At 42.2% G+C, this 144,179-nt stretch overlaps 7 protein-coding genes, 1 long non-coding RNA gene and 1 pseudogene across 11 annotated transcripts; 5 read left to right on the top strand and 4 right to left on the bottom strand.

The window, feature by feature from the left end:
* The first annotated feature begins 17,986 nt into the window (after positions 1 to 17,986).
* Positions 17,987 to 26,961, top strand: LOC139557668 (CCN family member 2-like). The gene is made up of 5 exons (XM_071372753.1): positions 17,987 to 18,152; positions 19,322 to 19,538; positions 20,637 to 20,885; positions 23,992 to 24,215; positions 25,239 to 26,961. Exons 1-5 carry the CDS (start codon positions 18,081 to 18,083, stop codon positions 25,587 to 25,589), a joined length of 1,113 nt encoding a protein of 370 aa, XP_071228854.1. The 5' UTR covers positions 17,987 to 18,080; the 3' UTR covers positions 25,590 to 26,961.
* A 403-nt stretch (positions 26,962 to 27,364) lies between these two features.
* LOC139557667 (P2Y purinoceptor 1-like) lies at positions 27,365 to 30,572 on the top strand (annotated as a pseudogene).
* A 5,739-nt stretch (positions 30,573 to 36,311) lies between these two features.
* On the top strand, positions 36,312 to 73,768 carry LOC139557666 (6-phosphofructo-2-kinase/fructose-2,6-bisphosphatase-like). 3 transcript variants are annotated; one of them, XM_071372751.1, is made up of 14 exons: positions 36,312 to 36,475; positions 48,645 to 48,770; positions 48,910 to 49,006; positions 49,292 to 49,358; positions 54,085 to 54,159; positions 54,338 to 54,394; positions 54,500 to 54,621; positions 54,913 to 55,120; positions 69,425 to 69,571; positions 69,886 to 69,990; positions 72,599 to 72,728; positions 72,885 to 72,947; positions 73,036 to 73,100; positions 73,205 to 73,768. In XM_071372751.1, exons 1-14 carry the CDS (start codon positions 36,439 to 36,441, stop codon positions 73,262 to 73,264), a joined length of 1,359 nt encoding a protein of 452 aa, XP_071228852.1. In that variant the 5' UTR covers positions 36,312 to 36,438; the 3' UTR covers positions 73,265 to 73,768. The 3 variants fall into 3 exon arrangements, with proteins under 3 accessions (XP_071228852.1, XP_071228853.1, XP_071228851.1); XM_071372752.1 differs by lacking the exon at positions 36,312 to 36,475 and adding an exon at positions 36,702 to 36,823; XM_071372750.1 differs by lacking the exon at positions 36,312 to 36,475 and adding an exon at positions 46,945 to 47,148.
* On the bottom strand, positions 37,539 to 37,948 carry LOC139557665 (uncharacterized). The gene is made up of 2 exons (XR_011671445.1): positions 37,822 to 37,948; positions 37,539 to 37,710 (listed from the first exon to the last, which is right to left on the bottom strand). It is a non-coding gene; the product is annotated as an uncharacterized lncRNA (long non-coding RNA).
* A 3,641-nt stretch (positions 73,769 to 77,409) lies between the features above and the next one.
* On the top strand, positions 77,410 to 117,429 carry LOC139557663 (inter-alpha-trypsin inhibitor heavy chain H6-like). Its single transcript, XM_071372747.1, has 18 exons — positions 77,410 to 77,855; positions 81,041 to 81,076; positions 83,975 to 84,129; positions 95,193 to 95,303; positions 95,605 to 95,852; positions 96,691 to 96,860; positions 97,020 to 97,136; positions 97,538 to 97,709; positions 97,946 to 98,406; positions 98,565 to 99,777; positions 113,991 to 114,023; positions 114,345 to 114,362; positions 114,542 to 114,583; positions 114,722 to 114,745; positions 114,859 to 114,909; positions 114,997 to 115,110; positions 115,342 to 115,743; positions 115,880 to 117,429. Exons 1-18 carry the CDS (start codon positions 77,736 to 77,738, stop codon positions 116,122 to 116,124), a joined length of 3,732 nt encoding a protein of 1,243 aa, XP_071228848.1. The 5' UTR covers positions 77,410 to 77,735; the 3' UTR covers positions 116,125 to 117,429.
* Positions 116,976 to 124,789, bottom strand: LOC139557664 (rab GDP dissociation inhibitor alpha-like). The gene is made up of 11 exons (XM_071372749.1): positions 124,433 to 124,789; positions 123,463 to 123,570; positions 123,132 to 123,231; positions 122,669 to 122,803; positions 122,307 to 122,505; positions 122,007 to 122,138; positions 121,679 to 121,778; positions 121,273 to 121,444; positions 120,710 to 120,854; positions 120,155 to 120,209; positions 116,976 to 120,037 (listed from the first exon to the last, which is right to left on the bottom strand). Exons 1-11 carry the CDS (start codon positions 124,475 to 124,477, stop codon positions 119,885 to 119,887), a joined length of 1,344 nt encoding a protein of 447 aa, XP_071228850.1. The 5' UTR covers positions 124,478 to 124,789; the 3' UTR covers positions 116,976 to 119,884.
* A 1,659-nt stretch (positions 124,790 to 126,448) lies between these two features.
* Positions 126,449 to 132,045, top strand: LOC139557642 (V-type proton ATPase subunit S1-like). Its single transcript, XM_071372703.1, has 10 exons — positions 126,449 to 126,607; positions 126,892 to 127,018; positions 127,525 to 127,599; positions 127,798 to 127,991; positions 128,120 to 128,157; positions 128,302 to 128,387; positions 128,577 to 128,821; positions 130,295 to 130,348; positions 130,570 to 130,801; positions 131,023 to 132,045. The coding sequence occupies exons 1-10, from the start codon at positions 126,483 to 126,485 to the stop codon at positions 131,236 to 131,238; spliced, it is 1,392 nt and encodes a 463-aa protein (XP_071228804.1). The 5' UTR covers positions 126,449 to 126,482; the 3' UTR covers positions 131,239 to 132,045.
* A 2,439-nt stretch (positions 132,046 to 134,484) lies between these two features.
* Positions 134,485 to 141,416, bottom strand: LOC139557643 (transcription initiation factor TFIID subunit 8-like). 2 transcript variants are annotated; one of them, XM_071372706.1, is made up of 8 exons: positions 141,179 to 141,416; positions 140,747 to 140,906; positions 140,457 to 140,543; positions 140,308 to 140,370; positions 136,475 to 136,599; positions 136,186 to 136,333; positions 135,857 to 135,999; positions 134,485 to 135,101 (listed from the first exon to the last, which is right to left on the bottom strand). In XM_071372706.1, the coding sequence occupies exons 1-8, from the start codon at positions 141,224 to 141,226 to the stop codon at positions 134,961 to 134,963; spliced, it is 915 nt and encodes a 304-aa protein (XP_071228807.1). In that variant the 5' UTR covers positions 141,227 to 141,416; the 3' UTR covers positions 134,485 to 134,960. The 2 variants fall into 2 exon arrangements, with proteins under 2 accessions (XP_071228807.1, XP_071228806.1); XM_071372705.1 differs by having other exon boundaries at positions 140,457 to 140,555; positions 141,179 to 141,389.
* Positions 141,417 to 142,226: 810 nt separating this feature from the next.
* Positions 142,227 to 143,237, bottom strand: LOC139557639 (G0/G1 switch protein 2-like). The gene is made up of 2 exons (XM_071372700.1): positions 143,156 to 143,237; positions 142,227 to 142,910 (listed from the first exon to the last, which is right to left on the bottom strand). Exon 2 carries the CDS (start codon positions 142,893 to 142,895, stop codon positions 142,557 to 142,559), a length of 339 nt encoding a protein of 112 aa, XP_071228801.1. The 5' UTR covers positions 142,896 to 142,910; positions 143,156 to 143,237; the 3' UTR covers positions 142,227 to 142,556.
* Between the last annotated feature and the right edge of the window lie 942 nt (positions 143,238 to 144,179).

The raw sequence follows: 144,179 nt of genomic DNA, 5'->3' as shown, positions 1-144,179 counted from the left end.
GCACACTCACAGGGCCCTACATACACACACACTCACAGGGCCCTACATACTCATACACACACTCACTGGGCCCTACACACTCACACTCACTCCATCATCTGCTCACTCAAACATAACATGCACATACAGTGCCTTCATAATGTATTCAGACCTCGTGACTTTACAGCCGCATTTTTGAATACGGCTGTATTGAATACATTTTAATTTAACGTATCTTTACTTTTACTCAAGTATGACAATTGAGTACTTTTTCCACTTCTGCCTACGGTGAAGCATGGTGGTGGCAGCATCATGCTGTGGGGATGTTTTTCAGCAGCAGGGACTGGGAGACTAGTCAGGATCGAGGCAAAGAAGAAGAGAGCAAAGTACAGGGAGATCCTTGATGAAAACCTGTTCCAGAGCACTCAGGACCTCAGACTGCGGCGAAGGTTCACCTTCCAACAGGACATCGACCCTAAGCACACAGCCAAGACAACGCAGGAGTGGCTTCAGGAGAAGTTTCTGAATGTCCTTGAGTGGCCCAGCCAGAGACAGAACCCAATCGAACATCTCTGGAGAGACCTGAAAATAGCTGTGCAGCATCGCTCCCTATCCAACCTGACAGAGCTTGAGAGGATCTGCAGAGAGAAATGGGAGAAACTCCCCAAATACAGGTGTGCCAAGCTTGTAGCGTTACACCCAAGAAGACTCGAGGCTGTAATCGCTGCCAAAGGTGCTTCAACAAAGTACTGAATAAAGGGTCTGAATACTTATGTAAATGTGAAATTTCAGTTTATATTTTTAATACATTTGCAAAAATGTCAAAAAACGTTTTTTGCTTTGTCATTATGGGGTATTGTGTGTAGATTGTAGATAAAAAAATGTTAACATACATTTTAGAATAAGGCTGTAACGTAACAAAATGTGGAAAAAGTCAAGGGGTCTGAATACTTTCCGAATTCACCGTACATTTATACTGACTCGACACACACACGTCCACCCACTCATATACAAGCTGCTGCTACTCTGTTTATTTTATACCCTGATGACTAGTCACCTTACACTTATACATGTCTACCCCCATCACTCCAGTATCCCTGCACATTGTAAATATGGTATTGGAACTGACCCTGTATATAGTATGCTTAGTTACTTATTGTGTTCTTCATATTTCTACTAATTTCTCCGTTTTTTTTATAGCATTACATTGTTATTGATTAGTGCATTTTGGGGTTTCGAATTGTCAAAAAATACATTTCACTGTACTGTGCATGTAACATAAAAACTGATCCTCAACACAGGGCCCCCTCAGCGGTGCGTGCTAAGCCCCCTCCTATACTCCCTGTTCACTCATGATTGCACAGCCAGGCATGACTCCAACACCATCATTAAGTTTGCCGATGACACAACAGTTGTAGGCCTGATCACAGACAACGATGAGACAGCCTATTGGGAGGAGGTCAGAGACCTGGCTGTGTGGTGCCAGGACAACAACCTCTCCCTCAACGTGATCAAGACAAAGGAGATGATTGTGGACTACAGGAAAAAGAGGGCTGAGCATGCCCCCATTTTCATCGACGGGGCTGCAGTGGAGCAGGTTGAGAGCTTCAAGTTCCTTGGTGTCCATATCACCAACAAACTATCATGGTCCAAGCACACCAAGACAGTCGTGAAGAGGGCACAACAATGCCTATTCCCCCTCGGGAGACTGAAAAGATTTGGCATGGGTCCTCAGATCCTCAAAAGGTTCTAGAGCTGCACCATCGAGAGCATCCTGACTGGTTGCATCACTGCCTGGTATGGCAACTGCTCGGCTTCCGACCGCAAGGTACTACAGAGGGTAGTGCGAACGGCCCAGTACATCACTGGGGCCAAGCTCCCTGCCATCCAGGATCTCTATACCAGGCAGTGTCAGAGGAAGTCCCTACAAATTGTCAAAGACTCTAGCTACCCTAGTCATAGACTGTTCTCTCTGCTACCGCACGGCAAGCGGTACCAGAGCACCAAGAGATCACCAAGTCTAGTTCCAAGAGGCTTCTAAACAGCTTATACCCCCCCAAGCCATAAGAACTCTATTCACATTGTTGTTATCATCTATGCATAGTCACTTTAATAACTCTACCCACATGTACGTACTACCTCAACTAACCGGTGCCCCCGCACATTGACTCTGTACCGGTACCCCCCTGTATATAGTCTCGCTATTTTTATTTTACTGCTGCTCTTTATTTACTTGTATTTTTATTTATCCGTATTTAAAAAAATAAATGTTTTAACTGCATTGTTGGTTAGGGGCTTGTAAGTAAGCATTTCACTGTAAGTTCTACACCTGTTGTATTCGGCGCATGTGACTAATAACATTTGATTTGATTAGGTCAGTTATTTAAATAACATGAAATTATCATAGCCACATCCCCATAAGTTATGTTCTTTTAGATCACACAATGGTTTTGTAAATGCGTTTTGTATTGTATCATACATTCAACTAAAGGCTGTGTCCGATTGACATGATATTAACAATGACAACACAAAATTATATTGATTATTTTTATGGCTGATTACTTTACATAGTAGATATATTCCTCCATGACCACTAGAGGTCCTCTTGTTCACAGTGATAAAGATTTGAAAAGACAGGCATGAAAAATACAGAGATATAGGAAATACTGGAATTAAAACTGCATTAGAGTAAGAGACCCTCAACCTCTCAAGCCTTGTTTATTCCTGGTTCTAACATGCATCCTTTATCCTGATCTTGTTCACATTCTGATTGTGCCCACAATTGTAGAGAGGTGTAGATGATTAAAAGACACGTTGTGATCTGATTGTGATCAGATCTTTCTGATCACCTCCGGAGGTAGTCAGGCACGCATTGTGTCTGGATCCCTTGCAAGTGTAGATGGATCTGAATAGTGAAAACATTTAAATCATCATTATCCAACCTTCTAAATGTTGCACCATTGATTTATTGAATGTGACTTAAAATAAAAAATAATGTATTTTTTTAAAGACTAGCTGTCAAATGACTATTTTAACCACTTTTTAACCACTTAAAAAAAATCTAACATAAGCTGAAACTTCAAAGAAGTGAACTGTCCCTTAAAGCAATTGTTTCATCCGAGGATGAGCCCCCGCTCATCCTTGGAGCGGGGGCTGATACAAGAGAGAACCAAAACCTCACACAATCTGGATATTTAAGTATTATGGCTGTACTACTTCTGCGAATAATTTTGCCAAATCGATTACACTATAATTTTATGAGAATATTATTCAAAACATGGCAAAAGTCAATAAGGACCTCATCTGTCATCTAGTGGATCTTGTTTAGTTTAAGAACAGCTTGTTCTGTAGCCACAACTATGAGCATAATCATAAGTCATTTATTTCTTATTTTTCAGAAAATAAAATAGTTTTGATGGATGAGAATTCTAAGATTTCCGTATTGACTAATCTCATTGGTGTCTGTGAAAATACTTTTGAGTAGAATTTTATCTAACATTAGCATGATAACATCCCCATTTATTTATCAAAAATGTTTTAGATGAAATATCCTTGGAATGTTCTCTTAACGTCACTAAAATGTTGTGCACAACATCTGTAACAACCACCACAGAACGTTCCCCAGAAGTGTGTATGTTTGTATAAAACATTTGCCTGATGTTGCAAAAACGTTCCTAAAAGAACATTTAATCTCTTCTTTAAAGTTTCCCAGAATGTTTCATTAGGTTGTGGGAACAGTCTGGTGGGGACGTCACAAAAGATATGTTCCCAAAACCCCAAAACTGTCCAGTTGTGCAGATTATTCTACAATGTTTCTTTAAGGGTGCAAATAAAATTCATTTGATGTTACAAGAACATTCCCAGAACACATTTCATCTGTTCTGTAAAGGTTTTCAGAATGTTTCATTAGGCAGTGGAAATATTGTGGGGACGTGCCGAGAGAGGTTCCCAAAACACCAGTTGTGCTGACATTCAGATAATGCTTGTATCAGGGTGCACAAAACATTCCTTTGATGTTGCAAGAATGTTGACAGTTAAGCTTTTCTGTGTTACTTAAAGGTTCCCAGAACTTGTAATTATGTTGTGGGAACAGTGTGGGTACATTACAAACAAAATATGTTCAGTTCTGATGACTTTCATGCAATGTTTAAGTTAGGTTGCACAGGACATTCCCATTAATGTTGTAAGAATAAAATAAATCAGTTTTTATGACATTCATAGTGTATTTGTTTTAGGTTAACATAATATTCCATTGATGTTCACACAATTTACCTTTCAAGAACATAAAACAATGTTATATTTACCTTTACCTAACATTCTCAGCAACAAAGTACACTATGTTGCTCACCAGATTTTATAGCAATTCACATTTGATGACTGGTCTAGACTATGTGAATTCCACAGTATTTCAGCTATAGGACATCTAATTGTACAAACATCAGTCATTTTTTTAAAGTTCATCTGTGGACATTCTGCACATGTAGGGTTTGAACCTGCAATGTTTGGTTCCCATGCCAGGTCTTTTATCCTCTGCGCCACCACAGAAGCTCTTTTGCACTATATTTTTTCAGTATATACCCATGGCAGTATGGTCACTTAGAAATTCCATGCTTCCTTTTCAGCATTACACATAACTAACCCAGGGAAATACTGTTAACTGGGTTATCCACCATCACTCCACCCATCCTCTTATATGCTGCATACTTCATGGCCCACATTTACAAGGTATCCAAGACTATGAGTGGTGATCTAGAATAATTTTTGCTTTTCAGATCATGAAAAATAAGCCAGGGGGACCATATCAAGCGTTTCAAAGTAAGAATGATATAAGATGCGTTTTTTAAAGTTGAACAGTACTTTTTTACACAAAGTTTTATTTTTTACAGTTAGCCTAAATTCTGCATTTCTGACTGGATTTATAAATCTGGATGAAATAAAGACATCTTCTCTTTAGGTAGAGGATATCTGAGCCTCAATTTCACTTCTTTTTTCCAAATAGACATGGTTACAGAATATTTGGGATTGAACCTGCCATCTTCAGAACTGCCAGATATTTAACCCTCTGTAAAACCAGGGACTAGCTGTGTTCAACAGAAAACATCCACCCAATGTTCCCAACAGCCTTTTCCCACAAGCTAATGAAACATTCTGGGAACCTTTAAAGAACCGATTAAATGTGTTCTAGGAACGTTGTTGCAACATCAGGCCAAAGTTTTATACAAACATTCTATAATCATCACCAAAACTGGACAATTTTTGTGTTATGAGAACATTTTCCACGACTTAATGAATGTTCTGGGAACCTTCACAGAACCCATTTTGGTTTGCTGGGTGTATCTAGTGCTAGATTATTTCTGCCTGGGGCCTCAGAAACAAAAGAGGTGTGATCAATCACACATGTTCCGAGCTGAGCTTCTCTCACAGTAACGTTGTTGCTTTAAACATTCCCATAATATTCCACGTGTATTGTGTCACACACAAGCTGTCATCAGACGTTTTCACAGCAACACGTTAGTGTTCACATCTGTCAACACATTATTCATTAATTTTAGCAGTGGTTTGCATTGTAAAAAGGCTAAATCCCAGTTGAGTTCTCAGTGTTTCTCAGTGATTCGCAGTGTGTTAGTCATGCTCAATATGCTGTATGCAGTACAGTATATAACCACCACTGAAGTAAAGGGCACAATCTCAACAAAAAATATTGACACGGCTCATGACATGTAAGGAAGTGGTCTCATAGATGAAGTCAGTCCTTGTACCATATTTATTTGTTGTCAAGTTATTTTTAGTAACGCGACTAGAAATGGATGTGTTGTTGTTTTAGGTGTGTCTGAATGCATTGCACATGGCTATTTTTACAGTATGTTGTTGCTGCAATAATTTTTCCATTAACAGCTACCTTTGTGAATCCTGTCTAACCAAATGAACTCAATGAGCAAAGAAGAGCGAACTTGACTTGACAAGTTGGGATGCCGCAGTGGGGAATAGTGAAGGCCTTCGTTATAATTTCTATTTCATCTTTGTAATAATTTGTATGATCTTCTGATTTCATCACTTCAGTATTGAAGATAAAAAAAATATGCAGTCAGGATTTTTCTTTGGTAGTCTCTGGGTAGAAAAATCTAGCTAACTCAGCCAGCCTTTAGCTAGACCTTCAGAAGCTGGACAGAAGGCTAATGCCATTAAACTGTATCAGTTGCTTACAATGGGTGGAACTGTAAAAAAAGTGAAGGCCTAAACATGTCACTACATGCACTGCATAAATGCAACAGCAAATAATCAGTGGCGCGAGCAGTAGTTTTCCCATGCTAACGCTAGTAAAGTTGGCTAGCTTGTGTTGTATTAGGGTGACAACGGCGATGGCAGCAGCAGCAGCAGCTCTTATCAACTTCAAGGTGGATTTTGTTGCTAATTTGTTAGCATCACCCTTTATAAGATTAACTTTTAAACTTCTTTCAAACTTTGCTTACAAATTATCATCATCTGGTTGGTGGCACTCTTTTTTGTTGCAGCTCGCTTTCTGTAGGCTAATGACTGTGAAACATTGTTGCATTTAAACTTCAGATCACCGGTTAGTGTGATGAACGTGATAAAATATACAGTGCCTTCAGAAAGTATTCCGACCCCTTCACTTTTTCCACATTTTGTTACTTTACAGCCTTATTCTAAAATTGATTAAATTGTTTTTTTCCCTCATCAATCTACACATAATACCCTATAATGACAAAGCAAAAATAGTTTTTTAGAAGTGTTTGCTAATTATATATAATAAAATATCACATTTACATAAGTATTCAGACCCTTTACTCAGTACTTTGTTGAAGCACCTTTGGCACTGACGTGATCTTCCTGTCCGGGTTTGGCGCCCCCCTCGGGTTTGTCCCGTGGGGGAGATCTTCGTGGGCTATACTCAGCCTTGTCTCAGGGTAGTAAGTTGGTGGTTGAAATGCATTCCAGGAGACTACCTCATGAAGCTGGTTGAGAGAATGCCAGGAGTGTGCAAGCTGTCATCAAGGCAAAGGGTGGCTATTGGAAAAAGCACTTTTTTAGTGACAACATGATTCCATATGTGTTATTTCATAGTTTTGATGTCTTCACTATTATTCTACAATGTAGAAAATAGTCAAAATAAAGAAAAAACTTTGAATGAGTAGGTGTTCTGGGTGATGGACATCTACAAATGAATACATACCATACGAAACGTAACATATCACACTAAATGGAGTGTCTCGGATTTACATACCAAATAATACGAAATGCTCTGAGACCAGGTTGCAGAGGTTAATTCATAATGTCATCAACAACAACAAAAAATATTCCTCCTCTTTAACTAAAGCTGGAATGGTCCGACTATAGAAGATATAGCCTAATAACAGGCGCATTAAGTGATTCTATGTTTTCTGTACTTTTTTTAAATTTTTTGAGTTTGATACAACATATTGGAAGATTTTTGGTCCCTCTGAACGTCTACTCACTGTTGCCACTGGGTTGCCATACATGTTGTTTGTCCATTTTTGAAAGAGACTGAAGTTCTACCAAACCTGTTTCTGTATGCACCGTGTAACATAAATGGTCCAGGTTGAGGTTGCGCCATCCTGGTACTCAAGAAAGACCATGCTGGATTATCAGAACAGGGTTGAAGGTGTATTCCATTTTGAATCCGGTCTATACAGGAAAACGAATTTCATTTCACGTACTGACATTCCCTGAATTTATCAGTCAAGTCACATCAAATCTCAAGGTCAACCTTACACTGCCATGGCTAACAGAATATTAGCAGAAAATTCATAGTTTACACAGATTGTCATTAACAGAAATTAATATTTCCACACATGTTGCTACTCAGACAGTGCCGGATGAGACAGACAGCCAGTGTTGTCTTCCTACCTTCCTAGCTAATAATCCTGTCACTGCAGCTGTCAAGGTGGGTGGGTGTGTCCCGGTAGTCTACAGAAGTTTCCTATTTAGCAGACAGACAGACAGACAGACAGGAACTGTGTTCCAAATGGCATCCCATTCCCTATGTAATGCACTACTTTTGACCAGGGCCAAAATAGGGAATAGGATGCCATTCGGGACGAAACCTGGGAGAGAGTGTAGTGCCTCACCCTGCTGACGTCATCAGGTGACCTTCTGGTCAGGACACTGTCCTTATCGGAGTGTTTGGTTGTTCCGGAGAGTCTATGACAGCCCTATGAGATTTTCACACATCCACCTGGAATGCCTGGAATCTAGGTGCCATTTCCTCCAATAGCAAAACATCTTGGCTGCCGGAGACTATCCCTCCATGTTGGAGAGTTGGAGAGCTCTCTGTGTCTACATAGTTGAACTGTCTTAGCACATCTGGACCACAGCTGGGATTAAAGATAGACAAAGCATCTTGTTGCAGATGAAAGGACTGAGAACATTTTTGCTTTTATATATTAGTTACTTGAAAAGTATTTCTTTGTGTTTTCTGACAGTACTCTCCCAATTTCAGACAATATACTTTAACATGATGTTCCAAATATGCACCTGTAGCATTTTCCTACGGGTTTCAAGAGGTCATCACGCAAATTCTTGTGCACGCAAATATTTTCATGGACACACCTGTAAAGTACAGTACATCAAGAACTTAAAATAGTGTCTCTGTCTGGCTGGTGAGCATTACATTATCCAAACTATTCACCTGCGACCTCCTCATCCTCCTCATCCCAGGTTTCCTAACCATGCAGTTGAAAACCATGTGCAGTCTTTGATTGCCACCTTTCCTGCTGGTGTCTACTTAGTAAACCTTTTGGCTTGGTGGAACATGAAGAGAGGCTTCATGCAATGTATTGTAGTAATCATGTACAGTGCATTCGGAAAGCATTCAGACCCCTTGACTTCTTTCACATTTTGTTACGTTACAGCCTTATTCTAATATATATATATATATATATAGATATATGTATCCTCATCAATCTACACACAATACCCTATAATGACAAAGCGAAAACAGGTTTTTAGAAATGTTTGCAAATGTAATACAAATTAAAAATAGATTATCCCATATTTACATGTATTCAGACCCTTTGGTATGAGACTCGAAATTGAGATCAGGTGCATCCTATTTCCATTGATCATCCTTGCGATGTTTCTACAACTTGATTGGAGTCCACCTGTGGTAAATTCAATTGATTGGACATGATTTGGAAAGGCACACACCTGTTTATATAAGGTCCCACAGTTGACAGAGCATGTCAGAGCAAAAACCAAGCTATGAGGTCAAAGGAATTCTCCGTAGACCGCTGAGACAGGATTTTGTCGAGGCACAGATCTAGGGAAGGGTACCAAAAAATGTCTGCAGCATTGAAGGTCACCAAGAACACAGTGGCCTCCATCATTCTTAAATGGAAGAAGTTTGGAACCACCAAGACTCTTCCTATAGCTGGCCGCCCGGCCAAACTGAGTAACCGGGGGAGAAGGGCCTTGGTCAGAGAGGGGACCAAGAACCCCATGATCACTCTGACAGAGCTCCAGTGTTCCTCTGTGGAGATGGGCGAACCTTCCAGAAGTACAACCATCTCTGCAGCACTCCACCAATCAGGCCTTTATGGTGAAGGGGTCAGACGGAAGCCACTCCTCAGTAAAAGGCACATGACAGCCGACAGACACCTAAAGGACTCTCAGACCATGAGAATCAAGATTCTCTTGTCTGTTGGAACCAAAATCTAACTCTTTAGCCTGAATGCCAAGCGTTACGTCTGGAGGAAAGCTGGCACCACCCCTACGGTGAAGCATGGTGGTGGCAGCATCATGCTGTGGGGATGTTTTTCAGTGTCAGGGACTGGGAGACTAGTCAGGATCGAGGGAAAGATGAACGGAGCAAAGTACAGAGAGATCATTGATGAAAACCTGGTCCAGAGCGCTCAGGACCTCAGACTGCGGCTTAGGTTCACCTTCCAACAGGACAACGACCCTAAGCACACAGCCAAGACAACGCATGAGTCTACGGGACAAGTCTCTGAATGTCCTTGAGGTGTGCCAAGCTTGAGCGTCATACACAAGACGACTCGAGGCTGTAATCGTTGCCAATGGTGCTTCAACAAAGTACTGAGTAAAGGATCTGAATACTTATGTAAATGTGATATTTCTTTATTTGTTTTGCTACAATTTCTACAAAACTGTTTTTGCTTTGTCAATATAGGGTATTGTGTGCAGATTGATGAGGGAAAAAAGTATTTAATCAATTTTAGAATGAGGTTGTAACGTAACAAAATGTGAAAAAAGTCAAGGGGTCTTGTCGCGGCCGTTTAAAGGAGTGGACCAAGGCGCAGCGTGATTAGAATCCATTCCTCTATTTATTTAAACAAAGAACACTTTAACAAAACAACAAACCGAACTGTGAAGCCAACGTAGTGCTCACAGGCAACTAAACAAGGACAACTACCCACAAAACCAACTTGGAAAATGGCAACCTAAATAGGCTCCCCAATCAGAGACAACGATAAACAGCTGTCTCTGATTGGGAACCCATCCAGGCCACAATCAACCTAATTACCGCTAGACAATACAAAATCCCCATAGATAACAAAAACCATAGACAAAACAAAACCCATAGACAATACAAAAACTAAACAAACCGCCCATGTCACACCCTGACCTAACCAAATAATAAAGAAACCAAATATAACTAAAGTCAGGGCGTGACAGGTCTGAATACGTTCCGAATGCACTTTATATTACACAGTCTTAGTCGACAGTGATTTAGCCTTAATCATTTGGTAACGTTTCAGAGCTGATACTTCTCAGTTAAGAAAGAACACATTGTTTCAATGTTGATGTTGGATGAATTTACTGTAAAACTTAGGAGAAAAACATCTTTCACATCATTCATTGTGCTTTATTCTTACAGACTGAGTGAGGATTGTGGAAGAGCTATGGCTCTATATTCAGCCTGTGAGTTTTACTTTGAGTTTAGAAGTTGGCAGTAAGACTGCGATGTTGGGCATCGTCTCTGCCATGAGTTTTACTGGAATAATGAGTCAATGTAAATCACAACATCAATCTATCTTTGGATTTTGGAAACATACTGTAGCTAAACCATTTATTTTACAAACCTAACTTGCAAAGTTGGATCACTCTAGTTACTTCTAAACTCATATTAACACACACACACACACACACACACACACACACACACACACACACACACACACACACACACACACACACACACACACACACACACACACACACACACACACACTGTCAGAGGTGATGTGTCTTCCTTGTTTTGAAGATACAATAAGATCTGGCAGTCATGACAGTTTTATTATGGCACTGCTCGGACGCCTGACGCTGTTGGTTTAGAGGCGCCCCTGTGCTAAAACCTCAGACACCAATTACATGGTGCACTTGGCGCTGTGTGTGTGTGTGTGTGTGTGTGTGTGTGTGTGTGTGTGTGTGTGTGTGTGTGTGTGTGTGTGTGTGTGTGTGTGTGTGTGTGTGTGTGTGTGTGTGTGTGTGTGTGTGTGTGTGCTTGCGTGTGTGTCAGATACTTCCCCAGGGGGAGAAGGTGGGTGTATTATTTGTGACGGTTGCTGGCCACAGCTTGTTGACTTTCAGTCACATTCAGATCACACAGAGCACACTAACTGACTGTCACCCAAACCAGCAGCATCGTGCCCATAGGGTGCCACCTCAGATTTGTCCTGTAATTTTGTATGTTTATACTACTAGTCACTTAGCAATTTTTTTCTAACTATCTGAGCTGGCATGCCTTCTGGCTAGGTTGATACATTTTAGAAAAGGAAACAATAACTAAATGTACTGAATAATACTCACATTCCTTTCAATCTTTCACCCAGATTTTAGCAGAGTAGGATGTGTTGTTTCTTTAAAAAAGTAATACCAGTCCGGAGGATACAGATAGTTCAAGAGGTATGCTTTTTTTAAAACATATATTTAAGCATCATTTGATTATGTCTCTAGATTGACCCTCTCCGGACTCCCCCCCACCCCCCCGGTGTCTTTACATACTTTGTGCCCCCTCAGATTTTTAGGGTGCATGACGCCCCTGACCCAAACCCATTAACCATAAAACTGGCAGACCTGAACTCTCTTGGTTAGCTGGGGAGAGAAATATGAGAGGTGAGTTGATAGATTAAATTATGGCTTCTGCAACACTCTTTTTCATTGTGAGGACAGACAAAACATCAACTCTGTAAGTTACAGTGTTGTTATGTTGGACCATTATTTAATATTTGAAGCCACTTTTAGATTTTTATTAATGTTGGATAGACATTTTCCTTTAACATACAGTATGTTAGCCATTCTTGCTTCATAGTGACAGATTTGGTATAGTAGGCTCCATTTCTTTTTAGTTCTCAACACTTTGATCATTGCTTTCTTTTCTACATTAATAGGACCCATAATATTTTCCTGGCTTTGCCCTACAGTCCATGTGTGTTTGAATCAACATGGAATCAAATAGAGTTCCTGCACATACCATTACATAGCTAAACAGTATCCCTTTCAAACTGAATGGGGTCATTGTATTTAGCCTTGAGGGACTTCTCCAACTGTGCCATCTCCCATCAGTTACAGTAATACTGTTGTTCTGATTAAAGAAGCAATAAAACTGGCCTCCTTTAGACCAGCTGAGTATCTGGAGCATCAGCATTTGTGGGTTCGATTACAGGCTTAAAATAGCCAGAAACAAAGTACTTTCTTCTGAAATTCGTCAGTCTATTCTTGTTCTGAGAAATGAAGGCTATTCCATGGGAGAAATTGCCAAGATGCTGTGTACTACTCCCTTCACAGAACAGAGCAAAATGGCTCTAACCAGAATAGAAAGAGGAGTGGGAGGCCCCAGTGCACAACTGAGCAAGAGGACAAGTACATTAGAGTGTCTAATTTGAGAAACAGACGCCTCACAAGTCCTCAACTGGCAGCTTCATTAAATAGTACCTGCAAAACACCAGTCTCAACGTCAACAGTGAAGAGGCGACTCCGGGATGCTGGCCTTCTAGGCAGAGTTACAAAGATAAAGCCATAGTGTCACGACTTCTGCCGAAGTCAGCCCCTCTCCTTGTTCGGGCGGCGTTCGGCGATCGACGTCACTGGCTTTCTAGCCATTGCCGCTCCATTTTTCGTATATCCATTTGTCTTGTCTTGTTTCCATACACACCTGGTTTTCATTTCCCCAATTAAGCTACTTGTATTTAACCCTCTGTTTCCCATCATGTGTTGTGTGTAATTGTTTTCATGTTAGGTGGTGTTAGTTTACGCGCTCTACTTTTATGTTCCGTTTTTGAGCACGTTTGTTTCATGTAGTGCTCTCGTTTTTTGGAACTACAATAAAGTGCGCCTGTTCATTATAATCTGCTCTCCTGCACTTGACTTCGCCTCCAATACACCATCCTGACACAAAGACTGGCCAATAAAAATAAAAGTTTAAGATGGGCAAAAGAACACGGACACTGGACAGAGGAAGATTGTAAAAAAGTGTTATGGACAGACGAATCTAAGTTTGAGGTGTTCAGATCACAACAAAGAACATTCTTGAGACGCAGAAAAAATGTAAAGATACTGAAAGAGTGCTTGACGCCATCTGTCAAGCATGGTGGAGGCAATGTGATGGTCTGGGGGTGCTTTGGTGATGGTAAAGTAGGAGGTTTGTACAGGGTAAAAGGGATCTTGAAGAAGGAAGGCTATCACTCCATTTTGCAACGCTATGCCATACCCTGTGAACGGCGCTTAATTGTAGCCAATTTCCTCCTACAACAGGACAATGACCCAAAGCACAGCTCCAAACTATGCAAGAACTATTTAGGGAAGAAGCAATCAGCTGGTATTCTGTCTATAATGGAGGGACCAGCACAGTCACCGGATCTCAACACTATTGAGCTGTTGTGGGAGCAGCTTGACCGTATGGTACGTAAGAAGTGCCCATCAAACCAATCCAACTTGTGGGAGGTGCTTCAGGAAACATGATCTGAAATCTCTTCAGATTACCTCAACAAATTGACAACTAGAATGCCAAAGGTCTGCAAAGCTGTAATTGCTGCGAATGGAGGAAATTTGAAGGACACAATTATTATTTTAATTAAAAATCATTATTTATAACCTTATAATTTATAGTCTTGACTATATTTCCTATTAATTTTTAAACTAATTTCATGTATGTTTTCATGTAAAACAAGGACATTTATTATTGACCCCAAACTTTTGCACAGTAGTGTACATTGAAATTCAGAAAGCGATTCAGACTGGATTTCTTCCAAAATATCATTGATGATCTGATGCTCTGTTTGTCATTGATTGTTTTGCTCCTTTGGATAAATAAAGCAATCATTTTTTCTTATTACTTTAACGAATGCTTTCAGTAGGACAAATAATGACATTACATTTATATTCATAATAAACTTGAACTTGATCTTTGTAATATCTTTGCTCTACCTGTATGTTTGAACAAGCATGGTATGAAGTATGCATACTCTATTCCATAACAAAACAATATTGCCTCAGGTTACTGTAGGCCCGTTGTCTTCTGCACTGAAGCAAGGTCTCCTCCAAATGTCCAATGTACACTGTGAAATGGGTCCCAAATGGGACCTTATTCCCTATGAAGTGCACTACTTTTGACCAGGGACCATTGTGCTCTGGTCGAACATAGTGCACTAAATATAGAAAAGGGTGCCATTTGAGACGCAGTCAATGTCTCCTCCAAATGTCCAGTGTACACTGTGGGTTACAGCAGGGCTAGTGCCTTGCCTATTAGCTTGGGGGCATTGCAAATCCTGTATTTCTTGGACAGTGTGAAAATAAAATAAAAAGGTGTTGACAACAAAGTTTAGAGCAAACTGGAGTTCACTTTTGGTCTGCTGTACCTGGCTAACCACATGACTCGCACCTGTGTTGGACATGCATAATTTCATCTGTCTCATTCTATTTTCAAACAATCGGTTTTTTCTTTTCCCTTCACTCCCCTGTCCCAGCCTTCTTTCTCCATGTGAACTGTTATCAAGAATTCTCATAATTGAATGGAATGTTGGACCAAGGCAATTAAACGGCATAATGATGCCCAAGTAATACTCAATGTATAGTTCTTTATTAGATCCATTTCTTAACCAAAAATGTTTCAATGGTATGTAACGGTTATGGTAGGCCTATTTAATTAATACATTAAGTGAATGGTCCAGACTTTTGCAGAATTCTTCACCCACCCCAAGAAGATATTTCTATCTCTCCAGTCATACTGTTATGTTGACTGTTATAGTAACACAGCCTCTTATTTAGACTAGATGTTAGCATTCTCTGCTGCTTTGCTGTGGTTGCTGGGCAGTGCTACTCTTCACTACAGAAAGCAGCATCCCAAATGGCACTCTATATAGTGCACTACTTTCGACCATAGCCCTACTATGGGTTTGGTCAAAAGTAGTGCACTATATAGTGAATAAGATGTCATTTCAGACAGATTTGTTTCCTCATGGTTCCTCAGGAGTGGAACCTCTCTGTCTCTTTCACTATAAACAGCTGTTTATATATACAGTACCAATCAAAAGTTTCGACACACCTATTCATTTAAGGGTTTTTCTTTATTTTTACTATTTTCTACATTGTAGAATAATAGGGAAGACATCAAAACTATGAAATAACATATATGGAATCATGTAGTAACCAAAAAATGGTTAATTGTTTGATTCTTCAAAATAGCCACCCTTCGCCTTGATGACAGCTTTGCACAGTCCTGGCATTCTCTCAACCACCTTCACTTGGAATGCTTTACCAACAGTCTCGAAGGAGTTCCCACATATGCTGAGTACTTGTTGGCTGTCTTTTCCTTCACTCTTCGGTCCAACTCACCCCAAACCATCTCAATTGGGTTGAGGTCGGGTGATTGTGGAGGTCAGGTCATCTGATGCAGCACTCCATCACTCTCCTTCTTGGTTAAATAGCCCTTACACAGCTTGGAGGTGTGTTGGGTCATTGTCTTGTTCAATCAGATGGGATGGCGTATTTCTGCAGAATGCTGTGGTAGCCATGCTGGTTAAGTGTGCCTTGAATTCTAAATAAATCACAGACAGTGTCACCAGCAAAGCACCCCCACACCATCACACACCCTCCTCCATGCTTCACGGTGGGAACCACACATGCGGAGATCATCCGTTCACCTACATTGCATCTCACAAAGACATTGCGGTTGGAAACAAATATCTTACATTTGGACTCATCAGACCAACGGACAGATTTCCACCGGTCTAATGTCCATTGTTCGTGTTTTTTGGCCCAAGCAAGTCTCTTCTTATTATTGGTGTCTTTTAGTAGTGGTTTCTTTGCCGCTATTCGACCACGAAGGTCTGATTCATGCAGTCTCCTCCGAACAATTGATGTTGAGATGTGTCTGTTACTTGAACTTTGTGAAGCATTTATTTGGGCTGCAATCTGAGGTACAGTTAACACTAATGAACTTATCCTCCGCAGCAGAGGAGGATAACTCTGGGTCTTCCTTTCCTGTGGTGATCCTCATGAGAGCCAGTTTCATCATAGCGCTGGATGGTTTTTGTGTCTGCACTTGAAGAAACGTTGAAAGTTCTTGATATTTTCCGGATTGACTGACCTTCATGTCTTAAATTAATGATGGACTGTCGTTTCTCTTTGCTTATTTGAGCTGTTCACGCCATAATATAGACCTGGTCTTTTACCAAATATGGCTATCTTCTGTATACCACCCCTAACTTGTCACAACACAACTGATTATACTTTTTAAACACTTTTTATGGTTACTACATGATTCCATATGTGTTATTTCATAATTTTGATGTCTTCACTATTATTCTACCATGTATTTTCTACATGGTAGAATAATAGTGAAGACATCAAAATTATGAAATAACACATATGGAATCATGTAGTAACCATAAAAAGTGTTTAAAAAGTATAATCAGTTGTGTTGTGACAAGTTAGGGGTGGTATATATAACTAATATATAATATATATATATATATATATAATTATATATTATTATTATATATATATATATATATATAATATATATATATATATATATATACTATGAATTAGCACATTTTCATCTTCCTTATGTTTTGAGATTGTGGTTTCGCTTTTCCTTTCCCAAACATATATATATGTATGTATATATATATGTGTTATGTCACATATATATGTGTATATATACATATATATGTTATGGAAAGGAAAAGCGAAACCACTATCTCAAAACATAAGGAAGATGAAAATGTGCTAATTCATAGTAGTCTATTATACAGTACTCAACTTGCGGACCGCGGTGAGATAAACACACATAAGACATGGAAACATTTGTAGAATTGCAGGAAATTAGCTTTAAAACAACAACAAAAAATCTCTTTCCGATGCAAAATGTGTAGAATTCTGCGAAATTGGCTTTGAAACTGCAAAATGTTATTTCCGCCTACAAGAAGGGTGTGAACAGTTTGGGGTCGCATGGGTTGCGAGGTGGGGGTCTGTTACTACGCCGATAAATGACAATATCAATCCGGACCTTTGCCACCTAGGAAATTTGTGTGACCGTACCTTCTCAAATCGTACTTGAGTACCCCTGCAGGAAACTTTACACCGCAAATAAGGTTTAGAGGCTATTTAACATCCTGTAGACATCCAGGAGGATAATGTATTTTTCTCCCCTCAACTTGTGTTAAGCTGTGTAAACTTAGCAGCACACCAACAGACAGAGGGAGAGAGGGAGAGAGTGAGAGGGAGGGAGAGAGTGAGAGGGAGAGAGGGAGGGAGGGAGGGAGGGAGGGAGGGAGGGAGGGAGGGAGGGAGGGAGGGAGGGAGGGAGGGAGGGAGGGAGGGAGGGAGGGAGAAAAGAAGGGGAGAAAGGGCTGGAAGTGTAAATGGATGACATGGAGTAGGAGGAATGTGAAACATTTCTGATCTCGCTCCAGTGACTGTTTACACGGCAGTCAGCTCTGTGACATCACAGCTGAGACTTTATAAATGACAGCCATGCAAAGGAATGAGTAGTTAGCCAACAGCAAGCAGCACTGGTAGCTAGCTAGCAACAACTTCATCACTTAGAGGTTAGACAGACAGACACAACAGAGCAGTCCAATCAACCTACAGTCGTTTCAATGGAAATTTCAAGACAACTCAGTGACAATGTGATAGCCTTGGCTTTACTGCTCTGTATGGGTGCACTGCAGGTGAGGCCACACTGGTTTTCTGCTTTTCTCGTTGTGTGTATGGGGAGGTGAACTGTACCTGTATCTTACACCTGTTTCTCAGGATGTGGACTGTCTGTGGAGATCAATGTGACTACATTCCATTGATTGTATCCATTCATTCCATGGAAAGATCTATCACAAGCTTCCAGGTGGCTGTGTACGAAGATTAAACTAAATCTGTTTTGATAGAACTGATTGTTCGTTTTTATGTTAATGTTGTTTTTATTTGTACATTACTCTATAGACAATTTGTAATATTTGTACCTTTCTCTGTAGCCAATTTGTAATATTTGTAACTTACTCTAGAGCCAATTTGTAATATTTGTAACTTACTCTAGAGCCAATTTGTAATATTTGTAAATTACTCTAGATACAATTTGTAATATTTGTAACTTTCTCTGTAGCCAATTTGTAATATTTGTACAATAAGCTGTTCATTGCATGATGTACCAGTATTGTACACTGCATATTCAGATTTTTTTGTTATCTAGAAATGGGCAACAAAAAAAAGACTATTTTTGTACACTTTGATCATCATGAATAATAATGATCAATATTGATGTATTAAGAATATTGTGAATGTTTGATGTTAAATTGTATAGTTGCCATAGAGAATAGTTTGAGATGACAAATTATGTTTAAAACAATGGTAGAGTCCAGGGGGGATGACATTGCTCCGTCAGTGAATAATTGAGGCCAGTATGTCCAAAGATTGCCTGCTGTGGGTTGGCTCCATTATCTGCCTGTAATTGAAAACAGGAGTATTTTGACTAGACAGTGTTGGACATAGTGTACTAGATAGTGTACTTTGACTAGACAGTGTTGGACATAGTAGACATTACTTCTACCAAATACACATGCTTACAGTTGGTCAAAGAAAGGATGTTTTATTTCAGAACATAACTGCAGCATTGTTTTAACTATGATGATGTTGATGACGATTATGATGATGGCGTCAATGAAGATATTGTTGATACTTATGATGGTGATAATCATAATGATGAAGATGATTATGATGACGATGATGACGAAGATAATGATGACGACTATGACGACAACAACAACAACAACAACAATTGACTTCCTACTCCTCTTGCTCTAATCTCTACCTGCTCTAACCTCTAACCTTTGCCCCCGTGTTACTCTAGGTGTGGTGTCAGCTATGCCTGGGACCATGCCAGTGCCCCAGCCCCGTGCCCCTGTGCCCAGCTGGAGTCCCTCTGGTCCTGGACGGCTGCCAGTGCTGCCAGGTGTGTGCCCGGCAGCAGGGTGAGGCCTGCAGTGATCTGTATGTGTGTGACAGCCAGCGAGGACTGCAGTGTGACTACAGCACTAGCTTCCCCGGCGACCCTGGAGCGTGTTCCAGTGAGTACCAATTGTTTATTGACTTTCAGTCATAAACAAACGCAACAGTGCCACCCTTCCTAACAGTAAACAAGCAGCCTCTGCCCTAGCCAAACCCAGGTCTGAAAGATTCAGAGTCAGTTTAGACCAGGTGTGGTTTGGCTTTGCAGTCTGTGTCTGTGTGGGTGGGACAAATAGACAACTCTTTTCTAACACTAAACAACCAACCTCTGCCCATGACAATTAGCAAATAAAGGGAGAGGGTTTGAAGCTGCACTCTGTTAGACTGTCTGTATGTAAGAGAGGGACAAACATACACTCTGTTTAGGGCAGATACTCAGCCAGCTAGCCAGCCGCAAAGCAGAGGGGCTTTAGTTTGCCTGTATTTCAAAACACCTCAACCTCTATTTTCAGTGGTGGTGTTGACACACTTCCCATTGAGAATGATAGATTGCAGAGACAACACACATGGATTGCAAAACAGACTTCTCAGTCTCCCCAGGCCTGAGCTGTGTCCCAAATGACACCCTATTCCCTACATGGTGCACTACTTTTGACCAGAGCAGTGCACTTAATAGGGAATAGGGTGCCATTTGGGCCACAGCCTGGTTTCCCATAACATCACATAATAGCCCACAGGCTTGGCAGTAGACATGGGCCTCTTGTGTCCTTACCTCGCTCTTTCATAAGCTATGTCACTCTCTCTCTCTCTCTCTCTCTCTCTCTCTCTCTCTCTCTCTCTCTCTCTCTCTCTCTCTCTCTCTCTCTCTCTCTCTCTCTCTCTCTCTCTATGTCTCTCTCTCTCTATGTCTCTCTCTGTTTGAGGTTTTCCTTTCCTAATTGTATTCCTTCAGACCAGAGCAGGGGCCATGTTCCAGGGTATGGGTTAGGATTAGGGTGGGGATGCCAGTCTAGGGTAAGGAGCCTAAGAGGATCTCTCTGTCTTGTTCCCACATCATACTGGGGTTCAAATACTATGTGAAATCCTTTCAAATACTTTATCTGTGCTTGATTGAGCTTGCATGGCTTGATGGAGAATAGAATAGTCCCAACAACAAAAAAATTGATAGATTTCAAATAGAATTTGAACCCAGCTCTGTTCTGTTCATACCCGTACAGGTCAGGAGGAGTTGGGCTGTGAGATGAATGGGGTTTCTTACCTGGATGGCCAGGTGTTCCAGCCCTCCTGTGCCACCCAGTGCCGCTGCCTGGAGGGAGGTGTGACCTGCGTGCCCCTGTGCCCTGAGGACATCCGTCTGCCCAGCCCAGACTGTCCACACCCCCAGCGGGTACAGCTGCCTGGGAAGTGCTGCAAGGAGTGGGTGTGTGAGAACACGGACAATACCATCCTTCAGGATGCCATCACAGGTAACATCTAGCTTGGATAACAGTCATACACTAGTCTGGTCCAAGATCTGTTTGTGCTGTATAGCCCACTATATGGTGGTTGTCATTGGCAATACAATACAAACAGATCTGGCACCAGGCTTGTCATCCTCTGTTCTGACGCAGGTTTCTGCTACATCTTTAAACTGGACCATATTTAAAAGCCACTGTGGATTCCAAACGTTATTTTCTGGTTTTAGACAGCTACTTGACATATATAAGGAATTGTTCACACAATTGGATAGCACAATGACAAATGTTATTTTGTTGATCAAGCTGTAGGACAATATTAACATCCCACAAATGCATCGATGACGTCGTCCCCACAGTGACTGTACGTACATACCCCAACCAGAAGCCATAGATTACAGGCAACATCCACACTGAGCTAAAGGGTAGAGATGCCGCTTTCAAGGAGCGGGACTCTAACCCGGAAGCTTGTATGAAATCTCGCTATGCCCTCTGACGAACCATCAAACAGGCAAAGCATTAATACAGGACTAAGATTGAATCGTACTACACTGGCTCCGATGCTCGTTGGATGTGGCAGGGCTTGGAAACTATTACAGACTACAAAGGGAAGCACAGCCTCGAGCTGACCCGTGACACAAGCCTACCAGACGAGCTAAATTACTTCTATGCTCGCTTCGAGGCAAGCAACACCAAAGCATGCATGAGAGCATCAGCTGTTCCGGATGACTGTGTGATCACGCTCTCCGTAGCCAATGTTAGTAAGACCTTTAAACAGGTCAACATTCACAAGGCCGCAGGGCCAGACGGATTACCAGGACTTGTACTCCAAGCATGCGCAGACCAACTGGCAAGTGTCTTCACTGACATTTTCAACATGTCCCTGACTGAGTCTGTAATACCAACATGTTTCAAGCAGACCACCATAGTGCCTGTGCCAAAGAACACTAAGGTACTGTAACCTGCCTAAATGACTACCGACCCGTAGAAGTCACGTCTGTAGTCATGAAGTGCTTTGAAAGGCTGGTCATGGCTCACATCAACACCATTATCCCAGAAATCCTAGACCCACTCCAATTTGCATACCGCCCCAACAGATCCACAGATGATGCAATCTCTATTGCACTCCACACTGCCCTTTCCCACCTGGACAAAAGGAACACCTACAGTATGTGAGAATGCTATTCATTGACTACAGCTCAGGGTTCAACACAATAGTGGACTAAACACCTCCCTCTGCAACTGGATCCTGTACTTCCTGACTGGCCGCCCCCAGGTGGTGAGGGTAAGTAACAACACATCTGCCACGCTCATCCTCAACACGGGGGCCCCTCAGGGGTGCGTGCTCAGTCCCCTCCTGTACTCCCTGTTCACTCCTGACTGCATGGCCAGGCACGACTCCAACGCCATCATTAAGTTTACCAATGACACAACAGTGGTAGGGCTGATCACTGACAACGATGAGACAGCCTATAGGGAGGAGGTCAGAGACCTGGCTATGTGGTACCAGGATAACAACCTCTCACTCAACTTGATCAAGACAATGGAGATGATTGTGGACTACAGGAAAAGGAGGACCGAGCACGACTCCATTCTCATCGACAGGGCTGTAGTGGAGCAGGTTTAGAGCTTCAAGTTCCTTGGTGTCATCACCAACAAACTATCATGGTCCAAGTACATCAAGACAGTTGTGAAGAGGGCACGACAAAGCCTATTCCCCTTCAGGAGACTGAAAAGATTTGGCATGAGTCCTCAGATCATCAAAAAGTTCTACAGCTGCACCATCGAGAGCATCCTGACTGGTTGCATCACTGCCTGGTATGGCAACTGCTCGGCCTCCGACTGCAAGGCACTTAGTGCGTACGGCCCAGTACATCACTGGGGCAAAGCTTCCTGTCAGAGAAAGGCCCTAAAAATGTCAAAAACTCCAGACACCCCAGTCATAGACTATTCTCTCTGCTTCCGCATGGCAAGCGGTACCGGAGCGCCAAGTCTAGGTCCAAAAGGCTTCTTAACAGCTTCTACCCCCAAATCATAAGACTCCTGAACAGCTAATCAAATAGCTACACAGACTATTTGCATTGTCCACCCCCGCCCCCCCTCTTTTATGTTGCTGCTACTCTCTGTTTATAATCTATGCATAGTCAATTTAACTCTACCTACATGTACATATTACCTCAATTACCTGGACTAACCTATGCCCCCGCACATTGACTCTGTACTGGTACCCCCTGTACTGTATACAGCCTCGCTACTGTTGTTTTGCTGCTGCTCTTTAATCATTTTTGAAATTATATCTATTTTTTTACTATCTATTTTACTATCTATTTTTTTCTTAAAACTGCATTGTTGGTTAAGGGCTTGTAAGTAACCATTTCATTGTAAGGTCTACACCTGTTGTATTCAGCGCATGTGACAGATAAAATTTGATTTGATTTGAGCTATGTCACTGACATTCACTGTCTTTTATTGATGGATGTTTAGCATTTAATTGGGGTGAGTTTGGCCAAATGAAAAGACACAATGTCCAAATATAACCACAGCATTTCAATGGAAAGTCTGGCCAGATGAAGATTCACATTATTGTTTAAATAACAAGTCCTCTTCCAGTGGACTATGTTTCCCATATACATCCCATATGGCACCCTATTCCCTATGTAGTGGACTACTTTTGACCAAAACCGATATCGTTCTGGTCACAGCGGACCAAAAACACAGCTGGTTATTATGACTCACAGATCCAACCAGAGTTAGGGAGTGCTCTCCGTCGATAACACTGCTTTTCTGTGATACAAAAAGACAAAAAGTTCCTGTCCAATTTGAGGCAAATTGAGTCATTAAGAGACATTATGACATCTGAAACACACTGATACATTTTTTTCAAATAAAACTGGGAATTGATGTCAGATTAGTTTTTTGGCTCTGATTGAGTTGTTAACAGCTGGATGTCGTGACAAGTCACTCATTCCTCATTGTCCTGTTTGTGTGCCTGCTCGAAGCGCACTGCTATTATTCCCCATACTTATTCTTCTTTTTAAGACAGCTGAAGCAAGCAATCAAATCTTCTTGAGGAAATTCACCATTCAGTCTCATTTCTCTCCTGGCCTCCTCTCTCCAGCCTCCAGATCAGACAGGTTGTGGCCAGGCATGTCTGGTCCCCAGCAAAACCCAGCCTTTAACTGTATAGACCAGAGTACAGAGTGGAGTGTCTGCTCCCGGACTTGTGACGCCGGGGTCTCCACTCGGGTCTCCAACAAGAACCCAGCCTGCCGGCTCGAGATGCAGAGCCGTCTTTGTAAGGTCTGGCCCTGTCAGGCACTCCAGCCACGCAGAAGCCCCATGGTGAGCCCGTACCTGCCCATATAACCTCTCGTAACCCACTCCCCAACCGGCCTACCTCACATGTCATAGGTTATGTCAACAGGGATATTAGGTTATGTCAACAGGGATATTAGGTATGTCAACAGGGATATTAGGTTATGTCAACAGGGATATTAAATTATGTCAACAGGGATGTTAGGTTATGTCAACAGGAACATTAGATTATGTCAACAGGGATATTAGGTTATGTCAACAGAAACATTAGAATATGTCAAAAGGAACATTAGATTATGTCAACAGGGATATTAGGTTACGTCAACAGGGATATTAGATTATGGCAACAGGGATATTAGGTCATGGCAACAGGTATATTAGGTTATGTCAACAGGGATATTAGGTTACGTCAACAGGGATATTAGGTTATGTCAACAGGGATATTAGGTTATGTCAACAGGGATATTAGATTATGGCAACAGGGATTTTAGGTTATGTCACCAGGGATATTAGGATCTGTCAACAGGGATATTAGGTTATGTCAACAGGGATATTAGGTTATGTCAACAGGGATACTAGGTTATGTCAACAGAGATATTAGGTTATGTCAACAGGGATAGTAGGTTCTGTCAACAGGGATATTAGATTATGGCAACAGGGATATTAGGTTATGTCAACAGGAACATTAGATTATGATAACAGGGATATTGGGTTATGTCAACAGAAACATTAGATATGTCAAAAGGAACATTAGGTTATGTCAATGGGGGTATTAGGTTATGTCAACAGGGATATTAGATAAGATCAACAGGACCCATGTCATGCATATGCCTCATATATGTGCTAAAATGTGTGCTCCTGTCACATCGACTCTAATGTAAAGTGTGCAGTCCTTTATTAAATGGCCGTACTGTATGGTCTGGAGTATGCTTGTGTTGGAGTTCATTTGAGTTCATTCCTAATTTAATAAAACATACATGAACCTCTATTCTCAGCAGCCATGAGCTCATCTAGTAGGCTAACATTGGTGATCTGTGTGTGTTTTTTCAGTCGGGCCGGCGCTGCGAGCCGAGCTACAGGTCAGTGGTGCCAGTGAGACTGGTGCACCAGGGCTGCTACAGCACACGAGTCTACCGGCCCCGGTACTGTGGCCAGTGTACCGACGCCCGCTGCTGCACCCCCTACCGGACCAGCACGGCCACCGTGGCATTCCGGTGCCCCACAGGCAGGCTCCTACACCGGGCAGTCATGATGATCCAGTCCTGTGTCTGTCACTACAACTGCCCCTACTCAGCTTCAGGCCCCTATGCAGCTGTACCCTACTCAGCTTCAGGCCCCTATGCAGCTGTACCCTACACAGGCCCTTCACGCTCATACAGGAGCCCTGCCATTTGGGGCTAGACTTGCATTTCGATTCAATCCTCTAGGCCCCCTTGAGAACCTAGGGTGTCCACCGTGGCTCTCCACCTCAATATTGTCCACATAGGGCTTTTGCCCAGGAGATCTCCACTTTACTATTGTAGAGATCTAGAGCCCTATCCTACCCCCCTTCATGCACTGACACTCCCATACTGAGACATGGGAGCAACACTTATTCTGTGTCCCAATGTCCATACTGGTACACTACTTGCCAAATACATTGCTGAATATATGCCAATTACATTGCTTCCTTCTAAGTGGTATACAAGTATGGATATTGGAACAGAGCCTCTCTCTATCACGGCTGGATCCAGCAGGTGTAACCTATACTTCTTAGGATAGATAGGGGAAGTGAAATGGTCTTCTGGGTAATAAACTGGGACTGAGTTGGGGGATAACGCCCTGACATGACTGGACAAGCTCAGTCTGCACTAAGACCTCTACTCTATTCCATTTTATCACCTGTCATAGGGTGACCTCATGAGGAGTAGAATAGGTCAATAAACCCTAATTAGCTAGGCTGGTCCCAGGTCTGTTTGTGTTTTTCTCTACTACATGGTCATTGTCAAGCCAAAAATGTAGCATGACATTTCCATAAGGAGTTGGCAAGTGAGCAGAAACAGACCGATAGAGCTACTGTTTAGCATGTGGAAGTGAACTACTGTAACACAACACGTCTTGTTTACTGATTGACCAACTGTAGTATCATATGACTAGACTAGACGACACCTGACCAGAGTCATTTGTTGCCATTCTTGACTCATCTTAGGTCCTAGTGTTTCTCCTGGACTCGTGCCCTGACTTAGTTAAGTGAATAAGTGTTGTTACTTACATTTTCGTGAATTTATTTTACAGAATGACACCAACTTTTGAGTCGATATATACTGTACTTGACATGCAAATTCCATCTGTTATATCAGTTTGTTTGTTTGTTTATAAATGTGTCTATTTTGTGTTCTTAGTCAGATGAAATTGTACTTTTATTTTCTATGTTGCTGTAAATATAAACCATTCTTATGCTTTTTGAAACGTACAATTGTATCGCTGATTGTATGCATTGTCCAAACAGTTTTCCATTCACAATGCCTTTTGTGTAAAGCTTGAGCTCATTTGTACATTGCGTATTATTCAATAATTATATTGCTATATTGAGATGTTGTTGTAATTTCTTCTGTAACTTTCGGATAAAACTCCTTATAATTGATTAGTGATTTGTGTGCTGATATTTCAACATACACAATGTAGAGTCCCAAAATCAGAAAGCCATGTAACATCATTGACATCTACTGGCCTCTATTGGACTCACAGTATCAGTGCAAATAGTTGTGTGATATAAAACTGAATAGAAAACTGACCGGCTCTAAATTGATGTCATTTATTTTGATGTAAAATGACAATGTTGACCTTGAACAAAATGTTCTGTTCTAGGCTTTCCTCAAAAAGCATCTTGTTTCAAACTACCGTTACAAAACTGAACGAAATAAGGGGTCACTGTGTGTGTGTGTGTGTGTGTGTGTGTGTGTGTGTGTGTGTGTGTGTGTGTGTGTGTGTGTGTGTGTGTGTGTGTGTGTGTGTGTGTGTGTGTGTGTGTGTGTGTGTGTGTGTGTGTGTGTGTGTGTGTGTGTGTGTGTGTGTGTGTGTGTGGTGTGTGTCTAGACATGTATGATTTCCTGTTTGTAGTCAGGAAATGAGTCCCTACTGATAATTTCTGAATTATTCTGTATAGAGAGTCAGTGATACAGCTTGTCATAGAGCAAATAGCACTTTCACACAAAACATTGTGAGAGAACACCTACCTCCACCTTTTGCAATCTCAATGTGGAGCTGAGAATAACTGAGAAGTGCTAGGAAACTGAGCGATTGACTTCTTCATTCATCTTGAAGGAAATACTTTTTTTTCATTCAACCTCTATTCAGGTTATTCTCACCCGTTTAAGATCAATTTCTGTGGGGGAGAGAAAATGAAGACAAACTCTTCCTGTGGACAAGTTAACAAGGCCTTTTCACACAAATTCTTACCTGCAGTGTATATGTCAGTATTCATCATTGGTCTTGTTGCTAACTGTTTGGGACTAAAATTATTGTTTGCGAACTGGAAGAAATTCGTAAATATCAATGTTTTTGTTCTGAACCTTGGAGTGGCAGATATTCTATATTTGATGACACTTCCATTTCTGGTTGCGTATTACTCAGCAGACAATCACTGGAACTTCGGACAAGTCTTCTGCAAGATTATTAGCGTATACAGGTACCTGAGCATTGTCTACCCACTGAGAGTGATGGGCAGGATAACTGGGGGTCTCTGTAGTTATCACTGCTGTAGTTTGGGTGTTAGTCTGCATTCAGAGTCTTCCTGATGTGTATTTTAACAAAACAGTCCCCAACTTTTCTTCAGGGACAGAAACAAGCTTTGACACCACCTCGGACTGCTTTACCAATGATTACCTGAACTACAGTATTGCATGGACAGTATGTGGATTCTGCATCCCACTGCCATCATATTGGGTTGCTATGAACACGTGACTGTGGTTCTCTCCACCAAAACCAACATCAACCAAGTGATGAAGCTGAGAAGCCTAAAACTGGTGTTCCTTGTGACTTTACTCTTCTTTGTTTGTTACACACCGTAGCATATATTCAGGAATCTAAACCTGAAAACTAGGATTTTGAAAAGAGAACGCATGTGTCAGGATTGGTTCACAGGCATCTACATTGCTCACCAAGTCAGCCGAGCCCTTGTATGTCTAAACAGTGCCATCAACCCATTGGTCTACCTCCACAGTAATGCTGATCTTCTCATGCAGATCACCAGACTTAGAGAACTAGCTTAACAGTCTGTCCCTCAGATATTCAACCATCGCATCCAGGGACAAGCTTCAGCACCATTATGAGTTCAGCACAGCATTCTCATTGCAATACCAGACAGAGGAGCTTTGTTTGCGTATTCTCATTTCTCCCACACTCATTTATATATTTCTGCTGTGTTTATTACTGTGCATTGATTAACTGTAAAAGCACGTTTGGCAGCGATTCCAGCTGTGAGTCTTTCTGGGTAAGTCTCTAAGAGCTTTACACACCTGGATTGTGCAACAGTTGCCCATTATTCTTTTCAAAATTCTTCAAGCTCTGTCATTTGGTTGTTGATCGTTACTAGACAACCAATTTTTAGGTCTTACCATAGATTTTTAAGTATATTAAAGTCAAAATTGTAACTTGGCCACTCAGGAACATTCACTGTCTTCTTGGAAAGCAACTCCAGTGTAGATTTGGCCTTGTGTTTTAGATTATTGTCCTGCTGAACGGTGAATTAATCTCTCAGTGTCTGTTTGAAAGCAAACTGAAGCAGATTTTCCTCTAGGATTTTGCTTGTGTTTAGCTCAATTTAGTTTATTTTTTATCCTGAAAAACTCCCCACTCCTTAACAATTACAAGCATACCCATAACATGATGCAGCCACCACCATGCTTGAAAATATAGAGAGTGGTACTCAGCAATGTGTTTTATTGGATTTGCCCTAAACACAACACTTTCTATTCAGGACAAAAAGTTAATTTCTTTGCCACATTTCTTGCAGTTTTACTGCAACCTTGTTGCAAACCGGATGCATGTTTTGTAATGTTTTTTTTCTGTACTGGCTTCCTTCTTTTCACTCTGTAAATTAGGTTACTATTGTGGAGTAACTACAATGTTGTTGATCCATCCTCAGTTTTATCCTATCACAGCCATTAAACTCTGTAACTGTTTTAAAGTCACCATTGGCCTCATGGTGAAATCCCTGAGCGATTTCCTTCCTCTCCCGCAACTGAATTAAGAAGGACTCCTGTACCGTGTCCTTGTAGTGACTGGGTGTATTGATACACCATCCAAAGTGTAATTAATAACTTCACCATGCTCAAATGGATATTCAATGTCTGCTTTTGTTTTACCCATTTACCAATAGATGCCCTTCTTTGCGATGCGTTGGAAAACCTCCCTTGTCTTTGTGGTTGAATCTTTGTTTGAAATTCAATTCTCGACTGAGGGAACTTACAGTTAATTGTATGTGTGGGGTACAGAAATTAAATAGTCACTCAAAAATCATGTTAACCACTATTAGTGTACATGGAGTGAATCCATGCAACTTATTATGTGACTTGTTAAGCAAATGTTTCCTCCTGAACTTATTTAGGTTTGCCGTAATAAAAGGGTTGAATACTTATTGACTCAAGACATTTCGGCTTTAAATTTTTTATTAATTAGAAAAAATGTCTACAAACATAACTCTACTTTGCCGTTATAGGGTATTGTGTGTAGACCAGTGACAAAAAAAATCTAAATTTCTTTCCATTTTAGATTCAGGCTGTAAGACAACAAAATGTGGAAAATGTCAAGGGGTGTGAATACTTTCTGAAGCCACTGTATATGCATGCAGCCTCTTCTGTGTTAAAGAGACTTGACTCTGTTTATCATCTATCCTTATGCTTTGTTACAAATGCTCAGTCACTCACCCACCATTGCCCCTTGTACCAAATGGTGGATTGGACCTATCTTTATATGTGCAGACAGCTACATTGGTACGTGTTCATTTACAAAACCATATTGGATAAACTCCCTCTCTACATCTGTAGCCTGCTCACCTCACCAGACCCGGTCTACTAGGTGGTTGCTACTTAAAGTCCCCAGGGCCTTCACTGAGTTAGGCAAGACTGCCTTCTGCTATTGTGGACCAGAGGCATGGAATAGTCTACAATATATGCTTCACCTAGATGTATTAGTGCCCTGAAAGGGTTTAAAACTCTGATGCAAGACTGTTCATGAGGAGGGTAAATATTTCCTGTAGACTGGATTGTGCTGTTGATGTGCTGATTGTATTGTATGTTTTACATGTAGTAATGTTGTAATGATTACTGCTGCCTTCTTGGCCAGGTCTCCCTTGCAAAAGAGACTGGGTGTCAATGAGCTTTTCCTGGTTAAATAAAGGTTAAATAAAACAAAATAAACATTGTTTTCCGTGTATGGTAATATGCATGAATTGACGTTCCTGGTTATTCATTGTATCTAATAGATGTAAATATATTGTAAATCACATGATACCGCTGAGGGGAGGCTCATAATAATGTCTGGAATAATAATGCTGCTGAGGACGAGCTCATAATAATGTCTGGAATAATAATGCTGCTGAGGACGAGCTCATAATAATTTCTGGAATAATAATGCTGCTGAGGACGAGCTCATAATAATGTCTGGAATAATAATGCTGCTGAGGACGAGCTCATAATAATGTCTGGAATAATAATGCTGCTGAGGACGGGCTCATAATAATGTCTGGAATAATAATGCTGCTGAGGACAAGCTCATAATAATGTCTGGAATAATAATGCTGCTGAGGACGAGCTCATAATAATGTCTGGAATAATAATGCTGCTGAGGACGAGCTCATAATAATGTCTGGAATAATAATGCTGCTGAGGACGAGCTCATAATAATGTCTGGAATAAACCGTGAGGACTATCTTTTATTTCAGCTCATGAAACATGGGACCAACACTTTACATGCTGTGTTTATATTTTTGTAAAGTATATTATGAAAGGGGGAGACTCTCAACACGATGGTGTTCTCCATTGTGCTCTACGACCCCCACAAGTGTCATTGGACTCGTCTGAAGGTAACCCATACAAAATAATGAAAGTATGGAGGTAATTTTGTGCCAACAAAAATAAGGGGTTAAATATTCCAAAAAACAAAAATATTTCCTGAGCTTTCTTATATCTCCTAGATATAGGACAGACACTTCATAACCTTGTTCCTTGTGATTTCTTTTTTTATTGTATTTTTTGCCATTTATGAGTGTGTTATTCAATGCGTTCCTACTGCCTATAGTAGTAAAGGTCAAATTCAATATTTTATAAAATCATTAAAAAAAAAAAAATTGATACCTAAAGGTATCAAGGCACAAGGCGAGGCCCAAATGCAGACACAGGATGCAAATGGTTGGAGTCTTACAATGTTTATTAATCCAAAAGAGTAGGCAAGAGAATGGTCATGGACAGGCAAAAAGGTCAAACCCAGATCAGAGTCCAGGAGGTACAGTGGCAGATAGGCTCGTGGTCAAGGCAGGCGGGTACAAAGTCCAGAAACAGGCATGGGTCAAAACCGGGAGGACTAGAAAAAGGAAAATGCAAAATGCAGGAGAATGGGAAAAACACAGGGATAAATACACTGGTACAGAGAGACAGGAAACACAGGGATAAATACACTGGGGAAAACAAGCAACACCTGGAGGGGGTGGAGACAACAACGAGGACGGGGGAAACTGATCAGGGTGTGACAAAAGGGTTATCTAAATCAAATAGCTACATGATGCATGGTATGACCATCTTAAAACAATTCCATAGGTTAGGTTAAAGTGCCAATTGTGTTAAATATATAATATGTTAAACTGATTTAAAGCAAAGTGTAGACTGTATTGGTTTATGGCACATGGTATTGAGGTTACAGAGCAATGTGAATCTTTGCTGGTAGCCCTTTCCTGCAGTTAAATGACCTAGTGGCCTCATTGGTGGAATGTTATTCATATTTTTCATAATTTCATAATTAATAGATAGCTTATGATACGTTCAAAACTACACTGAACCAAAATATAAACGCAACATGCAACAACTTCAAAGATTTGACTGAGTTACCGTTTGTATAAGGATTTTTTAATTTTTTTTTATTTAAAAGTTTAAAATCCTATGTTTCTTTGTCAAACGGTTTTGTGCTATTTCAGTCTTCTGTGATATATATGAAGTGTAATATTGGGATGCAAACTCATAACTGAATGCATTTCAACGCTATATCTGACATGATATCGGTGTCTTCTTTTTTTTAAAGCAATAACCATGTAAGTGAAGTGTATACTTTCGTTTCAAAGTAGATTTGTTTAAGACTACCAGGAAGCACTCTTTGTGACCCTGATTTAGCCGACTGCAGTAAAAAGATAATGCATGTGCAGAGGAACAGGAAACAGACTAACTGTCACGACTTCCTCCGAAGTCGGCCCCTCTCCTTGTTCGGGTGGTGTTCGGCGGTCGACGTCACCGGCTTTCTAGTCACCACCGATCCATGTTTTTCATTTTCGTTTTGTTTTGTCTGTATTACACACACCTGGTTTCAATTCCCATATCATGTTCCTTATTTAACCCTCTGGCATACCTTTCTGTTCTGTCCATGATTGTTGGTGTCTTAGTGGTTGTTGTAGGTGTTAGTTTGTATGTATTTTCCTATTTGGAATATTGCTTACTTTTTGTGAGTAAACTCAGTTGTTTTGCTCAAACCTGTGTCCTGCGCTACATCTCTGCACCCAATCGCTGACACTAACTGCCAGCAGAGTTTTTAATATAGGTGTGAAACTCCATTCAATATAGAATATTATTATAATGTGGTGATCGGCTTTAAATGTGGTGAAGGTTTAAAAAGAATGCATGATACTGTATATATTCTAAAGTGAAAATGTTAATTTAAAGAAGACTTTGGAATATATTCTTATTTCATGAAACATATATCTCATCCTTTGAATGTATGGAATCAAATGTTACAATTTATACTGTATTACAAAATGTATAACATTAGTTCAAATACATGGCGGAGGTACTTAATTACAATAACCCAATAAACACTTGATTCAAAAGATAAATGTAATAATTACATATGACTTACATTTTTTACATATTAGAAAGATTCTCTACATAAAATACCAGACACTTTGAAAATCCCATTATATCAACCTTCAGGTTTTTTCAATTGCTTTCGCTATATCTGAAATACACTGCGTTACTTAACAGGAATGACAGGCCCACTGTCACTACAATCAATACATTCAAATCAGAACTGATACATGGGAATACATTTGAATCCATAAACTAAGAATGTACAGTACTTCACACACCAGAGTTCCTTATCACTTCGCTTCACATTTTGCTTAGAAATGTTCTGCAATTTGATGTGACATAGTTGTTCTGCCAAGAATAGCCTTGTGTTCCTCAGTAAGAACATTCGGAAAAGAACACACTCTAGTGCTTAGCAGTCATTCAGCAGCAGACAGGAACACAACCTATTTACGCTGCAGGATGTGGCAAGGTCCCAAACGATCTCTAATGACGCACGGTAGTATTGTATAGCATACTATGTTAAGTTTAAACAAAGATCTCCTATATTAGAGTGAGAAGTGCAAGACCAGATACAGCACAGGAAAAGCTTCATAAAAGGCATTAAAAATGATTGATGGCAAAAACTATGGGAACCAGTGCTTTTCAAATGTCACTGTACAAATATATTTTCTCTGAAAATGTGATAAATCAATGTCATGACCTCAAGCAAAAATAGTGGTGTAATATTACAAGAACAAAACTACATACTGTGAAGTGAGGTAAATTACTGTGCAGTGAGGTCAATTACTGTGCATTGAGGTCAATTACTGTGAATTGAGGTCAATTACTGTGAAGTGAGAAAATTACTGTGCAGTGAGGTAAATTACTGTGCAGTGAGGTAAATTACTGTGCAGTGAGGTCAATTACTGTGCATTGAGGTCAATTACTGTGCATTGAGGTCAAATACTGTGCATTGAGGTCAATTACTGTGCAGTGAGGTCAATTATCAATTGAGTATCATCAACCATTTAAGTAGTTGGATCTGTTTGTTTTAGAAATGGAAACCATCAATAGTGTTTAGGCCTATGGCATAAATACTAGAACACCTCTGAAAATTCATTGTCTCTGTGCTTATCCTATGTCCGAGCTTCATATACAGGATACTGTACCATTGTACTTTGCTGAGGAGTCCATCACTCATGAGGGTCCTCGTTAATAAACCCGACGCTCAGAGAGCACAGAGCAGCCCATCAGTCATTCCCTCTCTCTGCCCTCTACTCTGCCTATTTTTCTTGCTTTCTTGGGTGGGTGTTTTTTTTTAAATATTTTACTCTAGTTGTCAGACTTCAAGGTTTCTTAACAAAGAGTCTCTTCTCAGTTTCCCTGTTGATATACGTATATTGCGGACCCAAGAAAGTCTAGCGCTCGCCGAGGAGTCTGGGATCCAGATGAAGAATACCTTTCGTTCGCTTACAACCCTCGCCATATGAAATCAACCTGCACCATATGAAAGGCCACGCTTGTGTGGTGACCCAAAGGATCATTACAGTACTGTAACACACTGTGCAGGCAGCAACTCATTACAACAAAATACACCCAACAGTCTTATTGAGATTAGGGAGGCAACGTCCTGAGGGAGTACTGATTGTGATTAAAATCAAACAGATGATTATTTTCCTATTGTTTTGGTGCACTAAGGTTTTTACTCAGTAAATGAGCTGTAGTGATATGTTTGAGTTTTGCTGGCTGCCATCCATGGCTGTGTGAGAGATAGGGATAGTGGTAAATGAGTTGATCCTGACAAAGTAAGTGAAAAAGTTTAGTGAAGGAAAATGCCCCTTTACAATCCAAAAGGGTAACATGAGATGGTACCTTACTAAACTATTTACAATAGGAGCAGATCATTTGGGGCTTGGTTATAAAATAAGGCATGGCTAGACGCTTTGTTTTGCTGCCAAATTAACATCCATTGCTTTTTACATTACCACTGTATATCGAGACATGCCAAGATTTCACTGGATTCTTTTGGGGCCTCAAGAATGGAGCTTGGGTATGGTACTGACTGCAGCAATACCATGCTTCTGTAGCAGACGTTACACGTACAGCTAATGGTAGGCTATGCATTTTGATGTGCATGCAGTAATATGCTGTATGTGACATATTTTTGAATTTGTCTGCTGCATAACACAGTCGGTATTGGTTGGATAGAACATATTATTGTGTTTTGTTGGTTTTATGATTGCAGCACATAGTAAGCTCCAGTCATTAAAAACATATTTGTTGAAACTTTTAATGTTACACACCCTTTCAAATCAAATCAAATCAAAATGTATTGGTCGCGTACACAGATGTGAAGATGTTATCGCAGGTGCAGCGAAATGCTTGTGTTTCTAGCTCCAACAATGCAGTAATAGACAAAATACTGCAAAGTTGTCTAGGAGCTAGAAACAGGGTGTCCGTGTCTGTCAGTGCCATCTTGCCAGATAAACTGTAGTATATGGAACACAATAACAAGAGTTCAAGACATGGCCTACAAGTCCTTACTTGTCACATTCTCATCTAGTAATTACTTTGTATTAACCCTCTTTGACACGTGTGTGCATGATAAGTGGCTGACCTGGGCTCAAATACTATTTGATATTACTTCAAATAGTTTAGCTGGGCTTGATTAAGCGTGCCTGGTGCAATTGAACCAGTCACAGAAGTGTAAAACCAGCCCGCCTGGCACTACAGGCAGGCTAAAGCTAAAGCTAATAGTATTTGAAAGATTTCAAATGCTATTCAAACCCAGGTCTGAATGATAAGCGAAGCCACGGAGTTGTAAAGATTCAAATCCCCTCGGTGACCTTTGCTCCTGTTATGAGCTCACTCCTCTGGCTGTGTGTGTGTGTGAGTGTGCGTATGTGTGAGTGTGCATGTGCGTGTGCGTGTGTGTGTGTGCGTGTGCGTGTGCGTGTGCGTGTGGGTGTGTATGTGTGTGTGTGGGTGTGTGTGTGTGTGTGTGTGTGTAAGTTGTGAATGGTGAACCCAAGACCTGGCAAACATTAAAGGACAAGCCCAGCGTATGTCCATGTGTCGTAGAAAGAGGGAGAAGGTGGTGAGGGGGGAAAGAATGCTTTGGCCGAGGGATTTGGTTACATTAATAAGAGCATCTGACTGCAGAGCCATGGGCATTAGTAAGTCTTCTTCAGACCGTGCACCCTGCAGGGATAGAACTACTCCATATGGAATACATAATGAGGCGCCGCTGTGACAGCGCAGGTGAGAGCATTCATTGATGAACATGCACTCTCTTGAGAGAGAGGAGTAGGAAGTGCTAAGATGGTGTAGTAAAGTCCAACTTTACTGGACATGGTTCAGTTCTGTCTATGCACATGTTGTTACGAGCACATGTTGTTCAGGGGGCTAAGTGCAGCAGCACAGAAATACACGCAAGCAAAATAGACTTGGTGGATTGGTGTTACACTATGATTCAGACAGTTTTGCAGACACTGCTACAGACCGATCTGGGTTTCAAGTTGCCTTGATTTAGAAAGCTGCCTTGATTTAGAAAGGATGGACACACAGGTGAAATGGGAAAGGACTTGGGAAGGTCTGTCTGTCACTCTGGTAACTCTAATATCTTCTGTTGTTTCCCTCTATTTCTTTATACATTAGTGGTATCCTCTTTGTGCTCTGTTACAGTATGATTAGCACAGTCAAGTATAGTAGTAACCTATCACTGAATGAATGCTACAGTTGTAGGATCTTAATTGGAGCCAGTTTGCTACAGCAGGAAAATAATTCTACAGCAACAGGAAATGTGAATTATTATGTGGATTATAAAAAATGGTATAGAACAAGAAGGCCCGCACACTGTTAAAGCTCCGAATTTACCGCTTTATTGACAGCGTTTCCATCTGAAGCGGATCTTGGTCAGGTCATTATAAAGGACATTGTTTGTAGGGGTTGATGCATTTTTTGTATCACAAAAAGGAAGCCTTTTTTAACCTTGAATACACTAGAAGTTAACATTTCCTGATGTGGAGGAAATGTTTATATACTGTTTTATAAACTTCAGATGTATATACTGTATTCTAGTCAAGGCACATCCTATATAACTACACCTGCACACACCTTTTCTATTCATATACTTTCTATACACACCATTACACACTGAGTGTATAAACATTATGAACACCTGCTCTTTTAATGACATAGACTGACCAGGTGAATCCAGGTGAAAGCTATGATCCCTTATTGATGTCACTTGTTAATTCCACTTCAATCGAAGTTGTCACGCTTTACAAAAATCGGACCCAGAAGCAGACCAGGACAAGGTGAGTATGAAGATGGTGAGAATTTATTTAAATGATGAGAACGTGGAGGTAGATAGTTCCGGGTGGCGGAGCGGACAGCGGAGGTGGGTTGATGGGAGTGGATGAGCAGATCCAAAGGATAGGAAAAAACACTAGCGACGAGCAGACAGGGATGGGTGATGGGTTCCGGGAGAATGGCTGTAGATAGAACAAAACGGAGGTCAGTTAAAGGCAAGCAGATGTACAAAACAATAAAACAAAACAAAACAAACTCTATAACTTGGAGACTGGTTCGTGAGCAAAACATACTGGTCATGGCTAACGATCCGGCAGGGAATGGAAGTCAGGTCAGAGCTTTTGAAGGGAAGAGATGATGATCAGGACAGGTGTGCAGAATACTGATGGGACACAGGTGCGGGTGAACATCAATCTCCCAACAAGCTAATTCGCCCGGCAACCAGACAGGGTGCGTTCCAGGACACCTGAAACACACTCCAGGACAGACACACAGGCAAACCCAGACTCAGGAAGCGGGATTCGTGACAGTACCCCCCCTCCGACGAACGCCACCGGGCGGACTACCTGGAGCGCCAGGGTGGAGGCGGTAGAAGTCACGAAGCAGGTCGTCATCCAGGATCTGACGCCGAGGAATCCAACTCCTCTCCTCTGGACCATATCCTTCCCAATCCACTAAATACTGGTACCCTCGACCCCGCCGTCTGGAGTCCATGATGCGGCGCACCGTGTAGACAGGACCACCTCCGATCATCCGAGGAGGAGGAGGACGAGGAGGAGGGGGCAACAGAGGACTGAGGTGAACCGGCTTGAGGCAGGAGACATGAAAGGTGGGATGTACTCTAAGAGTTGCAGGCAACTTGAGTCGAACCACAACAGGATTAATGATTCTCTCCACTACGAACGGACCAATGAACTTCGGTGACAACTTTCTCGACTCAGTCCGTAGAGGAAGATCCCGTGTAGCCAACCAAACCTTATCTCCGACCGTATAAGCTGGGGAAGGAATACGGCGACGATTCGCCTGGATCTGATACCGATCAGACACTCTAAGGAGAGCCTTCCTGGCCCGATGCCAGGTCCGGTGGCAACGACGAATGTGGGTCTGGACAGAGGGAACCGAGAGATCCCTTTCCTGAGAAGGAAACAAAGGAGGTTGGTAACCGTACAGGCATTGGAAGGGGGACATCCCAGTGGCAGATGACGGAAGGGTATTATGGGCATACTCGACCCAGGGTAATTGAGATGACCAAGAGGTAGGATCAGAAGAGACAAGACAACGCAGCGTGGACTCCATCTTCTGGTTGGCTCTCTCCGCCTGACCATTAGATTGAGGATGAAATCCAGAAGTGAGACTGACTGTAGCTCCAATGGCCAAACAGAAAGATCTCCAAACAGCAGAGGTAAACTGAGGACCACGGTCAGAAACAATGTCACTGGGCAATCCGTGGACCCTGAAAACCTCCCTAACCAGGATCTCAGACGTCTCCGTAGCCGATGGAAGCTTGGAGAGAGGAACAAAATGAGCAAACTTGCTGAATCTGTCCACAATGGTCAGAATGACCGTGTTCCCAACAGAAGGGGGCAATCCCGTGACAAAATCCAGGGCCAGATGCGACCAAGGTCGCCGAGGAATAGGTAGAGGGTGAAGAAGCCCAGAGCTGGGCCGATTGGTACTTTTGTTCTGAGCACAAACAGGACATGCGGCAACAAACCTCCGGGTATCTTCTCCCATGGCAGGCCACCAAAATCGTCTGCGCAGTAGCGCCATAGTCCGAGCAACGCCAGGGTGACAAGCTATCTTGCTGGCGTGGGACCACTGAAGAACAGCAGAACGGACCGACTCAGGCACGAACAACCGACCGGGTGGACCGTTACCAGGGCCGGGCTGCGTCCGAAGGGCCGCCATCACATCCTCCTCAATCCTCCACGTAACGGCTCCCACGACAAGATTCTGGGGAAGAATCGTCTCAGTCTTGGCCCCACTCTCCTCCGTCTTGGAGAACATCCGGGACAAGGCGTCCGCCTTGCCGTTCTTCGACCCAGGTCGGAACGTCAGGGAAAAATTGAAGCGTCCAAAAAACAAAGCCCACCTGGCCTGACGGGAGTTGAGACGTTTAGCCGATTGCATGTAAGCCAGATTCTTGTGGTCAGTCCAGACCACAAACGGTTGCTCCGCTCCCTCCAACCAGTGACGCCACTCATCCAAGGCAAGCTTCACAGCGAGAAGCTCCCGGTTACCCACATCGTAGTTTCTTTCAGCTGGAGAAAGACGACAAGAGTAGAAAGCGCAGGGATGGAGTTTACCGTCAGTGGAGCTACGCTGAGACAGGATGGCGCCCACCCCCACATCAGACGCGTCCACTTCAACAACAAACTGACGGGAAGTGTCAGGTTGAGAGAGAATCGGGGCGTTGGTGAATCGACTCTTCAAATCCAGAAATGCTCGGTCTGCCTCAGGAGTCCAACAGAACCTTCTGGTGCAAGACGTCAGAGCCGTTAATGGGGCGGCCACCCGGCTGTAATCACGGATAAACCTCCGATAGAAGTTCGCAAACCCCAGGAATCTCTGGAGCTGCAATCTCGTACCGGGCTGGACCCAATCCCGAACCGCCCGAACCTTCTCTTGGTCCATCTTGATCTCTCCCCTGGAGATGATGTACCCGAGAAAGGATGTAGTGTGGGCGTGAAAATCACACTTCTCTGCCTTCACAAACAGACGGTTCTCCAATAACCGCTGCAGGACCTGCTTAACATGCTGGATGTGGCTGGAAAGCTCCTTGGAGAAAATCAGGATGTCATCCAGGTAAACGAACACAAACAGACCGATCATATCCCTCAGCACGTCATTCACCAAACCTTGGAACACTGCTGGAGCGTTGGAAAGTCCAAACGGCATCACCAGGTACTCGAAATGTCCCATAGGTGTATTGAATCCAGTCAACCACTCGTCCCCCTCCTTGATCCGAACCAGATAATACGCATTGCGTAGATCAAGCTTCGTAAACACAGTAGCACCCTGTAAAGAATCGAAAGCGGAGCTCATCAAGGGCAAGGGGTACTTGTTCTTGACCGTAATATCATTCAACCCCCGATAATCAATACACGGTCGAAGAGAGCCATCCTTCTTACTAACAAAAAAAAATCCAGCTCCCAGGGGTGATGACGAGGGACGAATGAGACCTGCAGCAAGAGACTCCTTTATGTAGGTCTCCAGGGCTTCCCGCTCAGGTCGAGAAATACTGTATAACCGTCCCTTGGGAAAGGCAGCTCCAGGGAACAGCTTAATCGTACAATCATAAGGTCGGTGGGGAGGAAGTGACTGAGCTCTCTGCTTACTGAACACCTCACCCAACTCGTGATATGTTTCAGGAACCAGGGACAAATCAGGAGGAGCAGACTCACTGACCCGACTGGGGACAGCATGAGAACAGGCAGTCCTGAGGCAGTTAGCATGGCACTCAATGCTCCAACTAGTTACCTTACCAGTCACCCAATCGAACGAAGGATTGTGTTCTCTTAGCCAGGGGTATCCAAGAACCAGAGGTACATGGGGGGAAGGCAAAATAAAAAAAGAAATAACCTCTGAATGATTCCCCGACAACAACATCTTAACCGGTTCCGTCCTCATAGTGATCCGTGCCAGAACACTACCGTTCAGAGTGGTTGCTTCAATGGCTTCCGGTAATTGCTCCTTGGAAAGCCCCAGCTGTTCCACTAAGTCGGCATCAATGAAGCTGTCATCGGCACCTGAATCGATGAAAGCGTTAATCGCTAAACTCTGATCCTTATTTATGAGGGTAGCAGGAAAACGGGGTCTGACGGGTATCTAACGAGGTTGAAACTGGCTCGCTAACAACCCTCCCAAACTTAACGAGCCGAGCAGTTTAACGGGCGCTGAGGACAAACGGAGATGTAATGTCCCGAACTACCACAGTAGAGGCATCTGTTGGTCTCACGTCTACGTTGGCGCTCGTCCTTAGTTAACCCGTGCCGCCCCACTTGCATAGGTTCAGGATCTGGCGGCAGGACTCCTTTATTAATCCCGTGTGAGGAAACCTGATTAACCCCTTCTGGTTCCCCTCCTGACCCGAATGGTAACCGAGTAGCTGATAGATTGGACCGAACCCACTGCTTCTCCCTCCTTCTCTCTCGAACTCTGTTATCCACCCTAATGGATAATGCGACCAAACTGTCCAGGTCACAAGGCTCCGGATAGGAAATCAGCTCATCCTTGAGTTGCTCCGACAACCCCTGGTAAAAAGCCGCTTGTAGTGCCTCCTCATTCCACCCACTCTCCACAGCCAATGTTCGAAACTCAATCACAAAGTCTGCCACATAACGAGCTCCTTGGCGAAGAGAAAACAACCGCTTAGCTGCGTCCTTACCTCGGACTGGATGGTCAAAAAGCTTTCTCATTTCTGCCGTGAACTCCTGGTATGATGCTATGCAGGTGTCCTGTTGTTCCCAAACAGCTGAAGCCCATTCCAAAGCTCTACCACGCAGCAGTTCAATAACAAAAGCTATCCTAGCCTTGTCTGTGGCGTAAGAGTGGGGCTGCAGCTCAAAAACTAACCCACACTGCATAATAAATGAACGGCATCCTCCCAAATCCCCTTCATATTTATCCGGCGTCGGTACCTTGGGCTCACGGAAGGAAACCGCTCCAGAAGCGGCAGGTGAGAGGGGTGAAACAGGTGGTGGAGAATCCGCCGGAAAACTGAGCTGATTCTGGATTCTCGCCAAGCTGGTAGAGAAGTTCTGGACAGAACTCGCTATCTCCTGTAGCGCTGTGCTGTGTTGACCCAATATCATCCCCTGATGGGAAATGGCATGTCGAACGGAGTCCAGGTCCGCTGGGTCCATACTTGGCCGGATCGTTCTGTCACGCTTTACAAAAATCGGACCCAGAAGCAGACCAGGACAAGGTGAGTATGAAGATGGTGAGAATTTATTTAAATGATGAGAACGTGGAGGTAGATAGTTCCGGGTGGCGGAGCGGACAGCGGAGGTGGGTTGATGGGAGTGGATGAGCAGATCCAAAGGATAGGAAAAAACACTAGCGACGAGCAGACAGGGATGGGTGATGGGTTCCGGGAGAATGGCTGTAGATAGAACAAAACGGAGGTCAGTTAAAGGCAAGCAGATGTACAAAACAATAAAACAAAACAAAACAAACTCTATAACTTGGAGACTGGTTCGTGAGCAAAACATACTGGTCATGGCTAACGATCCGGCAGGGAATGGAAGTCAGGTCAGAGCTTTTGAAGGGAAGAGATGATGATCAGGACAGGTGTGCAGAATACTGATGGGACACAGGTGCGGGTGAACATCAATCTCCCAACAAGCTAATTCGCCCGGCAACCAGACAGGGTGCGTTCCAGGACACCTGAAACACACTCCAGGACAGACACACAGGCAAACCCAGACTCAGGAAGCGGGATTCGTGACAGAAGTAGAGGAAGGGGAGGAGACAGATTAAAGAAGGATTTTTAAGCTTTGAGACAATTGAGACATGGATTGTGTATGTGTGCCATTCAGAGGGTAAATGTGCAAGACAAAATATGCAAGTGCCTTTGAATGGGGTATGGTAGTAGGTGCCAGGCGCACCGGTTTGTGTTAAGAACTGCAACACTGCTGGGTTTTCCATGCTAAACAGTTTCATGTGTGTCTCAAGAATAGTCCACCACCCAAAGGACATCCAGGCAACTTGACACAACTTTGGGAAGCATTGGCGTCAACATGGGCCAGCATTCCCGTGAAACGCTTTCGACACCTTGTAGAAACCCATGCCCCGCCGAATCGGGAGTGCAACTCAATATTAGGAAACTATTCTTAATTTGTTGTACACAGTATATATACAGTTGAAGTCGGAAGTTTACATACACTTTAGCCAAATACATTTAAACTCAGTTTTTCACAATTCCTGACATTTAATCCTAGAAGAATTCCCTGTCTTAGGTCAGTTAGGATCACCACTGTATTTTAAGAATGTGAAATGTCAGAATAATAGTAGAGAGAATTATTTATTTCAGCTTTTATTTCTTTCATCACATTCCCAGTGGGTCAGAAGTTTACATATAATCAATTAGTATTTGGTAGCATTGCCTTTAAATTGTTTAACTTGGGTCAGATGTTTCGGGTAGCCTTCCACAAGCTTCCCACAATAAGTTGGGTGAATTTTGGCCCATTCCTCCTGGCAGAGCTGGTGTAACTGAGTCAGGTTTGTAGGCCTCCTTGCTCGCACATGCTTTTTCAGTTCTGCCCACACATTTTCTATAGGATTGAGGTCAGGGCTTTGTGATGGCCACTCCAATACCTTGACTTTGTTGTCCTTAAGCTATTTTGCCACAACTTTGGAAGCATGCTTGGGGTCATTGTCCGTTTGGAAGACCCATTTGCGACCAAGCTTTAACTTCCTGACTGATGTCTTGAGATGTTGCTTCACTTTATCCACATCATTTTCCTTCCTCATGATGTCATCTATTTTGTGAAGTGCACCAGTCCCTCCTGCAGCAAAGCACCCCCACAACAGTCATTAAAACTTGGAGTCATTAAAAATCGTTTTTCAAACACTCCACAAATTTCTTGTTAACAAACTATAGTTTTGGCAAGTCGGTTAGGACATCTACTTTGGGCATGACACAAGTAATTTTTCCAACAATTGTTTACAGACAGATTATTTCACTTATAATTCACTGTATCACAATTCCAGTGGGTCAGAAGTTTACATACACTAAGTTGACTGTGCATTCAAATAGCTTGGAAAATTCCAGAAAATTCCAGAAAACCTCCAATTGACCAGCTCTTTGGGACCTGTTACGGAACGGGACGGTCTGTCTTCTTAAGGAATCTTGCTCAAGCATAAACCAACTCCAAAATGTCATGTACCCTCTTGCCATCTTAATATCTCATTCCATCTTCATATGGAATGTAACCTCAACCACCTTGAAGGCCCAGCACAGTGAAAAACGTGATTTTCTGTGTTTTATATATATTTCCACACTATGAGGTTGGAATAATATTGTGAAATTTTGAAAATTATGGTAATGCCCTTTAAGTGCAAGAACTATTTGAAAAGACTGCTTGAAATTTCAGCCTGTTTTTGATGGGATGGAATTTTGACCAGACTGGTGACATCACAAGGTGGAAAATGAGTTAATAGACCAATAAGAAAGAGAGTTTCAAACCTCTCTGCCATGTCTCTGCCATAAAAGCTAGTTTTCTGATAGTCCCAGCAAAATTCTTGCTTGAGAAATTGCTCTTTGTTAGGAAGCTGTTTTTGTTTATTTTTGACCATTTTAATTGAAAACAATCACAGTAAGAAATATATTGTTACCAAAAAATTATTTGATATTGAGATAAACATTTCTGCATTGGACCTTTAAGTACAGTATGTTCCATGTAAACTTTTATTATGCAGTTTACAGTTCCTCAGAGAGAGAGAGAGAGAGAGAGAGAGAGAGAGAGAGAGAGAGAGAGAGAGAGAGAGAGAGAGAGAGAGAGAGAGAGAGATGTTTTCAGGAACACACTTACACTTACCTGTGGTTTACAGCAGCTGCCCAATCATAGCTCATTGCTCAGCAGCTACAGTGCAGTCAATCCCTGTCATTCTATTTGGAGCAGGGAGGCCGGGCTAAATTCCTGCCAGGCCAAACTCTCAGCCAGCAGGGATAGCATGTTCCTCTCTCGCTTCTCCTGGGCTCTACTAACAAAAACAGATCTAGACTCTGTGGTCATTACTGTTGCTGAAAGGCATAAACATTGTCTGTACTGCAGAATATCAGGTTAGATACTTAACCTTTTTAACATATGCCAACATAGGCCTACGGTACGATTTGCCCAGAATGTGGTCAGTTAGGTAACTTAACAGTTGGTATGAGGTCTGACACTTAGATACAGAATGTATTGCTGTGTTATGGGAATTACATTTTCTGTTGCAGAGTAATGGCAGAGGCCAAGACACTGTAAGACTAACTGCCAAACGAACTGTCTGTCTGTTAGAATTTGACCACAAAGTTTTATTCAAAGTATCCTGTTCCAATGCCCATTTCAGCCTTGATAAGTTACTGCAGGTCTAAGTAAAAATGTGTTTCAGCAAACCCCACAGTGGAAATGTCTAAACAATGTTGCCACTGCATGTGAAACATGATACTATACGGTAGGCCTACACTCGTAGAAAAAAGGGTTCCAAAAGGGTTCATTGGCTATCCCTGTAGGAGAACCCTTTTTGGTTCCTTGTAAGAACTCTTTTGAAACAAAAAGTTGTTTGGACAGCTGAAGAAGCCTTTTTGGTTCTAGATAGCAATCTTTTTTCTAAGAATGTATGGATATAACATAAATAAGAATTGCGGGGGTAACAATGCCCAATGGGCCCAGTGGACAAAGCTGGTTGAAATGACGTCAATACAACTAGTTTGCAACCAGGTTGTAATGGTGTAGTAATGATATAATTTCAACCAGTTTTGCTCGCCTGCTGGGAGGCTACATTACGTATTGATGACATTATCTAACCCATGACGCCTCTTCCCTTTAATTAATACTCCACTGCATTTAGTTGTAATGAGATCAGATCAGGGACTGTCCATGTCTCATAGGTTGTCAGATGTCTAATTCCTTAGTCAGGTTAATGCCTCATTGCCTTGGTAACCTCTTGAAGTACTGTCAACAAAGTCAGATATTTTCTGAATGAGAATGATTGCACCAGAGCAGAAAGACAGCAGAGAACATAGGGAGGAGCTGTTTTGTCAGTTTATTTGCTACCTACAGACAGTGAGAGTGTATGTAATGACAGAGCCAGTTGATCTTTCATCTGGATTAGCATTTCAAAAGGAACTGTGTACTCTGACTTCCAACTGCCACCTTGTGGTGTAATTGAGCAACACCACACCGTTGCCAAATACAAATCAAGCAACATATATGTGCTGTACTATAGCCTCACAACATATATTGTTTTGATCAGTTCATCATAACAGTTAACTATGGAAAAATGTTACTCTGTGATGAGCTTGTTCTTCAAAAGGACTGATATATTTAATGCTTTAGTGCCATGTCACCACAACACAGACTTGTGTAACTTTGTGATTCCTCATCCCTACTGGCTGATATCCCAGGATATTTTAGATCCCTCTAAAGTAGTTGGCCTCTGACCATGTTCTACGCTAACTGCTGAGTAGCAGTGAAACAGCATGGCATCAGTGAGCTAACATGTGTCCCAAATGGCACCAAATTCCCTATGGACCCTGGTCAAAAGTATTGCATTATATAAGGAACCAGAGCCCTATGGACCCTGGTCAAAAGTATTGCATTATTTAGGGAATCGGATGCCATTTAGAGGTCCTCCCCTTCCAGCGTCCCCTCCGCCTTCTGCTCCTTGGCAACAGTCAGGTGACCCCGCCGGAGTTCACTGAAGCAAGCTCTTGTCTCCCTCACTCACACTCGCTCCGCTGAACAGGGCCAGGGGGACTGTGCTGTGTTGCATGACTCTGTCTGTCTGGGCGCTGCCGAGTGCTGACATGACCACAGAACAGGAGAAGAATGAGCTCACGCAGACTCCTCTGCTCAAGATATGGGTGCCATGGTTGGGGATGGGAAGCTGCAAGCTAAGTCGCCGGAGAGGCTGTAAGTGTGAAGAACCAATTTCTGTCTAGTGCTCTCTTTCTCTTTTTTCTGACTGTTTCTGTCTGTTTCTGCCTGTTTCTGCCTGTTTCCGTCTGTTTCTGTCTGTTTCTTGCTCGCTCTCTCTTTGTCTCTGTCTCTCTCTCTGTCTCTCGCTCCTTCTCTTCTCCTGTCTGTTTTCTCTGTCTCTTTTTTCCTCTTAACTTCCTAATTCATTCATTAGTATAAGCCACGGGAAAGTTATCTTCAACAACAGGTGGATGAGTGCTCAAGTTTTGATCTTGTTGCCATGTTAAGACTATGATTGATTGTTTCCTAGTGTAAATCTTAGATCTGTTGAATGGCTTCCCTCCCACCTCCTCCATGCTCCATGTGCGAGAACAAGATTAATCCTACTCTAACATTGTCCTGTGACCTTTAATGCATGGATGCTGTATACTGATGCTGCAGTCAGTCATCATTCATACAGACTACCAGCTTCTATATCCTGCAATACGTCCTGGTTCTCCTATATCCTCCCTCGTACTACCTATTGTACTGCAACGCTCTTCTAAAGTCTCAGTTAAGTGCTTCCTGACATGTGAAATGATATCTGGTGCAGTGTGTGGATATGCAGTTTGAACATTACTTTATTGAGAGGTCTGATGTAGCCTGTGGAATGATTCTGTTCCACATGCTTTGACAGTTATTTTGTTTCTATGATGAAATCTCATGCTGAACAAGAGGTACTGCATACTGGTACTGTCTGCAATGGCACCCATGTCCCAGTGTGTTGTCACCGATGTGACTGGCTGCATGGGATACTCTGTGGTCCTCAGGATATATTCTGAAGTAGTCTTACACTCTTAAAGGAGTTGGCTAATTACTCTAGGATTATTATGCAGAACACATTACCTCTGGCGATCCTGTTGACGAGGTAAGTAAGACATAACATGGAAACAATGAGGGCTCAACCAATCCTTGCCTATTGGGAGATGACTCATCTGATAGGTGTGCCCTGGTTAACAGATATTTGATCTCTCTGTCCCCTGGTGTTCTCTCTCTTGAGGAGATGGTGAGGATTACCTTGGCACTTGGTACACACACACACGCACGCACACACACACACACACACACACACACACACACACACACACACACACACACATACACACATACACACACACACACACACACACACACACACACACACACACACACACACACACACGCACACACACACACACACACACACACACACACACACACACACACACACACACATACACACATACACACACACACACACACACACACACACACACACACACACACACACACACACACACACACACACACACACACACACACACACACACACACACACATACTCACTGTGTGTGTAAGTGTTTACTCTCACCATTGATTTGTGCCTTGTTAAAAGTGTTCACAGAGAACCATTCTATTTACCCACCAGGCATGTACAGTAGATTCCTAAGGTCTGTCTTGTTTTTCCCCAGCCTCCGTGCCCCAGCTCACCAACTCCCCCACTCTGATTGTGATGGTTGGACTGCCTGCCAGGGGGAAGACATACATATCCAAGAAGCTCACCCGCTACCTCAACTGGATAGGGGTTCCAACAAAGGGTCAGTTCACACCCACACACTAGCCAAGTTAAATGGCCTGAGGTGTGCTTGAGTACTCATACAGGTCACTGAGGATTGGAGTTGATGGTCTTTCCCTTATCTATCCTATATCATCTATCATCAATCACCTATCGTCTAGTCTTCAACTTGGGCCAGTATCGCAGGGAAGCAGTCCAGAGCTACAAGAACTTCGAGTTCTTCAGACCGGACAATGAGGAGGCCATGCAGATTCGCAGGTAAGAGATTCCTCAGGTTTGAGGGGTTGCTCTATCTATGTGATGAAGCTATGAGTGGGGCTGCGTCTGAAATAGCACTCTTTTCCCCATAGCACTCTACTTCCCCACTACTTTCATGGTCAAAGTAGCAGTGCACTGTATAGGGAATAGGGTGACATTTCAGGTGCAGGCTAGTGGTGGTTTGTGTAAAGTATTACGTAACAACTGACATGCTATGTCCTTTTGTGCTGTGAATTATCTTTGTGTGGTTAATCCAATGATTTCTCATTGAATTTTCTTTCTCAGGGCCTGCGCTACAAATGCCCTTAAAGATGTAGTTATCTACTTCTCAAAGGAACATGGACAAGTAGCTGTGAGTAAGAGGACAATTTAAAACTGCCCCTCTGAGCTGACTGTCAATAGGGCAAACACACCATACCTCTTACACATGACTGAGACATACTGTACTCAGGGTGGACAGGACATTGAACTTCAAACACATTGTACATGATATACTGGATACTTCCAGGTCTCCATGGGTAAAAATATATTTTGACCTCTATGGATTTACAGATTAAATAAAGGTTAAAGAAATATACACTGTGCCAATGTTCCCTCTAAGCTGCGGGTGCACAGTAGCCCCAAGACTGCTGCTCAGCTCCCCCTGGACTGCCAAGCAGAAGAAATATCAGCCCACAGAGAGAAGTACGAGATTGAACTTCACTCAACTTTCTAGAGCAGTGGTCATCAAACTCGACTGATTGATCTCCAAGGCATTCCTAATCGATCGCCAAATATTTCTGTAAAAAAAACAAAGATAAAGCCTTGTGTTCCTATTTTGTTTTGCGATTTTGAACAATTTCATGTGTCTGAAGGTACAAACTCTGCCTGTTGGCAGGACCGGAGAGCAAATCAAGTGCACTATAGGCCTACCATGGGCCAATCGGATGGCTCAGATCACGTGTCTGCAGTAACGTAGCAGGCATAAAAGAAAGCTACAGCAAAATTGATACTGTAAGATTTCAAAACATGTAAAACCATGATTAGAAAGAGACTGTCAATGAATATAGCAAAGAGCTGCTGTTTTACGAGTGAGTTGATGTTTAAGTTCTTACTCAGCACTGTCAACACTTTGTATTCAACATAAAAAGTGTGTTTTTCCTCAGCGCTACAATAAGCACTGTAGCAGTAAGGAATGAGTAGGAAATGATATATATATGGGCTTGGGTTGTTGTTATTATTAGCGGCTTGGGTCTTTTTAACATTGAGGAATATTTCACTTAATCGGTTCATAAGAGTAACAACATACATTTGTGGATGAGGTGCGGTGCAACTCCAGTTTCACCATCAGCTGGAAGATGGTGTCCCCTTTGGTCAGTGTCAGTGGAGGAAAGGGAGAGCGGAGGGATGTTGAGAGGCGGACCCTAAATCTGCTGCTCTCTGCCTCCATTGAGACTGAAGATCAGATAAATCCGCCCAGTAAAATATTTAAATGTTTGCTCACTCAGCTGTGCCTCACAAGTAATACAACAACGGATCTATTACGGGTATGATCATATAGCCTACCTCAAATTTCTTTAGATAATTTAAAAAAATGCCGGAACAACAATGCGGTGATAATACAGTTGAAGTCGGAAGTTTACATACACTTTAGCCAAATATATTTAAACTCAGTTTTTCACAATTCCTGACATTTAATCCAAGTAAAAATACCCTGTCTTAGGTCAGTTAGGATCACCACTTTATTTTAAGAAGGTGAAATGTCAGAATAATAGTTGAGAGAATAATTTATTTCAGCTTTTATTTCTTTCATCACATTCCCAGTGGGTCAGAAGTTTACATACACTCAATTAGCATTTGGTAGCATTGCCTTTAAATTGTTTAACCTGGATCAAACGTTTCGGGTAGCCTTTCACAAGCTTCCTACAATAAGTTGGGTGAATTTTGGCCCATTCCTCCTGACAGAGCTGGTGTAACTGAGTCAGGTTTGTAGACCTCCTTGCTCGCACATGCTTTTTCAGTTCTGCACACAAATGTTCGATAGGATTGAGGTCAGGGCTTTGTAATGGCCACTCCAATACCTTGACTTTGTTGTCCATAAGCCATTTTGCCACAAATTTGGAAGTATGCTTGGGGTCATTGTCCATTTGGAAGACCCATTTGCGCCCAAGCTTAAACTTCCTGACTGATGTCTTGAGATGTTGCTTCACTTTATCCACATCATTTTCCTTCCTCATGATGCCATCTATTTTGTGGAGTGCACCAGTCCCTCCTGCAGCAAAGCACCACCACAACATGATGCTGCCACCCCTGTCCTTCACGGTTGGGATGGTGTTCTTCAGCTAGCAAGCCTCCCCCTTTTTCCTCCAAACATAAGGATGGTCATTATGGCCAAACAGTTGTATTTTTGTTTCATCAGACCAGAGGACATTTCTCCAAAAGGTACAATCTTTGTCCCCATGTGCAGTTGCAAACCGTAGTCTGGCTTTTTTATGGTGGTTTTGGAGCAGTGGCTTCTTCCTTGCTGAGCGGCCTTTCAGGTTATATTGATATAGGACTCGTTTTACTGTGGATATTGTCACGGCCGTCGTCGGAAGGAGACCAAGGCGCAGCGTGGTGAGCGTACATTTTAGTTTATTATTGTAAATGTCGCCAACAAAACAAGAAACAAAGAAACGATCGTGAAGCTTAACAGGGCTATAGTGCCACTAACAAAGATAACTACCCACACATGCAAAAGGAAAAAAGGCTGCCTAAGTATGATTCCCAATCAGAGACAACGATAGACAGCTGCCTCTGATTGAGAACAACACCCGACCAAACACAAAGAAATAGAAAACATAGAAATAAAGAAACTAGAATGCCCACCCTAGTCACACCCTGGCCTAACCAAAATAGAGAATAAAAGCCTCTCTACGGCCAGGGCGTGACAGATATAGATACTTTTGTACCTGTTTCCTCCAGCATCTTCACAAGGTCCTTTGCTGGTGTTCTGGGATTGATTTGCACTTTTCGCACCAAAGTACGTTCATCTCTAGGAGACAGAATGCATCTCCTTCCTGAGCGGTATGACGGCTGCGTGGTTCCATGGTGTTTATACTTGCGCACTATTGTTTGTACAGATGAGCGTGGTACCTTCAGGCGTTTGGAAATTGCTCCCAAAGGCGAACCAGACTTGTGGCGGTCTACACTTTTTTTTCTGAGGTCTTGGCTGATTTCTTTTGATTTTCCCATGATGTCAATCAAAGAGGCACTGAGTTTGAAGGTAGGCCTTGAAATATATCCACAGGTACACCTCCGATTGATCAAATGATGTAAATTAGTCTATAAGAAGCTTCTAAAGCCATGACATAATTTTCTGGAATTTTCCAAGCTGTTTAAAGGCACAGTCAATTTAGTGTATGTAAACTTCTGACCCACTGGAATTGTGATACAGTGAATTATAAGTGAAATAATCTCTCTGTAAACAATTGTTGGAAAAATTACTTGCCAAAACTCTAATTTGTTAACAATAAATTTGTGGAGTGGTTGAAAAACAAGTTTTAATGACTCCAACCTAAGTGTATGTAAATTCCGACTTCAACTGTATACGTGGTGATAATGTATTGGGCCTATAGCTTACTGCACAAACCTCATTGCTACAGTACTGTTTTTAATTGGTTAATGTTGCATAGGCTTACGTTTTTTAAGTCATGATAAAAAAAACTGAGCGGTAGATCTCGGCTAACATTTTGACTCGGAAAGTGATCTTGACTCGGAAAAGATTGGTGACCACCGTTCTAGAGTTTTCCCTGTTAACACTATCAACGTTTCCCTTTAATATGGCAATTGTGATCGAATCTATGCATTATTAGCCACTTTTACTGCAACATATCGAAACAAAACAAAACAAACTATGCAAGAGATTTTGTTGTTGGCCGAAAGCATCAGAGTAGGATTCTATTGCATTGACACGCACTACTCAGTCCGTACTCTACACAGACCAATCTGTGCAATTTACTTTGAACTTGACTGTGTTTACAGCATGAGGGGTCTTGAGTAGATGCGCTTGTTTTGAGATCAAAGTGAGAGCTGCATGTAGCAACGTGTGTACATTTTGTTCATATCCTTTGCTAGTTAGTGAGTTATTAGCCCAGTTATAGATAGGGAGTGATTGCTTCCTACAAGACCACAAAACATGTACATTTCCTTACATCTTTGAAAAGCGATTCAGGTAAAGAGCTTTTTTTGTCTTAAAGGGGCAGTGTTTGAATAAGCTATGTAGCCAATAGGCAGAAGGTAGCATAATTTGTCTGATTCTCTGTAATAATGGTATGGGAATAATAATGTATTTTACTTTGTAAAGTGGTTTCTTACATCAAACAACACAACAAAATGTTCAGTCACCTCCTTGTCTGATGGACAAGTGGATAAGCAGGTTCATGTCAAGCCCTGCATTTTTTTTCAAAAGTCTCATGGAATGTAGGCCTACATTGAACACAACACATTGGCTGCTACTGTAGGCTGAGTGATAGAACAGCTATTTCCATGTTAAAATGTTATGGGATGCATTTTCTCCATTGTTTTTGATGGTTGACCACCCAGCCTACATTATGATCAAATAGCCACAGTGGCCTACTTGGCCCCTGTTAAAACTGTAACTTAAAATGGGTACAGGCTCAGTGTTCACAGTAAACTTTTGCTGGAAGTTACACAGTTTTTTTACAAAGTTCAAGTTTGCGCTCAGAAGACCTGAAATTTGCTCAGCGCCAAAATAATTTTGAGTGAACATTGCACTGTGCCCACAGTGCCCACGTTCTGCTACATTGACTGGAATGTACAGATGTAGGATCTTCATTTAAGCCAGTTTGCTACAGCAGGAAAATAATTCTGAAGCAACAGGAAATTAGAATTTTTATGTGGGGTTATAATTAGTGGACCTTTTTGTAGGGGTTGATACATTTTTCGTGGTGGAAATGACAAACTATATAAGCTTTTTTTTAAAATATCAAATACACAGGAAAATGCTCAGCAACAAAATAGTGAAACAATTAAAATCCTACATCTGTACAGTCGATTAAAATATATTTTCTCTCAAATTTCTATCCTCTTCCCTCCAGGTGTTTGATGCCACCAACACAACACGGGAGAGGAGGATATCCATTGTGAGCTTTTCCAAGGAAAAAGGCTACAAGGCAGGTTCAAGGGCAGGCCAACTGACAGTCCTGTAGCTGCTACTATACATAATGAATAAACACTTTACTACCACTGCAACAGCTAAATACAAACTCAGATGGTGATATGCATAACAGTTCAATTTAAACTGGACAAAACCCCTTTGGTATAATGAACACAACTGAATTGTCCTTACAGGTATTTTTTGTGGAGTCCATTTGTGATGATCCAGACATCATTGCACAGAATATCACGGTGAGAAAGTCTATTCTCAAACCTTACCGGAGGGCTCTCTGTTTCTAAGATGCCAAACTCTGCAAGATGTTAAACTCTACACTGTGACACTGACCTTTGTCCCAGGAAGTGAAAGTGAGCAGCCCAGACTATGTGAACTGTGACAAGGATGAGGCGCAGGCAGACTTCCTGAAACGTATCGAGTGCTACAAGCAAACCTATGTGCCTTTGGACGATGAGAAAGACAGGTAGAGTTCAACAGACTGTGCCAACTAGCCTGGTCCCAGAACTGTTTGTGCTGTCTTGCCAACTCCTTTATAGTCATTGTCAAAAAAACTAATCTGGGATCAGGCTTTATGCCAACAGCTCCTCTCCCTGAATGAGAGAAATAGTAAAAACTAAACTGAAAAAAATACTTGGTTATCCAAAATCCATCTCTCGTTCTGTCTTCCTGTATTTCTCCTACATGTTATTGTGTCGGCACCTGTCTTGAATAATAATTGTCTCCCTATGTGTCTCTCTATATTTCCTATACAAAGGCATCTGTCTTACATCAAGATCTTCAACGTGGGCTCTAGGTACTTGGTGAACCTTGTGCAAGACCATATACAGAGCCGGATCGTGTACTACCTCATGAACATCCACGTCACACCGCGCTCTATCTTCCTGAGCCGCCACGGGGAGAGCGAGCTGAACCTGCTGGGTCGCATTGGGGGAGACTCAGGACTCTCTCCCAGGGGTCACAAGGTCAGTAGGCCACACAGGCATGGATCTCGGCTCCCAGAATCTAATCAGCTAACATTCCATTTTTTTTGCCTGTCACTGAGACTAATATTACATCAATCAATCAAATGTATTTATAAAGCCTTTTTTACATCAGCCGATGTCACAAAGTGCTATACAGAAACCCAGCCTAAAACCCCAAACAGCAAGCAATGCAGATGTAAATTCAGAAGCACAGTGGCTAGGAAAAACTCTCTAGAAAGGCAGGAACCTAGGAAGAAACCTAGAGAGGAACCAGGCTCTGAGGGGTGGCCAGTCCTCTTCTGGCTATGCCGAGTGGAGATTATAACAGATGTTCAAACATTTATAGATGACCAGCAGGGTCAAATAATAATAGTAATTACAGTAGTTGTAGAGGGTGCAACAGGTCAGGACCTCAAGAGTAAATGTCAGTTGGCTTTTCATAGCCGATCATTCTGAGTTAGAGACAGCAGGTGCGGTAGAGAGAGAGAGTCGAAACAGTAGGTCTGGGACAAGGTGGCACGTCCATCAAACACATAAGGGTTATTATTTTTATTTTACCTTTATTTAACTAGGCAAGTCAGTTAAGAACAAATTCTTATTTTCAATGACAGCCTAGGAACAGTGGGTTACCTGCCTTGTTCAAGGGCAGAAACACAGATTTGTACCTTGCCAGCTCAGGGATTCAAACTTGCAACCTTTCGGTTACTAGTCCAACGCTCTAACCACTAGGCTACGCTGCCGCCCCATAGCCACAGGGTTCCATAGTCACAGGCAGAACAGTTGAAACAGTTGAGCAGCAGCACCACCAGGTGAACTGGGGACAGCAAGGAGTCATCAGGCCAGGTAGTTCTGAGGCATGGTCCAATGGCTCAGGTCCTCCAAGAGAAGAGAGAGAGAGAAAGAGAGAAAGAGAGAGAGAGAGAATTAGAGGGAGCATACTGAAATTCACACAGGACACCGGATAAGACAGGAGAGATAATCCAGATATAACAGACTGACCCTAGCCCCCCAACACATAGACTATTGCAGCATAAATAATGGAGGCTGAGACAGGAGGGTTTGCAAGACAACTGTGGCCCTGTCCGACAATACCCCCAGACAGGGCCAACCAGGCAGGATATAACCCCACCCACTTTGCTAAAGCACAGCCCCCACACCACTAGAAGGATATCTTCAACTACCAACTTACTGAGACAAGGCCGAGTATAGTCCACGAAGATCTCCCCCACGACACAAACCTGAGGGGGGCGCCAACCCAGACAGGAAGATCACGTCAGTGACTCAACCCACTCAAGCAACGCACCCCTCCTAGGGACGGGATGGAAGAGCACCAGCAAGCCAGTGTAATAGGGTTGGAGGAAGAGAATCTCGGTGGAGAGAGAGGAACCGGCCAGGCAGAGACCGAAGGGTGGTTCGTCGCTCCAGTGCCTTTCCGTTCACCTTCACACCCCTGGGCCAGACTACGCTCTATCATAGAACCTACTGAAGAGATGAGTCTTCAATAAAGACTTAAAGACCAAGTCTACGTCTCTCACATGGATAGGCAGACCATTCCATAATAACGGAGCTCTCTAGGAGAAAGCCCTGCCTCCAGCTGTTCGCATAGAAATTCTAGGGACAATAAGGAGTCCTGCATCTTGTGACTGTAGCGTATGTGTAGGTACATGTACAGTGGGGAGAACAAGTATTTGATACACTGCCGATTTTGCAGGTTTTCCTACTTACAAAGCATGTAGAGGTCTGTAATTTTTATCATAGGTACACTTCAACTGTGAGAGACGGAATCTAAAACAAAAATCCAGAAAATCACATTGTATGATTTTTAAGTAATTAATTAGCATTTTATTGCATGACATAAGTATTTGATCACCTACCAACCAGTAAGAATTCCGGCTCTCACAGACCTGTTAGTTTTTCTTTAAGAAGCCCTCCTGCTCTCCACTCATTACCTGTATTAACTGCACCTGTTTGAACTCGTTACCTGTATAAAAGACACCTGTCCACACACTCAATCAAACATACTCCAACCTCTCCATGGCCAAGACCAGAGAGCTGTGTAAGGACATCAGGGATAAAATTGTAGACCTGCACAAGGCTGGGATGGGCTACAGGACAATAGGCAAGCAGCTTGGTAAGAAGGCAACAACTGTTGGCGCAATTATTAGAAAATGGAAGAAGTTCAAGATGACGGTCAATCACCCTCGGTCTGGGGCTCCATGCAAGATCTCACCTCGTGGGGCATCAATGATCATGAGGAATGTGAGGGATCAGCCCAGAACTACACGGCAGGACCTGGTCAATGACCTGAAGAGAGCTGGGACCACAGTCTCAAAGAAAACCATTAGTAACACACTACGCCATCATGGATTAAAATCCTGCAGCGCACGCAAGGTCCCCCTGCTCAAGCCAGCGCATGTCCAGGCCCGTCTGAAGTTTGCCAATGACCATCTGGATGATCCAGAGGAGGAATAGGAGAAGGTCATGTGGTCTGATGAGACAAAAATAGAGCTTTTTGGTCTAAACTCCACTCGCCGTGTTTGGAGGAAGAAGAAGGATGAGTACAACCCCAAGAACACCATCCCAACCGTGAAGCATGGAGGTGGAAACATCATTCTTTGGGGATGCCTTTCTGCAATGGGGACAGGACGACTGCACCGTATTGAGGGGAGGATGGATGGGGCCATGTATTGCGAGATCTTGGCCAACAACCTCCTTCCCTCAGTAAGAGCATTGAAGATGGGTCGTGGCTGGGTCTTCCAGCATGACAACGACCCAAAACACACAGCCAGGGCAACTAAGTAGTGGCTCCGTAAGAAGCATCTCAAGGTCCTGGAGTGGCCTAGCCAGTCTCCAGACCTGAACCCAATAGAAAATCTTTGGAGGGAGCTGAAAGTCCGTATTGCCCAGCGACAGCCCCGAAACCTGAAGGATCTGGAGAAGTTCTGTATGGAGGAGTGGGCCAAAATCCCTGCTGCAGTGTGTGCAAACCTGGTCAAGAACTACAGGAAACGTATGATCTCTGTAATTGCAAACAAAGGTTTCTGTACCAAATATTAAGTTCTGCTTTTCTGATGTATCAAATACTTATGTCATGCAATAAAATGCAAATTAATTACTTAAAAATCATACAATGTGATTTTCTGGATTTTTGTTTTAGATTCCGTCTCTCACAGTTGAAGTGTACCTATGATAAAAATTACAAACCTCTACATGCTTTGTAAGTAGGAAAACCTGCATAATCGGCAGTGTATCAAATACTTGTTCTCCCCACTGTATGTACGGCAGGACCAAATCAGAGAGATAGGTACAGTAGGAGCAAGCCCGTGCAATGTTTTGTAGGTTAGCAGTAAAAAGCCAGTGTAGAGAGGCTAGCACTGGAGTAATATGATTAAAAAAATGTGGTTCCAGTCAAGATTCTAGCAGCCGTGAATAGCACTAACTGAAGTTTATTTAGTGCTTTATGCAGGTAGACGGAAAGTAGAGCATTGCAATAGTCTAATCTAGAAGTGACAAAAGCATGGATTAATTTTTCTGCATAATTTTTGGACAGAAATTTTCTGATTTTTGCAATGTTACGAAGATGGAAAAAAAGCTGTCTTTGAAATAGTTTTGATATGTTCGTCAAAAGAGAGATCAGGGTCCAGAGTAACGCCGAGGTCCTTCACAGTTTTATTTGTGACGACTGTACAACCATCAAGATTAATTGTCAGATCCAACAGAAGATCTCTTTGTTTCTTCGGACCTAGAACTAGCATCTCTGTTTTGTCTGAGTTTAAAAGTAATACATTTGCCGCCATCCACTTCCTTATGTCTGAAACACAGGTTTCCAGGTAGGAACATTTTGAGGCTTCACCATGTTTCATCGAAATGTACAGCTGTGTGTCGTCCGCATAGCAGTGAAAGTTAACATTATGTTTCCGAATAATATATAATGAAAACAATAGAGGTCCTAAAACGGAACCTTGAGGAAAACCAAAACTTACTGTTGATTTGTCAAACCATCCACAGAGACAAACTGATATCTTTCCTGACAGATAAGATCTGAAATCGGGCCAGAACTTGTTCGTGTAGACCAATTTTGTTTTCCAATCTCTCCCAAAGAATGTGGTGATCGATGGTATCAAAAGCAGCACTAGGGTGATTCTCACGAAATCTTGGTTTCAAAGATTTCAAACATGAAATCTTTAAAAAGACTTGCATCAAAAAAATTCCTTTTTAGGCATAAATAACAAGGTCTGTGTTTGTGTTTGTGAGCATTAATTTAAAAACCTTTACTGACAATTTAACACCTTTATGAACATATTTTCACCGCAATGGTCTGAAAACATCAAGAAAAAGCTAATACATTAAAACATTTAAAAAAAAAGATTATTAACAGTCTTGCACAGTTACTTGAAACTCTGAAATAATATAGATTTTTTAATTAACATTTTTATTTGATTTTGACTGATTTCTCTCATTACCGCAACACCTTCCGCAATCTACAACCTAATATTTTTGATATTTTTGATAATAATTACAATTTAACATTAACACTGGAGTGATAGATGTGCAGATGATGATGTGGAGATACTGGGGTGCAAAAGAGCAAAAATAAATAACAATATGGGGATGAGGGTAGTTGGGTGGGCTATTTACAGATGGGATTCAAGTTCAATCAATTTCATTTTGCAGTGCTTCAAAAGTACATAACCCACATACAGTGCCTTGCAAAAGTTTTCACCCCTTTTTCCTATTTTGTTGCATTACGACCTGTAGTTTAAATTGATTTCTATTTGGATTTCATGTAATGGAATGGACAAAATAGTCCAAATTGGTGAAGTGAAATGAAAAAGTGGTGCGTGCATATATATTCACCCCTTTTGCTATGATGCCCCTAAATAAGATCTGGTGCAACCAATTACCTTCATAAGTCAATACAGGGGGTGCTGTTTCCACTTTGGAAAATATCGTCTCCAAATTAAACTGCCTCATACTCAATTCTTGCTCGTACAATATGCATATTATTATTACTATTGGATAGAAAACAATCTCTAGTTTCTAAAACCGTTTGAATTATGTCTGTGGGTGAACCAGAACTCTTTCTACAGCGAAACTCATGACAGGACATGCGAAGCTCTGAAAAATAGTCTCTGATCTCGGATCAGTTTTAAGCTCTGTGTATGCCCTATGGATCGAAATGAACTGCACCCGCCTTCCCCTGGATGTCAGTAACCAATGAGAAGTGGAATGGTGTCTCTAGGTGGTTCTCAGAGTTTATAAAAGGGAATGGAGTGAGATGACCCATCTTTTTGACGCTCGCCAGGACGCAAGGGAGGACATCAGAATCGCATGCTCAAAAGCTCTCGTTATTGATCACCGATCTATCCGTTTAATTCGATATAGGTGTTAGAAACATCATAACGAAGTTATTTGAAACCGATTTATATCAGTTTATGCGAGTATATTGCTATTTTTCTGAATTTCCTTAGTATTGCGTTTGACGATTTGGGCATGTGTGTGCCGTGTAGCTATCGTTAGCTGCTAGTTCTGAAGTTGAGGAGGTCGTTTTACAACAAAGCAACGATACTTTTGGACAAAGGACACATTGCCCAAGATACTGATGGAAGCTCGTCCAAAAGTAAGAGTTATTTATGATTTTATTCCGTATTTATGTGGAAAAATGTAAACGCAGTTGTCCGCCATTTTTTGCGGCACTAGTCTGGCTGTAACTCACAATGTATGTCTTGTAACGTTAATTTTAAAAATCTAAATCAGCGGTTGCATTAATAACCAATGCATCTTTCATTAGCTGTCCAACCTGTATTTTTTTAGTCAATCTAATCGATAAATAATCGTAATCATAGGTGCCTTTCCAAGATGGCGCCGGCCCGAATGAATGCCATGTTTTGACAGATTACATTGCATAACCAAGATTTGTGATGCTAAATATGCACATTTTCGAACAAACTCTATATGCATTGTGTAATATGATGTTACAGGACTGTCATCTGAAGAATTCTGAGAAGGTTAGTGAAAAAATTAATATATTTTGGTGGCGATAACGTTATCGCCCCCTTTGCCTTGATTTAATGCTGGTGTGATGTTAGCTCATGTGGTATGCTAATATAACGATATATTGTGTTTTCGCTGTAAAACACTTAGAAAATCTGAAATATTGTCTGGATTCACAAGATCTGTGTCTTTCGATTGCTGTAGGCTGTGTATTTTTCAGAAATGTTTTAGGATGAGTATTTTGGTAATTGACGTCGGTCTCTGTAATTATTCCGGCTGCTTCCAACGCTATTTCAGATTGCAGCTGCAATGTACAACTGTGATTTATACCTGAAAAATGCACATTTTTCTAAAAAAACATATCCTATACCATAAATATGTTATCAGACTGTCATCTTATGAAGTTGTTTCTTGGTTAGTGGCTATATATATCTTTATTTAGTCGAATTAGTGATAGCTACTGATGCAGGAAAAAAATGGTGGAGTAAAAAAAGTTGTGTCTTTTGCTAACGTGGTTAGCTAATAGATTTACATATTGTGTCTTCCCTGTAAAACATTTTAAAAATCAGAAATGATGGCTGGATTCACAAGATCTGTATCTTTCATCTGGTGTCTTGGACTTGTGATTTAATGATATTTAGATGCTTGTATTTACTTGTGACGCTATGCTAGGCTATGCTAGTCAGCTTTTTTACTGTGGGGGGTGCTCCCGGATCCGGGTTTGGTAGCAAGTAGAAGTTAAATTGATTTCTATTTGGATTTCATGTAATGGAATGGACAAAATAGTCCAAATTGGTGAAGTGAAATGAAAAAGTGGTGCGTGCATATATATTCACCCCTTTTGCTATGATGCCCCTAAATAAGATCTGGTGCAACCAATTACCTTCATAAGTCACATAATTAGTTAAATAAAGTCCACCTGTGTGCAATCTAAGTGTCACATGATATGTCACATGATCTCAGTATATATACACCTGTTCTGAAAGGCCCCAGAGTCTGCAACACCACTAAGCAAGGGGCACCGCCAAGCAAGCGGCACTATGAAGACCAAGGAGCTCTCCAAACAGGTCAGGGACAAAGTTGTGGAGATTACAGACCAGGGCTGGGTTATAAAAAAATATACGAAACTTTGAACATCCCATGGAGCACCATTAAATCCATTATTAAAAAATGGAAAGAATATGGCACCACAACAAACCTGCCAAGAGAGGGCCGCCCACCAAAACTCACGGACCAGGCAAGGAGGGCATTAATCAGAGAGGCAACAAAAAGACCAGAGATAACCATGAAGAGCTGCAAAGCTCCACAGCGGAGATTGGAGTATCTGTCCATAGGACCACTTTAAGCCGTACACTCCACAGAGCTGGGCTTTACTGGAAGAGTGGCCAGAATAAAGTAATTGCTTGCACATTTGGTGTTCGCCAAAAGGCATGTGGGAGACTCCCCAAACATATGGAAGAAGGTACTTTGGTTAGATGAGACAAAAATTTTGCTTTTTGGCCATCAAGGAAAACGCTATGTCTGGCGCAAACCTAACACCTCTCATCACCCCGAGAACAACATCCCCACAGTGAAGCATGGTGGTGGCAGCATCATGCTGTGGGTATGTTTTTCATCGACAGGGACTGGGAAACTGGTCAGAATTTAAGGAATGATGGATGGCCCTAAATACAGGGAAATTCTTGAGGGAAACCTGTTTCAGTCTTCAAGAGATTTGAGACTGGGACGGAGGTTCACCTTCCAGCAGGACAATGACCCTAAGCATACTGCTAAAGCAACACTTGAGTGGTTTAAGGGGAAATATTTAAATGTCTTGGAATGGCCTAGTGACAGCTCAGACCTCAATCCAATTGAGAATCTGTGGTATGACTTAAAGATTGCTGTACACCAGCAGAACCCATCCAACTTGAAGGAGCTGGAGAAGTTTTGCCTTGAAGAATGGGCAAAAATCCCAGTGGCTAGATGTGCCAAGCTTATAGAGACATACCCCAAGAGACTTGCAGCTGTAATTGCTGCAGAAGGTGGCTCTACAAAGTATTGACTTTGGGGGAGTGGATAGTTATGCACGCTCAAGTTTTCTGTTTGTTTCACAATAAAAAATATTTAGCATCTTCAAAGTGGTAGGCATGTTATGTAAATCAAATGATACAAACCCCCCCAAAATCTATTTTAATTCCAGGTTGTAAGGCAACAAAATAGGAAAAATGCCAAGGGGTTGAATACTTTCGCAAGCCACTGTAGGCTAAAAACAGAGAATACATAAAAACAACACATACAAAAACATTAGAACAATACATCATCGTCAATACACACACTGGCCTGTATAGTGTCTATGTTTCTATGACCCCAAGCTGGTGCAGCTTCTTTATCTTTAAGCCAAAGTTTTCATGCGTTTTGCAAGCACATGTTCTCTGTCTGTGACTCTTCGCTGGCAAATCCAAAATGGCTTAAGTTTAAATAATTAAGGCTTGGAGAGGTTGTGCCTCATCAGACAAATCTTCAATGAAGATAGTGACCGTTAAGGCTCTCTTACGGAATATCTGGACCTTTTTCCGAATTTCTCGAGATTTCCCATTTATTACAATGGAGACTTAATCTTGATGAAGGAAGCGGCTAACAAGTTTGCGCATTAGTCTTCTCTGGCTGTTATTGGGTAATGTTCTCTGATGACCTCTCTTTGTAGATTTCTTCTGGACCTATCTGCCTTCCATGTTGACAATTACCTGCTTCCTCTTGGCCCTCATCTCAAGTCTTTTCAGTCTTTTCTTTAGGTTGCCCATCCTTTGGTCCTCTCCAGCAGCTTCTCTGCTGTGTAACGCAACTTCGACCTCAATTTTAATAGTGTTTTTTTTCTTCTGTTCCTCTTTTTGGGTGATTCCTTTGGGGTAGATGTCTTCATTGGTCCTGGTGTCTGTAGAGATGTCTCTCTTCTTTTAGGAGTTGAGTTGATGGCAGGGACATTTACCTGCTGAGGTGAGAATGGCTGTTCTCTTGAGGAGGATGTGTCTTCTTGAAGATTTTGAATAACTTCTTAATTTTGCTTTTTGAACATGTTGAAGTGTATCATCTTCCTGGCTTGATGGTGTTATGTCCAATACAGCTTTTAGCTGTTTCTTTCGTCTGTAATACCTTTTTGAGTTTTCCCGCCACTCTTTTCTTCTTTTCATGTTGCTTCTTTGTCAGATCTTGAGTTTTCTTGATTTTACAATTTTGATTTTGATTTTGATATCTGGAACTGGAAAGGAAGATGAAATGAAATGAGCATGTCTCAAAACATGGGAAAAATTTTACTGTTATGGACACGTCATCCTATAGTAGAGACTGAATGGCTTGCAGTGTGTGTGTGTGTGTGTGTGTGTGTGTGTGTGTGTGTGTGTGTGTGTGTGTGTGTGTGTGTGTGTGTGTGTGTGTGTGTGTGTGTGTGTGTGTGTGTGTGTGTGTGTGTGTGTGTGTGTGTGTGTGTGTGTGTGTGTGTGTGTGCATCCTACAGTAGGGACTGAATGGCTTACAGACTGTCTGTGTGTACACATCCTATAGTAGGAACTGAATCGCTTACAGACTTTGTGTGGACATTCTATAGTACAAACTAAATGGCTTACTGGATATGTGTGTGTGTGTGTGTGTCTGTGTGTGTGTGTGGTGGACGTGTGCTTGCGCATGTGTAGACTTCCTAACACTGTAGGGTATTGACTTCCTATAGAGACTGTACAAGGGCATAGGCTTCCTATAGACTATATATATATGCTAATTACTCTTGCTGTAACCTCTCCAACCCCTAACCTCTCTCTCCTTCCTTCTGTACTCTTCCAGCAGTTCTGGGTTGGTGTAAACTTTTTCTCTGAATTTTGTCAGCCTAGCCTTCGCTAAAGATGTAATTTTGTCCCTTGCTGACTGTCTGCAATTAAACAGGACATAAGGCAAAATATCAACAGTCAGTAAATAATATTTAAATTAATAGTTAATTATATATATTTAAAAATATAGTCTGTATGTGTCACGGCCGTCAAAGGAAGTGGACCAAGGTGCAGCGTGGTGAGCATACATTCTCCTTTCTTTGAAGAAATGTCGCCAACAAAAAACAATAAACAATACAAAACGACCGTGAAGCTTAAGGGCTATAGTGCCACTAACAAAAGTCAACTACCCACACTGAAAGGAGGAAAAAAGGGCTACCTAAGTATGGTTCCCAATCAGAGACAACAATAGACAGCTGTCCCTGATTGAGAACCATACCCGGCCAAAACATAGAAATAAACACAACACAGAATGCCCACCCCAAATCACACCCTGACCAAACCAAATAGAGACGTAAAAAGGCTCTCTATGGTCAGGGCGTGACAGTATGATTAAATTCTCATTACCGAAACAGAAGTTCTCTCTACCGCAACTGGCCTTAAACTGCAGCGGTAAGTGAGAATGGTGTTGAGGAGGATGAGGAACCTTGGCATATTTTGCTAACAATGGAGAAGACATGATGACTAAGCAAATTTGTACTCAATGTACATAATTAGACATTAATGAAGTATATTTTAATCGAAAATTTGAAATCTAACGTTTTTCTAAATGTGGAAACCTACTTGTATCAGTAATGATAATCAATTCTGTCTTGTACGCAGTCTGACAAGAGAATGTTTAACTTTTAACTGGAGAAATATAAAGAGATCTTCTTACCTCGTAGCCATATTAAAGGTACTGGCAGATGTGTTGCTTCATTCAAAGTCAAACTTTGTTTAAAATTCTCTGTGTGTGTAAACAGTCCTTCAAAAATGTTGCGGAGGATGAGAAAATCAGTCCTATTATTATTATACATGAATATTCAGTTAATATTTTTTATGTCATTTGAAAACATCTGGTAGAACATCCATTTATTTTTTTCAGAATATTTTCATTTTACTCTGTTCAAATTAAAACATGACATACATTCTGGACGCTGGACGCGTTGCGGTAATGAGTATTTCAGCAGAAAATGCAATAAAATACAAAAATAATTAATTCCTACGTTGAAATTACTGTTTGTGCAAGAGAACACTTTCTTTATTATAATATTTTGGTATATTACTAAATTACATGTTTTATATTTAAAATCATTACTGCCGTGGTATTTCAATGGTTTCATGAGAATAATAAGGTCTAGGAGCACGAGGACAGATGCAGAGCCTTGGTCTGACGCCATTAAAAGGTAATTTACCATCTCCATGAGTGCAGTCTCAGTGCTATGATGGGGTCTAAAGCCAGATTGAAGTGTTTCGTAACATTGTTTGTCTTCAGGAAGGCAGTGAGTTGCTGTGCAACAGCTTTTTCTAAAAAAATTGAGAGGAATGTGAGATTCGATATCGGCCAATAGTTTTTCAATATTTTCTAGGTCAAGGTTTGGCTTTTTCAAGAGAGGCGTTATTACTGCCACTTTTAGTGAGTTTGGTACACATTTGGGAGATAGGGAGCCGTTTATTATGTTCAACATAGGAGGGCCAAGCACAGGAAGCAGCTCTTTCAGTAGTTTGGTTGGAATAAGGTCCAGTATGCAGCTTGAAGGTTTAGAGGCCATTACAATTTTCATGAATGTGTCAAGAGATATAGGATTAAAAAACTTGAGTGTCTCCCTTGATCCTAGGTCCTGGCAGTGTTGTGCAGACTCAGGACAACTGAGCTTTGGAGAAATATGCAGATTCAAAGAGGAGTCCTTAATTTGCTTTTTAATGATCATGATCTTTTTGTAAAAGAAGTTCATGAATTCATCACTTCTGAAGTGAAAGCCATCCTCTCTTTTTAATTTTTTTTATTTCACCTTTATTTAATCAGGTAGGCAAGTTGAGAACAAGTTCTCATTTACAATTGCGACCTGGCAACCTCTCTTGGGGAATGCTGCTTTTTAGTTAGTTTTACGACAGTATAAAAAATACATTTTGGATTGTTCTTATTCTCCTCAATTAAGTTGAAAAAATAGGACGATCGAGCAGCAGTGAGGGCTCTTCGATACTGCATGGTGCTGTCTTTCCAAGCAAGTCGGAAGACTTCCAGTTTAGTGTAGCGCCATTTCCATTCCAATTTTCTGGAAGCTTGCTTCAGGGCTCGGGTATTTTCTGTATTCCAGGGAACTAGTTTCTTATGACAAATGTTTTTAGGGGTGTGACTGCATCTTGGCTTTTACGCAATGTTAAATTTAGTTCCTCCGTTAGGTGGTTAACCAATTATTTTGTACTCTGATGTCCTTGGGTAGGTGGAGGGAGTCTGGAAGGGCATCTAGGAATCTTTGTGTTGTCCGAGAATTTATAGCACGGCTTTTGAGGATCCTTGGTTGGAGACATGTTGGACAAAACCCACTGAGTCAATGATGGCTCCGCAAGCCTTTTGGAGTGGGTCTGTGGACTTTTCCATGTGAATATTAAAGTCACCAAAAATTGGAATATTATTTGCCATGACTACACGGTCCGATAGGAATTCAGGGAACTCAGTGAGGAACGCTGTATAAGGGCCAGGAAGACTGTAAACAGTAGCTATAAAAAGTTATTGAGTAGGCTGCATAGATTTCTTGACTAGAAGCTCAAAAGACAAAAACGCAGTCATTTTCTTTTTTGTAAATTTAAATTTGCTATCATAAATGTTAGCAACACCTCCGCCTTTGCGAGATGCGCAAGGGATATACTCACTAGTGTAACCAGGAGAGGCCTCATTTAACACAGTAAATTCATCAGGCGTCAGCCATGTTTCAGTCAGGCCAATCACATCAAGATTATAATCAGTGATTAGTTCATTGACTATAACTGCCTTGGAAGTGAGGGATCTAACATTAAGTAGCCCTATTTGAGATGTGAAATATCACAATCTCTTTCAATAATGACAGGAATGGAGGACGTCTCTATTCCAGTGAGATTGCTAAGGCAAACACCGCCATGTTTAGTTTTGCCCAAACTAGATCGAGGCACAGACACGGTCTCAATGGGCATAGCTGAACTGACTACACTGACTGTGCTAGTAGCAGACTCCAAGCTGGCAGGCTGGCTAACAGCCTGCTGCCTGGCCTGCACCTTGTCTCATTGTGGAGCGAGAGGAGTTAGAGCCCTGTCTATGTTCATAGATGAGATGACAGCACCCCTCCAGCTAGGATGGAGTCCGTCACTCCTCAGCAAGCCAGGCTTGGTCCTGTTTGTGGGTGAGTCCCAGAAAGAGGGCCAATTATCTACAATTCTATCTTTTGGGAGGGGCAGGAAACAGTTTTCAACCAGCGATTGATTTGTGAGACTCTGCTGTAGAGCTCATCACTCCCCCTAACTGGGAGGGGGGCGAGAGACAATTACTCGATGCCGACACATCTTTCTAGCTGATTTACACGCTGAAGCTATGTTGCACTTGGTGACCTCTGACTGTTTCATCCTTACATCGTTGGTGCAGACATGGATAACCATATCCCTATACTCTCTACACTCGCCAGTCTTAGCCTTAGCCAGCACCATCTTCAGATTAGCCTTAACATCGGTAGCCCTGCCCCCTGGTAAACAGTGTATGATCGCTGGAGGATTATTTTTAAGTCTAATACTGCGGGTAATGGAGTCGACAATGACTAGGGTTTTCAATTTGTCAGAGCTAATGGTGGGAGGATTCGGCGTCTCAGACTCCGTAACTGGTGGAGGAGAGACCAGAGAAGGATCGGCCTCTGACTCCGACTCGTTGCTTAATGGGGAGAGCCGGTTGAAAGTTTCTGTCGGCTGAATGAGCGACACCGGTTGAGCATTCCTACAGCATTTCCTTCCAGAATCCATGAGAAAATTGTCCGGCTGTGGGGACTGTGCGAGGGGATTTATACTACTATCTGTACTTATTCCTACTCTTAAATGACCCTTGCCTAACGATTGCATCTGAAGCTGGTCTTGCAGCACGGCTATCCTCGCTATAAGGCGATCGTTCTCCTGTATATTATGAGTACAGTGACTGCAATTAGAAGGCATAATGTTAATGTTACTACTTAGCTTCGGCTGGTGGAGGTCCTGTAGAACCATGTCCAGATAAAGCGTCCGGGGGGGAAAAGTTGAATGAAAAAAGTAGAGCGAGGGAAAAAATGAAAACATAATTGTTTTAAACCAGATATAATGCTATTGTCCGACCCAATGACGTAATGTATTGGGCCCTCCAATATGTAGAAAAGAAAAAAACATAAAGCATAAAGTATATGTGTCTCGGGGGTTGGGTTGAAAGCAGAAATATAAAATGTCATTCTCCGCAAAGAAAGTGGACAATAAAGCATTCTTCTATAGTAAATTATTGAGTAAAAAATCACCCCCACCCACTCCCTGTGAACATGGTCTGTCCCTGTAGTATGCCACTGCTCTGGGGGGCTTCATCAAGGGCCAGCATATAAAGGATCTGAAGGTGTGGACCAGCCATATGAAGAGGACCATCCAGACTGCAGAGCATCTGGGGATTCCATACGAACAGTGGAAGGCTCTCAATGAGATTGATGCAGTAAGTCACTGTTTACTGCTGAGTTTAAACGAGATGTATACAGTAAGTCACTATTTACTACTGAGTTTAAATGAGATGCATTTAACCACTGTTTACTGTTGAGTTTAAGCATACATTTTATGTGAGTGTGTAAAGCATGTATACAGTTTGCAGTGAATGCGTGACCAACTGGGGTAAGTAGCCTACTGAGCTAAAGTCAATGCATTGCCCTGAAGAGCTAATGCAAATCTTTCGGTCTCGGGATAGGTTACTCATCACTGTACATGCCCGTACCACTCATTGACATCTTCCCTGCACCGCCATTTCCTCCTCAGGGTGTGTGTGAGGAGTTGACATATGAAGATATCCAGGAGAACCACCCAGAAGAGTTTGCACTGAGAGACCAGGACAAGTACCGGTACCGTTACCCCAAGGGTGAGGTAGGACCTGTCTTAATTCACCACACACTGCTTACGAAATACACACAAAATATACATACACTGTACATTACTCAGACAAACTGTGGAGATCTTAGTACAACACCTAGCGATCATAGTACAACACCTAGTCATCTTAGTAGAACACCTAGTCATCTTAGTAGAATACCTAGTCCTCTTAGTAGAACACCTAGTCATCTTAGTAGAACACCTAGTCCTCTTAGTAGAACACCTAGTCCTCTTAGTAGAACACCTAGTCCTCTTAGTAGAACACCTAGTCATCTTAGAAGAACACCTAGTCATCTTAGTACAACACCTAGTCATCTTAGTAGAACACCTAGTCATCTTAGTAGAACACCTGGTCCTCTTAGTACAACACCTAGTCATCTTAGTACAACACCTAGTCATCTTAGTACAACACCTAGTCATCTTAGTAGAACACCTAGTCCTCTTAGTAGAACACCTAGTCCTCTTAGTAGAACACCTAGTCATCTTAGTACAACACCTAGTCATCTTAGTACAACACCTAGTCATTTTAGTAGAACACCTAGTCCTCTTAGTAGAACACCTAGTCATCTTAGTAGAACACCTAGTCCTCTTAGAAGAACACCTAGTCATCTTAGTACAACACCTAGTCCTCTTAGTAGAACACCTAGTCATCTTAGTAGAACACCTAGTCCTCTTAGTAGAACACCTAGTCCTCTTAGTAAAACACCTAGTCATCTTAGTAGAACACCTAGTCCTCTTAGAAGAACACCTAGTCATCTTAGTACAACACCTAGTCATCTTAGTACAACACCTAGTCATCTTAGTAGAACACCTAGTCATCTTAGTAGAACACATAGTCCTCTTAGTAGAACACCTAGTCCTCTTAGTAGAACACCTAGTCATCTTAGTAGAACACCTAGTCATCTTAGTACAACACCTAGTCATCTTAGTAGAACACCTAGTCCTCTTAGTAGAACACCTAGTCATCTTAGTACAACACCTAGTCATCTTAGTACAACACCTAGTCATTTTAGTAGAACACCTAGTCCTCTTAGTAGAACACTTAGTCATCTTAGTAGAACACCTAGTCCTCTTAGTACAACACCTAGTCATCTTAGTACAACACCTAGTTCTCTTAGAAGAACACCTAGTCATCTTAGTACAACACCTAGTTCTCTTAGTACAACACCTAGTCATCTTAGTAGAACACCTAGTCATCTTAGTAGAACACATAGTCCTCTTAGTACAGCACCTAGTCATCTTAGTACAATACCTAGTCATCTTAGTACAACACCTAGTTCTCTTAGTAGAACACCTAGTCATCTTAGTAGAACACCTAGTCATCTTAGTACAACACCTAGTCATCTTAGTAGAACACCTAGTCATCTTAGTAGAACACATAGTCCTCTTAGTAGAACACCTAGTCCTCTTAGTAGAACACCTAGTCCTCTTAGTATAACACCTAGTCATCTTAGTACAAAACCTAGTCATCTTAGTAGAACACCTAGTCATCTTAGTAGAACACCTAGTCATCTTAGTAGAACACCTAGTCCTCTTAGTACAACACCTAGTCATCTTAGTAGAACACCTAGTCATCTTAGTAGAACACCTAGTCATCTTAGTAGAACACCTAGTCCTCTTAGTACAAAACCTAGTCATCTTAGTAGAACACCTAGTCCTCTTAGTACAAAACCTAGTCATCTTAGTACAACACCTAGTCATCTTAGTAGAACACCTAGTCCTCTTAGTACAACACCTAGTCATCTTAGTACAGCACCTAGTCATCTTAGTACAACACCTAGTCATCTTAGTAGAAAACCTGGTCCTCTTAGTAGAACACCAAGTCATCTTAGTACAACACCTAGTCATCTTAGTAGAACACCTAGTCCTCTTAGTACAACACCTAGTAATCTTAGTACAGCACCTAGTCATCTTAGTACAACACCTAGTCATCTTAGTAGAAAACCTGGTCCTCTTAGTAGAACACCAAGTCATCTTAGTACAACACCTAGTCCTCTTAGTAGAACACCTAGTCATCTTAGTACAGCACCTAGTCCTCTTAGTACAACACCAAGTCATCTTAGTAGAACACCTAGTCCTCTTAGTAGAACACCTAGTCCTCTTAGTACAACACCTAGTCATCTTAGTACAGCACCTAGTCCTCTTAGTACAACACCTAGTCATCTTAGTACAACACCTAGTTCTCTTAGTACAACACCTAGTCATCTTAGTACAACACCTAGTCATCTTAGTACATCTTAGCTACCCTAGTAGAGGTGGATTTGAGTGACTGGGAAAGATAATTAAGTATGATCTTCTTTATTGTCACATACACCGGATAGGTGTAGTGAAATGTGTGGGTCAGCCATAGTAGTACGGCGCCCCTGGAACAGATTAGGGTGAAGTGCCTTGCTCAAGGGCACATACAACAGATTTTTGACCTTGTCGGCTCAAGAATTAAAATGTTTCCAGCTGGAACCAAGCCGAGCTGGTAAGGAAAGAAAATAGACAGCATGGTGTGGTTCAGGTTGGTGCAATAGTATGAAGAAGGTACATTTCCTGGTGCAATAGAATGAAAAAGGTACATTTCCTGGAGCGATTCATTTTCCTCTATCTAACACAGTCGTATGAAGACCTGGTCCACCGTCTGGAGCCAGTGATCATGGAGCTGGAGAGACAGGAGAATGTGCTGGTCGTGTGTCACCAAGCCGTCATGCGTTGTCTGCTGGCCTACTTACTAGACAAAACCGCAGGTACTTTAAAGTCCAAAAGACATGGATTCATTTGGCATTGTCTTGTGGTAATGAAGTTGGTCATGTCTAAGACTATCTCATCACTCAGAACCAAATCTCGCATGCGCACTGGACTAGAGACTAGGTCTAAGACATGTTCAACTTTTTTTTCCACAGATGAGTTACCATACCTAAAATGTCCTCTTCATACTGTGCTCAAACTTACACCGGTGGCCTATGGTAAGTTGTTGTCCAATTGGACTTTAACAAATTCACATGCTGTAATTTTATCCAACAATTTCACTCATATCTCTTTCTCCTGGTACAGGGTGTAGAGTGGAGCACATTTGCCTAAACATTGAGGCAGTCAACACGCACAGAGAGAGACCTGGGGTAAGCTTTACAAAACATATCCATTTATTCTAAGCATAATAGGAAAATGTCATAAGAGATTACACAAATCTAACGGTGTGACTCCATTTGTGTTGTTGTTGTAGAATGTGGACGTAACCAGAAACCCAGAAGAGGCGCTGAAGACTATTCCTGACCACTTTTGAATATGATTTAGAGGATATGGACTCTAGGACCGTACTGAACCAGCAATATTATATTTTCAAGTTTTAACTTTATTGCTCGATCAATTATGTCTTTGTACCTTTTCCCAATTGAACTTGTCAAAATCAGCAAATGTCAAAAGGGAAAAAGATAGGGAAGAAGACTAGATGAATAGAAGATCAAAAATGACAAACCCCACTGCCTACGGAAACAGTGAGGGGGAAATGGACTTTCTGCCTCCAACATGGGACGGCTAAAGCCCAGTACTGTATGAGTGTTGTTGACTGACCTATAACATCCAATAAATGTGCATCAGTCTGCTCTGTCTGACCCTGGAGTCTCATGGTGAAGTGCAGTCGGACAGGCTGTGTCAGAGGTGGTTTGGCATGGTATTGTCACTAGAGTGTGAAAGTGGCCAAACAATTCTGACATTAGGCTACAGGATGACGAAAGTAAAATGTCCTCCATTCTAGTGAACTGGTAGATTAATAAACACATCTTCTGTTTGTAGTCATTCTGTGTTTCTTGATGATACATGTCTGACTAAGTGTCAACATCATGAACAGTTCCCAAACAAACAAAGTGTTTTCATTTTAGCAGACTCTCTGGTCTTATAGTAGTGAGTGAGTACATTTTAGATTTTTTTTCCCATACTGGTCCCACATGGGCATTGAACCCACAACCCTGGCATTGCAAGCACCATGATCTACCAACCGAGCCACACAGGACCTGTTGGATGTGAAAAAGCTTTGCTAAAGGTGTCACGTTCCTGACCTGTTTTCTGTTGTTTTGTATGTGTGTGATGGTCAGGGCGTGAGTTTTGGGTGGGCATTCTATGTTGTGTGTTTCTATGTTGGTTTAGGGTTGCCTGGTATGGCTCTTAATTAGAGGCAGGTGTTTTGCGTTCCTCTAATTAAGAGTCATATTTAGGTAGGTTGTTTCACTGTGTTCGTTGTGGGTGGTTGTTACCTGTCTCTGTGTTTGTGTTCTGCACCAGATAGGTCTGTATCGGTTTTGCACGTTTGTTATTTTGTAAGTTGTTTGTAGTGTTCACTTGTTCTTATAATTAAACATGTTGAGCACTGGCTACGCTGCATTTTGGTCCTCTCCTTCACCCCAGGAAGAAAACCTTTACAGAACCACCCACCAAACCAGGACCAAGCAGCGTAGCAACGGGGAGCAGCAGCGGCCCAGTACACAGGACTACTGGACACAGGAGGAATGGTCTTGGGAGATCATGGACGGAAAAGGACCCTGGGGAAGGGTTGGAGAGAATCGCCGCTCTCGGGAGGTGAAGGAGGCAGCCACAGCCCAGGAGCGGTGGATTGAGGAGGCAGCACGTAAGAGAGGCTGGAAGCCCGAGAGGCTCACCCAAAAATTTCTTGGGGGGGGGCTAAAGGGGTGTGTGGCGAAGCCGGGTTGGATACCTGAGCCAACTCCCCGGGCTTGCCGTGGAGTGAGAGAGCGTCGTACTGGTCAGACACCGTGTTATGCGGTAAAGCGCACGGTGTCCCCAGTACGCGTGCTTAGCCCAGTGCGGGCTATTCCACCTTGCCGCACTGGGAGGGCTAGGTTGGGCATCGAGCCGAGTGCCATGAAGCCGGCCCAACGTATCTGGTCTCCAGTACGTCTCCTCGGGCCGGCGTACATGGCACCAGCCTTACAGGTGGTGTCCCCGGTTCGCCTGCATAGCCCAGTGCGGGCTATTCCACCTCGCCGCACTGGCAGGGCTACGGGGACCATTCAACCTGGTAAGGTTGGGGAGGCTCGGTGCTCAAGAGCACGTGTCCTCCTTCACGGTCCGGTATATCCGGCGCCACCTTCCCACCCCAGCTCAGTACCACCAGTGCCTACACCACGCACCAGGCTTCCAGTGCATCTCCAGAGCCCTGTTCCTCCTCCACGCACTCTCCCTATGGTGCGTGTCTCCAGCCCAGTGCCTCCAGTTCCGGCACCACGCACCAAGCCTCCTGTGCGTCTCCAGAGCCCTGTACGCACTGTTCCTTCTCCCCGCACTCGCCCTGAGGTGCGTGCCCTCAGCCCGGTACCTCCAGTTCCGGTACCACGCACCAGGCCTAGAGTGCGCCACGAGAGTCCAGTGTGCCCTGTTGTTGTTCCCCGCACTAGCCTGAAGGTGCGTGTCCTTAGCCCGGTACCTCCAGTTCCGGTACCACGCACCAGGCCTACAGTGCGTCTCAGCCGGCCAGAGTTTGCCGTCTGCCCAGCGGCGCCTGAACTGCCCGTCTGCCCAGCGGCGCCTGAACTGCCCGTCTGCCCAGCGGCGCCTGAACTGCCCGTCTGCCCAGCGGCGCCTGAACTGCCCGTCTGCCCAGCGGCGCCTGAACTGCCCGTCTGCCCAGCGGCGTCTGAACTGCCCGTCTGCCCTACGCCGTCTGAACTGTCCGTCTGCCATGAGCCTGCAAAGCCGCCCGTCTGCCATGAGCCTGCAAAGCCGCCCGTCTGCCATGAGCCTACAGAGCCGTCCGCCAGACAGGAGCCGCTAGAGCCGTCCGCCAGACAGGAGCCGCTAGAGCCTTCCGCCAGACCGGATCAGCCAGAGCCTTCCGCCAGACCGGATCAGCCAGAGCCTTCCGCCAGACCGGATCAGCCAGAGCCTTCCGCCAGACCGGATCAGCCAGAGCCTTCCGCCAGACCGGATCAGCCAGAGCCTTCCGCCAGACCGGATCAGCCAGAGCCTTCCGCCAGACCGGATCAGCCAGAGCCTTCCGCCAGACCGGATCAGCCAGAGCCTTCCGCCAGACCGGATCAGCCAGAGCCTTCCGCCAGACCGGATCAGCCAGAGCCTTCCGCCAGACCGGATCAGCCAGAGCCTTCCGCCAGACCGGATCAGCCAGAGCCTTCCGTCAGCCCGGACCTGCCAGAGTCCCTCAGCCCGGACCTGCCAGAGTCCCTCAGCCCGGACCTGCCAGAGTCCCTCAGCCCGGACCTGCCAGAGTCCCTCAGCCCGGACCTGCCAGAGTCCCTCAGCCCGGACCTGCCAGAGTCCCTCAGCCAGGACCTGCCAGAGTCCCTCAGCCAGGACCTGCCAGAGTCCCTCAGCCAGGACCTGCCGCCCCTTATCCCGGTGCTGCCCCTTATCCCGGTGCTGCCCCTTCATTTAGGTGGTTTTAGTTGGAGGGTGGTCATTGGGAGGGGGATACAGAAGCGGGGAGTGACTATGGTGGTGTGGGGACAGCGTCCGGAGCCTGAGCCACCACCGTGGTCAGATGCCCACCCAGACCCTCCCCTGGACTTTGTGCTGGTGCGCCCGGCGTTCGCACCTTGAGGGGGGGGTTCTGTCACGTTCCTGACCTGTTTTCTGTTTTGTATGTGTGTGATGGTCAGGGCGTGAGTTTTGGGTGGGCATTCTATGTTGTGTGTTTCTATGTTGGTTTAGGGTTGCCTGGTATGGCTCTTAATTAGAGGCAGGTGTTTTGCGTTCCTCTAATTAAGAGTCATATTTAGGTAGGTTGTTTCACTGTGTTCGTTGTGGGTGGTTGTTACCTGTCTCTGTGTTTGTGTTCTGCACCAGATAGGTCTGTATCGGTTTTGCACGTTTGTTATTTTGTAAGTTGTTTGTAGTGTTCACTTGTTCTTATAATTAAACATGTTGAGCACTGGCTACGCTGCATTTTGGTCCTCCTTCACCCCAGGAAGAAAACCTTTACAAAAGGAGTCTCTTGGCTTGGCTAGATGTGCGACACTACTGATTACATATTTTTAAGAAAACGTGTTGACAATAAATACATTTGTGACAAAGGTATACAATAACCACTAGTTAAGACAAAGAGTTTATTGTACTGAATAAGTGGAACTAGATTTATGAAATAAATTGTGAAATTAAAATAATTGCCCCACTAATTTTTAAAAATGTTTTACAGATCATGCAAACTTTCATTAGAGCCTAGATGTCAGATAGTCATGTATAAAAATGAAAGATACTTGTTTTACATTTGTCGGCCTATGTTGTAGCCTATTAAGTTTGTATGTCAGGGTGGTATAGCGTCTTTTATAGGGTCCCATTTTGGAATTGAGAAAGGGGCAAGAGCAGAGAGAGTTTGGGATGTTTTTCTGTCAAACTGTCGACATTCATGGGTTAATAATTTGTCATTTCTTCTCATGCTGCTGATGGCAACAGTGCGCGAAATATTCAGTTATGTACACTCGAGGATACCCTACCGAACTCAACTCTTGCAACTTTGCGCCCACTGATGTTCTTTTGAGTTTTCATCTGATTATCTGTCAGTTATAAATTATACTTCAACTTATTTTCGGTTATTTTTTCATAGGTTTCAAAACGATTAAAATAAAGCGGAGGGGAACGAGTCGACTGCGCCTTGCAAAACTAACTTGTGTAATATGTGAGGCTTGTACTCCTACTGCGTGCTGTGTATTCGCACTGGATCTCTCTCACTGACTGGCAACGTGAGACCACTGGCAACATAACGTTTTTTATCTCGGAGACAAAAGTAAATGACCATGGGGAAAGTGGATTTAAAAATCTGTATTTTCTTTTTCATCATCATCTCAGTCCAGTGGGGATTTTCAGAGGAATTTGGAGCACACCAGGGAGCAAAAGATATACTTTTACAGGTGAGAAGGATTGAAAATTCCTATGGGACTGGACTAATATTGGAAATTATTTTATATTTCTATGGGACTGAATTAATATTGGAAACTTGAAAAACAGGTTACTCAGTCAAGACAGCCTCAAAAATCATGTCTTTTTTCTTCATAATTTATCCATGGTCAGCTTTCCCCCCCCCTTATACTATGCTACATTCCTTTTTGCACTCAATATGTAATTTTTGCACTCAAGTGAGGGTGTAACTTTACTGCACATTACTTTGGGATACAGTGCCTTCAGAAAGTATTCATACCCTTGACTTATTCCACATTTTGTTGTGTTACTGCCTACATTCAAAATAGATTCAATATATATTTTTCTACCCCATCTACACATAATACCCCATAATGACAAAATGAAAACATGTTTTTAGAATTGTTTTGCAAATGTATTGAAGAAGAAATACAGAAATATCTCATTTACATAAGTATTCACACCCCTGAATCAATACATGTTAGAATCACCTTTGAAGCAGGTTTTCCTCTAGGATTTTGCCTGTGCTTAGCTCTATTCCGTTTCAGGGATGTGTTTCGTTGGTTTGCCCCAAATATAACGCTTTGTATTCAGGACAAGTTCATTTCTTTGCCAAATTGTTTGCAGTTTTACTTTAGTGCCTTATTGCAAACAGGATGTATGTTTTTGAATATTTTATTCTGGGTTAGTATTATGGAGTAACTACAATGTTGTTGATCCATCCTCAGTTTTCTCCTATCCCAGCCATTAAACTCTGTAACTATTTTAAAGTCACCATTGGCCTCATGGTGAAATCACTGAGTGGTTTTCTTCCTCTCCAGCAACTGAGTTAGGAAGGATGCCTGTATCTTTGTAGTGACAAAGTGTAATAAATAACTTTCCATGCTGAAAGGAAGATTCCATTTCTGTTTTTATTTTTTTGTTGCCATCTACCAATATGTGACCTTCTTTGCGAGGCATTGGAAAACCTCCCTGGTCTTTTTTGTTGAATCGTTGTTTGAAATACACTGGTGTACAAAGATGAGGTAGTCATTCAAAAATAATGTTAAACACTATTATTGCACACAGAGTGAGTCAATGCGAGTCAATTGGCTATTTCAGGCACACCCGTTGCTGATAATTGAGCACACAGCCATGCAATCTCCATAGACAAACATTGGCAGTAGAATGGCCTTACTGAAGAGCTCAGTGACTTTCAACGTGGCACCGTCATAGGATGCCACCTTTCCAACAAGTCAGTTTGTAAAATTTCTGCCCTGCTAGAGCTGCCCCGGTCAACTGTAAGTGTTTTTATTGTGAAGTGGAAACGTCTAGGCCACACAAGCTCACATAACAGGACCGCCGAGTGCAAAAGTGCGTAACGTGTAAAAATCGTCTGTCCTCGGTTGCAACACTCACTACCGAGTTCCAAACTGTCTCTGGAAGCAACGTCAGCACAAAAACTGTTAGTTGGGAGCTTCATGAAATTGGTTTCCATGGCCGAGCAGCCGCACACAAGCCTAAGAGCACGAAGCGTCGGCTGGAGTGATGTAAAGCTCACCGCCATTGGACTCTGAAGCAGTCGAAATGTGTTCTCTGGAGTTTCTCTGGAGCTTCACCATCTGGCAGTCCAACGGACGAATCTGGGTTTGGTGAATGCCAGGAGAAAGCTACCTGCCCCAATGCATGGAACAAACTGTAAAGTTTGGTGGAGGAGGAATAATGGTCTGAGGTTGTTTTTCATGTTCGAGCTAGGCCCCTTAGTTCCAATGAAGGGAAATCTTAACGCTACCGCATACAATGACATTCTAGAAGATTCTATGCTTCCAACTTTGTTGCAACAGTTTGGGGAAGGCCCTTTCCTGTTTCAGCATGACAATGCCCCTGTGCACAAAGCGAGGTCCATACAGAAATGGTTTGTCGAGATCAGTGTGGAAGAACTTGACTGGCCTGCACAGAGACCTGACCTCAACCCCATTTAACACCTTTGGGATGAATTGGAACGCTGACTGCGAGTCAGGCCTAATCACCCACAGTGCCTGACTTCACTAATGCGATTGTGGCTGAATGGAAGTCCCCGCAGAAATGTTTCAACATCTAGTGGAAAGCCTTCACAGTAGAGTGGAGGCTGTTATAGCAGCAAAGGGGGGACCAACTCCATATTAATGCCCATGATTTTGGAATGAGATGTTCGACGAGCAGGTATCCACATACTTTGGGCAATGTAGTGTAATTCTACTTAGACATTTGTGCCATTGGCACAAAATCTCAATTTATTATATTTTAAATTCAGGCAGTAACACAACAAAATGTGGAAAAAGTCAAAGGTTGTGAATACTTTCTGAAGGCACTGCATATGGCAGATGTGGATACGATTATGAAGTGGAAACACATAATAACATAATGACACATAATATAGCCTACATTTACATTCATTTAAAATAACGTTTCTATTTCACCCGAAAAATTATATTAAAATTGTCACTGAAGAATGAACCCCAGCCTGCAAATTAAAATGTTTTCCTCTCGTTAAAGGTATTTGAATGTGTTGTATATCTTGGATATGTGGTAAAGTATTAACACAACAATGATTTGTGATCAAAATGAACATTTGAAACCGAACCTGCACCTCTGTGTGCAGTGAAAGCATTTATTTAAAGTTACCCCTTCATTCATGAATAGCTTCGATTCATCTTATTTTGACACAGAAATATTGACCCAACACCACACATAGATTCTGGAGATTAATTTAAAAGGAGGGCATTTTGTAAGGTAACTACAATACTTGTTAGAATTTTGTCACTTTTCCAAGTCAAGTTCTCCTATTTAATACAACTTATTATTGTAGATAAGGACCTAAATGTACTAACTTACATTTTAAATCATCTTCTTTCCCATACAGTGATAGAAAATTGTGTGGAAGGTTAGACATTTTGGAATAATGATGGCTTTAGGGCAACTCTGTGGTCTTAAGTCACTACTAAGCAAGCTTTTATGAATCTATTAAGATTTTAAAGCTTTGCACAATGTTCAGAAGGCATCAGCTTGTTTTGATTACATTTTTCCAAACTACAGGACTCCAGCAATCTGTTACTGTCAGGGCACTGGTGTGAATAAATGTTCCTTACTGCTGCGCTCAATCCCATAGTTAGGATTCATTACACTTTTATTAACTTTCTCTCTGTTATTTTCTCTCCAGAGAGTGAGACGCCAGAGCAAAGCAGCTAAATCTGTGGTGAGTATGAGCTACATGAAACAGCCTATTGTTCATGACCCAGTCCCAGTGGAATGTGTCATAAGCAAAACAAAACATTCAAATCAGGGATATCTGGCTAGCGACAAAAGTGGCGGCTTGGGCCCCGCGTGACTAACAAAATCATTTGGGCCCCCTGGAGGTCAAGGCCCTTGGGCACGTGCCCTGCCTGCCAGGTCGATAATTCAGCCACAATTAATACAAGTTTACTGTAGATACTGTCGCTGGCTAGACTAACTAGACTAATTTACCAATCCATTTTTATTTTTTACTAACCGGGTAATTGAGTGACTGTCAGTGAGTGACATATAACAAGAGGAAAACTCATCAGTAAATTGAGTCCCCCCCACCAAAAAAGTAGCTACGTCCCTGCTGACAGTCACTCAATTAGCCAGTGGTTAACTACTTAAGTAGTTTTTTGGGGTATCTGGACTTTTTTGCCAACTTTTACTTTTATTTCATTACATTCCTAAAGAAAATAATGTACTTTTTACTTCATACATTTTCCCTGACGCCCAAAACTACTCGTTACAATTTGACAGGAAAATGGTCCAATTCACGCACTTATCAAGAGAACCTCCCTGGTCATCCCTACTGCCTCTGATCAGGCAGACTCACTAATCACAAATGTTTCGTTTGTAAATAATGTCTGAGTGTTGGAGTGTACCCCTGGCTATCTGTAAATGAAAAAATTGAATTGTTCCGTCTGGTTTGCTTAATATAAGGAATTTATACTTTTACTTTGACTTTTGATACTTAAGTATATTTTAACAGTTCCATTTACTTTTGATACTTGAGTATATTTAAAACCAAATACTTTTAGACTTTTACCGAAGTAGTATTTTACTGGGTGATTTTCACTTTAACTTGAGTCATATTCTATTATGGTATCTTTACTTTTACTCAAGTATAGTAATTGAGTACTTTTTTCACCACTAGCCCATGTCAGCAACATTTTATAGATGGCTTTAAAACTGCTAAATGTTCTCTCCGTCCCATAGCATAATGTGAAGAAATGCAGGAAATTAGCTGTAAAAGTGCAACATTTTCTCTCCATCTCATAGGAAAATGTTTAGAACTGTATTAAATATGCTTTAAAACTGAATTTCTTTCTCTCAGACCCATGGCAAAATGAATAGAATTGCATGAAATTAGATTTAAAACTGCAAAATGTTTTCTCTGCCCCATGGAGGCATTTGTAGAGTTGCAGAAATGTTCCTTTAAAACATTTTTCTCAACGCCCCATGCTATTCCATATTGGTTCAACGTAATTTTTTGGAAATAACTTTTCTTTTTGAAAATTCTAGTGTCAAAATTGACTACAAAGTGTAAAATAGGATAATTTTGGTCATAAAGTTAATCTCGTAAAAACTGAAATTTGCGAGATGATTGGGAATTATTTTATGTCACGCAATGAATGGTCTCATAACAGTTTTCCATTGGTTGGGTTTGTTTTAATCCTGCCCACCTGCTCACAGCTGGCAGCACCCAATAAATATCCCTATGGGGCTAGTGAGGGACCATCAGTAAATTACACACTGTACATACATGGGACAATATTGTTAAAGGTCAATATCTACAAATAACAATGACTTCAAAACCTCAAACCAACTACAAATTGTAGAAATGCATATTCAAATATTGAAAGCATTTAATGTGACAACTGACAAATGTGCAACATGAAAATGTTGTCCCATTTACATTGTGTAGTTCATTGACTGTTCCTAACTAGCCCCAGAGCTAGGCTATTCAAAGTCAAAACAACTTTGCCACGGTCGCACACCAGCCGGCTGAAGCTAATTGGCTAAATAATTTGGCTTACGCTTCCCACCTGCGAACACACACAAGAGACACCCACATCAAACCAAACCCTGAACCAACTCATATTTGAATTCAGTTTCTTAATGAACCAAATATAAAACAAAGCCACATCAGGAAATGGATAGCAACATAATGATTAAAGACACTAATATTAGGTTAGGAAAAAGTCATGCTGCAAGTGAAGATCTACCTATCACTCTCATTGCAATCTGTAGTTATAACCTGTGTGCCACACAGAGTAAGAAACCATGCAGTACTCAATGGAGGCAACACTTTATTTGACGCTTTGAATGTTGCCAGTGACAGAATGTAAATCATCCATTATTACTCTAACGTGATAGGTCTCTGATGTGTCAGAAATCTTGTCCACTGTCTTTGATACCAGTGAGTAACATCTGTCTGTCTGTCTGTCTGTCTGTCTGTCTGTCTGTCTGTCTGTCTGTCTGTCTGTCTGTCTGTCTGTCTGTCTGTCTGTCTGTCTGTCTGTCTGTCTGTCTGTCTGTCTGTCTGTCTGTCTGTCTGTCTGTCTGTCTGTCTGTCTGTCTGTCTGTCTGTCTGTCTGTCTGTCTGTCTGTCTGTCTGTCTGTCTGTCTGTCTGTCTTTCTGTTTGTCTGTTTGTCTGTGTGTGTGTGTGTGTGTGTGTGTGTGTGTGTGTGTGTGTGTGTGTGTGTGTGTGTGTGTGTGTGTGTCCTGGCCTATCAGTAATGTGGCCCAGCTGACCAGATTGGTCTCAGCAGGGCCCAGAATTAGCCAAGTAAACAAGGGGGTGGGAGGGATATCTTGCAGAGTGTGGTTTAGTATCATTTGTCTAAACTTGTCAAGCCACTGAAGCCAGGGTAAAAAGCCCAGTAATACTTGGATTTCCAATTCCAAAAGAGCCTGACCAGGACTCAAACCTGGGTCTTCTCAACTGTCAGTCAAACAGCCATTACACCAAGAAGTCCAAAGCTCTTCATGAGGTCGCTATTGGTTTTGTACTAGGGTAGCTATATGAAGATTTCATCAGATCAAATGTAAATGTTCCTTGCTGAAGGTTTGGTGTGTCTTGTGTGTTCACAGCTGAAGGTGACAGACTACCATGTGAGGTGTTCTGTCGTGTCTCGCTATGCCCACACCACAATCCAGAGCTCTGTGTGGAACCAGCTACCTGTCACCAAGGAGGCAGCCTTTGAGGTGGACCTGCCCTCTGCTGCATTCATCTCCAACTTCACCATGTGAGTCAGAATCACACGCTTCAAGTCAAGTTTACTTTATTATTCTCTCTCTCTCTCTCTCTCTCTCTCTCTCTCTCTCTCTCTCTCTCTCTCTCTCTCTCTCTCTCTCTCTCTCTCTCTCTCTCTCTCTCTCTCTCTCTCTCTCTCTCTCTCTCTCTCTTTCCCCTCTTGTGTTCTTATAAGACACCTCATCACAGGTAGTGGGCATGTAATCAAATTAATTGTTCTTTCCCTTGGAATGATATCCTTCTTGCCTGGGTCCCAGTTTGTTTCTGCTCCCTTGCCAACTCCTTATGCTTGACAATGAGGGACGAGGAGTTGGCATTATAGCACAAACAGACTGGCACTCAGGCTATTGTCCTTCAGGATCAAAAGGACTTTTATTTTCAACTGTGAAGGGGATCGTTCACATGCGGGAGACAGTATGACTCACCTCAGAGAGTATAACATTAAATTAGTACATAGAAATTTAGAAAAAGCAGGGTAAAATAAGGTAGTAAATAAACTAAACAAATCCTGAATACCAGTCAGGTCAGTGGTTCCAAATAAAAACTTCAAAGGAATTATGTCAGGAACTGACATTCTGTCCAGTGTGGAAAGGAGACACATAATTTGATTACTAAGAGGGCAGAAAACTACTCTCCCACTCTCCTTTAAAAAAAACTAGAAATATAAACAAGATTAAAAAAGTCAACATTACAGACCCAACAAGGAACCGTAGTCTGTAGTTGGGTTTGGGAGGAGAAGCGGCTCAGAAGGGGGAAGAGTCGGAGGGACCTTAGAAGCAGATGAATACCCGGCTTTATAAATGTACGTCGGAAAGTTATAAGAAAAAATGACATGAGGTTGGTCTGTTTTCTTCCCCCTCTCTCTCCTGCGGAGTTTACCAAGGCCCTGAGCCAAGGTGCACGCTCACACATACAACTACATACTGACACACAGCCTACACACGTCACGCACAGACCCATTTACATGTAGTTTTAGTTTAACTAGTTTAATAATCTCATAATCTCTTTTACTGTCAGTCACACACACACACACACAACACACACTCGACACACTCTCGACACACTCGCCTGCTTGTCACCAACTAACTCGGAAAATAGCCGTGCGACTCTATTTCTTTAGTTCAGTGGCGTTTCTCAACGTGGGACTGAGGGCCTTGTGTTCTGTGTGTAGGTCAATCAATTGCAGCCGTTCCCAGTTCCCACTCCCTCTCAGCTACACATACATACAGGCCGCTATATTTTCCACCCTGATAAAACCAACATTCCATTCTGCTCTGTGTCTGAAACAAGACTTGCTTCAAGGCTGCAGTTTATTTTGGTTGGTCCCTGTTGGTTTTTATTTTAATATATTTGTTCAAAGGACCTTATTTTAGCACAGAAACTGTATGATTGGGATTAAGGTCTATGTGTGAGCTCTGGTCCAGTTTGATTGGGAAATGGTTGAGAAATTGTTGGGTGTAGATTCTCCAGGGGCCATGGATGGGGTTTCCAAGTGTTACTCGATCTCTTTCCAGTAGTCAGGTGTGGGTCCCAAATTCCACTCTATTCCCTATATACAGTGCCTTTGGAAAGTATTCAGATCCCTTGACTTTATCCACATTTTGTTACATTACAGCCTTATTTTTCCTGATAAATCTACACACAATACCCCATAATGACAATCCGAAAACAGGCCCTTTAGAAAAAACTGAAATACCTTATTTACATAAGTATTCAGACCCTTTGCTATGAGACTCGAAATTGAGCTCAGGTGCATCCTGTTTCCATTGATCATCCTTAAGATGTTTTTACAACTTGATTGGAATCCACCACCGGAATCCATCCGGCCAAACTTAGAAATTGGAGGAGAAGAGCCTTGCTCAGGTAGGTGACCAAGAACTCAATGGTCACTCTGACAGAGCTCCAGAGTTCCTCTGTGGAGATGGGAGATCTTCCAGAAGGACAACTATCTCTGCAGCACTCCACCAATCAGGCCTTTATGGTAAAGTGGCCAGGCGGAAGCTACTCCTCAGTAAAAAGCACATGACAGCCCGCTTGGAGTTTGCCAAAAGGCACCTAAAGACTCTTACACCATGACAAACAAGATTCTCTGGTCTGATGAAACCAAGATTAAACTCTTTGGCCTGAATGCCAAGTGTCACGTCTGGAGGAAACCTGGCTCCATCCTCCTCTGTGGAGATGGGAGAACCTTCCAGAAGGACAACCATTAGGATCGATCTTCTTTCGAGAATAAAACACACAGAGACGCATACAAAGCTCTCCCTCGCCTTGGCAAATCTGACCATAATTCTATCCTCCTGATTCCTGCTTACAAGCAAAAATTAAAGCAGGAAGCACCAGTGACTAGATCAATAACAAGTGGTCAGATGAAGCAGATGCTAAGCCACAGGACTGTTTTGCTAGCCCAGACTGTAATATGTTCCGGGATTCCTCCGATGGCATTGAGGAGTACACCACATCAGTAATTGGCTTCATCAATAAGTGCATAGATGACGTCGTCCCCACAGTGACCGTACGTACATACCCCAACCAGAAGCCATGGATTACAGGCAAAATCCGCACTGAGCTAAATGGTAGAGCTGCCGCTTTCAAGGAGTGGGACTCTAACCCGGAAACTTACAAGAAATCCTGCTATGCCCTCAGACGAACCATCAAACAGGCAAAGCGTCAATACAGGACTAAGATAGAATCGTACTACACCGGCTCTGACACTTGTCGGATGTGGCAGGGCTTGCAAACATTCACAAGGCTGCGGGGCCAGATGGATTACCAGGACGTGTACTGTGAGCATGCGCTGACCAACTGGCAAGTGTCTTCACTGACATTTCAATCTCTCAGTGTTCGAGTCTATAATACCAACATGTTTTAAGCAGACCACCATAGTGCCTGGGCCCAAGAACACTAAGGGAACCTGCCCAAATGACTACCGACCCATAGCACTCATGTCTGTAGCCATGAAGTGCTTTGAAAGGCTGGTCATGGCTCACATCAACACCATTATCCCAGAAACCCTAGACCCACTATAATTTGCATACCGCCCCAACAGATCCACAGATGATGCAATCTCTATTGCACTCCACACTGCCCTTTCCCACCTGGACAAAAGGAACACCTATGTGAGAATGCTATTCATTGACTACAGCTCAGCTTTCAACACCATAGTGCCCTCAAAGCTCATCACTAAGCTAAGGACCAATAGACTAAACACCTCCCTCTGCAACTGAATCCTGGACTTCCTGACGGGCCGCCCCCAGGTGGTAAGGGTAGGTAACAACACATCCACCACGCTGATCCTCAACAGAGGGGCCCCTCAGGGGTGCTTGCGCAGTCCCCTCCTGTTCTCCCTGTTCACTCATGACTGCACGGCCAGGCACGACTCCAACACCATCATTACGTTTGCCGATGACATAATAGCCTGATCACCGACAATGACGAGACAGCCTATATGGAGGAGGTCAGAGACCTGGTCGTGTGGTGCTAGGACAACAACCTCTCCCTCAACGTGATCAAGACAAAGAAGATAATTGTGGACTACAGGAAAAAGAGGACCGAGCACGCCTCCGTTCTCATCGACAGGGCTGCAGTGGAGCAGGTTGAGGAGCTTCAAGTTCCTTGGTGTCCACATCACCAACAAATTAACATGGTCCAAGCACACCCTCCACACAGACAGTCGTGTGGAGGGCGCGACAAAACCTATTCCCCCTCAGGAGACTGAAATGATTTGGCATGAGTCCTCAGATCCTCAAAATGTTCTACAGCTGCATCATCGAGAGCATCCTGACTGGTTGCATCACTGCCTGGTATGGCAACTGCTCGGCCGCCGACCGCAAGGCACTACAGAGGGTAGTGCGATTAGCCCAGTACATCACTGGGGCTAAGCTTCCTGCCATCCAGGACCTCTATACCAGGCGGTGTCAGAGGAAGGCCCTAAAAATTGTCAAAGACTCCAGCCACCCTAGTCATAGATTGTTCTCTCTTCTACTGCATGGCAAGCGGTCATTTTGGACATTTTTCAAAAAATCTTTAAAAAACGACAGAGTCCCACTTCTCTCATGTCACCATCGAGCAATGGAGAGGAACCATTATCACTGCCCGGCCATTTCACCAAGATGAAATTATTTTTTAAATGGATGGATGGCACAACTAAGTTTGTTAATTTGTGTTTTTTTAAAGTTTCTAGAAGCGAAGAAGCAGGGTGTTCCATGATGTCATATCCTGTGTTTAATCGATTGGTTGCTTACTGTGTAATCTGCATTGCCATTGGCTAGTTATGACTGGTTAATCACTTTGTTTTTGTCATTGTTTTTGTTCATCGGGCCAGTCAATTTTGCATTTCTTCAGTTTTTTTGAGCATGGCAAATTCGTGATGGTAAATGCCTATTGAAACATATTGCAAATGGACAGTACATTTGCAATAAGATTCAACAGTGAAAAAACATCACCAAATGGACATGATGAAATCAACACAACGAGCGATGGAGAGGAACCACTATCACTGCCCGGCCATCCCGAGTTCATCGGGCCAGTCAATTTTGCATTTCTGCAGTACTTTTGAGCATGTCAAATTCGTGATGGTAAATACCCATTGAAACATATTGCAAATGGACAGCCGTGCACCTGGTGATTGGAATGTGTTACCAGGAACACATTTTAAAATGTTTTTTAATGCCTTTAGGGGGGCGCAAGGGGTCTACAGTTGGGTAGGGAGCACCCCCCACCCGGGCCCCTGGTCATTTTGGAGATTTTTCAAAATATTGTTAAAAAACAACAGAGTCTCACTTCTCCCTCATCATACATGACAAATAGACCATCTAGGTTGATTAATGGCTTAACATAGTGCTATATTTCATTTGGGCAGTATGAATGCCATTTGGACACGGTTCACTGACTTTTGGGTTTGGAAACCGACTTCCTGTGATCGTACGTGGCAAATGGACATAACATCCTGATTTGGCACTTTTAATACTTTCATATTGCTTTTGGACGTTTCTTATGGCATTTGGCAATGGTTCACTGACTTTTGACTTCGACTTTTGACTTCCTCATATTGCAAATGGACAAAACATATGCCTTATGGACAAGTTAAAAAAAATATGACAATAAAATATGACAATGGTATGTTCACACAGTTCTTATACATGTATAATTGACAAATAAAATCGAAAGAATTTCGAAAAACTGTCCAGAAAGCACTTTTTTAGAGGGTGATAAATTATTTATTTTTTTCTTCAGATTTTCAATGCTAATGCATTCAATGCTAATGCAGTACGCCACAGGATGTTTTTGTGCTGGTCAAGGGCAGTCAAGTCTGGAGTGAACCAAGGGCTATATCTGTTCTTAGTTCTACACTTTTTGAATGGGGAGTGCTTATTTAACTTCTTGACGCTAGGGGTCAGATTTTAATTTTAATTTTAAATAACGTTCCCAAGGTAAACGGACTATTTCTCAGGTCCAGATTGTAGAATATGCATATAATTTACAGATTAGGATAGAAAACACTCCAAAGTTTCCAAAACTGTCAAAATATTGTCTGTGAGTATAACAAAACAGATTTTGCAGGCGAAAACCTGAGGAAATCTAACCTGGAAGTGATTTTTTTAAATTATTTTTGATCTGTGTTTCATTTCCAGTCTTTCTTCAATTTAAAGGGGTATCAACCATATTCCTTTTCCAATGGCTTCCTCAGGCTGTGACCAGGCTTTAGACATAGTTTCAGGCTTTTATTTTGAAAAATGAGTGAGATTTTTCAAAACTAGTCAGGTGTCCTTTGATTAGTTCCTGCGCGCCAGAGGGGTAGCTCTCCATTTTCTTTCTCTCTTTTATTGAATAGGTTACGGTCCGGTTGAAATATTATCGATTATGTATGTTAAAAACAACCTGAGGATTGATTATAAAAAACATTTGACATGTTTCTACGAACATTACGGATACTATTTGGAATTTTCGTCGAACGGAACGAGGCTGTAGTTTTCTGAACATAACGCGCAACCCAAATGGCGTTTTTTTGTTATAAAAGTAATATTTATCGAACAAAAATAACATTTATTGTGTAACTGGGAGTCTCGTGAGTGCAAACATCCGAAGACCGCTAGCCGTGGCTAACAAAGACTAGTAGCTAGTTAGCTGGCTAGCTCCTGATGGAAGTTCCAGTTATAAGAATAAAAATAGCAGATCCGTACCACATTGGGTGAGGCGGGTTGCAGGAAACTATATTTAGTTCATAGATAGAAAGTGAGATTAAGATATATACGAATAAGACCGGCTATTTACACGGGATAAGACAAAGACAAACACACGTCCGACTGCTACACCATCTTGTATGGCATTGTGTGTGTGTGCTCAAACACACATGCATGTGGGGGTCTGGGAGAGGAAGTGTGTCGATCTTATGAATGGGCATGTGCCTGAGCTCAATTTTATACACTAACTGTAGTCTCACCCATTCATTTCTAATGACCGGTCATTTTTGACCGGGAACACCACAGGTGTACAAAAGTTAAATAAAACACCCAACATTTTATGAAAATCATGAAAATTTATTTTGTGTGTTCAGATGCCCTTTGTGGACAAAGTCATGGAACCTTATGACAATCAGATTCAATTAACTACATTTTTCTGAGAGAACTTGTAAATCAGTCCAATTTGACCGGAACACAGCAGGAGGGTTAAACTGCATTGTTGGTTCGGGGCTCGTAAGTAGCATTTCACTTTAAGGTCTACACCTGTTGTATTCGGCGCATGTGACTAATACAATTTGATTTGATTTGATTTGAAAACCTTCTCCAGAGCGCTCAGGACCTCAGACTGGGGCTAAGGTTCACCTTCCAACAGGACTGCGACCCTAAGTGCACATCCAAGACAACACAGGAGTGGCTCCGGCACAAATCTGTGAATGTCATTGAGAGTCCCAGCCAGAGCCCGGACTTGAACCTGATCTAACATCTCTGGAGAGACCTGAAAATAGCTGTGCAGCAACGAATAAGGCTGTAAAGTAACATAATGTGGAAAAAGTAAAGGGGTCTGAATACTTTCCGAATGCAATGTAGTGCACTACTTTTGACCAGGACCCATATGGCTGAGAAAGGGTTGGGTGTAGGTTGCAGGGTGCCAATGAGGGGGTTTTAGGGGGTTACTGGATCTCTTTCCAGTAATCCCTTGTACCCTGGTCAAAAGTGCACTATAGGGAATAGGTTGCAATTTTTTTGACGCAGACCATTATGTTTTCAGAGAGAAATGACTCCCTCCTCTCACCCTTTGTCTGACACCATCTTCCTTCTCTAGCATGTTTTGAACTTAATATGTAAACCAACATGATACATATAGTACCAGTCAAAAGTTTGGACACATCTACTCATTCTACATTGTAGAATAATAGTGAAGACATCAAAGTTATGAAATAACACATATGGAATCATGTAGTAACCAAAAAAGTGTTACACAAATCAAAATATATTTCATATTTGAGATTCTTCAAAGTAGCTACCCTTTGACTTGATGACAGCTTTGCACACTCTTGGCACTCTCTCAACCAGCTTCACCTGGAATGTTTTTCCTACAGTTTTGAAGGAGTTCCCACATATACTGAGCACTTGTTTGCTGCTATTCCTTCACTCTGCTGTCCAACTCATCCCAAACCATCTCAATTGGGTTGAGGTCGGATGATTGTGGAGGCCAGGTCATCTGATGCAGCACTCCATCACTCTCCTTCTTGGTCAAATAGCCCTTACACAGCCTGGAGGTGTGTTTGGTCATTGTCCTTTTGAAAAAGAAATGATAGTCCCACTAAGTGCAAACCAGATGGGATGGCGTATCGCTGCAGAATGCTGTGGTAGGCATGTTGGTTAAGTGTGCCTTGAATTCTAATTAAATCACCCACAGTGTCACCAGTAAAGCACACCAACACTATCACAGCTCCTCCATGCTTCACGGTGGGAACCACACCTGGAGAGATCATCCGTTCACCTAATCTGCATCTCAAAGACACGGCGGTTGGAACCAAAAATCTAAAATTTGGAATCATCAGACCAAAAGACAGATTTCCTCTAGTCTAATGTCCATTGCTCGTGTTTCTTGGCCAAAGCAAGTCTCTTATTCTTATTGGTGTCCTTTAGTATTGTTTTCTTTGCAGCAATTCGAACACGAAGACCTGATTCACACTGAACAGTTGATGTTGAGATGTGTCTGTTACTTGAACTCTGAGAAGCATTTTTTTTTTTGGGTGGTAGATCAGCTTTAATATTGTAGATATTCCCCATATATTTTTTTTGCAAATATATATATACACTGCTCAAAAAAATAAAGGGAACACTTAAACAACACAATGTAACTCCAAGTCAATCACACTTCTGTGAAATCAAACTGTCCACATAGGAAGCAACACTGATTGACAATAAATTTCACATGCTGTTGTGCAAATGGAATAGAAAAAAGGTGGAAATTATAGGCAATTAGCAAGACACCCCCAATAAAGGAGTGGTTCTGCAGGTGGTGACCACAGACCACTTCTCAGTTCCTATGCTTCCTGGCTGATGTTTTGGTCACTTTTGAATGCTGGCGGTGCTTTCACTCTAGTGGTAGCATGAGACGGAGTCTACAACCCACACAAGTGGCTCAGGTAGTGCAGCTCATCCTGGATGGCACATCAGTGCGAGCTGTGGCAAGAAGGTTTGCTGTGTCTGTCAGCGTAGTGTCCAGAGCATGGAGGCGCTACCAGGAGACAGGCCAGTACATCAGGAGACGTGGAGGAGGCCGTAGAAGGGCAACAACCCAGCAGCAGGACCGCTACCTCCGCCTTTGTGCAAGTGGACTATTATTCTACAATGTGGAAAATAGTAAAAGTGCAAGTGGACTATTATTCTACAATGTGGAAAATAGTAAAAAAAAATAAAGAAAAACCCTTGAACGTGTGTCCAAACTTTTGAGTGGTACTGTACATATAGACACATAAACATACATACATGCACACATATAAATACATACATGTACACTGTGGTGGTTAATTTCTGTATTACCAAATGAGGAGAGTTAAACTTAACACACACGAGTCAGAGTTATACTTAAACTACATCTTTAATAATAAGAGCTTTGCAATAGCAATGACTTTCAATGATGCACCATTTCTAATGAACCATTGAAAGTGACTACACAATGGCTACTGAGATCTTTTATAGCAAAGATCCACCCCCCCTAGTCAACATAACAAACCACAGATATTAGGAACAATTCACAAAGGAAGACTTTATAAATGGAAAGGAGTATCCCGTAGCCAGATAGCATTCGCTATAAATTATCGTTCAGTTTGGTCCCTAAGACGAGGTTCTAATCTCGTTCCTGGTACTTCATAGCACAGAACCATTACCTCATGTTCTCTGGAATGCTCTTTAGGTTTTATCACCCAAAGACATTGTAAATCTCCTCTGTCAGTGTTATCTCATAGAGGCCCATCCTCAGTAGAACACACACACAATAGTTAACAGAACACTCTGTTCTGTCGAATAAAACAACCATTATAATGCAATACAAGCATTATAACACAATCTTCCAATTTCCACGACAACACATACATACATAATTTATAAATACACATACATACATAAATATATATATATCGATATCTTTTTAAATATATATTTTCCTTTATTACTTTCTAAACCTACCACTCCTCCCCTAATTGGAGTGAACTGGTGAACAACAACGCTTAGGCCTCAACTTCCAGCTTATACATAATATATACATTTTATGGACACAGTCTATTTTACAGTAGTTCTATTTTGTTTGTTTTTACTCCTGTCCCTTCTCAACCTCTCCCATCTCTTTCTGATGTCCATCCGGTTTGACTTCTATTTGCCATATCTTTCAAACTGTGCTCTTTCACAAAAGTTCTTAACCTATATACGTTTTAACGGCACAGTATGTTTTACATTAGTTATCTTGTTATTATTTGTTGTTATTAGTCCCAACCTTCAGCTCCATTCAACCCCTCCCATCTATCTCTGAACACCATTCATATTGGATTTCTATTTGCCATATATTTTTCAACTGTGCTGTGATGTTTCACAAAAGTTCTGAAACTTTCTATTCTCATTATTTCTACAGATTGTGAATTGAAAATAAAAAATGTTGCTAATATTATTATATTATTGATTGATTGACTATGACTCTGTGAAGCATTTATTTGGGATGCAATTTCTGAGGCTGGTAACTCTAATGAACTTATCCTCTGCACCAGAGGTAACTCTGGGTCTTCCTTTCCTGTGGCGGTCCTCATGAGAGCCAGTTTCATCATAGTGCTTGTCAGTTTTTGCGACTGCTCTTGAAAAAACTTTCAAAGTTCTTTAAATGTTCCGCATTGACTGACCTTCATGTCTTAAAGTAATGATGGACTGTCATTTATCTTTGCTTATTTGAGTTGGACTTGGTCTTTTACCAAATCTTCTGTATACACCCCTATCTTGTCACAACACCACTGATTGGCTCAAACACATTAAGAAGGAAAGAAATTCCACAAATTAACTTTTAACAAGGCACACCTGTTAATTTAAATCATTACAGGTGACTACCTCATGAAGCTGGTTTCGAGAATGCCAAGAGTGTGCAAAGTTGTCATCAAGGCAAAGGGTAGCTACTTTGAAGAATCTAAAATCTAAAATATATTTTGATTTGTTTAACACTTTTGGTTACTACATGATTCCATATGTGTTATTTCATAGTGTTGATGTCTTCACTATTATTCTACAATGTGGAAAATAGTAAAAATAAAGAAAAACCCTTGAATGAGTACGTGTGTCCAAACTTTTGACTGGTACTGTATTTCCCCCATCTTAGTCCAACTCGAATGCTGTGAAGTACAGTATATTATTGTTTTGTAACACGTGACTGATAATACAAATAGTTACCATAAGGAAAGTACATTTATGGTAAAGGAAAGTCTATTTACTGTCAATAAACCTTGACGTTTTCAATCTATGAGACCAAAGCATGTTTGTTCACATAGTCTGACCATTGTGAGTTACCCAGAGGGCTATTTTACTTTATTTCTGTCCTCTTATCCCACAGCACCTCCAATGACAAAGTGTACATCGCCCAGGTGAAGGAACGGAGCGCCGCCAGGAAGATATATGACGCAGCCAAGAAACAAGGAAAAACAGCTGGACTTGTTGCCACCAAGTCAGTCTGAAAAAGTATTTGATTCCACGTTCACTCTTTGATATGTGTTTTATTCAGATTTCTATGTTTTGTATGAAAGAGTAACAAACTACTTCCATTTTTCTCTAGATTTTCTGCAGTACAAATCAGACATCCATCACCCACCCACCACATCCACTCACATCTTTCTATCACTTTAGTCTGGATCCTACTCCATTCCCTCAATGCTCTCTCAGCCATTCTTTCAGGTTCACCATAGACCACTGACACCATCACTCCAATACTGTCTCTCTCTGTTGTTTCTCCTCTGCTGTGGTCTCAGAGAGAGGGAGATCGAGAAGTTCCGCGTGGCGATGAGTGTTCCCTCGGGGACCCGGATGTCCTTCTCTCTGTCCTACGAGGAGCTGCTGCCCCGCAGGTTGGGTCGCTATGAACTGACCCTGGGTCTGAGGCCTGGAGGACTGGTCACTAACCTCACCCTGGACGTCAGTATTGCAGAGAGGACAGGACTCAGCTTCATTAAGGTCCTCCCGCTGAAGACCAGTCGACTGCTCTCCAACACTGTCACAGGTAACATAGGAAAAGACAACCATCAATGTTCATTGTAGTAGTAGTACTAGTTGTAATACAATCAGCATGTTTAGGGCATCAGTTTGAGCAAGTCAAGGCGCAGAATCACTAATGGCTGGTAGCCTAGTGGTTAGAGCATTGGGACGAGCATTGGGACGGTAACCGAAATGTTGCTGGTTGGAATAACTGAGCCGACAAGGTGAAAAATATTGAGCAAGGCACTTAACTCTAAATTGCTCCAAGGGTGCTGTACTACTATGGCTGACCCTGTAAAACAACACGTTTCACTCCACCTATCCGGTGTGTGATGTTAGGTTCTAATTTTCAGAGTACAAACTCAACGGACACGATGGAAGCTTCAAACCAAGTTTATTCTGCCCAGAGGGTCAATACAGCTGCATTAGACAAAAAACATGGTTTCCCCCGTGGTAGTATGCATACCCCACTTTGGGTGGAGTCTCCTCCTTATCGCTAAACATTGCATCATTATTGCTAGTCAGGGAGCTGAGTGATATGGGCCTTAAACGGTTCTTCCCCTTGTCAGTACTTCCACATGTGACCGTGTTCCCTGCACTCAGCCCCTCCCAAGCTTCATTATGGCACCCCTCATGTCTCTTTTATAACTAATGATTAATAATAGTTCAAGCTCAGAAACCAAATCTATCAGTGACAATTAAACTTAAAAAAAATAATGAGTAGTTATTGTATAGTAGGGTGATTTGTAGTTGTGTGATTGTGTGCAGTCCGACTTCAACATACTGTAGTATATCTCAAACATGCACAATGACTGTCTGTGAACTGACTGGGTGTTCTCTGGCCTCCCTTCTCTTCCATCCAGGTGAGTCTGAGGCTCCAGCCTCCACCCAGGTCCAGCAGAACCCTCGTTGTGCCCATGTGCACTACAGCCCCAGCCTGCAGCAGCAGAGCAGTGCCTCTTCTAAGGGACTCAACGCTGACTACATCATCCAGTACGATGTAGAACTCAGTGACCTTATAGGGGACATACAGGTCAGCACACACACACACCCATGCATACACGCTTGCACAAGCACTACACACTGTCTAGGACCAAAGTCCTACACAACAAATACTGTACAAATGACAGTATCTAGTGAGACAATAATCTAATCAAGTGAGTTATTATTCTCTTCTTTTGGCCTCTCTCAGGTGTTTGATGGATACTTTGTCCACTACTTTGCACCTCGGGGGCTTCCTGTTGTCCCCAAGGATGTCATCTTTGTCATTGATGTCAGTGGCTCCATGATTGGCACCAAGATCAAACAGGTACAGTAGAAGTATTACAGATGTATTTATTTATTTGACCTATATTGTCACAGCAAAATAATGCAGCAACAGGATTTGAACATTTAGTCCATAATGTTGCTTGATCGGTGGTTAGGCTATTAGCTGGCCAAAAGTAGGCTCCATGAAAAGTGAAATATTGTTAATATAACCGTGTGTTAGTGTGGGTTTTCAGTGAATTTGTGTAAATCACGAAGCTCATCTGCATTTTCTGCAAAATTCTCAGCTACAAAGAGTGATCAAATTAAGATCCTACAACTGTACCTCTTTCACATTGCACCCAGCTGCACCTCATTCATTTAGACAAGAATGACAACATTGACTCTACATTATATAGATCAATAATTGATCCTTTCTCTTCTCTCTGCATTTGTGTGGACCAGACAAAGCAGGCGATGTCCACAATCCTGGGAGACCTGCGTGAGGAGGACCACTTCAACATCATCACTTTCTCAGACAAGGTCCACACCTGGAAGAAGGGTCGCACAGTGAGGGCCACGCGGAGTAACATACGAGACGCTAAGGACTTTGTCAAGAGGATCATCGCTGAAGGATGTGAGTGGGATTGAGTCTGATGTACTTGAATTGCATTATATCTGCCGCAACCTGACAAGACCATGAAAACACTGTCGGTATTTCTCTCTTCTTTATTTCATTCCATCTTTTACCTACCCTTTTTCCTCCTCTTCTGTCTCCTCTTCTCCCTCTTCTTCTGCATCCTCCATTCCTTCCACCTCCACCCCTACCTCTCTGCTCCACGTCTCCTTCCCATTTGTCCCTCTATCCTCCAGGGACCAACATCAATGCAGCCCTCCTCTCAGCCGCCCAGCTGGTCAACCCTCCCTCCTCCTCCGGTGGCACCCGCCGGGTCCCTCTGGTCATCTTCCTGACGGACGGTGAGGCTACCATCGGTGTGACATCCGGTGACTTCATCCTGAGCAACGCTAAGAGCGCCCTGGGGGCCACCTCTCTGTTCGGCCTGGCTTTCGGGGACGACGCCGACTTCCCTTTGCTACGGCGCCTGGCACTGGACAACCGCGGCGTGGCGAGGATGGTGTACGAGGATGCGGACGCCGCACTCCAGCTGAAGGGATTCTACGATGAGGTGGCCAGTCCGCTACTGTCAGACATCCAGCTGACCTACATGGACGACCAGGCCTTTGACGTCACACGCTCCCTCTTCCCTAACTACTTCCAGGGCTCCGAGCTGGTGGTCACAGGGAAGGTCAGGCCAGGGGTCAGGGACCTGAAGGTTTGTATCATTTAGATCATGTTGCTTGATCTGTGTTTGTCAATTGTTTATGCCATAAGATGAAAGGAAATGTCCACTTGAATTATTCATATTGTAATGGCAAATAAAGATGTATCTTCTCTTATCTTCTCTTCTCTACTTTTGTATTTTCTTCTCAGGTGTCTCTGACGGCCAGTGGCTCCAAGCAGAAGGTGAATGTGGAGAATGAGGTGTTGGTGTCTAATGGAGAGGGGAATAGGACAGTGCTCTCTATGGGCTGCCCTGCGGGCATGAATGGAATCCCCAGCTTCGTACGGCGTCTCTGGGCTTACTTCACTATCAAAGAGCTGCTGCTGGCCAAACTGAACACCACTGACCCGAACATACAGAAACTGCTGGGAGAGAAGGCCACCAACCTCTCCCTCAAGTACAACTTTGTCACGCCTGTTACTTCCCTCGTTGTAGTTAAGCCTGATGCCGATGAAATTCCTACCTCAGCGTCAACTACAACGGTTCGACCCACCACCACCAGAGCTACTACAACAACCACAGTAGCCCACACACCTGCCACCAACATAGCCTCCCCAATCCCTGTGAAAAAGACCAGGATGATCAAAGCTAAACCAGATCCTCTTGTCACAAAGCCTCCACCTCTCCAACCACCTCAACCCAGAAAGGGCTCCACCCCACCAACAAAACCCAACCCAGCGAAAACAGTGGCTCCACCATCCCCCAGGAAAACCACTACAACTACCACCCCCAGCCCCAGTGCTGTCAAAACCGTCCCTGTGCCTCTCTCAGGGAAAACCCCTACCCCTCCTCCCAGCTCTCCTAAAACTGCTCCTGCCCCTCCTGCCAGAATAGTCAGTACCCCCCTGCCCAACTCGCTCAAAACAGCCACCGCTCCTGCACCTGGGAAAACCACCACCACAACCCCTCCACCCACCACAGTGAAGACCATCCCTACAACCACCACCACTACCACCCAAAGCAAAACAGTAAAGACTACAGTCCCTACAACTGTGAATACCACTACCTCCACTACCACCACCACCTCAGTCAGAGCCGACCCAACCCCTGCTCCACAGCCTGGGAAACCCACTACGCCCCTGCCCATCTCTGTTAGAACAGTCCTCCCGCCAGTTAGAATATCCCTCTCATCCTCCTCTTCCTCAGAAAACGCCACCATGTCTGCCGCTGATGCCAACCAACGTCAGGTCACCACACACCTGTACAGTCTTAAGTATGTCCCCCCTACTCCAGCTCCACAGGGCAGTAACACAGACACAGACCCAGATGTGGACCAGATTGCCACCTTTGTCTCTGCCACGTTTGCCCCCATGCCAGGCGTTACAGACGGACCAAAACTGTGGGAGGCTGCAGGACTATTGGGTAGGTCTTCCACTAATCTCGGAAACCAGAACTAAAATCTTGCGTAATTGTGCCAGATCTTAGAAAATAAACTAGAATGGTAGCTCCTCCCCCCTCTCTCTCAAATTCCGTGCAAGTCTATGGGTCAAATGTCCCTCCCCTTCCAAAATTGTAAAGATGCGAGCACCTGCAAAATCGTGATTTGTCCAAATAATCAGTGACAAAAAAACAGCTCACTGGAACAATGTTCTTTGTTAGTCGTCGCATCCCACAGTCTGTTGACAGATGCTACAATATCAATTATGTGCATCTGTGCACGAGAGATAAGTCCACTCTCTACTGTCTATTTCACTTGGAACTCCAAAAAGCAGTATGCAAAGTATAGGCGAGGATACATATTTACTGAATACCAGTATTACATATTATATACATTTCTTTGTATCGGGTATTGAACTTACAGTCCATATTTTGTACCTGTCTATCAGAGAAGTACTAGTACAATAGCTAGAGGATAGCTAGAGGACTCCTGATATCGCCAGGAGTGATAAGTATAATTTGTTTTGTCTTTATCTGTTGTGGTCTAGTACTGTTTTTTTGCTAGCTATGGCCATCTACTTTAAGTGCTGCCTGTTTTCCCAGTAGAATACTTGGTGTGTGAACTGCTGACTGCTTATAAGTTTCAGATAGTTTTCACACATCAACCAGGATCAAGGGGCAGGGCAGTTTGTGACTTGTTTTGTTATCAGTGGCTGTATTGGGGGGGAGTGGTTTCACCTCTCCTAGGCAATCAGCAATTAGTACAGGGGGTTGTGTTCTCCACCTCTTCTAGGCAGTTAGCAATTATTGTTACTTCTTCAGTCTCCCCTGGTTTCACAGCAGCAGCTCTAAGCGGCGGGCGTGTCAGTGGCGCTTTTGTCAAGGAAACAAAGGCGGTTTTGACGAATTGTTCTGTGGAGTTGTTGGAGGAAGGAAAGAGAGGGAGGCGCTACACCCCTCTCTCACTTGAGTATCTTACCTAGTTATTTACCGATTATCTAATTTTGCTCTTTTGTAGCTTATGTGTGTGTTTCCTATACCTGTTCGCACCACTCCCTGTAGGCTTTACAGATGTTCCACTTCTAATTTAGTGTACCCTGTGCGCACAATCCATGTGGAATTCCGGGTCTCTGGTAGTTTTTGGAACTGCTGATCGGCGGTCAAGAAAGTTGAGTTCATCTCAGCCTATGCTGCCCTTCAGACCCTTGACTTTTGGCCCTGAGGGAGACATGGATCACCACAGAGAACACTGCTACTCCAGCTGCTCTTTCTTCACCTGACTATGTTTTCTCTCATAGTCTGAGAGCATCTGGCTGTGGAGATTTTCTCTGTTCTCCCTCTCTGACCTGTCCATCTTCTCATTTGAATTCCATGCTGTCACTGTCACTTGTCATCTATCGCCCACCAGGTGCCCTTAGAGAGTTCCTCAATGAGCTTGACACCTTGATAAGCTAATTTCCTGACGATAGCTCACTGCTCTTTGTACTTGGTGACTTCCACCTCCCGACGTCTGCCTTCAATTAATTTATTTCCAAATCTCCCCTCCTTTCCTCTTGACCTCACCCTTTCACAATCCCCTCCAACTCACAAGGCAGGCAATATGCTCGACCTCATCTTTACTAGAGGCTGTTTGCCTACTAATCTCACTGCAACCCCCCACCCCACAGGTCTCTGATCACTAATTTCCTTTTTCCTTTTCTGTCTCCTTTCCTCCAACCCTAACCACTCAGTCCCTACCCAGATGGTCATGCGCCTTCACAATCTCTCTCTCGCTCTCTCTCCCACTACTCTCTCCTCTTCTATCCTATCATCTCTCCCTTCTGCTAAATCCTTTTCCCTTCTGCCTCTTTGCCCTTTCCGCATACTACAACTCACACTGTCCCCTTTCCTCCCTCGGCCCTCCTCTCCTGCTCCATGGCTGGGTGACTCATTGTGAGTCTCCCTCCTCCCTATCTGCAGACAACTTTGTCAACCACTTAGGAAAAAAAGGTGGACCACATCCACTACTCATTCACTCAGCCTATTGAGTCCACTTGTCTCACTCACACAGAACTACCTTAAGCCTTGACCTCTTTCTCCCCTCTCTCTCCAGATGACAGAGAGAGGGGAGAAAGCGCCATTGAGCAAATCAAAGATGGTAGCCAATCAGTCTGTCCGTGTGATCCTTGAGATCAAATTTAAGAGTTATGTTTTAATGACCCTGATCCTGTTTACAGAACCAAATACTTTTGATGTAAAGGTGGATGCTGTATATAACTATTTTTAGATCTATCTCTATTTTACAAAATATACTTGTACAAAGATTTTGAATTGAAAAGGCCTTTATTTTTATCTACACCTTTCTGGAGTTGGAACTCGCTGAGTCAGGAGCGTCTGTCTGCGCACAAGGCCTGCTACGCGAGCGCAGGTGCGCACTGAAGGCTAGGAGCGGAGAAGCGGTTATCAGATTGGAAAACCTGATGCACCTTGGGCGGTGGGAAATTCTACGTTCTACAGTCGTGGCCAAAAGTTTTGAGAATGACACAAATATACATTTTCACAAAGTCTGCTGCTTCAGTTTGTATGATGGCAATTTGCATATACTCCAGAATGTTATGAAGAGTGATCAGATGAATTGCAATTAATTGCGAAGTCCCTCTTTGCCATGCAAATTTACTGAATCCCCAAAACACATTTCCACTGCATTTCAGCCCTGCCACAAAAGGATCAGCTGACATCGTGTCAGTGATTCTCTCGTTAACACAGGTGTGAGTGTTGACGAGGACAAGGCTGGAGATCACTCTGTCATGCTGATTGAGTTCGAATAACAGACTGGAAGCTTCAAAAGGAGGGTGGTGCTTGGAATCATTGTTACCTGCAAGGAAACACGTGCCATCATCATTGCTTTGCACAAAAAGGGCTTCACAGGCAAGGATATTGCTGCCAGTAAGATTGCACCTAAATCAACCATTTATCGGATCATCAAGAACTTCAAGGAGAGCGGTTAAATTGTTGTGAAGAAGGCTTCAGGGCACCCAAGAAAGTCCAGAAAGCGCCAGGGCCGTCTCCTAAAGTTGATTCAGCTGCGGGATCGGGGCACCACCAGTACAGAGCTTGCTCAGGAATGGCAGCAGGCAGGTGTGAGTGCATCTGCACGCACAGTGAGGCGAATACTTTTGGAGGATGGCCTGGTGTCAAGAAGGGCAGCAAAGAAGCCACTTCTCTCCAGGAAAAACTTCAGGGACAGACTGATATTCTGCAAAAGGCACAGGGATTGGACTGCTGAGGACTGGGGTAAAGTAATTTTCTCTGATGAATCCCCTTTCCGATTGTTTGTGGCATGCGGAAAAAAGCTTGTCCGGAGAAGACAAGGTGAGCGCTACCATCAGTCCTGTGTCATGCCAACAGTAAAGCATCCTGAGACCATTCATGTGTGGGGTTGCTTCTCAGCCAAGGGAGTGGGCTCACTCACATTTTTGCTTAACTTCTTTGATATAGGGGGCAGCATTTTCACTTTTGGATGAATTGCGTGCCCATAGTGAACTGCCTCTACTCTGTACCAGATGCTAATATATGCATATTAGTATTACTATTGGATAGAAAACACTCCGAAGTTTCTAAAACTGTTTGAATGATGTCTGTGAGTATAACAGAACTCATATTGCAGGCAAAAACCTGAGAAAAAAATCCAAACAGGAAGTGAGAATTCTGAGTGTGGTCAATGTTAAAGTCATCGCCTATTCAATTCCCTGTAATATATGGATCTGTTTGCACTTCCTACGCCTTCCACTAGATGTCAACAGTCAGTAGAACGTGGAATGAAGCTTATGCTGTGTTGTGGGACCGGATGGGAGGTGTTTGAGTCAGTGGTCTGGCAGAGTGCCAGTTCTTGGTCACGCACTTTTCTCATGATATCGCCATGCGTTCCATTACTTATAGAGACTGAAAAGAATGCTCCGGTTGGAACGTTATTGGATATATATGATAACAACATCCTGAAGATTGATTCTCTACTAAGTTTGACCAGTTTATTCGACTTCTAATATAACTTTTTGAAGTTTTCATCTGACGTTTGCCTGCAGCTGCGCGAGCGTTTGGACACGTGTACTACACATGCTATCAAAATTAGCTAATTGGACATAAGTAATGGACATTATCGAACAAAACAACGATTTATTGTGGAACTAGGATTCCTGGCACTGCATTCTGATGAAGATAATCAAAGGTAAGGGAATATTTATGATGTAATTTAGTATTTCTGTTGACTCCAACATGGCGGAGAAATGTTGTTAAATCTGAGCGCCGTCTCAGATTATTGCATGGCGTGCTTTTTACGTAAAGTTTTTTTTTTAATCTGACACAGCGGTTGCATTAAGAACAAGTGTATCTTTAATTATATGTAAAACATGTATCTTTCATCAAAGTTTATGAGTATTTCTGTTATTTGACTTGGCTCTCAGTAATTACTCTGGATATTTTGGATGCATTTCTGAACATGGAGCCAATGTAAACCGAGATCTGTGGATATAAATATGCACATTATCGAACAAAACATAAATGTATTGTGTAACATGATGTCATATGAGTGTCATCTGATGAAGATGTTCGAAGGTTAGTGATTCATTTTATCTCTATTTCTGCTTTTTGTTACTACTATATTTTGCTGGGAAAATGGCTGTGTTTTTCTGTGGCTGTGTACTGAGCTAACATAATTGTTTGGTGTGCTTTCCTTTTTGAAATCAGACATGTTGGCTGGATTCACAACATGTGTAGCTTTAATTTGATGTCTTTCATGTGTGATTTCATGAAAGCTAGATTTTTGTAGTAATATATTTGAATTTGGCGCGCTACATGAATAAAGAACGGTACTGTCATGACATTGCCCTATTTGGGTACAGCGAGCCCCATCCCCCTCTCCCTGCCTCTTCCTGCCCCCTACAACTAGGCTGCTGTGGTCAGAGAGGTCGTAAATTCCTGGAAGAGATTGCCTCTATACTGTGTGCATGAGGAGACAGTGAGCTTTCATAGAAAACAAAGGAATTTCTTCCACCTCACAGAACTTGAGGTCCGAACAACATTTACGTTCCGGAGAAGGTATAAAAGATCGGTGAAGAATCCAGCTACGAACTGGTCCGTTTGTTACAACTTGGGGAAGCTCATGGGAGACAGTGCGGCCACATTACCATAACGCTGTTTATATAATAGACTCAGATATGAGGTTTACATCTAATTGTTGTATAAGATGAATGAGTGAGTATGATACTGTTTGTAAAATGGTGTAATGTGATTTTGGACTGTTTTAATGAAGGAAACTCCAATTCCCTTTTGAGTTGAACTAAATCAGAGGACCGCCCATAAGCCCAGTTAGGGTCAGGCATCCTGGGACAGCCCTTTTTCGGCCCTTCCGAATAAAACCCCCACTCGGGTTTTCTATCACCAGACCGAGCTTACCTCAATTACGAGATGGCTAAAGGTTGCGGACCAGCTTACCTCGATAACGAGAGGGCCAAGGTTTGAGACCAGACTGCTGAATCTTTTAACCATACCACGTGGTTAAACTCGTAGACTAATGATACCGACAGAATAAGAACAAGTCTTTGATATTAATTACTTGTCTGCAGCTATGAATTCGGTATCATTGAACGCGTAGAACGACAACCGCCGAAACATCCATTCTACAACAACACGAATGAATGTCACTCTGAACTATCCACTCTAACCACGACAGAGAGAGAGAGAGGACGGAAACTCTCCAACAGAAACTAACTTTTCAACAGCGATCAAGACGACACACTGAGCGTAAATATATATATATTGATTGCAATTGTTCCCGAATGAGTGAGCGTTCATGTGCAAAGGATTAGCATTTCAATTGTTATAATTATTAACTCTGTAGTGACTTCTCAGTCGACCCCCACTTCCCTTTGGTCTAACAAGCCGCCATGCTGGTTTAGCCCACTAGGGCACATTCTCCTATCATTTCTTGTAACCATATTTACTTTGTTTGTTTATGCATTTCTGTGAATTACTTAGTTAGTAATAAATAAATTATTTAAGACAATTGATGTATGGATGACTCATAGGGAAGACTGGGTTCGTGCAGATAACCAACAATTTACGATGTTTGGAATGAGACTAACGTGAGGTAAAATAAATAATTCATTAATCAGAAGACTATTGATCAGATATGAAAATATCTGAAAGGTTATATTAGGAAATGATAACTTTGTAATCTGAATATTTTCCTTGGTGCCCCGACTTCCTAGTTAATTACAGTTACATGATTATTCAGTTTAATCGCGTAATACTAATTACAGGAATCTTTGATAAAAACTAAGTCTTCAATTTAATGATAGTAAAGACACGACAGTACCAACACATCCTCCGAGAGCAACTTCTCCCAACCATCCAGGAGCAGTTTGATGACGGACAATGCCTTTTCCAGCATGACGGAGCACCTTGCCATAAGGCAAAGGTGATAACTAAGTGGCTCGGGGAACAAAACATTGATATTTTGGGTCCATGGCCAGGAAACTCCCCAGACCTTAATCCCATTGAGAACTTGTGGTCAATCCTCAAGAGGCGGGTGGACAAACAAAACCCCACAAATTCTGAAAAACACCAAGCATTGATTATGCAAGAATGGGCTGCCATCAGTCAGGATGTGGCCCAAAAGTGAATTGACAGCATGCCGGTGGATTGCAGAGGTCTTGAAACGAAGGGTCAACACTGCAAATATTGGCTCTTTGCATCAACTTCATGTAATTGTCAATAAAAGCCTTTGACACTTATGAAATGATTGTAATTATACTTCAGTATTCCATAGTAACATCTGACAAAAATATCTAAAGACACTGAAGCAGCAAACTTTGTGACACATATTAATTTCCATTCTCAAAACTTTTGGCCACGACTGTGCACAACTTCTACAGGTCGTTGCACACCTGTGCTGAAATACATAATGTTGGTTTTTAGAGGTATCTGTTACTGTGCCTGCTCTTTACTCAATGCCATCATGGATTAAATAGGCTGAATGATCAATAGGTGAGTGAATTATCTTCGCCTTATGCCCTACAATTTGCAAACGCTCCGAGACCATCATGTCAATACCACCAGGAACTTGGTCTCTCTCTGCAATTGCATTTGTACCACTCTCAAACGCAACTGGACCTACACTTGATGGCATACTTCCAAAATCTCAAACTATTGAATGACAATTTTTTTCTGTGTCGAAAGACTCCGTTTGTTTTATTGACAATGGTGCTGGCTCCGCCAAGTCCTCACGCATTGGGCAACAGATATATTGTTATGCTTTTATTGTTGATCTCTGGTAACGTGTGACCAAACCCTGGGCAGGTAGATACCATGCAATCTCTACCGACTCCCTATGATTTCAAAAACAGAGCAGGTTTTGGCCTCTTGCATGTTAATGTCAGAAGTCTATTTCCAAAAATAGACATTAACAAGTCACATTAACAAGTCCAATACAGCATATGAAAGATAAACATCTTGTGAATCCAGCCAACATGTCCGATTTTTAAAATGTTTTACAGCGAAAACACCACGTATATTTATGTTAGCTCACCACCAAATACAAAAAAGGACAGACATTTTTCACAGCACAGGTAGCATGCACAAAACCAACCTAACTAACCAAGAACCAACCAAACTAACCAAGAAACAACTTCATCAGATGACAGTCTTATAACATGTTATTCAATAAATCTATGTTTTGTTCGAAAAATGTGCATATTTGAGCTATAAATCAGTTTTACATTGCAGCTACCATCACAGCTACCATCAGAAATAGCACCGAAGCAGCCAGAGTAATTACAGACACCAACGTCAAATACCAAAATACTCATCATAAAACATTTCTGAAAAATACATGGTGTACAGCAAATGAAAGACAGGCATCTTGTGATTCCAGCCAATATTTCCGATTTTCTTAAGTGTTTTACAGCGAAAACACAATATAGCATTATATTAGCTTACCACAATAGCCAGAAACACAAGCCATTTACCAGCAGCAAAAGTTAGCGATCGTAACAAACCAGCAAAATATATATAATTTTTGACTAACCTTGATAAGCTTCATCAGATGACAGTCCTATAACATCAGGTTATACATACACTTATGTTGTGTTCGAAAATGTGCATATTTAGAGCTGAAATCAGTGGTTATACATTGTGCTAACGTAGCATCTTTTTCCCACAACGTCCGGATATTATTCTGACACTCACATATTCTGACCAAATAACTATTCATAAACATTACTAAAAAATACATGTTGTATAGGAAATGATAGATACACTAGTTCTTAATGCAATCGCCGTGTTAGAATTCTAAAAATAACTTCATTACGACATGCAGTTTACGTTATGGCGAGCGTGCCCAAAATCTGGGCGCAAACTACTAGTTCACATGTTCGACAGATATATGAAATAGCATCATAAAATGGGTCCTACTTTTGATGATCTTCCATCAGAATGTTGTACAAGGGGTCCTTTGTCCAGAACAATCGTTGTTTGGATTTAGAATGTCCTCTTCTCCAGTCAATTAGCACGGAAAGCTAGCAAAGTGGCGCGAAGCTCTCCTTCCTGAACATACGCAGACAAAGCAACACGCCTAACGTCCCGAAGAAATTTCAATAATCTAATAAAACTATATTGAAAAAACATACTTTACGATGATATTGTCACATGTATCAAATAAAATCAAAGCCGGAGATATTAGTCGTCTATAACGACAGCTTTACAGAAGGCAATACCAGGTCACTTCTCGCGCGTTCCAGAAAACAGGAAATTGGGGTCACGTCATGCCAAGAGCTTTTATTCGAATTCAGATGATGTTATACACTCCATTTCTTCTCTCACTGCCTGTTGACATCTAGTGGAAGGCGTATGAAGTGCATGTATACTAATAAATATCAAGCACATTTATAGGCAGGCCCTAGAACAGAGCATCGATTTCAGATTTTCCACTTCCTGTCAGGAAGTTTGCTGCAAAATGAGTTCTGTTTTACTCACAGATATAATTCAAACGGTTTTAGAAACTAGAGAGTGTTTTCTATCCAATAGTAATAATAATATGCATATTGTACGAGCAAGAATTGAGTACGAGGCCGTTTGAAATGGGCACCTTTTATCCAGGCTACTCAATACTGCCCCTGCAGCCCAAAGAGGTCAACACCTCTGCAATTCTCTCGATTACCAAAGCCAAACATTTTGAATTGCTTGCGGTTAAAGTGAACGCAAACTCAGGAAAAAAATAAACGTCCTCTCACTATCAACTGCGTTTATTTTTAGCAAACTTAACATGTGTAAATATTTGTATGACCATAACAAGACTCAACAACTGAGACATAAACTGAACAAGTTCCACAGACCTGTGACTAACAGAAATTCAATAATGTGTCCCTAAACAAAGGGGGGGTCAAAAGTAACAGTCAGTATCTGGTGTGGCCACCAGCTGCATTAAGTACTGCAGTGCATCTCCTCTTCATGGACTGCACCAGATTTGCCAGTTCTTGCTGTGTGATGTTACCCCACTCTTCCACCAAGGCACCTGCAAGTTCCCGGACATTTCTGGGGGGAATGGCCCTAGCCCTCACCCTCCGATCCAACAGGTCCCAGATGTGCTCAATGGGATTGAGATCCGGGCTCTTCGCTGGCCATGGTAGAACACTGACATTCCTGTCTTGCAGGAAATCGCGCACAGAACGAGCAGTATGGCTGGTGGCATTGTCATGCTGGAGGGTCATGTTAGGGTGAGCCTGCAGTAAGGGTACCACATGAGGGAGGAGGATGTCTTCCCTGTAATGCACAGCGTTGAGATTGCCTGCAATGACAACAAGCTCAGTCCGATGATGCTGTGACACACCGCCCCAGACCATGACGGCAGACCTCCACCTCCAAATTGATCCCGCTCCAGAGTACAGGCCTCTGTAATGCTCATTACTTCGACGATAAACGCGAATCCGACCATCACCCCTGGTGAGACAAAACCACTTTTTGCCAGTCCTGTCTGGTCCAGCGACGGTGGGTTTGTGCCCATAGGCGACGTTGTTGCCGGTGATGTCTGCCTTACAACAGGCCTACAAGCCCTCAGTCCAGCCTCTCTCGGCCTATTGCGTACAGTCTGAGCACTGATGGAGGGATTGTGCGTTCCTGGTGTAACTCGGGCAGTTGTTGTTGCCATCCTGTACCTGTCCTGCAGGTGTGATGTTCGGATGTACCAATCCTGTGCAGGTGTTACGTGGTTTGCCACTATCCATCCTGTCTCCCTGTAGTACTGTATTAGGTGTCTTACAGTTCCGACATTGCAATTTATTGCCCTGGCCACATCTGCAGTCCTGCCACCTTGCAGCATGCCTAAGGCACGTTCACACAGATGAGCAGGGACCCTGGGCATCTTTCTTTTGGTGTTTTTCAGTCAGTAGAAAGGCCTCCTTTATTATCCTAGGTTTTCATAACTGTGACCTTAATTGCCTACCGTCTGTAAGCTGTTAGTGTCTTTTTTGAATTTTATATTTTAGAATTTTTACCCCCTTTTTCGTGGTATCCAATTGTTAGTAGTTACTATCTTGTCTCATCGCTACAACTCCGGTACGGGCTCGGCAGAGACGAAGGTCAAAAGCCATGCGTCCTCCGAAACACAACCCAACCAAGCTGCACTGCTTCTTAACACAGCGCGCATCCAACCCGGAAGCCAGCCGCACCAATGTGTCGGAGGAAACACCGTGCACCTGGCGACCTGGTTAGCGCGCACTGCGCCCGGCCCGCCACAGGAGTCGCTAGTGCGCAATGAGACAAGGATATCCCTACCGGCCAAACCCTCCCTAACCCGGACAACGCTAGGCCAATTGTGTGTCGCCCCACGGACCTTCCGGTCGCAGTCGGCTGCGACAGAGCCTGGGCGCGACCCCAGAGTCTCTGGTGACACAGACCACTGCACCACCCGGGAGGTCCAGCTGTTAGTGTCCTAACGACCGTTCCACAGGTGCATGTTCATTAATTGTTTATGGTTCATTGAACAAGCATGGGAACCAGTGTTTAAACCCTTTACAATGAAGATATGGATTTTTACTAATTATCTTTGAAAGACAGGGTCCTGAAAAAGGGACGTTTCTTTTTTTTGCTGAGTTTATATAAGGACTCCCACATCACTGTAGTCGGCTGCTACAGACCGGCTTTGGGAGACGCACAAAACTCTTTCTGATGTCCTGCACAAGTTAAATGACTCTGAATTAGTTTTTTATGAGATTTGAACTGGGACATGCTTACATCTGTATCGGACTCTTTTAAACTGTGTGACTCTCTGAATCTCGCTCAATTAATTAATGCGCCGACAAGACCGAATCCCAGAGCACCTAACAAATCAACTCTATTGGACATTATTCTAACGAAGACCCCTCACAAATACACATCGACTGGGATATTCTGTAATGATGTCAGTGATCACTGTGCTATTACTTGTGTTAGAAATACAGAAATGACCAAAACCAAACCCCGTTATATTTTTAAAATACATTTTAGACAGTTTGATGAGCAAGCGCTCTTACGTGATCTGTACCAAAGTATTGACCGAGTAAGTCTGATTCCCGATGTTGACAATGCCAGGGACAATTCTTTTGTTTGTTTTTATATGAAATTTGTGTCCATTTGTGAAAAGCATACCCCTTTTCCCCTTAATCAGTGGAAGGGACAATCCCTGGTTTTCAGATAACTTGGCAGAATTAATTAGAAAGAGATATCTCTTGGGCTCAAGCTAGACATACAAATGCTCATGTTGACTGGGCCTCCTTCAGAGCACTAAGAAACAAATGCACAGGTTTGATCAGGAAGTCCAAATCAGATTGCTATTTAAATGCAGTCACAGAGAACCTAAACAACCCTACGAAGTTCTGGAAGCTAATCAAATCACTGTCAGGTTCTAATGTATCCTCAGGCCTTCCTGACCATTTAATGATGGATTCTAATGAAGTGAAGGATAAAGCTGATATTGTAGGGGTTTTTAACAAGCACTTCATATCTGCTAGTTCAGTTTTTAATAATGGTGGGGCCCAGACCTCTAATGTAAGCTCTGTTACAGTCAACTATGATATAGGCCCTCATGTGAACCATTTTAATTTTGAGCCTGTTTCTTATGCTGAGGTCTATAAAGCACTAAAGGCAATAGACAGTAAATAGTCTGCAGGTCCAGACAACCTGGACCCCTACCTCTTAAAGATAGCAGCTGGTATTATTACTGAACCTGTGGCTCACATTTTCAACTTGAGTCTCTTGACCAATTCCATACCCAGCATTTGGAAATCAGCTTATGTCCTCCCACTGCTAAAGGGTGGCGATCCCTCAGGACGCTAGTTATTAGCATCTATTTCCAAACTCCCTATCCTGGCCAAAGTCTATGAATCCCTAGTGAACTCACAGTTAAACGTCTTAATTGAAAATAACATACTGAGCGGGGTTCAGTCTGGCTTTAGATCGGGGCACAGCACCACAACTGCAGCTATGGCAGTGGCAAATGACATTAATGCACTTGATAAAAAGCAACATTGTGCTGCTCCGTTTGTGGATTCATCAAAGGCCTTTGATTTAGTTGACCATGAAATGTTGCTAGCTAGACTCAGAAACATTGGTCTCTGTGAAGAGGCAGTAAATTGGTTTAGGAACTATCTTTCTGACAGAACACAATGTGTGTGTGTGTGTATATACTGACAATCACAAGTCTAACTTTCTTGAGATTAATATAGGTGTGCCCCAGGGTTCCATTTTAGCTCCATTGTTCTCAATTTTTATTAATGAATTGGGAAATGGGATGCAACCAGCAAAGTTACATCTATATGCAGATGATACAGTCATATATTCATGTGCTCCTTCTCTGGTTCAGGCTGTTGAAGAGCTCCAGACTGCGTTTCAGTCAATGCAGGCCTCCCTTTATGGTCTCAAACTTCAATGTACAAAAAACAAAATTCATGACCTTTACCAGAGCTAGAACTCTGCCAGAGAAGGTTAGCATTGTCACATCTGGTGGCTTATCCATTGAAAAAGTGTCATCCTACAAATACCTAGGTATTTGGTTGGATGACAACTTGTCTTTTAAAGTTCATGTGGATAATCTTGTAAAAAAGCTTAAATTGAAACTGGGTTTTTATTTTCTTAAGGCTTGCTTCCCTCTTTTCGCTAGAAAGAAGCTTGTTCAGGCCACTTCTCTCTGTAATTGATTATGGTGACTTGTTGTATATGCATGCAGCCTCCTCTGTCTTACAGAGACTGGACTCTGTTTATCATGCATCCTTGCATTTTATTACAAATGCCAAGTCACTCACCCACCATTGCACATTGTACCAAATGGTAGGTTGGACCTCACTTTATATGTGCAGAAAGATACATTTGTATGTGTTCATCTACAAAGCCCTTTTGGGTAAACTCCCTCTTTACCTCTGTAGTCTGGTCTCCTTCACCACCAGCAGTTACCATACCCGGTCTGCTAGGTGGTTGCTACTTAAAGTCCCCAGGACATTCACAGTATTAGGCAAGACTGCCTTTTCTTCTTGTGCACCAGCGGCATGGAATAGTCTACAATCCATGCTTCATCTAGATATGTTAGTGCCACTGAATTAATAAAAAATATTGATGGGAGACTTTGTTACGGAGGAGTGTAAATGCTTTTTTTTTAGGCTGGAACATGTTGTACGTTTTAATGATGTAATGTATTGATTGTTGCTGCTTTCTTGGCCAGGTCTCCTTTGAAAAAGAGACTGGGTATCAATGGGCTTTTCCTGGTTATTTTTTTTATCCTGCAATGAGTGAGGTCTGGCCACCCGACAACCTGCCTGCTCGACCCCATCCCCTTCTCCAGACCATTTCTGGAGACCTCCTATTCTTCACTTCTCTGATCAACTCATCCCTGACCACTGTCTGCGTCCCCTCTGACTTCAAAATGTCTTGAGCTGCTCCCCTCCTCAAGAAACCAATACTCGACTCCTCTGATGTTAACTATAGACATGTATCCCTTTTCTTTCCAAAACACTTGTGTGCTGTCTCTGATCAACTTTCTCGCTCTCTGTCAAAAATCTTCTTGACTCTAACTGTATGTCGCTCTGGATAAGAGCGTCTGCTAAATGACTAAAATGTAAATGTACAATCGAATGCACCACGGGCACTGTACTATCAATCTGCCCTTAGTTGTGACATGTTCCACTTCTCTCCACCAGATGTCTCTACTTCCATTCAGCTCCATAGAAAAGGTAAATCAAGCACACACTTAGCACCCTTTTTTAAATCTAGAACCTAAAAGGGTTCTTAGGCTGTCCCCATAGGAGACCCCTTTGAAGAACCCGTTTTGGTTCTAGGTAGAACCCCTATGAGTTTCATGTAGGACCTTTTACACAGAGGGTTCTACCTGGAACCAAAAAGGGTTCTCCTTTGGGGACTGCTGGAATCCTTTTGGAAACCTTTTTATGTAAGAGTGTGCCAGTAGATTTAATCATTCTATTGCACAAAATGTATTAAGTGATGAAGTGGTGCTTTAAACTGTAATCTTTTTTTTCTCCCGGGTTTTCGTTTAGATATGGAGGTGGTTAAAGGTGAGTTCTCTCTTACTTCCCTGCCATGAAAAATAGATTCACTGTAACAACATGAATGTTGTATATTAACATCTGTTTCCCCTATAGAGATTCTGATGACAGCCCCCAGACCAGCTCAGGGAGAGGGTATGTTTTAACTGTCTGGTGTCTAATGATGTCCGTCTGATTTCATCTTTCAGATTATGATGCAACCTACGACTATGACCTCGACTATGACTCATGTAAGTCATAGTTGATAGATGCATATACATAAATGTGTGTGTATATAACTGTTTAGTTGTGTTGGCCATGTGGATACTTTGTATGTTTCTAAGTTGATACAGATGTTTAACATCTTTTTGGGAATTGAATGTTTACAGGGGATGAATCAGCATCAAATCCTCGTAAGTATTTCTATGTAGTCTAGCATAAGATTAATGTACTTCAGAGCCAGGCTCTGACCTGTCATTGGTTTCAGTGCTTCAGATAGATGAGATTGACACTGTTGTCCTTCCAGGGCTGGGCCCCCCCTCCAGACTGAGCTCTGTCAGAGTCTTCTCCTCTTCTGGTAAGGGGCCTGCACAACACAACATATGACTGAAAGTTAATGTTTCTCACCTGTTTTTCTTAATGTCCAACATGTTATATTCTGAAGTTGATGGAGACCCTCACTTTGTGGTCCAGCTCCCTAAACTGAAACAGAATCTGTGTTTCACGGTGGACGGCAGGGCCAACGATGTACTGAGACTGCTGGAAGACCCAGAGAGAGGTTAGTCAGTACAGACTACCAAGACAAGTCCAGAACTCTCATATTATATTACTTGCATGCAATTTCATTTTAGCAATGTGCTGTATAATTTGAGAAGCACACTGACATTGTATAGGAACAGAATTGAATGGGAATTTATTAATACGAACACATTAATCCTGTTAATGCTGCCATGCATATATAATAAATATATATCTCACACACTTAACCCTTGCCTTCCTCTCGCTTAAGGTATCATGGTGGATGGTCATTTGATGTGGGCTCCGTCCAAACAAGACGTCGAAGACCGTTCCCGTACGTACTTTGACCAGATAATCATCTCCACCAGGGGCGGGACAGGTGTGCTGGGCGCCATAATGATCACCCTCTCATTGGATGCCGTGGTGGTGGAGGGGGAGGGGCGGGACACCCTACACACCAATCAGGAAGGATCTGTGACAAGGCAGGGCGTGATGGTTTCCATTGAAAGCAGAGATGACTTCCATCAAAGCTGTTGGATCGAGCTGACGAAGGACATTCGTTTCCTGGTTCTCTTCCACCACTACAAACACCCCAGCTACCTGCAGATGGCACACCTCGGATTCTACATCACTGATGGACAGGGCCTCTCTCCTTCAACCAAAGGCCTACTGGGTACATTCCTTTATCACTCTTCAATTACTTTAAATGGGTTTCTTTGTCTTTTTGCACCTGACCCTAAAGCCCCTGCTGTATAAAGGGATTTAGAAAAATATGTAATGATTTAGTGATTGTTCTCTTGTCCCAACAGGCCAGTTCCAGCATGCTGACATGCGTGTCACACTGATGAAGGACCCTCGTGACACACTGCATCAGCCCAGTAAAGAGGGGGTGCTGAGGTGGGGGGTGATACACATGCCCGTCACCCTACAGGACAAGACCCTGAAGGACACGGTGAGGAAAGGTCACCTGGCAAGTTGTTGGGTCGTGCCCAAGGCGCAGGTGGAGAGACTGCTGGGGCATCCCTACCAGAGCTATGTGGTGGATCACCTGTAAATACTCACTGGCTCTTTTCAAATGTCCATCCTAGCACACTAGTTAGAATACTATACATGCCTAATGCATTGCTTTATATTAAGTGGAATGGAGATTGGAACCGAGACATTCATCTAGCTATCCCCTCCACCTCAAAGCTGGGTAGCTCAGGCCATGGGAAACTCTGTAAGGACAAACAGCACTGGGACTAGGGTGCTGCTGGCTAGCCTTCAATACCAATGTCACATAGTGAGTTATTACTCTCTGAGAGCACCGGTGGCAGTGTGCATGAATGCATATTCATGATTATGAGAGGAAAAAGAGAGACAAATACGAGACAGAGAAAAGAGAGGGCAAAAGAGAACAAGAGACAGATGCAAAAGAGAAAACAAGAGAAACCGATACAAAGAGTGAGAGACCAGTAAGTATGATGAGGTAATTCACACAGGTGTCAGACATTAATAAATAAAGGAGATGGGATGATGTCATTGCACCAGTCCTTTCTGAAACAACAATAGTGACAGACTTCTGCCGTTAACATTGCAACAGTAAGATCTTAATTTTCTGTATACTTCTGCAGACAAATGCTGCTTGATCTTCACATACAGCTAATTCCAAACTCTCCTTCACACAAATCATGTTTCATAAGTACTTTTATAATTCCAATGTTATAACAAATATATTAATAGATGATTTGAGCAGTGTGGAATTTTATAAAGTGTCAGAGTTGTGTGTATATACAGTATGTATATTCCTAAAATGACTAAATCTTATAAATTGTCTATGGAACTTGTTTTGGTCTTATTGGGGTAGGTAGTTTTACACAAATGATTTAGTTCTGTTAAAACACATGGACTCTCAGACACTTTGGATTTGACTTTTCAGGTTTGCCATGTGCTTTTAATTTTTTTCTATCATTTTGTTCATAGTTTAATTCATTTTATTTGTTACACAAGACATTATTCACATACTAGTGATCAAACAAAGGACTGTAAGTTGTTTACTTCTCCGTCTGCCCTATGTTTTCTGCAATTTCAAGGGATGTCATCAATAATATTAGTCAAAGGCCAAAACTCTTAAATGAATACAGTAAACCACATTTTAGGCTTTCTTTTAAATAAATAAAGAGAAGACAGCGTCTGGTGTCGAGGAAGGGGAAAAATGCCCAAATATAACTAGCTACGCTTGCAGAGTAAACTCAACACTTCACCAAGGTAACATAATTCCAGTATGAAATTCACACAATGTTAAAACTGTGCACAGTCTGAAACTGTATAAATTAGTCTAAAAGATAACTGGACTGAAGGGTTGAAAGCTTAATTGAACCCTATGATTGAGGACCAGACTGTTGCTATCGTCCCACTGTCCTTCATCACAACCTGTTATAAGACGTGTTAATGTTTAACCCATGTAAAACTGTAATAACCAGTAAATCAGGTCAAACATGATACAACAAAACTAAAACAATGAAGTCGGCATATATGCATCACTTTGAGATCAGTTATGATAATATAACAAACTAATAGCAGAGAAGCATATTCAGCATTACCTTCCATCACCATAACGTCAGTGAAATCAAATAAATGAGCATTGTACTAAGACACACAAAGCCACCCCAAATACGTAAAAACTGAGGCGTTTAGAGATATGAGGGACTACATGAAGGGATAGGCAATAATTCCCACTAATTACTGTAATCGTATTTGAAGGGAAATGTTGTGGCATCTCTCAGCATTGCTGCCCACAATTGATATGTACTGTAAATAACTAACCAAGCTGCAGATCCAAATCTCAAAACAATGTCATGCCTGGAAACATATATAGATGAAGAGAACACGGCTAACCTCAAAGGGTCAGACAGAATGTAGGTTAAGGGTTTCTACAATGGAGGAGATTCACATTAGGGCCCAGCCAAGTCCACAGAACCCCAGGATTTACTAGAACATAGAAATATAATGACTAGAATTTCTGAGATTCTATCGCTGTTATATTAGACTGTGGGTGGTAGTTAGTGGAAATACAATGTTCACAGTTAGCAGTCATGAAAGACACAAGACATTTGCAGCATCAAGTCAACCAACTGACATCAATAAGCAGAGGAATGATTGGCAGATAACATTGTTTTTAAATATACTGAAATTATTTGAGAACCCAAACATATTGAATAAGACCCCAAATTAAGGCTAAAACCAAGTAAAAGCAATTGGTTCATATTCTGGGGAGGCACTTCATATCGAGGCCTCAGAACCTTTCGTAATGGTGCATTCTGTTAAGTGTTTTACATTTTGGGAGTGTCCGCTTTTCCCTCCACTTGCTACTGTAAGGTTGCTTAGCAGGAGTCCAAAGGGAATTTGTCTCTCTCTGTGACATACACAACAAGGGTTAGTTAGACCACAACAATGATCTGGAGCTTCCTTTCACTACAAGCCGAGAGTTCAGTCTTCCTTCTTTTACACTAAAACAATACTTTCCTGATCTCAAATCTGCGACAGTCCCTAACTACATTTGTTTTTATCACCTTGCTTCATCGTATCTCAACATGTAGTGATCTGATTTCCTATTTGAGTACAACCCAGTGCTATCCTTGGGACGTCCCTACCCTTAACCATAACCCTTACCTTAACCATTTTCAACTTCAATGGGGTGACATCAGTTCGGACATCCCAAGGACACTGTTTAGACTTTCTCATTTCATGAAAAATATATTCATGTAACCTCACCAACATGCCTAGCCTCCAGACAGACCCTCACTGTAACCGCACTCTCTCACTCTTCTACACAACACATTCCCTTTTCAGTTTGACCTCAAAGTCCACTTCAGAGTATTACAGTCCATGTTTCCATTTCAAATTCAGTAAACTTCATAACTTCAGCAAGTGAAAATGTGCACCAAATGTTGAGAAATAAAAACTCTAAACAATTAAAAAATAAAGAACGGAAACCATTAAAATCGTAACTTTGACATCACACAACAGAGAAATAAAACGTGGTTTTAGGGACAACAGAACAGTTAGCCACCGGTTAGCTTAACTACTAGCACAGAGAACACAGCAGCACTGCAAAGTGAGCATTATCAGTTTGACAGAACAGCCTATTGATATTATAACTTTTCATTTTAAAACATTTTGTCTGACCGAGAGAGATTTGCCGAAAAAAGAGCAGTTGTCTATGTAAATACGTAACACAGGTTAAATAGTAGGAAGAGAACAAGGTGAAAGCAGGGTTGACAGGAGGGAATGATCAGTGTGAGAATGGCCCAGCCTTCAGAACGCTGCCGCGTCATCATGTTCTATGTGCAATACTACTGTGTATTCATGCATGTCAAAGTGAAAAGGCTTTTGAAATTGCAACGACAATGAATCGGTCTACCGCTAATGATCATAGTTTATATGTAGTTTAAAATGGAATGAGAGACCATATCAACCCTGCCTTTCAGTGAGAGATAGAAATAGGGAATGTGAGTCTTGGAACAATGTGCTGTGTGTGTGTGTGTTTTAATTATGTTTGAGTACGGAGACCTCAGAAGGAGGGGGGAAAAAGGAGGACAACTGGAAGGCAGAACCTCACTGTCTACTCTAGAACCTCCTAGAACTCCCCTGAACACTCCCACCATCTCCCATATAAGGTACCCTGCCCCTAAAATCTGTAAATTATCTAACTCGTTACCCTTTGTACTCTTTACCCTGCCCTCTACCACCTCATCCATATGTTCTGCCTTCTTCCATTAACCCCCTCTTCACTCCCTTCTCTGCCCCGCCCTCTCCCTGATGCCCCTCCCTCCTCATTGCTCATCCTCCCCAAACACATCGTTCTGTTTGCGTTTCATGTTCTCAAAGTCAAAGTCGCTTCCAGTCATACGCTTGTAGATGTCCTTGATGTCGTTGCAGGTGGTCTCGAAGTGAGTGGTGGCGTCGTAGGCCGACGAGGCAAATATCTGAACGAGACATAAAATCACACCAAATTTTTTTCACTCCACTGCCTTGTCCTAAAACATGTCTCAAAGGTGGTGTTTTAGCAATATAGGAGGTATATCTAGATGTGTTTGACTCACCTGACTCTCAGTACCGTTGTCTGTGGGCTCATAGAGGTCACTGAGGGACACAAACCTACAGATAAAGAGGGAAGATGTCAGTTATTGACTTACAAAAGCCTCCTTACTGCTATTCATTTTATTCATTTGTGATAGCACACATCGTACAAGCTGAGTTTTGGACAGTGATGAAACAACACAAGATATACAGTATAATATATATAGTTACATAATATGAAAGTCGCTCTGGATAATAGCATCTACTAAATGACTCAAATGTAAATTATAATATATGCCATTTAGCAGACGCTTTAATCCAAAACAGTCATGCATGCATAAATGTTATGTATGGGTGGTCCCGGGAATTGAACCCACTTTCCTGGTGATGCAAGCACCATATGCTCTACCAACTGAACTACAGAGAACCAAGACAATCAGAGAAGTGGGATGGAGAAGACAGAAGGAAGAGGGAGAAGACAGGAGGGAGCAGAGAGGAGGACGAGGGAGCAGAGTGGAGGGAGAAGAGAGTAGTAAAGGGGAGGAAGAGGTAGTAGAGAAGAGGGAGTAGAGACACACTTCTGGTCAATGGGCTCCAGCAGCTCCAGAGCAGGCTCTATCTCAGCCTCAGGCTCGTTGGTCTCCACAGTGGTGCTGACAATGGCAATGTACTTCCCCTGGGCCGCCACATTGTGGGCATAGGAGATCATACACACGTAGATGTCTGGAGGACAGAATACAAGTTAGATCAGTTTAGGGATAAGGAAAAGAGGGTTTGTGATACATGGCCAATATATCACGGCTAAGGACTGTGTCCAGGCACTCCGCGTTGCGCTGTGCATAAGAACAGCCCTTAGCCATGGTATATTGGCCATATACCACACCCCCTCGTGCCTTATTGCTTAAGTATAAAATATGCCTGAAAAATATGTTATGTGGCAGTCACTTTGCTTTTCTGATACCTAATTGTGTATTCGATTGAGATTTTAGTTTTACTTTTCTGGACTATTCCAGACTTTTTCACTCCCCAACAACACTGCTATTGTACTTTGTGAGGCAAACTTACTGGTAGAGAGAACATCTGACAACAGGAAGTAAGAAACATCCCATCTTAGTAAACCTGTATTTGGTCCACCCCTCACCTGACTTGCGGTTGACCTGGTTCTGGGGGATGATGATCTGACAGGAGTTGGCGTCGTTGGTGTCCTTGATCGGGTGGCTGAGGATACAGATGACCCTGATCACCTGACCTGCCTTACGCACGCGGTCCTGGATGTAGCTGGGGTCACAGATCAGCTGTTTGCACCGAGCCACCTGACAAGGGAAGGACAATATAGAAGATAACAATGTCAATCTAACATACTGTACTTTCTCTCTTCTACCAATTGTAAATGTGCAGGTATTGTTCACTTTTCTTCAGTGCATTATCAGCAGTCTTGACTACTTTACTATAAGGTAAAGAGATTGGATCTTATAGACATATTAGAATGTGATTTTATTGATAGTTTACATTGTGATTTTATAGAACTGATTAGATGGTGATTTTACCTCTCCCTCAGACTTCACTCCCACCACATGGCCATCCTCCATCACTATCTCCTCCACTGGTTTGTTGAGCATGTAGGTTCCTCCATAAATTGCACTCAACCTAACAATGTATGAGAGAGAGTCTATGAATTATACTTTATTATAAATATGCTAATAATATGCTAATACACTATTGAATACATTTTACATTTACAATTTAGTCAGTTAGCTTTAGCAGACTCTTTTATCCTTATCCAGAGTGACTTAAGATCAGAATTCAACACGAACAGCTTTGTCTTACTAAAGAAAGGACATAGAGATTTAGGGATTACAAATGTAACACACAGACCTGGCAAATCCTTGAGGCAGCTCCCCCAGGCCATAGAGGGGGTACAGGTAGGGGCTTTTCCCATATCGGGCCAGGGATTCACTGTACAGCTTGATACGATTGATGGTCTCCAAACAGGGCACATCAAGGTAGCTGGAGAAAGGGAGACACATGATCAATGAGTCAGGGTGTGCTTTGAGGAAATGCACATTTCCTCAATGCATTTCACAGCATTAATTTGGAATTTCAGTTTACTTCCTGATAGGCCCTGGCCCAGGCTAAATCTTATTAGCGATTGATAATCAATCTAAGTGCTCTTACTCGTCTGTCCTGTAGAGGGCCAGGGCGTGGCCAGTGAAGTCGATGACATCCTGACCCAGGTCAAACTTCTTGTACACATCTCTCATGGTGGTGACTTTGGGGTCGACGCCCTCGAAGGTCTTAGGGTCGTTCTCGTCAAAGTTGGCCACAAACACAAGGAATTTCCGGAACCTTCTCTTCTCAAACATACCCATAAGATCTGGAGGACACGTGACAAAAACAAAAGTGAAAGCTCTGCCTCATATACAACACTATACTGTGTATATATAGCAGGAAAACGTTAATAAATGTCAACTTTGATGGTACATATAGCAAACTCACAACATAATCTAAAGTACAGTTTACTGTATATTCAAACTTACTTGAAGCTAGAGCCTCAGTCTCAGTTGAGGGCACCTTGTAGATCTTTCCTCCCTTGTACACAAAACTACCCTCCACTACTTTGAAGTCCAGGTATCGTGTCACTTCTGTGTATAGCAGCATTTTCACAAGCTGACCTGTTTTATTGGATTGTCAGACAGAAAGGATGGTTTTCATTTAATAAGTTCAAGATATCACCATGTTTCATCAACAGCCATGCCATATTTTGCTTTATTGGTATCATGATGGCGATTTACATTTTTTCTTGGGTAAATTCTGCTTCCTACTTATACTCATGATGTGGTGATGGTCTGCATACATGAATACGTTGAGTAACTGAGCAACATGATTTATGATTGAGGCTATTGGTGTACCGATTGGTTCTGTATGTATCGACTGGTAACAGGAATATTCATTAATCTAATAGGTCTCATTTGCAAACAAAAAATAAATCCCACAACTGACCATTGGCCATAAGAAATTTGGGGATGAGGTCCACGTTCCAGTCTCTTCCACGACCCATAGACTCTGGAGGGCTGTCAGGCAGCTCAAACCGCTTGTACAGCTGTGGAAGGGAAATATATGCACGAGTGAAAACATCAATAAATACTCTTACAAATGCCAAACCATTAACCTGGGGCAGTGAAGTGAAAGGAAAATACAGGAGAATAAAATATCTGACTTAAACCATGGAGGGCTGGGTGGAACTTTGGAATATATTAAATATGATTGAATATTTTAGTGGATATTGACACAAAATGATGACCATTAGATCCACAATGTTCTACGCCCTTACCTCTTCCAGAGGGGTGATGGAGGAGCTTTCACCTCCATAGTAAGGGTTCCTGTCCATGTGCAGAACTTTCTTTCCATTCACAGACATGATCCCAGAGAGGATGCATTCCTAAAACGAAAGGCAAAATATGAATCAAAATTCGTATTAAAAAAGCAATTGTGTGTGTGTGTGTATCAGGAGGGAGAGATAGAGAGAGGAGGAGGAGGAGGATGGGGGGGGGGGGGGGGGGGGGTGTAAGAGGGAGGGACAAGATGTACGCAAGCGCGAGCGGATGTCTGAGCCATAACAATAATACTGTACTAATAATAAAAATAATACTATTCATAAAAAAACGAACAATTGTATAAATAAAGCAAATACACTTTTTTTTCTCTTTGCATCTGCCACCCCAATTGAAATGAGTGTAGTGGATATTGTTCATGTCCAGGCTAAATCATTAACTGTCTGCACTAAAAAAATATAAATTGTATGTATATCCATCGTACTCGTAAAATGTTGGCTTTGTCTTATTGTAAACTCTGTACACATGTGCCTCGAATATGGAACAGGGTGTAATGACTGAGGCGAGTCTACGAAACATTATACAGTACTAGGGAGAGGTTCTATTTATTTAAAACCATTCTCAGACCTGCGCAAATGCTGTTCAATGAAGGCCACTACACCATCACTCTGGGGCTACGCCTAAAGATGCTGCACAACGAATGAACAATGCATTGACAACACAAATGTATCCAAATAAAGTGTTGCCTACTTGTATCCATTATTCAAAGATATCTTATTAGCTTTGGGGCAGATAGGCTATTTACCATCCCATTTTCCTAAAGTCAGCCAGGGATGCAGATGCTCCTATCAATTGCATTATTGGATGAATAAGGAAACATAGGCAAACTTCATAAATGTAAAGTTGAGTATGTTATATCACCAAGCCAAGCCTTAATGTGAAGCAAATACAATTGATTAGACTACTTACCGTGAGTCCGGTGCCCAAAACGATCACATCATATTCCTCATCCATGTTGTATCACCGCCTCTCCTGTCTCGCCCTCTTTTGCCTTGTGAAATTTCAGGGAATTGGCAGGAAAGGAAACCAAGTGGAAGAACGAACGCAATTTGTCCCCGTTTCTTTTTAGCAAGTGTATGTTGGTTAGATGCCGTTTTAAGTTAGTATTTATTTATTTATAATCCGTTATAATTTGAAAGTGGAATATGGTCCACACACTGTCACCGGCAAGAACGACCAAAGATGGCCCTAACCATGGAACGCTGTGGAACAGCAATGATGCATTCGCGTCGGAAAGTAGGGCACATCCCTTGCGTCTGCGCCTCACACTAGGCTACACCCCTAGTCTCACAACAGACGAAACAGAGAAACCGTCCCTCCTCACATTTAAACAGTTATGTTATTGTATGCTTACGCTATTCATAAAAAGGCTAGATTTCTTCTTTTTTTTTTTTACATTTTTCAATTATCTTCTATTGTCTGATTAGACACTAACGTGTGCGTTTTTATTTTGTTTTCCCCTTCAGTCCTTTTCATTGCGGTAGGCGCAGCAATTGCGGATGCAGTGGTATTCCTCCGCCAACACTGCTGTTATGAAAAAGCTTAGAAGACTGATAAAAGGCTGAAAATAGTTACCAGTAGCTATGTCTTCTATGGGCCTAGTCAACTAGGCGTGTTCATAGGTTCAAAGTAACATCAGCTGTGTAAATTTAAGAATGACATAATATTAATCTTGCTCATGGAGGCATTATGTTGGTTACTTTGTGTAGCCTATTCATGGTGGCATATAAAAAAACATTCATTTTAGCCCTATAGGCTAATTCTTCCTCAAGATTAGACACACATGAAAATGTCCAACTGCCAACTTATTTATAAGACCACCATATTTGACTAGGTCTAGGTGCCCCCTACATATTGACCATATCGATGACTGACAGCAACGAAAACGAAGGCCGGAAATATGTGCACGCTAGCTGTCACTCATATCAACATTAACGTGACCCGCTCTGACGGTCCACTCAGGTCCTCGTTTCAGGACCAAGGAGAGCGCCGCAGGTTTCTCGGACAACAAAGCGCCCGGTTTACTTTAAAAGTCCCATATTATTCAACAATATTCTGAGATTAGGCCTAATGAGGGGTCTATAATAAATAGCCTTTCAATTACTTTATCAGATGTTCACAGATAGACAATTGATAGGCCTACAATCAATAGGCCTTCATTGCTAGGAATCAAAGGCTAATCCTAACATAATGATTATATAATCTCACAGATCCTTATCTAATTTGATAAAATCTCAAATATTGTGGTGGTAAATCAATTGCAAAATAATCTAGCTATTTTGAGCTATTTTCTTCTTTGTCTACTGCAATTCGTGTTATTGCTTGGCAAAAAAAAGAAGCTTGATGTTGCATTTGTACCTGTCTTTGCTCTAGGGCAGTGCAGGGGTGCGTTCCATTCGAGGCAACGTTTGCGACGTTGCGTGACGGTTTACTTAACGACACGTTTCCCCAAAACAGTGCGCACAGTTCTTTAACAGCCTGAGTTAAATAAAGGTTTTATTAAACTAGTCAAGTCAGTTAAGAACACATTCTTACTTTACAATGAAGGCCTATCCCAGTCAAACCCTCCCCTAACCTGAAAGACGCTGGGCCAGTTGTGCTCCGCCCTATGGGACTCCCGATCACGGCCGGTTGTGATACAGCCCAGGATCGAACCAGGGTCTGTAGTGACGTTTCTAGCACTGAGATGCAGTGCCTTTAACCACGGCACCACTCGGGAGCCATATGGTATACATATGGTATACTTACACACTGAGGTATAATAAGAACCATATGGTAACTGCCCTCTGGGTGACCATAATTACAACGTTTTTCAACTGGTCGTTCAGGCGAGTACCGGTTCCGTTGAATTCAACGTTGCACACCGTTCTGACATACTGAATGCAACCCAGGCTGCATGAGCAGGAAGGAAATCGTTTTACCCCACGTGACTTTGACTTTACGGAAAAGCAAACTGACGATGGCAGGATCCGAGTCGTTAAGTAAAATGCGTACTAAAATGGCCTTTATTGCTCTTTTATTCGCCTTATTATCGACTGGAAGTTGTAGCGGTCAGGTACCACTTGTAATGTGGTCCAGTGAAGGGTAAATATGTATTATTATTTTGAAAGCGAAGGGATTTTTAGCACTGTGCTACTTTATCTATCATGCTACTTGCTCTAAGCTAACCAATCCAGCTGTATTGCTAGCTAGCATAGCTATACTCACTTTTATAAGACAATGTTATAATGGTCAAGGCATTTACTCCCTTTTGGATATCATTGGGTTATTATGCATTGCTAATCATTGCCGTGTTAGTTGTTGATTTGAGTAGTTAGATGTACTGTTATTCTATTGAGATAATTTTAAGATGTTGTACATCTTTCCAGGTACACCTTACCACAGCTGTCATCTCCCGCAGCTGGTCACATAATATCTAATGTCCAGCTGATGGCCTACCTAAACTCTGCTCTCGGGTCTGCCCCACACAATGTGCTGCTCTTCCTACAGGACAAGGTCGGGCCTGATATTAATCATATAATTGTATTCAGTTGTACCACATACAATTGTCTACTACTTGGCAAAGACTATTTAAAGCTGTGTCACATAGTATGCAATGACCGTTATATACTGTAATGTCAAAGCTGAATAGCCTACTGTGCTTTTGATTTAGGGACCAGTAGTGCAGAGCTTGGCCAGCTACAGTATAGTAACCCACTTGTGATTCCCTGTCCTGGTGTTTCCCACTCTGGTGTCCTGCCCTGGTGTTTCCCACTCTGGTGTTCTGTCCTGGTGTTTCCCTCTCTGGTGTGACAATGCGTCTCAGCCCCACTTCCTCCTTACTTCTTCCTATTCTCAGACTGACATGTTTCTGCAGGCTGGAATTTCAGATATGTAGTAATAATGAGACTAGCCATGTAAATGGATTTTAGCTTGTTATATTGTACTGTTTTTAATTAATCTCAAACTCTGTGAAGCAGATGACACTGACATTGTTGTTGATATATTAATTTTCTACATAGCTGAGCAAAGATGACTTTACAAGGTATGGAGGAGTTTTTGGAAACAAGCAAGACAGTGCCTTTCCTAACCTTGAGGTAAATATTCTGTCTTTTGAGGTGGGGCATGGTATTGAGATGCTAATATGATCAGGGCCATAAATCATCTCAGCGTAGGAGTGGTGAATAAGATCGCATGGACAGTGGGGATCTAATCCTACATCAGCACTCCTACTTTGTGAATTTAGACCCGGATGTATGTTGACAACTCATTTGGATTCCATTTCTCTCTCCCAGTCTGCGTTACAGTCTTCGTCTTCACCGTTGGTGCTGCCTGCCCTGTCATGGCTAGGTGCTAGTGCGGTCCCAAGCCTGCTACAGGAGAAGCTGGGTGTTTCCCCACTCAGCGTAGACCCAGACACACTGGAGCATCTCCGCTTCAATGCCTCAGAAAACACTCTGCTGGTTATCAACCTGCCATATTATTCTGGGTAATACAATTAAACCAAATGTTTCTAGAGTCCAGGGTTCTGGAAAAATACTTTTTGATTGATTTGTTCACAATCCCACAGTAACTTGAACATGTATTGTATACTAATGTTCTTTGATTATGTTCCAGTGCTTACCTGTCATGTAAGGATGTCCTGCGTAACAATGGTACGTTTAAGTTTTGGCCATTTATTGTTCTTGTCAAAACCTTGTTATTATATGTATTGGTATGTATGTATTCAAAAACTATTTCTGTGACTCAACAATGTGTCATGCAGTATGTCTGAGTGATGCATTTTTCTCTCTCCCTAGATGAGGTCATTGGAAAGGTTCTGAGCATCATGAAAGCCCAGAGTGTGCCCTACGTTGCCATTTACACTGGGCTCAAGCCCTCAAGAGTAAGAAACATATAAATATGCTTAACAAATGCTTCTAATCTACACCATGTATCAGCACTTTTTCAGAATTGTAGTTTCTACTGTCCCTTCACCTGACTTGAAATAAAGTGCCGTGGTTTACTTTTTGTAAATTATCTTCTCAATAACGTTGTAGCTGTATTTTGATTGCGTTCTCTCCTTGCTCTCTAGGTGATTGAGGAGCCGTCCCTGATTGGCCAGTCTTCTATGAGCCGTTCCTTGCTGCAGGCAGTTGTGGATGAGGTCAAACCTCCTCTGATGTTCAATTCCACCAGAGGCCCTTGCATCATGCTCTGGGCCCAGAATCTAAACGTCAGCTTTAGTGACAAGGAATGGATTGATCTCGGTCCATCGACCTTTGCTTCTGGTGGCTCTGTGAGCACGTCTGGGTCCTTCTGTAATGAAACCAACTCAAAGTGAGCCTGATACTCTCTTTTTACTATGACATGCCACTTTTTGCTATGTATTACAGTATAGCAGCAGTATAATAACATCATTGATACTACAGTATAGTGACATCATTGATACTACAGTGTAGTATCAGTATAGTAACATCCTTGATACTGCAGTATAGTGACATCATTGATACCACAGTATAGTGACATCATTGATACTACAGTTTAGTATCAGTATAGTAACATCATTGATACTACAGTATAGTGACATCATTGATACTACAGTTTAGTATCAGTATAGTAACATCATTGATACTACAGTATAGTAACATCATTGCTACTACAGTATAGTAGCAGTATAGTGACATCATTGCTACTACAGTATAGTAGCAGTATATTGACATCATTGATACCACAGTATAGTGACATCATTGATACTACAGTTTAGTAGCAGTATAGTAACATCATTGATACTGCAGTATAGTAACATTGATACTACACTATAGTGACATCATTCCTACTACAGTATAGTATCAGTATAGTAACATCATTTATACTACAGTATTGTAACATTGATACTACAGTACAGTGACATGATTGATACTACAGTACAGTGACATGATTGATACTACAGTACAGTGACATGATTGATACTACAGTACAGTGACATGATTGATACTACAGTACAGTGACATGATTGATACTACAGTATAGCGACATGATTGATACTACAGTATAGTAGCAGTATAGTAACATTGATACTGCAATATAGTAAGATAATTGATACTACAGTATTGTAGCAGTATAATAACATCATTGATACTACAGTTTAGTAGCAGTATAGTAACATCATTGATACTGCTGTATAGTAACATCATTGATACTGCAGTATAGTGACATCATTGGTACTGCAGTATAGTGACACCATTGCTACTACAGTATAGTCACAGTATAGTGACATCATTGATACTGCAGTATAGTAATACCATTGATACTGCAGTATAGTAATACCATTGATACTGCAGTATAGTAACATTGATACTGCAGTATAGTGACATCATTGATACTGCAGTATAGTAGCAGTATAGTAACATCATTGATACTACAGTATTGTAGCAGTATAGTGACATTGATACTACAGCATAGTGACATTGATACCACAGTATAGTGGCATTTCTGATACTACAGTATGGTGACATGATTGATACTACAGTATGGTGACTTGATTGATACTGCAGTATAGTAACACTATTGGTACTATAGTATAGTAACATCATTGCTACTACAGTATAGTAGCATTGATACTGCAATATAGTAACATAATTGATACTACAGTATTGTAGCAGTATAATAACATCATTGATTAGTTGCCTTATGTTACATGTGTAGCATATATTAGCACTATCAAATTACCCAGTTGTGTGTTGACCGCAATAGGGAATCAGAGCTCTGTGGTGGAGGATTTGGATATGAATCCTATTTTGTTTTTCTCAGGCTTGTCCTTGATTATGGGAGTTCTGTTTCACCTTACAATCCCTTCCGTCTCATGTAAGTATATAATGTTAACATTTAAAATATTTTTTGTATTAATGAGATGCAAGTCAAATATCATAGCAGCTTATACCAACAGAGTGTACACCATCTGTTCCTATGACACCACCTGTCTCCTCTACCTTCTTTATCTATATTTTCAATGCATGAACAGTTAATTCCTGGACCTTCCCATTCCTATGTCAAGTGTGAGGTTACTAGAGTCTTATCATTTCCAGCTTCTCCATGAGCCAGCGCCGCTATCCTGTGTCTGCACGGAACTGGTTCACCCTGGACACTGTGGAGTTGGTATTCAACACCCTAACAGCCACCTACAATGGCAGCCACGGAATCTATGCCCCGGCAGAATACTCTTTCCACTGCCAGAATGTCAACAACTTCCGCAATGCACTTCTAGTGCCCCGCACTCAGAATGCCACCCAGTGGAGAATCCTCTTCACTGACTTCCAGGTACGATTGCTTGAATTTCAGCCACGCAAAGGCAAAGAGCCTTTCAATAAACAGGGTTTAACTTCTAGAGGGTTCTGAACTTCTTATAACAAAAAAGTTAATATTTTTTATGCATCCTATATTTAACTAGGGAAGTCACATTGAGCTTGACATATCTTTTTCAAGTGAGCCCCTGCTCCAATCCATTGTTAATAATTTTGCCGACATCTGTTTCCATCTAGATCCAAGGCTTCAGCATACTGAACGGGACAACAGATTTCTCCTATGCCAGTGACTGTGCTGGCTTCTTCACACCAGGGATCTGGATGGGCCTGATCACCTCTCTGCTGATGCTGTTGATCCTCACCTACGGCCTGCACATGATCATGCAGCTACGCTCCATGGACCGCTTTGACGACCCTAAAGGCCCCTGCATCTCAGTGCCTCAGTCGGAGTAATGAAGACGAGACAATGCCCTCTAGACTGCTCGTGCTGTCTTTCCCATTGTCCCCTCCACTTTGATTTGTTAAATAAATTCTATTGTCAGTTGCTTTAGCCACCTCCCCGTTCTGATTACCAGCTCAGCCTTCCCATCCCCTTAATTCTGTTTGTCTTACACAAACAGTCATTTAACAGATGCTCTTATCCAGAGCGACTTACAGGAGCAATTGGGGTTAAGTGCCTTGCTCAAGGGCACAGATAGATTTTTTTGCCTAGTTGGCTCTGGGATTTGAACCAGCTACCTTTCGGTTACTGGCGCAACACTCTTAACCTCTAGGCTACCTGCCGCCCAAGGGGGTACGTTCCATTACCTCTCTTCATTTGCACTTGCCCAAAGAACTGCATAATGTACTGTAAATGCCTCCCTTTTCCCTTGATACCTAATCAGCTCACGCATGTGCCAATAAAAGGGGTTTGTTTGTACAGGAAAGCTTTTGATGCCAATTCAGTGACTGAAATATGATTGCAGCATTTTGTGGGACTAATTTTGGTTATTTCGCTTGCATTGTAAGTTTCTCATCTGTGTAATTTAAAGACTAATGCAAGAATTGCCTGTAAATATTAAGTTGAATTTGTGTGCAGACTTGACGTTTGTGGGTGTTTGAGAATGCCTACCCTAAATATTGCTGTTGGAAATGCATAGTAGGACGAAATGTGAGAAAAGAATGCTGTGCAAATTATGCCTTGTTTCGAAAAGACAGTTTTACTCAATGCTGGCATTTTTTCATTGACATCTGTGAAGTTGAAATAAAATGTCAAAACTATCAGTGACCCTCATGCCTCTATAGATACAAAATAGTGCTAAAATCCAATGCTTTGCCATTTTATTGTGACAGTGCATTCGGACCACTTGACTTTTTCCACGTTTTGTTACATCACAGCCTTGTTTACATACATATTCAGACCCTTTACTCAGTAATTTGTTGAAGCACCTTTGGCAGCGATTACAGCCTCGAGTCTTCTTGGGTATAAGGCTACAAGCTTGGCACACCTGTATTTGGGGAGTTTCTCCCATTCTTTGCAGATCTGCTCAAGCTGTCAGATTAGATGGGGAGCGTTGCTGCGCAGCTATTTTCAGGTCTCTCCAGAGATGTTCGATCGTGTTCAAGTCCGGGCTCTGGCTGAGCCACTCAAAGACATTCAGAGACTTGTCCTTAAGCCACTCCTGTGTTGTCTTGGCTATGTGCTTAGAGTCATTGTCCTGCTGGAAGGTGAACCTTCACCCCAGTCTGAGGTCCTTAGCGCTCTGGAGTTGGTTTTCATCAAGGATCTCTCTATGTACTTTTCTCCATTCATCTTTCCCTCGATCCTGACCAGTCTCCCAGTCCCTGGGCGGCCAGCTCCAGGAAGTCTTGGTTGTTCCAAACTTCTTCCATTTAAGAATGATGGAGGTCACTGTTCTTGAGGACCTTCAATGTAGCAGAAATGTTTTGGTACCCTTCCCCAGATTTGTGCCTCGACACAATCCAATCAAGTTGTAGAAACATCTCAAGGATGATCAATGGAAACAGGATGCATCTAAGCTCAATTTCAAGTCTTATAGCAAAGGGTATGAATACTTACGTAGATAAGGTATCCATTTTTTTCCTTAAAAAAAATCTAAAAACCTGTTTTTGCTTTGTCTTTATGGGGTATTGTGTGTAGATTGATGAGGAAAACAATTATTTTATACATGTTAGAATAAGGCTGTAACATAAAATGTGGGAAAAGGGAAGGGGTCTTAATACTTGCCAAATGCACTTTTGTAAAATATTGGACTCTTACACTATCCTTAAAATCCCACACCCTGCTTAAACGGGCCACACTGTCCAAACATTGTCTCCCCAAAAAACATTTTTGATTGTCATTATATACAGGAATATTGCATTATGGTCACATAATTAAATTGCTATAGTGAAGTAAACACAAGTTAATTCTCATTCATTGAACGTGGAGAACAGAGCAGCCAATCATGTCAACCTGAAGTTCCCAGACAAGAATTTGCATAATTTACATGCATCCATTCACCTGGTTACCATTGTTACCCGATAAGAAGGTAAACAAAAGACAAACATGGCAGCACGGGATGAAGGTACAGTTATTAGCATCAGTCCACATTGCATTTTTTATGTCGCAGTGATTATCTATTTGCATCAATAAAAATGTTGGGAGCTTATCGTTTAATTTACAGCTCCCCTGCGAAGCGTCGCATTAGGCAGCGACCAAGAGCGCAAGCCATTTCCGACCCACTGTGCACCTAACCGGCTGGGCAACAACCTGTCATTTCAGGGAGCCCCACACCTGAGTTTCTCAGTCCTATACTGTCATGTTCTTTCAACAACCCTCTATCCCCTATACCTGTTATACTGTTGTTTTCAAATAAACCAATTTGGTTGTTTTCAGCATTGTAATATCTAATGCATTGCAGAAGCTACTCAAACAGCCAGTTAAAATAATACAAAATACATTTTATTGTGAAGCGTTTCATGTTGGTCATTGTCCCATCAAGTTGCTACCATTCTGTATGATGTACAGAAGAGACCTGAGAGTGATGCAGATTGTAACCTCTACTTTCTGTACATTTTCAGGTCTCTGAATACCCTTCTCTGTAAATGTGTTTTCTTCCCACCACCCAGATAATCACTCCTTCCCCTCAGAAGTATCAGCAGGACAGAACCTGGTGTAGTGTACCCTCTTGGAAGAACCCCCTTCAACTACACCACAAAGAGGTTCAGGACCAAGCCTGTTACAGCTGACTCCAACCCAGGGTGAGTATGTGGTTATTGGCAATGGCACTCTCCAAACTGTCCATGATAGGAAAACACTGATTATCTATTGTATAAATGCATTGCATGTATCAACCTTCAAATAGATTGACCACTAACAGCTGTTTTTCCTGATGCAGCCCTTGGGCATATGCTCATGATACTACTCAGAGCCAGAAGATTTTTTGGCCTATGAACTTTGGCTCCTCAGACTGGGGTAGACTGCCCCGACTCAAGAGGAAAGCCTTGAGGACAGAAGTGGGTTTATTTTACTCTGCATTACTATACAAAGTAATAGAGATTCTTGTAAATGTATCTTCAGCAATAACATCTAATGCCATTGCATGTTTGTCTTACATAGCTGCTTTGTGACAAGGAGTTTGCCAAGCAAAGGACATATCTACAGTTGTTGTACTCCTAACTCTGCAGGGGGTCAACCTGACACAAGCATAAATAAAGTGTTTTTATATATCAGCTTTAATATAGATATTCACCATTCTCTCCAGGTATACAAAGTAGACAACAAAGTTGCCGGATTTTTGCCCTCATGTGTATTTGGTGATTGGCTAAAATGTGTCACTTGGGTAAATTAAAGGTTTTCATGTTCAAATACAAATCAAAACATTGATTTCCTACTCATTATTTATCAATGACTGAACTCAATTTGGAAATGTTACATATTTTCTTTCACGACAGAACCACTCCACACATTTGAAAAAAATGAATAGCAAAATGTTTTTTTTCTCATGAATGTAACTAGTGAAGAATGTCATATTGAGCAGTATTTGCCCTGTAGAAAGCTGAGAGGTGAGAGTCCCTCACTACAGATGTCCACTTCTCACAGAGGCACAGAACCGTTGACTGCTTCTTACAATTGATCCTTTGTTGTGTCTGACAGATAGAAGTCCGAATTAGTAGCTAAGTGTAGTAAACATTCACTTCTTCCTCCTCACTTTGGGTTTCTTGACCGGCCTCAGGTATGGATTGTCAATCATGTTTTCTTCACTGGCCTTAACTGAGGGAACCACACCCCCAGGGGGCAACATGGAATTCTCCTTATCAGCTCCAGGATCATCCTGAATTTGAATAAAGGTATAGATGAGGGAAATGAACTTAATTAAAAAAATAGAAACTAATTTACAACTAGCCTTGCCATGGACTCCATATTAGAGATGGATACTAGCAGTGTCATCCCAATAAGGATGTAGCAATCAACACCAGCTACAGTTGAATCATACATTGTGTATACCAAACATTAGGAACACCTTTCTAATATTGAGTTGCACCTCCCCACCCCTTTTGTCCTTAGAGCAGCTTTAATTCATTGGGGTTTCAAAAGCGTTCCACAGGGATAATGACCAATGTTGACTACAATGCTTCTCACAGTTGTGTCAAGTTGGCTGGATGTCCTTTGGGTGGTGGACCACTCTTGATACACTCGGGAAACTGTTGAGCATGAAAAACCCAGCAGCGTTGCAGTTCTTGACACAAACTGGTACGCCTGGCACCCACTACCATACCCCATTCAAAGGCACTTAAATCTTGCCCATTCATCCTCTGAATGGCATACAAACACAATCCATATCTCAAAGCTTAAAAATCCTTCTTTAACAAGTCTCCTCCCCTTCATCTACACAGACTGAAGTGGATTTAACAAGTGACATCAATAAGGGATCATAGCTTTTGCCTGGATTCACCTGGGCAGTCTACGTCAGGGAAAGCAGGTGTTCCTTGGTTTTTCTCATGAAAGGTTCATTCTGTATAGGCGTAACCCCATTGCACAGCAGATAATATAACTCTGGGTTAAATATTTCCCTTGGCCCCGACTCACATTGAGGTTGTTGCCTGGCGTGTTCTCGCTGTCGGTCTGGTCGTCCTGTTCAGAGGAGTCCGTCTCCTCCAAAGTCTGCAGCTCCAGTTCTGAGGGCAGTAGGGCACTGAGATACGGGATGGAGCTGGGCCGCGCTGCGATCACTGGCAATCACAATAACAAAGGCACAAGTATTATTACCAATGCAAACACAGGCACACAACACTGTCTGTACTAAGAAATTAGATTAGTGGGAACTGAAAACTTTTTTTACAGATTGAGAAAGAATGAAGGGAAACATATAACAGAATTAGAATCACGTGTGACCACAACGACGAGCGCTCGCTCACAAGGAAAGGCAGTGATGTCATCCTTGAAAAGGCTCTGTGTTTCTCCGGTCTTGGCCATGAAGCGTGTGAGAGCTCGCTCCACGTCTCTCCTCTGAGAGGCTGCCTTCTCTCGCACCACCTGGTAATCTGACACAGGCTCCCGAAACGTCTGTGACAGAAAGACAACAGGGAGGAAACTCACTCATCTTTCAAATCTTTTCACTAGACTACTGAAAAAAGTGTAAAAGTATATTAATACTAAGATAAGTATGTTTCTGGCTGGGAAAACTAAGAAGTGTGGTTAACTCACTGGAGTTTTGATGTAGGTGTGGGGATCAGGGAACTCAGGGAAGTGGCTGGGTATGTGGGAGGGATGAGTGCGTTTCTGTCCAGCGATCAAGGCCTTCGGGATCACAGGAGCATTCGTTACTGGAGCTGAATAATACACACAAATTGTCAGGTAGGCAACTAGGCATCACAATTACTTTCATTCTAGGACCAGTCACTAGTGCTCTATAGTGTTCTTGTGTTTTGTGCTCAGTTCTAGTCCAAGGGTGTTCACATAGTCTTCTTTAAAATAACTGATCTCAGTCCTCTTAAAAAGTTAACTTTTCCGCTTAAAAAAGGCAAAATAACTGTTCTCTTTGTATTCACACTGTCCTTGCCTTTGAATGAGGACTCAACTCTTTTGCAACTACACCCATTTTGTGGTACGAGTCCTATTTGCATCCACATGGCTAAGTTTAGAAAGGACCCAATATCTTTTTCCAAAAGTATCTATATCCACAGTAAAACGAGTCCTATATCGTTTTCGTCGGCTGAACTGAAAAAGCGTGTGCGAACAAGGAGATCAACAAACCTGACTCAGTTACACCAGTTCTGTCAGGAGGAATGGGCCAAAACTCACCCAACTTATTGTGGGAAGCTTGTGGAAGGCTACACAAAACGTTTGACCCAAGTTAAACAATTTAAAAGGCAATGCTACCAAATACTAATTGAGTGTATGTAAACTTCTAACCCACTTGGAATGTGATGAAAGAAATCAAAGCTGAAATAAATCACTTTACTATTATTCTGACATTTCACATTCTTAAAAAAAAGTGGTGATCCTAACTGACCTAAGACAGGGAATTTTTACTAGGATTAAATGTCAGGAATTGTGAAAACTGAGTTTAAATGTATTTGGCTAAGGTGTATGTAAACTTCTAACTTCAACTGTGTGTGTGTGTGTGTATATATATATATATATATATATATATATATATATATATATATATATATATACCCTTTTTTTTCTTTTTTAAAACTCTGTCCTTGACTTTTCCTAAATAAGTCTATATATAAATTTAAGATCTGGAGTTATAACCAGTTTGAGGAATGCATGCACGCACACACACACATATATCTCTTTATGTTTTTTCTCCGTTGCCCCTCCTTCTCCCAACAGTAGGGCCTGCTCTGCTCCTTCTGACAGTTGAAAGTGCAGTGCCCAGCTGATATTGCCTCGAAAGTGAACCTAAACTATACTGAAACTAATTTCACACATAAAATAAAAAATTAAGTAAATTATGAAGGGGAGAATGGGTGAGCGAGGGGATACGAACGATGCATAATTATGTAATCACCAATTGTGAATGAAGAACAGGGCAGGCCATTCTATTGTATTGATCCATTCTAATTATAGTCTTAAAATGGTGTGTACCCAATATCAGTCCACCGAATCCAAGCAGTTATCAGTCTACTCTGGCCTGCTTGGAGTAGATTACATAGTGAGAGCGTGCATAATTGTACACGCTGAACAGCTTTCAATATCTGGGAAAATATCCACATCTGGCAGCAGGTGAGCGAGTGTCAGAGACCTTATGTTGGCAAGGCGAGAAATGTCACCATGGACATTTCTTAACTTCACTATGATTGGATAACAATATGCTTGCAAAGACAACAAGTCTGTCCAGCACCATGAACAAAGTGAGATGGGACCTCCCTCTGCGCAAAATAAGGCACCAGCACAGCTGTTGTTACAACGGTGCTGAAGAACGGCAAAACTATTGGAACACAATAAAGAGAAAACCGGAGACTATTACGCACTACAACCAAACAAAGGTCCCGTGTAGCTCATGTGGTAGAGTATGGCGCTTGCAACGCCAGGGTTGTAGGTTCAATTCCCACGGGGGACCAGTACAAAAATGTATGCCCCCACTACTGTAAGTCGCTCTGGATAAGAGAGTCTGCTAAATTACAAAAAAGGTATGTCAAGCAAAAGTTACAAAAATTGTGTCAACTGTTAGGACAAGGGATAACAGCTAAATGAAATCAAATCAAAGTTTATTTGTCACGTGCACCGAATACAACAGGTGTAGGCCTTCCAGTGAAATGCTTACTTACAGGCTCTAACCAATAGTGCAAAAATGGTATTAGGTGAACAATAGGTAAGTAAAGAAATAAAACGACAGTGAAAAATAACAGCAGCGAGGCTATATACAGTAGCAAGGCTATAAAAGTAGCGAGGCTACATACAGACACCGGTTAGTCAGGCGGATTGAGTTAGTATGTACATGTAGATATGGTAAAGTGACTATGCATATATGATGAACAGAGAGTAGCAGTAGCGTAAAAGAGGGGTGGGTAGTGGTGGTGGCAGATGTGTTGCTACCTATTAAAATCTCCGGCCACTAGGGGTGAGTGGTTTCCTGTTTGCTTATTTCCTTATACAGCTGACTGAGTGCTGTCTTAGTGCCAGCATATGTCTGTGGTGGTAACTAAACAGCCACGAAAAATATAGCTGAAAAATCTTTAGGTAAGTAGTGTGGCCTGCAATTTATCACAATATACTCTACTTCAGGCGAGCAAAATCTAGAGACTTCCTTACATTTCGTGCACCAGCTGTTTACAAATATGCACAAACCACCCCCCTCATCTTACCGGAGTGTGATGTTCTATCTTGCCGGTGCAGCATATATCCTGCTAGCTGAATATCCATCTCGTCATTCTGCCACGATTCCGTGAAACATAGGATATTACAGTTTTTGATGTCCCGTTGGTAGGATATTCGTGATCGTACCTCATCTAATTTATTGTCCAATGATTGCGCGTTGGCGAGTAGTATTGACAGTAACGGAAGCTTTCCCACTTGCCTTCTCCGGGTCCTCACGAGGCATCCGTCTCTTTGTCCTCTGTACCTGCGTCGCTTCCTCTTGCAAATAACGGGGATGTCGGCCCTGTCGGGTGTTTGGAGAATGTCTTGTGCGTCCTGCTTGTTGTAGAAAAAAATCTTCATCTAATCCGAGGTGAGTGATCGCTGTCCTGATATCCAGAAGCTCTCTTTTGCCGTAAAATACAGTTGCAGAAACATTATGTACAAAATAAGTTACAAATAACGCGGGGGGAAAAAATCACATAATAGCACAATTGGTTGGGCGCCCATAAAACTGCTGTCATTTCTTCCGTTGCCATTTTAGGAATCTAACTTTTGCCATTGCATAGAAATGCACACAATATAAGCACGAGCTGACAATAATTGACTATTTTTGACTGCTGTCATATCGACATTCATTTTAATGCTATTATTGTTTGTGTCGAGTTTCACTATTTATTTAAGGCCACTTGGCACTTATAATGGTGTTTAAGCCACTGATGTTTTCGCCGCGTATTTTGACTGTGCGTTCTGGTGGCTGGGGTATTTTTGGGGCGTTATAAAAATTTACTTACTGTGTTCCAACGCATATGCTTTCTGTCTCATAGTTTTTAACAATGGCACTCCATGAATAACATTGATTGAACATGTATTTTATATATTTTTTTATACATATCGTATTCTTATGTTTTTTCTATTTTTTTTATTCAACTAGGCAAGTCAGTTAACAACAAATTCTTATTAACAATGACGGCCTACCACCCGGCCAAACCCTCCTCTAACCCGGAAGACGCTCGGCCAATTGTGTGCCGCCCTAAGGGAATCCCAATCACTGCCGGTTGTGATACAGCCTGGGAACGAACCAGGGTCTGTAGTGACGACTCTAGCACTGAAATGCAGTTCCTTAGACCGCTGCACCACTCGAGAGGCCAATGTTACCTAAGAACTTCATAAACACAACCAAATGATTCCTAACAGTAAAGACATACTAACAGTAAAGACATACTCACGGGCAGTTATAACCATCCTCTGTGATCTCTTGGCATACACTGGCAAAGTGTTCACATTGAAACCTGTTGTGATACATGAGAGATAAGTTGATGAAGGCAAATTAAATACAGATTTCATTTTCAAGCTGCAATTCTGAAGTTAAACTCACCCATTTCAATGAGTGTGACCACAGTGTCAGAAAGGGTGGGAGTGATTCTGGCTGTGTGTTCACAGTACGCCTTGGCACAACGTCCCACTTCAGATATGTCTCAAAAAGCATAGGGAATAGACACCAATTAGTGGTCAGTAATACATACAATTCTGACTATTTCTTAAAAAGCCTAGTCGCTTGACATGGCTTGTTGTTTAATTCAAGCCAGCAAAGGGTTATTGTTAGTTTAATCCCAAACTGAAAACATTTATAACATTATCAATAACAACAAAACAATGGTTGCATACAGCTCTGGATCATCTCAGTGAGTGATTCCACGGCCGCCTTCTCTGCGCTTTCGAACCCACACTCTGTCAGCAGCGAGCTCACCACCACTTGGAGGGTGCGCCGCCGGGCAAGTTGGTAGTTCTCTGCCGGACTGGACGTCGCCTTACCACCCCCCGAACGCTGTAAAACAAACATATGTGGTGAGTGAGAAAACCCTTTCAATCAGGGATAGCAAACTACAATAGCTAGTTATACGTTTAGTCAGCATTGTTGACGTCAACGCCAGTTTACAAAACAGCAAGTCAGCCACCTTAGCTACCTACAACATTCGTTTAAACGTAACGTTAGCTAGTGAATGGCTTTCATTTGATGAGCCCCCCCAAATTATAGCGTATTTTAATTTGCTAGTTAGCTATCGGCGTTACATAGCTATGACAAAATATTTTATTTACCCCTACTACAGCACTGAATCCACCCGCCATCACTGCAGGGTCTGCCATCTGCACGGTATATGGTGATTATTTTCTATCAAAAAGCTACAGACTTCACAAATGTACGCCTTTCTGACTAACTAATAAATTATCTAGCTAACGTTACTGTAGCTAGCTAGGTACAGCCAGAAAAAAAACATTGACGTCATTTCCGGCAGAACAGGCAGTTTCTGCTTATAAAATAGATTTGCTGCCACCTACTGCATGAACTGTCTAAAAGCAATTATAAACTGGGTGGTTCGAGCCCTGAATGTTGACTGGCAGCCGTGGTATATCACGCTTATGACAAAACATTTATTTTTACTGCTCTAATTACGTTGGTCACCAGTTTATAATAACATTTAAGCACCTCTGGGGTTGTGACATATTGCCAATATACCACGACTAAGGGCTCTGTCCGGGCAATCCGCGTTGCGTCGTGCGTAAGAAAAGCCCTCTTATTGGCCATACACTACACCTTCAGCGTTCCTGTCCCTTTTCAAAATGTGTGTCCTCTCTGAAACCTATAGTATATAAACATTGGATTGCTGATGCTATGTATTAGCCAATGATAGTCTTTGAAGCCACTGACCTCCATATTGGTACACATCAGAAGGAGCAGTCCTTCAATGCAATGGATGGAATTCTACAATATTTAAATTAAATGTTTCAAGGACAGAATTACATGTTTTTATGTATTTCTTTCTTGTAGGGGGAACAGTAACATTGGACCTCTCTAAAAAAATCAATCTTAAGATTTTTTTATATATCTTTTTATTTATTTATGTTCAGTTCATATAAGTATGCATGAAGGTGTCTGTAATAGAATATACTTGGCAAAAACGAATGTAGACATTTATAAATGCATTTCTATAACTTTTTACACTAGTGGAGGAGTACAAAAATGCCTGTGCAGTGGCCTTAAAACAGAGCCCCATGTCAATCATCTAGGGTATATATACATTATTGGGAAGGCTACCTTGGGTTACTCAAAACACTGTTTGACATGAACCACATCATGACCCAGTGGTAACATAAAATAGGTTTATTAGGTCGCCAAAAGAAAATACAAATTCTCAATCAGTCATAGAGCTTCTGCTGCCCAGCAGCCAGTCATAACTGTAGCCTGTTGTTGCATCAGTCCATCCATCCATCCATCCATTCAGTCTCTTCTCTTCTCATTGCTAATACGTCAAGGTGTCCCTAAACATGGCCAAATTATCATGATAAAATCACCAAGTGCAATCCATTTTGATTGCCAGGTGGATTTAGCTTATTTCACAACATTTTGTGTTCTAAGTGTTGGTTTCATTAGTGTGTGTAGAGTTCAAACAACATGAGAAGGAGATGCAGTGCATCTTCAACAGGCATGTGACCTAATAGACGCCCTCCTCTGACGACTTTCCAGTGGCTTCTTAGCATCAATCTCCGTTTGCAACTCATCCACAACATCAGGCTCGTCAGTGATTATCTCTGGCTCCAGCATTTGCCTCTTCTTCTCCTCTGTGATCAACTTCATAATTTCCTCGTCTAATGGTTCCTGTTCACAAAATGGCATGCAGACTGTTTCCACCAGCCCACCGACCACTCCAAACAATGCCAGGGTAGAACCCAGCAGGTACACCTTCATCATGCCCCGACTCGGCCTCTGGCTCAAGATCTCTTTAGCAAATGGAATGATCTCGTTCATGGTCTCCATTGTCTTAAGTTGAGTCTATGGAGAAAAAAATTACATTTAATAATTAATAGGCTATTCATGGCTCTGCAAAGAAAAAATAACTAATTTGCTAAATGATTAGTATTGACCGCCGATCATTTTATGATCATCATAATGCATTAAGTAATATATCAGTGAAAATATCTCAAATATTCTGACAATGTAGATTCCACTGTATAATTCTAAATTAGATTGAATGAAGATTCCACAGAAAAGAGCAGAAAATATTTTAATATACTTACTTGTATAGGAACCTGTTAAATGATTTCCTTAGATTTCGTCTTAGTCGAGCATCCACAAACGAAGATGCAATGAGATGTGCTGGGTTTTATACACAATGAGATCCATGTCAACTCCCACATAGTGTCAAATTATGAATATTCATGACGTTGGGTGTTTAGAGCAAGTGCAGTGGTGGAGGCAACTGCTTTGAGGCAATGTCTTCAATGTCTGGTGCAATTGGCATTTGTCCAGGGCTGTTTTAGAAACAGCCAGGAGTGGGTACAAAGGCAAGGTCATCGAAAACCCCCATCTTGCCAAAATATATTGTGCAAGTAATATCATGTGAGTCAAATGTGTTTGGGTCATGCAACATAGATGCAATGGTGTGGTTGGACAAGTTAAAGTGATGCTCTAGAGGTTTTGTATAATTTCAGCTAGTAGTTTTGAAAGTAGCGCTCGGACTGCATCTTTATTAAGTGTAGTAGTGCTGAAAAGAGTACTGTATTACTGCAGTCTTATCACATGAAAAGCAGTCATCACTAAGCCCTGAGTGTCAGCTTGACAGTGTATGATGCTACGTAATACAACTACAAAAACTCATTGATCCTGCTGCTTTTAAACACTGCTACGAGTGTGGCCTGTTAGTTCTACACTGACGTGTCATCAGAAAAAAATTAAGTTAAATATTAAATAATGTCAACGGTGAAAGTCCTGACCCTCTTTTGTGGGTCTCATCTGCCTGCAAAACTTTGAAGTTGAACTAAGCAAATAGTTCATCATAAGAGTGAAACTTGTGTTGCCTACTATTCTTTTATATTCTGGAATTGACAACTCCACAATGAAGAATAAAGATCAAATCAAATCAAATGTATTTATATAGCCCTTCTTACATCAGCTGATATCTCAAAGTGCAGTACAGAAACCCAGCCTAAAACCCCAAACAGCAAGCAATGCAGGTGTAGAAGCACGGTGGCTAGGAAAAACTCCCTAGAAAGGCCAAAACCTAGGAAGAAACCTAGAGAGGAACCAGGCTATGAGGGTTGG

This window comes from Salvelinus alpinus, chromosome 28 (genome assembly GCF_045679555.1).
Source record: "Salvelinus alpinus chromosome 28, SLU_Salpinus.1, whole genome shotgun sequence".
In the NCBI taxonomy this organism is placed as follows: domain Eukaryota; kingdom Metazoa; phylum Chordata; class Actinopteri; order Salmoniformes; family Salmonidae; genus Salvelinus; species Salvelinus alpinus.
The sequence above is the reverse complement of the archived record's forward strand: the minus strand, read 5'-3'. Positions and strand labels throughout refer to the sequence as shown.

Coding starts and splice junctions, on each gene's coding strand:
- LOC139557668 (XM_071372753.1), top strand. CDS start 18,081: ATGGAAATTTCAAGACAACTCAGTGACAATGTGATAGCCTTGGCTTTA. Junction 18,153..19,321: donor TCTGTATGGGTGCACTGCAG/GTGAGGCCACAC, acceptor GTGTTACTCTAG/GTGTGGTGTCAGCTATGCCT. Junction 19,539..20,636: donor CGACCCTGGAGCGTGTTCCA/GTGAGTACCAAT, acceptor ATACCCGTACAG/GTCAGGAGGAGTTGGGCTGT.
- LOC139557666 (XM_071372750.1), top strand. CDS start 47,007: ATGACTCTGTCTGTCTGGGCGCTGCCGAGTGCTGACATGACCACAGAA. Junction 49,007..49,291: donor GAGGCCATGCAGATTCGCAG/GTAAGAGATTCC, acceptor TTTCTTTCTCAG/GGCCTGCGCTACAAATGCCC. Junction 69,991..72,598: donor ACCGTTACCCCAAGGGTGAG/GTAGGACCTGTC, acceptor TATCTAACACAG/TCGTATGAAGACCTGGTCCA.
- LOC139557663 (XM_071372747.1), top strand. CDS start 77,736: ATGACCATGGGGAAAGTGGATTTAAAAATCTGTATTTTCTTTTTCATC. Junction 81,077..83,974: donor GCAAAGCAGCTAAATCTGTG/GTGAGTATGAGC, acceptor GTGTGTTCACAG/CTGAAGGTGACAGACTACCA. Junction 114,746..114,858: donor TGAATCAGCATCAAATCCTC/GTAAGTATTTCT, acceptor TTGTCCTTCCAG/GGCTGGGCCCCCCCTCCAGA.
- LOC139557664 (XM_071372749.1), bottom strand. CDS start 124,477: ATGGATGAGGAATATGATGTGATCGTTTTGGGCACCGGACTCACG. Junction 122,506..122,668: donor GACTGAGGCTCTAGCTTCAA/GTAAGTTTGAAT, acceptor CGTGTCCTCCAG/ATCTTATGGGTATGTTTGAG. Junction 120,038..120,154: donor ACAACGGTACTGAGAGTCAG/GTGAGTCAAACA, acceptor TGTCTCGTTCAG/ATATTTGCCTCGTCGGCCTA.
- LOC139557642 (XM_071372703.1), top strand. CDS start 126,483: ATGGCAGGATCCGAGTCGTTAAGTAAAATGCGTACTAAAATGGCCTTT. Junction 126,608..126,891: donor GTAATGTGGTCCAGTGAAGG/GTAAATATGTAT, acceptor ACATCTTTCCAG/GTACACCTTACCACAGCTGT. Junction 128,388..128,576: donor CTGGGCTCAAGCCCTCAAGA/GTAAGAAACATA, acceptor CTTGCTCTCTAG/GTGATTGAGGAGCCGTCCCT.
- LOC139557643 (XM_071372705.1), bottom strand. CDS start 141,226: ATGGCAGACCCTGCAGTGATGGCGGGTGGATTCAGTGCTGTAGTAGGG. Junction 136,600..140,307: donor GAGGATGGTTATAACTGCCC/GTGAGTATGTCT, acceptor TGTATTATTCAG/CTCCAGTAACGAATGCTCCT. Junction 136,000..136,185: donor TGACATCACTGCCTTTCCTT/GTGAGCGAGCGC, acceptor TGTGATTGCCAG/TGATCGCAGCGCGGCCCAGC.
- LOC139557639 (XM_071372700.1), bottom strand. CDS start 142,895: ATGGAGACCATGAACGAGATCATTCCATTTGCTAAAGAGATCTTGAGC.